Raw genomic sequence first — 144,179 nt, forward strand, 5'->3', positions numbered from 1 at the left:
TGCAGTTAAGGCGAGGTAGTCTGCTACCTGTCGGTCGAGTCGTTTTCTGAGGGTGGATCCCGAAGAGCTGTGGCGATGCGTAGGACTTAAAAAGCTCTGCATGTCCTCCATCAACAACACGTCTTTAACCCCTTAAGGACACATGACATGTGTGACATGTCAGGATTCCCTTTTATTCCAGAAGTTTGGTCCTTAAGGGGTTAAAGCGTCCTGTCCTTGCCGGCGTGGTAGTGGGAGGAGGAGGATTACTTTCACCTCTTCCCCTGTTAGATTCCCGTTGTGCTGTGACATCACCCTTATACGCTGTGTAAAGCATACTTGTTAATTTATTTTGCAAATGCTGCATCCTTTCCGACTTGTTATAATTTGGTAACATTTCAGCCACTTTCTGCTTATACCGGGGGTCTAGTAGCGTGGACACCCAGTACAGGTCGTTCTCCTTCAGCCTTTTTATACGAGGGTCCCTCAACAGGCACGACAGCATGAAAGACCCCATTTGCACAAGGTTGGATGCCGAGCTACTCATTTCCCGTTCCTCCTCCTCAGTGATCTCAATGATCACTGAGGCCACGCCACGCCAGCCACGTACAACACCACGGGTACCAGATAGGTGACAACGAGCACCCTGGGATGCCTGTTGTGGTTGGTCTTCCTCCTCCTCCTCAAAGCCACATTCCTCCTCTGACTCCTCTTCCTCACAATCCTCTTCCAGCGTTGTCGCAGGTCCAGCAAGCGATGCTGATAAGGCGGTTTCTACGGCCTGATCCAGGACTCTTCGCAGGGCACACTCCAGGAAGAAAGCAAATGGTATGATGTCGCTGATGGTGCCTTCGGTGCGACTGACTAGGTTTGTCACCTCCTCAAAAGGACGCATGAGCCTACAGGCATTGCGCATGAGCTTCCAGTAACGTGGCAAAAAAATTCCCAGCTCCCCAGAGGCTGTCCTAGCACCCCGGTCATACAAATATTCATTAACGGCTTTTTCTTGTTGGAGCAGGCAGTCGAACATTAGGAGTGTTGAATTCCAACATGTCGAGCTGTCGCAAATCAAACGCCTCACTGGCATGTTGTTTCGCCGCTGGATATCTGCAAAGTGTGCCATGGCCGTGTAGGAACGCCTGAAATGGCCACACACGTACCTGGCCTGCTTCAGGACGTCCTGTAAGCCTGTGTACTTATGCACAAAGCGTTGTACGATCAGATTACACACATGTGCCATGCACGGCACATGTGTCAACTTGCCCAACTTCAATGCCGCCAACAAATTTGTTCCGTTGTCACAAACCACTTTGCCGATATCCAGTTGCTGCGGAGTCAGACACTTTTCCACCTGTACGTTCAAGGCGGACAGGAGTGCTTGTCCGGTTTGACTCTCTGCTTTCAAGCAAGTCAAACCCAAGACGGCGTGACACTGCCGTATCTGGGATGTGGAATAGTACCTGGGGAGCTGGGGGCCTGCCGTTGATGTGGAGCAAGACACAGCAGCAGAAGAGGACTCAGCTGAGGAGGTTATGGAAGAGCATGGAGTAGGAGGAGTAGAGGAGGTGGCAGCAGGCCTGCCTGCAAGTCGTGGCGGTGTCACCAACTCCTCTGCAGAGCCATGCATTCCATGCGTGGCAGCCGTCAGCAGGCTTACCCAATGCGCAGTGTAGGTGATATACCTGCCCTGACCATGCTTTGCAGACCAGGTATCAGTGGTCAGATGGACCCTTGCCCCAACACTGTGTGCCAGACATGCCATTACTTCCTTTTGCACAATCGAGTACAGGTTGGGGATTGCCTTTTGTGAAAAGAAATTTCGTCCGCGTACCTTCCACTGCAGTGTCCCAATAGCTACACATTTTTTGAACGCTTTAGACTCCACCAGCTTGTATGGTAAAAGCTAGCGGGCTAATAGTTCAGACAAGCCAAGTGCCAGACGCTGGGCAAGGGGGTGACTTTCTGACATTGGCTTCTTACGCTCAAACATGTCCTTGACAGACACCTGACTGTGGGCAGATGAGCGGGAACTGCTCAAGGCGAGAGACGGAGTGGCGGATGGTTGAGAGGGGGCAATGAGGACAGCAGTGGTTGATATGGCTGAAGATGCTGGACCAGGAGGAAGATGGCGGCATTGAGTTTGTGTGCTGCTTGTACTCATGTGTTGATCCCTTAGGCGTTTGTGATGTGCGATCATGTGCCTACGCAAAGCAGTTGTACCTAGGTGGGTGTTGGACTTCCCACGACTCAGTTTCTTTTGGCACAGGTTGCAAATGGCATCGGTGTTGTCAGAGGCAGACACACAAAAAAAATTCCACACTGCTGAGCTCTGCAATGACGGCATTCTGGTGGTGGACACAGCATGCGTTGATTAGCGTGCAGTCGGGCTGACCCCGGGTGCCGATGCATGCTGTCTGACTGTGCCACTAGCTTCTTGCGACGACCTCCCCCTGCTTCCAACTCGTCTCCTCCTCCTCTCTGTCTCCCCATCTGAACTTTCCCCCTGTTCTTCTTCTTGCCGAGCGGGCACCCACGTGACATCCATGGACGCATCGTCATCATCAACCGCTTCACTTGTATCTGACAACTCAGCAAAGGAAGCAGCAGCGGGTACAAAATCATCATCATCACACCGTACGTCCATGTGTGTAATGCTGCCTGACTCAGACATATCCCTGTTATCTACATCCTCTGGCAATAATGGTTGCACATCACTAATTTCTTCAAACTGATGTGTAAATAACTCCTCTGACAGATAAAGTGAAGCGGCTGTGGTGCTAGTGTTGGTGGTGGCGGTAGGCGGGTGAGTGGTATCTTGAGAGGTGCCCGAAGCTAAGCTGGAGGAGGATGGTGCGTCAAGGTTCCGAGCGGAAGCTGTAGAAGATTGGGTGTCCTGTGTTAGCCAGTCAACTATGTCCTCAGAACTTTTCAAGTTCAGGGTACGTGGCCTCTGAAAACTGGGCATTATTCTAGGGCAAAAGGGAATCACAGCACCACGACCACGACGGCCCCTGCGGGGTGGCCTGCCTCTGCCTGTCATTTTTTTTTGGATTAGTGGTACTATGCGTGCAAGCTACTGTGAGACCAGATATGAGTGGCACTGTGCAGTGGCAGAGGTTGGCAGAGTACACGCTGTAGGCCTGACACACCCGCTTGAAGACAACTAACTGATATTCAATCTATAACAGTGAAAAACATGTTTTTGTTTTTAAATGCACGCTATTGTGACACCAGATATGAGTGGCAATGTGCACTGGCAGAGGTTGGCAGAGTACACGCTGTAGGCCTGACACACCCGCTTAAAGACAACTAACTGCTATTTAATCTATAACAGTGAAAACGGTTTTTGGGTTTTTAAATGCACGCTATTGTGACACCAGATATGAGTGGCACTGTGCAGTGGCAGAGGTTGGCAGAGTAGACGCTGTAGGCCTGACACACCCGCTTGAAGACAACTAACTGCTATTCAATCTATAACAGTGTAAAAAAATGTTTTGGTTTTAAATACACGCTATTGTGACACCAGATGTGAGTGGCAATGTGCAGTGGCAGAGGTTGGCAGAGTACACGCTGTAGGCCTGACACCCGCTTGAAGACAACTAACTGATATTCAATCTATAACAGTGAAAAAAAAATTGGGTTTTTAAATGCGCGCTATTGTGACACCAGATATGAGTGGCACTGTGCACTGGCAGAGGTTGGCAGAGTACACGCTGTAGGCCTGACACCCGCTTGCAGACAACTAACTGCTATTAAATCTATAACAGTGAAAAAAGTTTTTGGGTTTTTAAATGCAATCTATTGCGACACCAGATAAGAGTTGCACTTTGCACTGGCAGAGGTTGGCAGAGTACACGCTGTAGGCCTGACACACCCGCTTGAAGACAACTAACTGCTATTCAATCTATAACAGTGAAAAAAATGTTTTTGTTTTTAAATGCACGCTATTGTGACACCAGATATGAGTGGCACTGTGCACTGGCAGAGGTTGGCAGAGTACACGCTGTTGGCCTGACACACAGACGCTTGCAGTCAACTAACTGCTATTCAATCTATTACAGTGAAAAAAAAGTTTTTGGGTTTTTAAATGCACACCATTGTGACACCAGATATGAGTGGCACTGTGCACTGGCTGAGGTTGGCAGAGTACACGCTGTTGGCCTGACACACAGACGCTTGCAGACAACTAACTGCTATTCAATCTATTACAGTGAAAAAATTTTTTTTGTTTTTAAATGAAAGCTATTGTGACACCAGATATGAGTGGTGGTACTGGGCAAGTGGGCACAGTATCCACTGTGAGCCTGACACAGAAGCTGGCAGGCAGGCATCTGCAATTAGATTACACAGGAAAAAAAGCAGACTGATGTTCTAGCCCTAAAAAGGTATTACAGCAGAGATCAGATGAGTCCTTCAGGACTGTAGTGGGCACTGAATGCACTAGCATAGCTATCCATTTCCCTATCAAATGAGCAGCAGCTACACTTTCCCTCCTCTATCTAAGAGTGCAGCTTCAGAATGAATCTAAAATGGATGCTGTACAGGAGGTGGGAGGGTCTGGAAGTGAGGGTCTGCTGCTGATTGGCTGGAATGTGTCTGCTGACTGTGAGGCACAGGGTCAAAGTTTACTCAATGATGACGAATAGGTGGTGGATCGAACCGTGCATGTGTTCGTCCGCCGTGGCGAACGCGAACACGCTATGTTCGCCGGGAACTATTCGCCAGCGAACAGTTCGGTACATCACTAATGACTATGTAACTATTTAAGATCTAGCAATCCATATTGCAGGATTCAAACTCAAAAGCTGGACAGAAATTGATGAAAATCAATTGTTTTAATTCAAAATCATGCATTATTTGTACATATTTTATTTATACATTACAAATATGTGCATGTAAAAAAACAAAACCAAGCTTTTCTAATGTAAAAATACGTAACGTTAAGATAATAAAACAAAATGTCTTATACACATTTGCAATAAAACTATAATAGTGAACTTAATGTGACAGAAACCCTCACAAGGAATTAACTCAGCAATTTTTTAAATAACCACCTAGAGCATATTTTGAAGTTCTTGTCAATCAAAATTTATATTTAAGCATATGTTTGGATGACAAATACCTTAAATATGCTACGGACAATTATAATTCAGAATGGAGTGTTCATTTCCTGTGAACATCGCAACGGTATTGCTTTCATCGCTACAAGGTCCTGGCAACTGTGGTATTAATTGGAAAATAATAATTTCATAGACTTATTCATTTGGAAGAAACACATATTAAAACTGGACAAATCATATAAGTCACACTGCAGTATTATGCACATAACAAGCTAAAGAAACTGCATGATGGCAGTACACTGCCAGAACTTCTTACAGCTTTGGGAAAATCTGGCAATCACTTTCAATTAGGTGTAATGTCTCTAATTATATCATCACAACCATTTCAAGGAAGTTCATTGCACTCACCAGCAAAAACTAATTGGATGCAGATCCATGAACAGAATGTTAAGGTCATTACCAGGCTCGGGGGGAGAGACAGAGCATTTGCCCAAAAGAAATAAACCGTGGATCATGTTCTGCTTAGTGTAATGGTTTTCAATAATTTTATTTAAAATTTTCGTTTTATTGGGCCGCCAGCTAGACTTTTTTGTTGCATGCTAAACTGTGATACTACTTAAATAACAAATTGCCTTTACATTTAACTTCTCACCCACAATCAAGAGTTCCCACGTTGCCACAATGTTTATTTTTTATGATTTAAATACTCATACACAGGGTTATTCTCTAAACTCAGATTATCTCAGACTGGCAAAATCAAGGCTAAAATAATCAAGCTGTGATTACAGCCCAGACTGAGAACTTTTACATATCTACTATATTTGCTTAGATTTTGTCATTCAGATTGATGTATTCACTAAAATTTGCAATTTAGTTAACAACCCTGTCAGACATGCCCAGGCATTATTGTATTGGCTACTATACAGATATCTAATTTTTATCTTACAAAGTAAAGACAAGATAACTTCTTCTATGTCAAGAAATGTCCTTGTATATGTATTCATCGATTTAAGAAATGTGTCTCATTGTAAAGTTCTAACCAGTAACCCTGGCCCCACAGAAAGGTGTCACAGAAAGAAATAACCTTTTTGTCAGCCACCACTCTATAAAGGTTTTCCCTTAAAAGATACACTATAGGCACCCAGCCCATTTCAGCTCATTGAAGTAGTCTGTGTGCACTGTACCTAGTCCCTTAACCCTGCAGTGGTAATTATTGCAGGTATTAATGAACTGCAATAACTACCTGTCTGGGTTAACTCCACCTCTAGTGCCTGTCTACTTTTGGTCGCCTAACTGCCCCTGGACTCCCTCATGCTATGCATGAGGACATCCAGCATCACCCAATACCACATAGGTACATTTCTCAGGATGTACCATTGGGTAATAATTCTAAAAAAAAAAAAAAAAATTGAAACCAATGTGGCTTAGTGGAAAAGTGAATAGAGAAATTAAAAATAAGTAAAGGGCATTCAAAGCCTTTAAATCGGACAAATCAGAGGCATTCTATAAAAATATATAAGGAAGCCAATAATGCATGCAAAAAGGGGATTTGATTTCCTAAACTACAAGATGAGAAAGTGATAGCCAAACCTGCATGCCAAGAATCGGCATGGGCTGAGGGGGACTGGTTTGTGGACACATAATATTCTTAAATTTTACCCCCCTTTTTACTTTTTACTTTTTAGTTTGAAATCTTTGATGTAGAGGACTGCCTGTCACTTTGCTTTGCACTGCTAGGACTCTCTCCAGTTCACACTACTGTTATGCCATGCATCACTGATAATGAGGGGGATATAACAAGAAGCCTGTTACCTCTTATGTAGCCCTACTTATTGGAAGATATAGTGCACTAAACGCTACAGTTTACTAGCTAGACTAACTTAGGCTCATCTATATGCATGTACCTATCTTAAATGTCTTAAAGGAATGCTAGCAGGTACCCGGCGAATACCACTCGTTGTTTTTTCTGCTGTGACCTTACACACTACTTATTTACTATGTACCTAAGTTTTGCATAGCCTAATGTTAGTCTCCTATAGTCTATCAGGATAGACGCTGATACTAGCTACAACACGCTTTTGTTACACGACACGTTAACATAATTAAAAAAGAGGCATCATCACTCAGGAAATGTAATTTCTTAAGCTAACGATGTACGTACCCTTTAATGTAATTCGTTTTTGCATTTCCCTCTCTTTGTTTCTGTATCCCATCTAATATGCCTCAATAAAAGAAAGATTGACAAAAAAAAAAAAAAGAAAGTGATAGCCAAAGAGAGCAAAACCAACCCCAAAGCATTTTTTAAGTACAGAAATTCTAAAAAAAAACAACTAAAAAATGAAAGTGTAGGTACACTAAAAACTGGTATGTGGGCGTTAGTTATTTAAAATGTCTGCCTTTTCATTAAAGGGAAACTATAGTCATCCAAACTTTAGCTTAATGAATCAGTTTTGGTGTATGGATCATGCCCCTGAAGTCTCACCGCTCAATTCTCCACCATTTAGGAGTTAAATCACCTTTGTTTCTTTTTATGCAGGCATAGCCACACCTCCACTGACTGTGACTCACATAACCTGCATGAAATAAATGGTTTCACTTTCAATCAGTTGTAACTTACTTTAAAAGTTTTTATTTCCTGCTCTGTAAATTGAACTTTAATTACATACAAGAGGCTCCTGCAGAGTCTTGAAAGCTATTAGCACAGCAGGGGATAAGAAATTCTAAATTAAACAGTATTTTCAATACAGAAAGTGTAAACATTAGATGACTCTTTGGAAGTGTTGGAAGGCTGTGTAAGTCACATGCAAGGAGGTGTGACTAGGGCTGCATAAACAACTCTTAAATGGCAGAGAATTGAGCAGTGAAACTGCGGCGGCAAACTGCTTCATTAAGCTGACGTTGTTTTGCTGGCTATAGTGTCCCTTTAACTATTTGTCCTCAGTATATATTAAAGAAGAACCTATGGCAATAGATATGCAAATGATTGCTGCAAATATTTTTGCAGAAAAATTCTAATTGGATGACTCAAGACAAGGTGCTGCAGCAACTAAAAAAGTGAATATAAACAAATCTCAGGACCTGACGGTATTCATCCATGAGTACTTAAGGAACTCCTATAGACTGTAAGCTCATTTGAGCAGGGCCATCTTCAACCTATTGTTCCTGTAATTTTGTACATCCTGTTTTTGTAATTGTCTCATTTGTTAAATCTCCCCCTTTGATAATATTGTAAAGTGCTACGGAATATGCTGGTGCTATAAATACCAGTAATAATAATAAGTGTGGAGATAAGTGAACCTCTGTTTTTAATTTTTAAAGATTATTTTCTTTCAGGAAGTGTACCGGAGGATTGGAGGAAGTCAGATGGGGTTCCTATATTCATGAAGGGTACAAAATCCTTACCTGTGAGCTAACCAGAACAACTACAGCTTATTGAATTTGTTCTGGTGAGTAGAATCATTACCTTCAGGCTTTTTTGCTGTAAACACTGTCTTTTCAGAGAAAATGCAGTGTTTACATTACACCCTAGTGATAACGTCTCAGATGTCTGTTAGAGATCCTTCCTGGGTCATGGCTGCCTAAAATGCATCCACACATTCAGTATCTCCTCCCTCTGCAAGCAGACACTGAACTTTCCTCATAGCGATTCATTGATTCAATTCATCTCTATGAGGAGATGCTGATTGGCCAGGGCTGTGTTTGAATCATGCTGGCTCTGCACCTGATCTGCCTCTTCGTCAGTCTCAGCCAATCCTATGATTGGATCAGGCTACCACCTCTCATGATGTCAGGAGACTGCTTGTTTTTTTTTAGACAAACAGTATGCAGAGTTACAGCTTCTGGCTTGAATACAGTAAGATTTTGCTATATTTATGGAGGCATGACGGGCCCAGGGGGGCTAGATGGTGGTGTTAACACTATAGGGTCAGGAATACTTCTGTGGCTGGGAACGTATTTGAAAGGACCAAACTTCTGGAATAAAAGGAAATCATGACATGTCACACATGCCATGTGTCCTTAAGAGGTTAAGGGATAACATTCAAGAATTTCTTGAGAAAAACGTGGTCATCAGCAAAAATCTGCATGATTTTATGAAGCACAGGTCATGTCAAACTAACTTGATTGCATTTTATGAAGAAGTAAGTAGACTTATATATCTGGGTGTTGCAGTGGATGTGATGTATTTGGATTTTGCCAAGGTGTTTGATACAGTTCCACGCAATAGATTAGTGTTCAAACTCAAAGAAATTGATCTAGATGGAAATTCTTGTTCTTGGGTAGAACATTGGCTTAAAAATAGTGTACAGAGAGTTGTCATTAATGGTAAATTTTCAAGCTGGACAGAGGTGGCAAGTGGTGTCCCTCAAGGGTCTGTTCTGGGACCCCTTATATTTAACATGTTTATAAATGATCTTGAAAAAAGCATTGAAAGTCATGTTTCAGTGTTTGCAGATGACACAAAACTCTGTAAAGTAATACAATGTGAGCAATTTAGATGGACTGGGGCACTGGGCACTCAAATCACAGATTAAATATAATGTAGAAAAATGCAAAGTTATGCACTTCGGCGTGAAGAATGCACAACCAAGTTATACTCTAAATGGAAGCGAATTAGGGATAACTACACACAAGAAGGATTTGGGAATTGTTATAGACACCAAACTATGCAACAATGTGCAATGTCAGCAGTGGCTAAGGCCAGTAAGTTATTGTCATGCATGAAAAAGGGCATTAATTCTTGGGATGAGAATATCATTTTGCCTCTTGATAAATCATTGGTAAGACCACATCTTGAATATCCTGTGCAATTTTGAGCACCTGTTCTGAAGAAGGATATTATGGCACTAGAAAAAGTGCAGAGGCGGGCTACAGATTTAATAAAAGGAAAGGAACATATTAGCTATAAAGAAAGATTAAGAAATTTAAACCTCTTTAGTTTAGAAAAACATCACTTCTGAGGGGATATGATAACATTATACAATTATATCCTTTGCCAATACAAACCGTTGTGTGAAAATCTATTCACAAACAGGACTATACATAGGACACAAGGTCATGTGTTAAAACTGGCAAAGAAGATTTAGTCTAAGGCAAAGGAAAGGTTTTTAACCGTAAGAACAATAAGGATGTAGCATTCTCTTTTATCAGAGTCTGTACAGATGTTTAAACAGCAACTAGATGCATACTTGCAAAACATAATATTCAATTATATAATTTTTCAACTGTAGGGTAATAGCTTATTGATCCAAGGATAAATCTGACTGCCATTCTGGGGTCAAGAGGGATTTTTCCCCGTGTTTGTTGCAAAAGTGATGCTTTAAAAGTGCTTCAAACTGTTTTGTTTTGCCTTCTTTTGGATCAACAGCAAAAAACTAAAGTGAGAAGGGCTGAACTTGATGGACACATGTCCCTTTTCAGCCTATGTAACTATATAACTACAAAGATACATTATCACACATACGGAATGCATACTGTTCATTTTTCACTATGTTTACCAATAGGACAGAAGAAAACACTCACAATGGGTCAACTTGTTCTTCTATAGATGACGATTAAATGCTGAAACTGTACATTTGACTGCAACCTCCAGTCTCTCTTTTGCTGGTCTTTATCTCTCTCACACGTTGAAACACTTACATCACCTGCAAAATGTCATACATACATAGTTATACAAAACCGAGAAGAACATAAAAAGTGTAATCCTGTTGCTGCAGCTATGACCAACGACAAAGTGCATCTACATTATGCAACAGTGATACCAGCATTCAAAACCACCCCTCACACATAATTTGCAGTCCAAGTTCTTTAAAGCATGTTCCTCTACAAATTAGTAAGGAGCAAATTCCAACTAGTCCCTGTATTTGAAATGTCTCCCTGTACCATGACCTGTGGGTGCCGAATCCCTTGCCATGCAGAGCATTAATAAAAATAGGTAACTTCCCAGGCCATCTCCCAGTATACCTATTAATCACTATATTCCTTACGCTTTTACAGTGACGTCTGTCGTGAACATCATTTTATGAAAAGCAAAATCCCATGAACTCACCATCATGAGACATATTAGGACAGTGATTCCAATGCAAACTGAATTACTGATTTTATCTTTAATATCTATTTGGTAGGACAGTCCCTAGTTTTTCTGCTGTCTCATGTTCATTCCCTGATGTTATGCATTTACATCCCTTTATGTTCCACCCCATATCCTGCCCCACATTCATACCTCCCAGTGTTGGGAAGTATGGAGATACATTGTTTATCCCCTACATTTAAAGATTGAAACTAAAAACCATAGTTATATTACACATATTTTTTATGCATTTTGGAGCTGGCAGGAAACTGTTGTGAAGTATGAGTTCTCCACTAACCTGTAGGCATTCCATTTCTATATGGTTCTTCAGATAGTGTGTTTTAATACCCCTGAAGATTTCAGACTAACAATAACAATGATGACCCCCATATTAACCCCTTAACTGCTTAAGGGAATACCAACCATGAGTTTTTATATAATAATTATAGACATATGCAATTACTCTAACACTCAGACGCATTTGTGTGGTCTTCATAATGTAATTTCCATAAACATTTAACTCTAAAAGTTTCCTTTTTTTTTATTTTTTTTATAAAAATTGATACAGTGGTCCCATTACTCTACCTTTTGACCACCTTTTGAAAAAAAGAAAGGCATTATGAATTCCACAGATGGTCTGAATGAACATGTTTTCCACTAGACCAGGAGATCAAGCAACACAGGGTTATGGGTAGATATCAGTAAAACATGATGGCATTCTCACACTGATTTGAGCAGCAATTGTATTACTTGTGTTATCACTGAAATGTGGGATGAATGACATAATACTTTAATAAGTTCCAGTATGTGCTATGAAGTGAAAAGAAAACACCATACATATGACTAAAGTAACAGCTGCAACACCTCATCTAAGTCTTACAGAAAATGTAAGAACAGATTAGTCATGGCATTATTAAAGATAGATTAGGCATGGTAACTGCTTCTGGCCCCTGGAAGTGAGTGGGCAAAGGCTGTATTGAAGCTTTAGGCAGATAGATTGATAGATAGATGGTTGGACAGACAGATATAGAGAGGTACAGAGATTAGTGATAGAGATAAACATATATTTATATTGTGGTGCTTTTAAAAATATACCATGCCACCCATAGGGTCACTGTAATATAGTGTCATGATCTTTCACCTTACTCCTTCGCGCCCACGTGGTGCAGGATCCGACGCCGGCTCCTCTTACAGTGTTGAAAAAAATATTACATGACTAGAGGGGCAGGAAAAATCTGACCCCAGAGTCAAGAGTGGACTAAATGGGTCATATGGGCATAATCCAGAAAAAGACAAAATTGCGGTTTGTAGTGGAGAAGGGGGTAGGTAATTATTGCCATGAACTCCTACCCTCCTGTTTTCCCCTTTTAATCCCATATTCACCCTCTTTTTTTTTTTAATTCTTTATTTTTCCATCTTGGCAGACATAGTGATAAATCATCAGCATAGTGGCTTGTGCAAAAGCCGAATTACATGTCATGCATTTGTACAGAGTTATAGACTAGGCAACCTGGGACACTGCCTGTTCAACTTCCATCATAACTTCATCACTGTCCGTCAAGGAATTTTTCATTTTTTAGAGAAACAATTGACAACGAAGAATACAAGTGCTCATTACACAACTGTTGGTCAGCGTTATGTAGAAAAAGTAGGTTTAATAGTGTAGAGGGGAAAGAGATCCACTGAGAGTGGAAAAGAGAGAAAAAGAGGGGGAGAGACGTCCATCAACAATTTTGGTGGCATTGTGGGGAGGGGGAGGACGCCCTCCTGGGCTTTGTAGACTACAGGGGGGGGGGGGTACATCTGGCAGTAGCGTTGTACCCCCGTGTCCTCCAGGCCCCGAAAGTCCCTCGGGGACATTCCCGGTGAGAACGCTTTGTTTCGGAGATATGGAGTCAGGGGTGATGTAGGGTAGGTAAGTGCGTATTTATGTGCCGTGGCATTCCAGACTCTTATAGAGTTGAGGATGGACGGGCAGGTAGTGTGCAGGTCAGGGCGGTCTGCTTTGGGCACCCATATCCAAAATTGCGGTAGGTCGGTTCTCATAAGGAGCGTTTCTAAGTCGACCCATCTATGTCTATCCGGGGGCGAGTGCCATTCGATTATTTGCGCTAGGTGAGCTGAGAGGTAATATAGGTGGAGGTTCGGAAGGCCTAGGCCTCCGTTGCTCTTAGGTGTGTACATTGTATGTCGTGCCACTCGATGCCTTTTCTCTGCCCAGACAAAATTATCTATCGCTGTTTGGAGCGCCTGTAAATTATTTTTGGATACTGCTACCGGCAACGCCTGAAAAAGGAACAATAGACGCGGCATGAGATTCATCTTAATAGTGTGTAATCTACCCAGCCACAAGATTTTTTCCTGCCACCTGTCTAGGTCCTGTCGTAGGGTGGTTAACAACCGGTGATGGTTTTCGGCATATAAATCAGAATAGTTTGGCGTGAGTTTGACTCCCAGGTATTTGATAGCTTGTGTACTGATTTTCAGATCAGTCGCATGGCGTAGCCAACGGACCTCGTCCTCAGAGAGGCCCAGGGGCATGCCAACCGACTTTTCTATATTTACTTTATAACCAGACACTAGCTGGTACGCGCGTAAGATGCGGAGAACATGCGGGATTGACTTTGTGGGGTCTGTAATGGTGAGCAACACGTCGTCCGCGTAAGCCGATATTTTGAACTCCTCAGTCGCGACTTTGATGCCTCCAATTCCCCCCTCCGCTCTGATCATGCACAGTAAGGGTTCAAGCGCCTGAATAAACAGGAGGGGGGAGAGGGGGCAACCCTGACGGGTACCATTTTTGAGGTTGAAAGGCCGAGAATACGTGCCAGGAAGTGAGATTTGGGCTCTTGGGACCGCGTAGAGCGCTTGAGTGGCCCTCACAAACATGGGAGGCAGCTGCATCTTTTCTAATACTGCGAACATATATGGCCATTGGATCCTGTCAAAGGCCTTCTCTGCATCCAGAGAGAGGATCAGAGAAGGCGTTTGTGTTTTATTTGCCCACCACATTAGGTCTACCGCACGTCTTGTGTTTTCGTAGAGCTGTCTGGTCGGGACGAACCCCACCTGGTCAGCGTGCACAAGTCTAGCTAGTATCGAATTAAGTCTGATGGCAAGGATCTTTGCATATACTTTCAAGTCGAAGTTGATAAGGGATATGGGGCGGTAATTTGCTACATTTGTGTTATCTCTGTCCGGTTTGGGGAGGAGTGCTATGTCCGCTGTGGACAAGTCAGCGTTAGGTGAGTCTCCGTCAGTCCAGGTTTTGTACATAGCTTCCATGTGAGGTAGCAGTTGGTCTTTAAAAGTATTGTAATAGGAACCGTCAAAGCCATCCGGACCCGGGGCTTTACCCCCTTTGAGGTCCGCTATGGCCCTGCTGATTTCAGCGGTTTCTATGGGCTCCCCTAAGTGGGCTGTGGCTTCTGCCGAGAGGCTCGGTAAATTGGCGCTCTGTAGGAAGTCGTTGATTTGTGCCATGTATGTGTCGTTGTCAGGTGTGAGTGTTGGAGAGTGATTGTAAATCTGCGTGAAAAACTTTGTGAATTCCCGATTAATATCAGTGGGACTGTTAAGGACTTGTCATTGCGCATCTTTAATGGACGTGATGGTGGCGGCGGTCCGTTTGGGTCTAAGAGCTCTTGCTAGTAATGTGTCCATTTTATTTGATTTTTCATAAAACATAAGTTTCGTGTGGATCATGTCCCTGCTCACTTCGTCCAGCATTAGTTCCCTAATTTGTCTCCTGATATCGGTCAGTTCCCTAGCTGTGCGGGAGGTCGCTTGTTGTTTGTTTTGCATTTCGGTTTTTCTTAGTAATTTTTGGAGGACTAAAAACTGTTTGGATTTTTCTTTCTTTAGGAATGTGGCCATCTTAATCAAGATTCCCCTAATCACCGGTTTATGGGCCGCCCATACTGTTGTGGGTGATATCTCGGGGGAGCAGTTTTCCAGGAAGTAACGAGTTATTTCCTGTTGTATGGCTTCCCGTGTCTGGGGGTTTTTAAGTAGAGAGGCGTTCAATCTCCACTTCCACGGGGCGCGTGGGCCTGGTATTGTGAGGGTGAGTGCGATATCCGCATGATCGGACCAGGATATCAGGTTGATCTCCGAGGTCTTGACAGTTGGCATGGCTAGCTGGTTGACTAGGAAGAGGTCTATTCTGGAGTAGGTGGCGTGGACTGCGGAATAGAATGTATAATCCCGCTCGCTCGGGTGCTGGATCCTCCAGGGATCCAGTAGACCTGTTTGGTTCATGAAGGTGTGTAAAAGTCTGTCCTGTCCCCCTCTATTCTGTGACCTAGGAAGGTGACGCCCCCCTCCAAGATCTGAGGCCGGGCACGGCGTTGCATTAAGGTCCCCTCCTAAGATTAAGATCCCTCTGGGAAGTCGTTGAATCAATGATTCTAGGGTGGACCAAAATTCTTTGCTCGGGGTATTAGGGGCGTAGACATTAATCAGGTGATTTGCATGAAGCGTACCCGTCAGGACCACGTACCGGCCCTCCGTGTCACTCTGCACCCTGGTAATGTGTAACGGGCATTTTTTGTGTATAAGTATGTCAACACCGTTCCTCTTACATAGTGCCCTGGAGGTAAATGATCTGGTAAATAGGTGGTTGGTTAATTGTGTCTTAGCTGTGCGCGGTAGGTGTGTTTTCTGTATAAAGGCTACCTCCGCTTTCTGCCTTCTAAGTTCACGGAAGAGAAGTCTCCGTTTGTTAGGGCTGTTAAGCCCATTGACATTGACAAAACTCACCTCACGTTTTAGTTCCATGGTGGTGTTGAGGTGTCAGCGTACCCTATCTGTCCGACGCGGTGCGTTTACCTGTGTGAGGAGGGTGGGTCGGGAAGGTCTGCGGCCCCCGGCAGCAGGCCCCTTAGATTGTTTCCGGGCATAGGTGCAGAGGAGAAAAGGAGGGGGGGGGGGGGGAGAGTGTGATAGGTCAATGAGAGGTCTCGGTTCCCCTTGAGAAGAGAGAAAAGAGAGTTAAGATCAATCAACAAATATATACACAAATTGACTTAAAAATAAAAACAGAAAATAAAACGTAACAGTAAAATGTACAATGGTAAACTGGTACAAGTAGTTAGGTCTTTTCCCCCGCACCGAGGGAATCACCTCTGGCGGGGGGGAAACTCAGCCGCAGAGCACCCCGGCAACGCTCAAGTGAGAGGGCTTCACAGATCCCGATCCCTTAGGGCGCACTGGGGTGGGGAGGGGGGCACAACACTGGACCCTTACTGCTTGTAGAGTGTAGTCTCTGCTTTCATATCATATCAGGGAGTTCTCATAGCCCCTCCAGGGACCCACAACAGCGGATCCTAAAACGCAGCCACGGCGGGGTGGCAGAGGACCCCCAGGCTTGGGCACCGCAGAGGGCCATGGGCTTGGATCATCTTCACTCGATCAGCGGCATGGGATGGCGCCCGGTTTGGGCTCGGGACAGGGTTGGGTGCGTCGGCCTGTCGCTAATTGCTTCAGGGAAGCTCTAATAGGGAACTTTTGTGGGGCAGCGGGCCATACAGCACGCAATATTGAAGCCAAAATAAATGTGCACGAGTATCTTAATAAACTACTGCACCAAGGTATACCAGCCGTATTGGCGTAGCATTAACGTTACTACCACGCGACATCCAATGCAGCCACCCCCACCCGGTGGGCTGAGAGCTTTCAGAAGGTAATGCGTGATGGCCATGCAGTATTACGTCCCCAGTCCGCAGACACTAGCACCGGAGTGGCGCTTCTCCACCTGGGCCATCACGGAGACCTACAGCAGTTAAACATGTGTGTATAGGCCAAAAATACAAAAATACCTCAGGGCCGTTGCTATGGGGATGGGTGCCCAAGAAGAGTGGGCCTTGTCACATTGCTAAGAACGATAGCCTGGCTTGTTAAACAGATGGGACACGCTAACGGGGTCTCTATAACGGCCTATTCTTCCCCCCTGAGATGGTGTGGAAATTGACTAATGATAGCTTCCCTGTAACAGAGTTATGCATGCAAAATTCAAGCTAGTGCCGACAACATCAGCGCACCGATATTTGACATGGCAATCTACTCTAACCCACCACGGAGGGAAAGGGTTACCCCGGCCCCAACCAGGTGTCGGCATGGGTGCACCCCATGACGTGCGGTCGTCTATTCAAGGCCCCCAACCCCCCTTTCTTCATTCTTCCCAACCCCCTCAACTTTCCACATGCACATGCGGCCTATTTTTCTGCCGCCGCCATCAATGGAGAAATACAGCCCGTTACCCTGCAGTGAAGCGCTTCATCCCCCCAGAGTCCCCCCTCCCCCCCACCCCAGACCCCGTACATCACATTAGCTGCTCTAAAATCAGAGTGTGCAACCCAAGGTTAAGTAATTTAGCCTCAATTATACATATAAAAAACTTTGCATGTGATATGGTATTATGGCTTTCTGAGCTAAGCAGTCTATCAGGTAAAGAACAGTGGTTGATAGAGAGCTGGTAACTTGCGTGCGGTCCCCGCGCCCGGTCCCGGGCAGGCACCGGCTTCTCCCGGTAGGGTTCTCCTTGTTCAGCGTGTCTCCACCGGGTCTTCAATCAGGGCGAGAGTGTCCATAGCGACTGGCGGTACCTGAAAGTCCGGTGGAGGCTCAATGCCCAAATCTGCAAAAAAAGGCGGGAATGTTCATCGACGGTAGGAGGACGGTTGGATTCGGGCCATTAAAAACGAGAATCTTAAAAGGGTATCCCCACGCAAATCGGATTCCACTGGACCTCAGCAGGTCTGTGACAGGCTTCCAAGCTTTTCTCCGGAGGAGGGTGGCAGGTGCAATGTCCTGGTATATCTCGATGGGGTGTCCTTCTGGCATGTAGGCCTGTGCTCTGCTGTGACGCAGTATGGCCTCCTTGGTCTTATAATAATGCAGCCGCATAATTACATCTCTTGGCGGGCTATTCTTTGGACCCCTGACCCTGAGGGCTCTATGCACACGATCCACTACCCAAAGATGGTCTGGGATATCAGGCAGGGTTTGTTTGAAACTGTCCATCAGGGTTTTTTCGAGGTCTGCTTCTACGATGGATTCCGGCAGACCTCGGATACGCAAATTATTCCGCCGTGATCTGTTTGAAACATCTTCCAATTCCAGCTCTAATTCGGTCATGCGCGTGAGGAGCTTATTCGTGAGGGTCGCCGCCGTGTTGTGGGCCACCACCACTGCTTCAAGTTTTTCCTCCACCTGGCTGGTGCGGGCGCCTATCACAGCGATTTCGGCCTTTACTTCAGCCGCTGTTCTTTTAATTTCTTCGGCTAAGTAGCCCTTTACCTCGGCCAAAGATTGCAATATGGCACTGGAGGTTGCCTCTGTGGGGGGATTACCCATTCCGGGCCGGTCTATGGGGTCCGTGGAGCTAGGGCTCGAGGCCGCAGGCGCCCCACGTGCTGTAGGCCTCTGTGCAGACAGCATGTCCGCCACTGACAGGGCTTCTCTCGCGCTCTTTGTGACCGGTCTCCGTTTGGACATCCGGTCCCCTTGTCCGGTGGGGATGTCGGGGTACTCGGGGCAGGGTGCACGCGCCCTCGGTCGGGTTGGTAGCAGGTTACAGTGCGGTTTTGAGCGCCGGGGCGCGGAGCACTCGCTCTATGCGGCCATCTTCGTTGGCGGTCAGACCACGCCCCCCTATTCACCCTCTTTTAAGTAGAATCTGGTCTATTTATTTAGGTGGGGGTGGAGAATTAACATTCTATACACTTACCCTCCTGTTCCTTATAATCAGTCTCTACTAATATACAAGTATACTTCCATTATCTTCCATTATCTCTATCATTGTATCTACCCATACCTTTTATTTACCTTTTGAATATCTCTAGTTTTCAAAATATATCTAATTTGGAATGTAAATGCTAAGCTTTAGTCTTCTGATCCCCATAGACTGCTGCTATTTAATTGGTTACATTTTAGCCTTCCGCTTGGAATAACATTTTATTAATAAAACAGCTGTCTTTCTTGATACTTGGTTTGACCAAGAATTAGTATATTTTCTTACGCTTGCTGTGATTGATATATACAAGTCAGATAGGCAGACCCCTAGGTTTCTCCTTTTCAATAGTACACTTTGTGTTTTTCACTTTACCTTTTTTCTTTTTCACCATTATGTAGATATGCCCTTTAAATACTAATAAAGTTTATATTAATTTTTTTTGTTTCTTACCAATTATATTGGGTTATACATGTTAAAGGTAGGTAATCTAACTTTTGTTTGAGAATCGTTACCCATAGTCTTTTGACTTGGGACCCCCCTTTTTTTTTTTTTTTTTTCAATTTAAAGTTTATTGGTTTTTCAAAGTGAACTGGGTACAGAAAGGAAGAGGGGAAGGGGTAGTTATCCATTCACAGTGTATTCCAGTCAGTGTTTCATACAAAGACATTAGAGCAGTTTCATACAGAATACAGTACAATTGCCATAGTTAGTCCCAGCACCACAACATTTTCTCAACAGAACTATTATACATGGCTAGCTTGGGCTAACATGGTCATGGAGTATATAATTCCCACACTAAAACATTTCCTACAATAACACAATACGGAGATACGGAGATAATGGTCATAGTTTGTACTTGAATTCGGTGTCTTAACCCCATAATTGTGTATGTTATTTTCGGCTTTACTCCACAGGAGAGTCGTCTAGGCTTGTGAGGTCTGTCCACCTTTGCCAGTTGTTTTGTGTGATTTCTCTATGCTTGGAGGTGGAGGTGGACAATTTTTCATATTTTAAAAATTGTTTGATCTTGTTGCGTAATTGTGTTTTGGTAGGACATTCCTTCTTTTTCCAATGTCCCGCTATAAGATTTCGTGCTGCTAGGACGATAAGTATAAGTAGCTGCTTGTCGCTAGGGGAGACCTGTTTGGGGATCAAGAGAAGTAGGCCTATTTCTAGTGATATGGAGCCTTTGAGTAATCACAAATAGTTGCATAACCGTTGGGTTTCTTTCCACAATGGTGCAATGTTGGAACATTGCCACCATATGTGGCTCATCGTACCTCTATGTGTTTCGCATCTCCAACACAATGGTGAGGAGAGCGGATATATTTTATTCAATCGATCTGGTGTAAGATACCACCTATATATAAATTTCTTGTGGGCTTCTGTGTGGGAATAGAAAGATGTGGAGCCTTTCAGGGCCTGTAGTGATTGCAGCCATTGCTCTTTAGTAAAAGGGAGCTGGCATACCTTGTTCCATTGATTCATAAACAAGAATTCTGGATGGGGAGTGTGCTGACCTAAGGCTACGTAACTAAGAGATAAAGATTTAGCTTTGATCGGGGCTTTGTGGCATCTATCATAGAGGTGGAGTAGGGCTTTGCCAACTCTGGTTGTGTGTGTTGTGAGGTGTAACACCTTATCCAAAAATATACTTTTTAACTGAATATACGGAAATATAAAAGATGGTGGTAAATTGTATTTGGTCTGTAGCATAGGGAAGGGTAGAAAGTCACCTTGGGAGAATAGATCTATAAGGCAGTTGACACCCCGCTCTGTCCAGTTATTCAGTGATAACCAAGGTGAGATAGAGTGAAGTGCAGTTAAGGGTGCCCATTTCAGAAATGTGTTATTGTTAGCGTATGGGCGGTGTAGTTGGTCCCATGTTTGTATTGTTAATCTAGTAAGCGGTAAGAGCATACTCGATTTATGACGTAGGTTAATAGGCGTCCACATATAGTTTATAGCGGAGCAAGTTAGGTGGTAATTAGTGATGTCGCAAACATAAAATTTTCGGTTCGCGAATAGCGAACGCGAATTTCCGCAAATGTTCACGAACCGGGCGAATCGCCATAGACTTCAATAGGCAGGCGCATTTTAAAACCCACAGGGACTCTTTCTGGCCACAATAGTGATTGAGGGGGGGGGGAGAGATCTACTTTCCTTCCCCCCCTGGCCCCCACCCCTGGGCAGCCGGGGGGGCATAAAGATATTGAGGGGAGGGACCTACTGTCCTCCCCCCAGGCCCCCACCCCAGTGCGGCGGGTGGGGGCCATAATGATAATGGGGGGGAACCTACTGTCCTCCCCCTCTGGCCCCCACCCCTGGGCGGCGGGTGGGGGCCATAAAGATAATGAGGGGGGGACCTACTGTCCTCCCCCTCTCCAGCCCCCGCCCCTGTGTGGCGGGAGGGGGCCCTAAAAAAAACAATAAGGGGGGGACCTACTGTCCCCCCCGGCCCCCACCCCTGGGTGGGGGCCATATTCCCCTATATAACAATGTTTGGTATTTAGTGAATATTCCCCTGTATTACAATGTTTTGCATTTAGTGAATATTCCCCTATATAACAATGTTTTGCATTTAGTGAATATAGGGGAATATTCACTAAATGCCAAACATTGTTATATAGGGGAATATAACAATGTTTGGCATTTAGTGAATATTCCCCTATATAACAATGTTTGGTATTTAGTGAATATTCCCCTGTATAACAATGTTTGGCATTTAGTAATTATTCCCCTATATAACAATATTTTGCATTTAGTGAATATTCCCCGGTATAACAATGTTTGTCATTTAGTGAATATTCCCCTATATTCACTAAATGCAAAACATTGTTATATAGGGGAATATTCACTAAATGCCAAACATTGTTATATAGGGGAATATTCACTAAATGCAAAACATTGTTATATAGGGGAATATTCACTAAATGCAAAACATTGTTATATAGGGGAATATTCACTAAATGCCAAACATCGTTATATAGGGGAATATTCACTAAATGCCAAACATTGTTATATAGGGGAATATACCAATGTTTGGCATTTAGAATAATAAAAAAAAAAAAATAATAATAAAAAAATAAAAATAAAATGTATGCAGCTTCCGAATGAATCTAAAATGGATGCTGTCCAGTAGGTGGGAGGGTCTGCTAGGGAGGGTCTGCTGCTGATTGGCTGTAATGTGTCTGCTGACTGTGAGGTACAGGGTCAAAGTTTACTCAATGATGACGAATAGGGGGCGGACTGAACATCGCATAGTTCGGGACATCACTAGTGGTAATCATTCTCCATATGTACCCATTGCAACGTCCCTTTATGAACATGCAGTTTAATGGCATTTTCTAGGATTGCTGCTTTATGGTAGCATTGTATATGTGGAAAGCCTAGGCCTCACGAGTGCGTTGGGGCTTGTATTAGGGAAAGAGGAATATGTTTTTTTTATTTCCCCATACAAATGTGGAGAGTATTTTCTGTATCTTTTTGCCTAGTGTAGGCGCTAGTGGCAGTGGTAACATCCTAAATTTATATAACAATTTCGGTAAGATTATCATTTTGACGGCATTTATCTTGCCTAGCCACGTTCGAAAAGCCTTGTTCCATTTAGAGAGTTGGTGTTTGCACATTTGTGGCAACGGAGATAAATTATGTGTTATAATCCCTCTGGTGGTGGTCGCAATTTTAACTCCCAAATATATGAGGTGTGTTTGTCTCCAATCAAAAGTGAATTGGTGTTTTAGTGAGTGATTGGACAGTGGCATGTGGTATTCTTATGGGAAGTGCTTGGGTTTTCGTCTTGTTCAGTTTGTAATACGATATCCGACTATACTCTTGTAGGGTGTGCATTAAGTGTGGTAGGGATTGTGCGGGTTGCGTCAGTAATATGAATATATCATCTGCAAACATAGCCAGTTTATACACAGCAGTTTTGACCGGGACTCCTGAGATATTCGTCATGTTCCGGATTTTATATGCTAGGGGCTCGAGAGATAATACGAACAGGGGTGACAGAGGGTACCGTTTGTTATAGCGAAGGGATTTGATAGAAAACCTCCATTCATGACTTTGGTAGAAGGGCCAGAGTATAAGGCCTCCTCTTATGAACAACCTAGGAAATCCATATTTCACAAGGAACAGTTCCATGTATTTCCAATTCAGTCTATCAAAGGCCTTCTCCGCATCCAGCGCTAAGAGAAGGCCTTCCATCAAGTGTGTTTCCATATGGGCCAGAACATTCAGGATTTTCCTTGTGTTATCTGACCCCTGTCTATTTTTAATGAAACCCGATTGATCATTGTGGACTATGCGTGTCAATATGTCTTTCAGTCATTCTGCCAGAACTTTAGCATATATTTTGGTGTCGCAGTTTCGCAGAGAGATAGGGCAAAAATTTTGGCAGACATCTGCTGGTTTTCCTGGTTTCGGCAGTGTGGAGATGTGCACCAGCAGCATGTCAGTTGGCATGGACCCTGTGTTAAAGCAATGGTTCATTAGGTCTGTAAGGTGTTGCGTCAGTAGATCAGAAAATGTCTGGTAATACAAGTTGGAGAAGCCGTCGGGGCCTGGGGATTTATGTGCCGTCAGTTTAGCTACAATTTGCTGTATTTCTTGACAAGTGATAGGGCTCGTAATTGCCTTTATTTCTGATTCTGTGAGTTTAGGTAAGTTAATTGTTGATAGGAAAGTTAGGATCTGTGACTCTGTTGGAGTATGGGTGGTGTCTTGTTCGTTTAGGTTGTAGAGTGTACTATAGTAGGTTGCAAATTCTTCTACAATATCTTGTGGGTTCATTAGCTTCCTTTTCTTCTGGGAGATAATGTATGCCACTCGTGAATGAGCAGTGCGAGCTTTGAGTTTAGACGCTAATATTGCTCCTGATTTATTTCCTTGGGCAAAAAATGTATGGTTGTACTTCTGTAAGATATAATTTGTTTTATCTAGTTCTATTTCATTGAACTGAGATTGCAGTGTCCGTAGATGATCATATTGTGTCTTTGTCGGGTTTTGTTTGTTGGCGTGGGTAATGGTCTTTATTTGTTGTATAAGGCTATTATAAGTTGTCAGTCTTAATTTTTGGCGTGGCTGGCATATTTGATCAGCGATCCTCTGATCACCGCCTTATGTGCCTGCCATAGTGTGTCTATGTTCACATTGTCAGAACAGTAAGTATAGTGTGATGTCTTCCCTGATTTTTTCAATTATTTGAGAGTCTCGCAGGAGCGAGTCGTTAAGCCGCCAGGAGCCTCGTCCTGTGTGTGGGTATTGCTCAGTCAGCGTCAAAGTGACGGGAGCGTTGTCAGACCACGTTATTTGTCCTATGTGTGTGTTCTGTACATTCAGGATGAGGGAGGTGGGGATAAGAAACCGGTCTATTCTGGATTATGAGTTATAAACATGTGAATGAAATGTGAAGTCCTTTTCTGCCGGGTGAAATATGCGCCAGGCATCTACTAAATGTGCATCATGTATGTGTTGTCTAAGTTGATCTTTTTTGTGTAGTTTTAAGAAATTAGCTTCCTGGAAGAAAACGATGTTGGCTTTCAGTTGTTAAGCTTCAGTCAGTGCTAGTCTCCTCTTATGAGGAGAATTCAGTCCCTTGGAGTTTAGCGAAAGAATGTTCAAAGCCATCATCTCAATTTCCTAGTGACCGCTCTAATTTTTTTATTATACTTTTTTTTTTTAATTATATTTTTTCTATTTTTTTTTTTTTTTTTTTTTTGTGCATTTGAATTTTATTGTACTCCCTGACTCTGTGCATAGGATAATATGTATTCTGTCGATTCGCAAATCGACCTGCTCGGATTCGCTATTGAATCCGTGAGGCTGTAAGAATTGTGAAATGGATGGGGGTTGTGTGGTGGGGGTAGAAAGGATAGGGCACTCGGGGGTAACTATATACAATGGGGAGAACGGGTAAATACCCTTTATTTCCCCAGAAGGATCTAGTGGCTCCATGAAGCCTAATTGGGGGTGAGGGTGTACTGTGTACCTGTAACTTACCACCCCTAGTTTGAGCATAACCTTTTTTGTAACAGTCAACTTTTCACTGCTTAAAAATCTTACATTTGTGCAAGGCATGTAGTTATACTTATCACACCGTAACCTTTAAACAAAATAATATGAAAGAAAAACATTAAAATAAACCAAAACACTATCAACACTCTGGATTGTAAGCTTACGTGTCTTCACGTCAGGAAACCCAGGTCATATAGTGTAACTTGAACCATTAGGGTCCAGTTTTGTCAGTCACTTATGCTTAGACACAGAGGACCATTCTTTTTGGATCTTCATAGGTGACTTGCGGTGTTTGTCGATTAGATCCATATTCTCTTGCGGGGTAACATTCAGGTTCCATTCCTTTAGCAGGTGGGTGCCCTCAGCGGAGGTACGGATTTGGTGTTCCACGCCTTTACGCCTGATGATTATCCTTGTTGGGTATCCCCATTTATAAGGCATGTCCGCTTCTCTCAGCGCTTTGGTTATAGGTGCTAATTCTCTGTGTTTTGCTAGTGTTATCGCAGAGAGATCAGTAAAGAGCTGAATGCCCGCATATTCTCTCGGGATGGTACCTGTATTCCTCGCTGCTTTCATGATGATCTCCTTTGTGGTATAGTAATGCACCCTGGTTAGGGTGTCTCTTGGTGACGTGGCTGCTAAAAAACGTGGTCTGGGTAACGTGTAACGTGTGGTCTAGGCGTAGGTCAGCATCTGTGAGGCCGGGGCATATTGCTTTAAATAGTGATGTGGCATAGTCGTGGAGTTCTGGAGGTGTAATATCTTCTGGTATGCCGCGCAGTCTAATGTTATTCCTCCTATCGCGGTCCTCGTGGTCAGCCACTTTTTCTGTTAAGGCTGCCAGCCTCATTTCAAAGGAGTCAGAAGCCTCTACCAAGTTGTTGTGGGCAGTGATTATTTCTTCTGTTTTATCCTCCAATAGTGAGGTGCATTACGCTATGGCTTTAATGTCTGATCTGACATCACGAGCCAATTTAGTGAACTCCGTTTGTAGGGTTTGTTGTAAGTCCTGCAGCATTCTCTGCAAGGCTGTTTCAGATGCTGGAGCAGTGTTCCCTTGTGATATGGATGTGCTGTCACTTCTGTCTGATCGTGCTGCTGGCGATGAGGGGCTGCCGCCGCCATCTTGATTCCGGCTCCTAGTTGGTGTGAGCACTTTAATTTGCAGCGCCCCCAGCGCAGCTTTGATTTTTTTGCAGTTTTTTGCGACATCTGCAGTCTGGGTGAACTGCTAGTGCTGTCGGCTGTGTTTTAAGGTGGGTATTGCGTTTCTACTCGCTGTATTTTAATACACCCTCGATGGAGCTAAGCACTCATGCGTCCATGTCCGCGAGTTGCCAGGCCACGCCCCCCGGCACCCCCTTTTTTTAAAAAAAGACTTGTTATTCTTTTTTCAATTTTGTCTTCTCACGGTGTGCGCGGCATGCGGAATCACGCCTCTTTTCATGACGCGGCCCATACGCGTTGACTTCAGTGACGCGGCCCTGTGTCATCTATATCGGCCCAGTACATTTTGGGAGCGTGGTCTTAAAAGCGGAGCCTTTTGCTTTGTTCCTTGCCCTATTGTGGTTCCTGGTGTTCCCCTTAGTTCTCCTTGTGATTGTATTGTTATTTCTGTGTATTGGCTCGGCTTGGCTTTAGACTTCCCTGTTCTCTGGTTCCCTGACTTGGCTTGTATTTTGACCTCCTGATTTCTGGTATCCTGACCCGGCTATACTCGTACCGTTCTCCTGAACTCTGGTATCCTGACTTTTGGCTATTCCTTGACTACTCTTTTCTACCTACTGTTACGGCTCCCCCGGTAGGAGAGGGGTTACAGCCGTATTGGACGTTTCCTTCCCGAATGCAGAGGTAGCCACTGAGCGCTCCAAACTGCCGAACAGCAACCACACAAACCAATAAGCCTCCTAAACAGCCGAACAGCAATCACACGAACCAGTCAGTCTCCCGAACAGCCGAACAAGCATAATCCATATGAATAATTCCCCCAATGACGAGACAAAGCTCCGTATTAAGGGTCAGCAGGAACCTGTTTTACTGAGGGCTACCTGCCCGGTATTTATGCAGATCTCCCACATGGTGGACACTCCCCTAGGGGACCAAATGGGAGACTGTGACAAGGACATTACAACAACCAATCACAGTGTTACACCTGTAGCCATGCCCCTTTAATTACCCAAGACCCTCTGCTCTCCCCGGGAGATAATTGTGAAGTAATTCAATTATCTCCCTGGACAGAGACCAAACACCATTTTAAGTGACTATAACAAAATGCATAAAAATATATAAATTTACAATAACTGGACATAATACCGGCATTCAACATGTCCCCAGATAGCTGGGATCTGAGCGCACAAAAGTACTGAATAGCGCTCAAATCCTATGCACACTGTCCAATCGCCGTGGAGTCAAAGTGTTCACAAAGTATGTTCTCCATACGAATAGACTCCACAGGATGGCTATCTGGGGTATGGCTTATTCGCGGACAAAATACAGAATACAGGGATCTTCGTGAGTTTTCTACTGAAGGAGAAGGGAGGTCGGCGGCTTCAGCGGTGTTCGGGCCAAAAAGTGTCAGTTTTGAGTTCCATTAGTTTACCATCGAACACTGCTGAGCTTCGTGGATTTAAAATGGCCGCGACCTCGTGTTTGGGATACGAATGGCGGCCACCCAACTACAGGCATCAATTAAGAGGTGTCTGCGGTTAACCTCAACATTCTAATGGGGCCAAGAGGTTAACCAGCAGCACACTTCTCTACTGGGTGGCTGTCCATTCAGGAGTTTTATTCGGTAGTAAAAAGGGGAATAGAGTCCACATGAACGGGAAAACACAAATTAAACTAGCGAATGAAGAATAAGTCTCTGTAAGTTCAAGACAGAGAGATCTGTCACACCTACGTTAAACCCAACCATTCTATGGTTCGGTAATACGTGCTTGGGTTTTCTGTGGGTTTACATACTGCGTGTTGGGTTATCACACAACCGTGATATTACAATAGGGCAATGGACCCTGCAGGTGTCAACCCACAAGCTTCTGGTTATGACGTGCAGTTTTAAAAAATGGACCACGCATGGATCAATTTGCCCTTGCTCTGTAAACTTTAGTAGCCCGCTCTCTTTTGGAGTATGCTCTAGACTAGAGTTTCACACTTATACTTATGCTGCAGAAGTGCAGTGGAACAACCAGGCATTTGTAGATGTTTTTATAAACGGTCTCTTGGATACTTAGTTAGATGAGGTGGCACTTGCCAGAAGATTAGGGACTTGCCAGAAGATTTAGAGGAGCTCATAACGTATCTTTCTCATATAGACGAGTGTCTCAGACATAGACATAACACCAGAGATCGACCAAGAAGAAACCCCGTACACTTGGCCTTAATGTTCCCGGCATCGGAAACAATCACTATAGCCATTACTGAAGCCATGCAGTTAGGACTCACTAGGTTATCCAAAGCTGAAAAATCTTATAGAAGAAAGTCTTCTATAGGGGGAAGAAGGGGCATTTACACTTGATATGTCCTAATAGGCTGGAAAACTCCCGCACCTAAGCCCTCTTGGAGGACTGGCCTTGGGTGTATTACACATGTTCTCCTTTGAACCTAAAAAAGAACATAGGCTTCTACTCCCTATAACCTTAAAGTGGGAGAACAAGACTGTCCACACGAATGCCCTTATCAATTCTGGGGCTGCAGAAAACGTTGTTGATGTTGCTTTTGCTAAAACCCATTTTCTCCTTTAAAGAGAATATCCACATCTTTGGTTGTAGAGGCCATAGATGGTAGATGGTAGATCCTGTGATCACAAAAGAAACCATACCCTTTTTGATGATTGTAGGATTGTTACAGCAAAAAATGATAAGCCTACATCAGATATCCTCTCCATCCTTTCATATTGTTTTAGCATTTCCTTGGGTTGCTAAACACAATCCCTTAATAGATTGGGAGACTAAGGAAATAAAGAGTTGGAGTGGTTCATGTATGGAGGGTTGTGTTTCTAAAGTCAAACCAGTGTGCCTCATAAATGTTCCCACAATGGAGCCTTTATCCACTGAGATGCCTGAGCCGTATAGAGGATTGAAAGCCATGTTTGAAAAGAAAGAAGCCGATAAGCTACCACCCCTTTGTCCTTATGATTGTGCAATCAATTTACTACCTGGTACTATGCCACCAAAGGGTACTGTTTATCCCTTGTCACTACTTTAGAAGTAAATTAAGGGGAATCTAAGGAAAGGCTTCATAACCAAATCTTCCTCTCCTGCTGGTACAGGGTTCTTTTTTGTTTCTAAAAAAAAAGGGGATATTAGGCCCTGTATTGACTTGCATGGACTTAATAAGATAACAATACGTAATGCATACCCTATTCCGTTAATATCGGATTTGTTCAGTAGGCTTAAAGGAGAATCCGTATTTACCAAGCTTGATCTGAGAGGGGCTTACTGTCATGGCTTCTGACATCTCTGCCGGTGTGGCTTCACTCAAACATAGCAGCCAAGCCGTCAGATGTTTTCAACTTACCTGGGGCTCAGCAGACAACTACCTGGTCTCCCTCCGTTCCGGTCCCCAGCGGGTGTGACATTCTTAGGAACGCCGGCCCCTGCAGACCGGACTTTTATAAAGAACTTACCTTCGCCCACATGAGAGATGGCGCCGACATGCATGCGGCGTCACGTCATAGACGCGCACGCAGGGTTTGGGGTCAGAGACAGCCAATTGCAGCCAGTTATTTAAACCCAAATTACCTTTTTGTCAGTGCCCTTTCGTGGTTTACACTAGCTGGTTATCTGAGAGTGTGTTCCTGATTGCGTTTTCTGGTATTTGACTTTGGCTTCATTTTGACTTCCCTGATTTCTGGTATCCTTTACTTCTGGCTTTCCTCACCGTTGTGTCTCATTCTGTGTCCCTGACATCGGCAAGTATTTTGACTATTCTGCGGTACGTTAAGTCTGGTCATTCTAAGGTCCGGTTAGACGTTATCCTTAGTCTTAGGTGTGATACAATTCTGCGTGCTGGATCAATTTTAGTCCTGACACTTACAATCTGGTTCGAATCAGAGAGGGGAATGAGTGGAAAACAACTTTTAACACACGATATGGGCATTATGAGTACACCGTTATGCCTTTCGGTTTAAGTAATGCCCCAGCTGTCCAAGACTTCATAAATTAAGTTTTAAGGGACTATTTACACAAATTTGTTATCGTGTATCTAGATGATATCCTGATTTATTCTAAAGACCTTGTGTAGAATATTGCATATTCTATGTTTCTATTGATTATATATGGATGTGTGGATTGACATAAGTAACAGATGGTCTAAGTCACATGGCTTTCTTTGTATGAGAACTCTGGAATGTCCTTATATGGCTGGAGTTATAGTCTGATGTCAGTATGGGCACATATATATAGTAACAGAGGGACACGAGGGCTCTCTTGGCTCTCTCTGGCTCTCTCTCGATGTAAAGATGTAAGGATGTAAAGAAGTCCAGCAATTACCATCTGCTGTTGAATGTCCATTATCCTGTAACATCATGTGTTGTTTTATTATGTATCCGTAACTAAGAATAAACCTGAAGAAACCGTAAGTCAGATTGCGTATTAGTACTTTTCAATAATATAGACATATATTATTGTGGCGAGCATTTGGCCCAAGACTATATATACAAAAGACGTGTATATATATATCAATCAACTGAAGAGAAGAAGAAATTAAGAAGATTTAACAGTGACGATTCCAACCAGATTTTACACCTTGAAAGCCATCATAAACATGTGAAACTTGTACTTTCTAAATTACTCGAAAATGGGTTGTATTGTAAGTTGGAGAAATGTCTTTCTGTCAGAGGTCAGCAGCCGATTTACCCCTTCAGCCTTGTGGTTATTTTTCAAAAAAATTAACAGAAACTGAAACTATGACATTGGAGACAGGGAATTGTTGGTCATAACCATGGCTCTCATGCAGGGGTGGGGAGCCTTTGGTCCTCCAGATGTTTTGGACTACATCTTCCACAATGATCTTATAGTCTTAATGCTAACAAAGCATCAATGGAGAGGTAGTCCAAAACATCTGGAGGGCCGAAGGTTCCCCACCCTTGCTCTAAAGGAATGGAGACATGTGTTAGAGGGTTCTTTCACTCCTAAAACAATTCTCACAGACCATAAAAATGTGTCCTATTTTGGGGAGACTAAGAGGCTAACAGACAGGCAGGCACGTTGGTCTTTGTTTTTGTCTCGCTTCAATTCATTGTGACTTATAGGCCCGCTTCCAAAAATACTATGGCTGACGCATTATCTCGTCAATTTGAAACCCAAGCTAGTCCCAAACCACAATTACAGCCGATTGTTCCTAAATAATTTAGGTTAAGATTTACTAGGAAACTTAAAGAATCGAGCTTTGGAGAATACACCTCCTAATAAGTTATATGTTCCTAACATAACCATTCTCTCTCTCTCTTATGCATGAGACCAAAATAGCGATCCAGGGATCCATAAAACTGAAGCTCTGCTATCTAAGCAATCCTGTTGGCCGACTAATAAAACTTGTGCGACTAACAAGTCGTTGCACAAACAACCTTGTGGGTTACTACAACCCTTACCTATACCCAACAGAGTCTGGCAATGGATTTTGTAGTAGACCTAACTGTATCCGAAACGATGATGGTTATTTTGATTCTCTGAAGTTCTGCCTGTGCATAACACTCCGAACGACAGGCGGATGCATCTTAGGGACTTTAACTTGTGGCTTGGTGAATGATGTCGGGAGCAAGGATTTGGCATTATTTCTCATGGTAGCTCTGTTTGGAATGGAAATAAACTGTACAAAAAAGATAGTTTGCATCTTTCTCAAAAGGGAACAAATGTTCTCAGTGAGCAGTTCAGAGGTTTTGCTAGGATGTATTTAAACTAGGAGGGGAATGGGGGGGGGGGGCAAAAGGGTAATAAAGCATCAATCCAATTGCCTCCCAAAACCAGGACAGAAGGTGCCTGTAGCAAGTGTGTTAAAAAATGATAAGCTTAGAGTCATGTCTACAAATGTTCGCAGTTTAGGAAATAAGATCCATGAACTTGTGGCAATAATGGCAACTGATAATGTAGATTTAGTCGCTGTTACTGAGACATGATATAATGAGAAAAATGACTGGGACATAGCAATACCAGGGTACTTTTTATATAGAAAAGACAGGGAAGGCAAGAAAGGGGGAGGGTGGCCCTGTATGTTAAGGATAGCATAAAATCTACAAACGGTGCAATGCAATATACACACTACTATAGACAGTGATTGTAGTGAAATATATATACAGATACTTAGCTTGATTGCTACAATGCAGCCTCCCAAGATCGTTACCCAGAGAAGACGACCTTTTCTTATAATCACACACACTACAAACAAACTGCGGGATACGGCTGAGAGTAATTCTAAAAGAAACATACAAAATACATAGACATAGTGAAGTACAGTCTAACACATCTCATGCGCTGAATAAGAATACACTCACAAGATAACGGAGAATAAATCGCTCATAGGGTGCCTCCCCCAGTGGATATGGGGGGCTGATGATCCCTTGATTCCTCGTTGGATTTCTTAATGATACTCAGGACTTCAGGTGGGTAGTAGTAGAAAAAATATGTTTTTATTGATAAAAGGTGAATAATCACCATCAATAAAATATATTAAAATAACGGTATGGTCCTACGCGTTTCGTTCTGTAAAGAACTTCCTCAGGGACCGTGTATAAAAATAAAACAATATACAATTATAACAGATTAGAAATACATCCTATTCCCACCCTCCCAAAGTCCTCTTTAAATAGGGCTACTCCCTAAGTCCATTGGTGGTTCCAGGGGTGGTACCCGGGGGCCATCTCTTGATTGGTCCTGTAGATGGATAGTGCAGCTGTTTCCCATTCTCCTACTGTTGCTGGCAATCAAATTTGGCGCATTCGGCTAACCGGAACCGGAAGTGTAGATCGTATTGTACTTCCGCGTTCCACGTGCGTTCCACCTACGGTTAGTATGCGTTCCACCTTCATTCAGTTGTATTCTCATAATATAATTAAAGAAATCAACAGATAACAACACATCCTATCTACTGGAAGGAAAAAAGATGTTAGTGACTTAGTTTACAGTATATTTATTTCGTAGTTTGAATCATAATGAATTACCCTCCTTGGGCTATCTATAAACAGTGAACTAAAATATTTAGAAAGTGAAATGTGTATAACAGACACATACTTTTATACTGTGAATAATACATTCTTTCAGAGATGTGTATTGCATTAGTTCAATATGTGATGTGCATAATGTGATAAATATTATATATTATATATCACTAATGTGATGTGTATTGAAAAAATCTAAAATAAACATAAATAAATATGCAATGTTTCTATAAGTAGTTTCCAATATTAAATGGAATAACACATATACCTATTATCTTAATTAATTATGATGTGAACATATTAAACCATTTCTTTCATTAGTGGTTACAAATATTAAGGGAGAATCGAATATTCCCAAGTAGTGTGTTTAAATACAATTAAGCTTTCATATTCCATGGAAATCCCATGGTTGTACATACTCAATATAATGAATGTGTCAACCATATATAGTTACATGAAATACCACTAATATAAAAAATTGTATATATAAACATAAAAAATAAATGTGTGAAGACAGAAAATTATCTAAACCATATAGATCCTAATCCAGAAAACATACTAAGTCAATCCCTATGTTAAGACCTTGTGGCTCTAGGGTGTCCAACTTATGTATCCAGAAGGTTTCCCTCTGTGATAATTTTTGAACCCTATCACCTCCTCGCCAAAATGGAGACACTCTTTCGATACCCATAAATTTAAACTCTTTAAAAGAAAATGATGGACAATTAGAACAGTGAGCTGGAACTGAATGGGTTGTTAGTTTTTTCTTAATGTTATTAAGGTGTTCTAATATTCTAACCTTAAGAATCCTTTTCGTACGTCCCACATACTGTTTGCCACACGGACATTGTAGCAGATAAACCACAAAGTCCGTGTGGCAACTAATCTCAGATTTCACCTTAAAGACCTCCCCCGAGATATTGCTGTAGAAGACCTTAGTTTTAAACAATGATGTGGTGGTGCAAGCCTTACAAATCCCACATCCCTTGAATAGACCAGAAATGGACGACATATTGGTGTTCCTGTGTTTAATGGCATAACTAGGGGCCAGTAGATTCTTAAGGTTGTTATTCTTTTTATAGATCACCAGTGGGCGGTCGGATATAGAGCCTCACAGAACTGGGTCCTGCAGTAGAATGGGCCAAAATTCCTGTAGGCTCTTTTTAATTTTATGGTGGTCAGTATTGTACTGAGTTATGAAAGATGATTTAAAATTTGTATTCTTCTTGGTCGAATTACATCGGTCCTCTAACAGGGAGTTACGTCGTAATGAACCAATGGAACGGATTTCTTTATCCAATGAGTTTTTATTGTAACCCCTATCGATGAGTTTTTTCTTTATGTGTAGTGATTGGGCTTTAAAATCCCTAAAGTTAGAGCAATTCCGTCTTACGCGTGTGAACTGGCTTCTAGCTATGCCCCGTAGCCATGGTTTATGATGGCAGCTTTGTTGGTGTACAAAGCCATTGCCATCCGTCGGTTTGAAAAAACACCTGGTTTGTATTTGGTCTTGGTCACAAAAGAGGACAAGGTCCAAAAAATGGATTTCATGCTTGTTCCATTCTGGGGTAAAAACCAGATTGTACTGGTTCTCATTGAGGTAACCAACAAAATTCTGAAAATCAACCGAAGACCCCATCCAAATAATGATAACATCATCGATATATCACCGCCATAGGACCAGGCTCTCCCTCCAGCCATGCCCAGACCACACGAAGAGCTCTTCCCATCTTCTCATGTAGGTGTTGGCATAGCTGGGGGCGAACCTGGTACCCATGGCGTTCCCCGTGATCTGTAAATGGTAATCACCATTAAAGAAAAAATAATTGTGATCCAAAATAAATTGAACTGAAGAAAAGATAAACTCCCTGTGATCTACCGATAATGTGCTGTCTTGAGACATGTAATAATCAACTGATTCCAGGCCCAAAGAATGGCTAATTACGGTGTACAGAGAGGTCACATCTAGTGTGGCCCAACTGTATTCCGACTTCCATTCTATACTTTCAAGCTACTGTAAGAAAGATTTTGTATCACGCACATAGGATGGTGCTCCCTGTGCATACTTCTGCAAGAAGGAGTCCGCATAAGCGGATAAATTAGCTGTTATGGAATTTACACCGCTAATGATGGGGCGCCCTGGTGGATTAGGGAGGCGTTTATGTGTTTTGGGGAGAAAATAAAAAATTGGTATAACGGGGTATTTTTTAAATAAAAAGTCAAAAAAAATTTGAGTTATAATCCCATTATTAAATGCTTTTTCCAATAGGATCCTAAGTTCTGAATTAAAACGGAGCGTAGGTGTCAGGGTCTTACCTGAGTTGGGAGTCTGTAGCGCAGATATGTTGCTCACCCTTGCAGATAGCCACAGGCCGAGGTGGTCAGGTAAGAATTCACCTGGCCTGTGGGTCTGTGCACGGGGGCTGTGCAGGATGCAGTACCAAATACGCAGGACAGGCAAGGACAGAACCAGCAGGATAGTCGAGGGATAGCCGAGGTCAAAGGATGCCAGAGGTCAGGAACAACGAGGAGTAGCCGAAGTCAAGGGATGCCAGAGGTCAGAATAAACGTAGTCACAAGCCGAGGTCAAATAAACGAAGCAGATAAACTGGAACACTGGTACGACACAGCAACACTAGATCAAAGACTTGACCCTGAGCACAGGAAGAGGCTGGGTTTAAATACCCTGCTGATGACCGATGAGAGTCAGGTGAGACACAGCCAAGTCAAGGTGCAACCCCCGGTGTATAAGCCATGCCAGGATGAACAGGACCGGACTCAGTAGTCTCTGTGTAAAGCTGCTGTGGCTCAGAGGTAGAAATCAGGACTAGGACTGATAAGTTCCCCGGTTCAAGTCCCCTGTTGGGAACTCCAGGAGCGACCACGTCTGGCTGTCTGTCGAACAGGTGAGTGCCCTGACAGTAGGATCATTTGAAAGAATAGTATAAGTATTTTTATCTCCCAAGATATTGGCCGATTCTTCTAGATAATAGGAGGTGGTCATCAGAACTATGCCACCTCCCTTATCCGCCTCCCTAATAACTAGGTCATCGCGTTCCATTAGATTTTTAAGAACCCCTTCTTCTCTCTTAGTAAGGTTAGAAGTTTGGGATCTTTTAATGTCCTTTGTACTAAAGGACCTAAATGTTTGGTTTACCATATGTTCGAATGTTTCTAGGAAAGGGCCCTTACTTTGTGCCGGAAAAAAATGTGATTTCGGTTGAAATCTGTAGTTGGAAGGAGTAGATGAAGTATTCAAGGTATCATCTAAGGGTGATGGATTAAGAAGGAAATGTCTCTTGATAGTTAGTGAGCGGATAAATTTCTTTAGATCAATAAAAAGATTGAAATCATTAGAGGTCTTACTTGGGGCAAATTTCATTCCCTTAGATAGTAAATTAATCTCTTCTGATGTCAAAGGAGTTTTGGTCAGATTAAAGATACCATTATCTATTTCCCTTTGTTCTAATGAATGGGTAATTTGTGATAATTTAATTAATCCTCTGTTCTCACCCTTTTCGTGGGTGAGTTCTGATATAGAGGGGCAAATCTGTTGGGATGTTCCCAGGTGTCCATTCTTGGACGGAAATAATTGGTGATGGTTTTTTCCTTTGGGCCCCGGGGTCTCCCCTGAAAATTTTGTTCACGATCATTATATTGGGTGTTGTTCCCACGGGTCTCTGTTCTATCCCTTGTGGTTCGGGCATGTGACTTTGCATCATATGTTCTTTCTGGAGATTTCTTTCTAAGTGGATGGGGGGTAATTGGTTCTTTATTAAATGTATCTTGGCGATCCTTTGGACCATCATATTGAGACCTAGAATGGTTTTTATATAGTGCAGTTTTAGATTGGGAGTTTGTCCTTGTTCTATAGGAAAAGGGTGTTGGTTGTTTTTAGTAATATTATGAGATGGAGTACGTAATCTCCTTCTGCGTATTTTATTTCGCATAGAAAAAGTTTCCAACAGCTTATCCTCCCTATCCCTGCTGTATTTTTTATTCTTAGTTTCTGCAATTCTTTCATCTAGCTTCTTGATATTAGTCTGAAGGATATCCTCCCTCTCTTGGAATTCCCTAGTTTCAAATTCTGGGGGGGATTGGTATCTAGATCGATTAGCTCAGATTCCAATTTGTTCTGCATATCTCTTGAGTGTTTAATGATAAGCTGGATTAATTGGAACGAGCAATTTATAAGAATTTCATCCCACTCTTGTAGGAAGAGATCGTCTTCCAATCCAAATGCTGGAGTTTTATCTATCCTTAAGCCCCTAGGGACAAGGCCTTCTTTAAGATAATTCTCCAAATAAGCTACCTCCCACCATTTTTTGGTTTCGGCAGCTAATAGCTTTTCCTTCTTTTTAAAAAAAATCATCTAGCCCTTTAAAAGGTTGTGGTTTTTCCCACTCTTGAAACATGGCCTCGAATTTCTTTCTTCGATTAGTTTGTAAATTCGATAGAAAGTTAACATTGGTGGCCATGTTTCAACACTTGACAGTAGGTATATGTGTAAGAAAAAACTGGGTAAAGAACAAACGGTACAATGCAATATACACACTACTATAGACAGTGATTGTAGTGAAATATATATACAGATACTTAGCTTGATTGCTACAATGCAGCCTCCCAAGATCGTTACCCAGAGAAGACTACCTTTTCTTATAATCACACACACTACAAACAAACTGCGGGATACGGCTGAGAGTAATTCTAAAAGAAACATACAAAATACATAGACATAGTGAAGTACAGTCTAACACATCTCATGCGCTGAATATGAATACACTCACAAGATAACGGAGAATAAATCGCTCATAGGGTGCCTCCCCCATTGTTTTATTTTTATACACGGTCCCTGAGGAAGTTCTTTACAGAACGAAACGCGTAGGACCATACCGTTATTTTAATATATTTTATTGATGGTGATTATTCACCTTTTATCAATAAAAACATATTTTTTCTACTACTACCCACCTGAAGTCCTGAGTATCATTAAGAAATCCAACGAGGAATCAAGGGATCATCAGCCCCCCATATCCACTGGGGTAGCATAAAATCTAGCCTAATAAAAGTTAGTGAGGCGAACATAGAGTCCGTTTGGGTTACGTTAAAATTTGGTAATCACACAGTAACTCGTGTAGGCCTATAGGCCCCCAGGACAAATAGAAGAGTTAGATAATCTACTAGTTGAATAAATAGCTAAAATGACAATGAAGGGGGAAGTTATCATCATGGGAGACTTTAATCTTCCTGATGTGAATTGGAAAACAAAAATACAGGGAGTGCAGAATTATTAGGCAAGTTGTATTTTTAACGGATTAATTTTATTATTGAACAACAACCATGTTCTCAATGAACCCAAAAAACTCATTAATATCAAAGCTGAATATTTTTGGAAGTAGTTTTTAGTTTGTTTTTAGTTATAGCTATTTTAGGGGGATATCTGTGTGTGCAGGTGACTATTACTGTGCATAATTATTAGGCAACTTAACAAAAAACAAATATATACCCGTTTCAATTATTTATTTTTACCAGTAAAACCAATATAACATCTCAACATTCACAAATATACATTTCTGACATTCAAAAACATAACAAAAACAAATCAGTGACCAATATAGCCACCTTTCTTTGCAAGGACACTCAAAAGCCTGCCATCCATGGATTCTGTCAGTGTTTTGATCTGTTCACCATCAACATTGCGTGCAGCAGCAACCACAGCCTACCAGACACTGTTCAGAGAGGTGTACTGTTTTCCCTCCTTGTAAATCTCACATTTGATGATGGACCACAGGTTCTCAATGGGGTTCAGATCAGGTGAACAAGGAGGCCATGACATTAGATTTTCTTCTTTTATACCCTTTCTTGCCAGCCACGCTGTGGAGTACTTGGACGCGTGTGATGGAGCATTGTCCTGCATGAAAATCATGTTTTTCTTGCAGGATGCAGACTTCTTCCTGTACCACTGCTTGAAGAAGGTGTTTTCCAGAAACTGGCAGTAGGACTGGGAGTTGAGCTTGACTCCATCCTCAACCCGAAAAGGCCCCACAAGCTCATCTTTGATGATACCAGCCCAAACCAGTACTTCACCTCCACCTTGCTGGCGTCTGAGTCGGACTGGAGCTCTCTGCCCTTTACCAATCCAGCCACGGGCCCATCCATCTGGCCCATCAAGACTCACTCTCATTTCATCAGTCCATAAAACCTTAGAAAAATCAGTCTTGAGATATTTCTTGGCCCAGTCTTGACGTTTCAGCTTGTGTGTCTTGTTCAGTGGTGGTCGTCTTTCAGCCTTTCTTACCTTGGCCATGTCTCTGAGTATTGCACACCTTGTGCTTTTGGGCACTCCAGTGATGTTGCAGCTCTGAAATATGGCCAAACTGGTGGCAAGTGGCATCTTGGCAGCTGCACGCTTGACTTTTCTCAGTTCATGGGCAGTTATTTTGCGCCTTGGTTTCTCCACACGCTTCTTGCGACCCTGTTGACTATTTTGAATGAAACGCTTGATTGTTCGATGATCACGCTTCAGAAGCTTTGCAATTTTAAGAGTGCTGCATCCCTCTGCAAGATATCTCACTATTTTTGACTTTTCTGAGCCTGTCAAGTCCTTCTTTTGACCCATTTTGCCAAAGGAAAGGAAGTTGCCTAATAATTAAGCACACCTGATATAGGGTGTTGGTGTCAGACCACACCCCTTCTCATTACAGAGATGCACATCACCTAATATGCTTAATTGGTAGTAGGCTTTCGAGCCTATACAGCTTGGAGTAAGACAACATGCATAAAGAGGATGATGTGGTCAAAATACTAATTTGCCTAATAATTCTGCACTCCCTGTAGTTGCTTGTGCCAGAAGCACACATATTCTAAACTCCCTACTGGGATTGTCTCTAAAACAAGTAGTTGAAGAGCCAACTCGTACAGAGGCCATACTAGATTTAGTGTTAACAAATGGAGATTTGGTATCAGATATTACTGTAGGTGAAAGTTTAGGATCCAGTGATCATCAGTCAGTGTGGTTTCATATAAGAACAGTGACTGTGTCACACCACACAAAAACAAAAGTTTTAGACTTTAAAAAAAAGACTTTTCTAAAATTAGAATATGTGTAAAGGAGTCATTATCAGACTGGAGCAATTTAAATGGAGTCCAAAAGAAATGGGATTATTTAAAAGTTGCACTGCTGAAGGCAACAGAAAATTGCATTAGGCTTGTCAGTAAAAGCAAAAAATTCAAGCACCACTGTGGTACTCCGCAGATGTGACCAAAATAGTAAAAAAACAAAAAGGTAGCATTTAGTAATTATAAAAAAACCCAGAGTGAGGAAGACAGAATGATCTATAAGATTAGGCAGAAAGAGGCTAAGCAAGTTATAAGAGCTTCGAAATCACACACAGAAAAGAAAATAGCACAGTCAGTAGAAAAAAAGGGGACAAAACATTTTTTAGATACATAATTGAGAAAAGGAAAGTAAAACAAGGATTAGTTAGATTAAAAACAAAAGAAGGAAAGTATGTAGAAGAGGATAAAGGTTTAGCTGACTGCCACAATTAATATTTTTGTTCAGTATTTACAGATGAAAATGAAGGAAAGGGACCTCAGTTAGGAAAAAGGACAAATTAGTAATTTATTACATGTGAGTTTACAAAGGAAGAGGTTCTATTTCAACTGTCAAAAGTAAAGACAAAAAAGTCAATGGGACCTGATGGAATGCACCCAAAATTATTAAACAAGCTTAGTGGTGTACTAGCAAAACCATTAACTGATTTATTTAACCTATCATTGTTAACAGGAGTAGTCCCAGAAGATTGGAAGTTAGCGAATGTTGTGCCCATTCACAAGAAAGGTAGTAGGGATGAGTCGGGCAACTATAGGCCAGTAAGCCTTACGTCAGTAGTGGGGAAAGTAATGGAAACCATGTTAAAGGATAGGATTGTTGAACATCTAAAAACATATGGATTTCAGAGACAACATGGGTTTACTGCAGGGAGATCATGCCAAACGAATCTTATTGATTTTTTTGATTGGGTAACTAAAATAATAGATCAGGGTGGTGCAGTAGACATTGCTTACCTAGATTTCAGTAAGGCTTTTGACACTGTTGCACATAGAAGGCTTATCAATAAACTGCAATCTTTGTTGGATTCCAATATTGTTGAATGGGTAAGGCAGTGGCTGAGTGACAGGCAACAGAGGATTGTAGTCAATGGAATATATTCGAAGCATAGTCTTGAATGGGTCCAAGTACAGATCCCTGAGGTACCCCACTGGTGAGTGGGGTACCTCAGGGATCTGTACTTGGACCCATTCTCTTTAATATTTTTATTAGTGATATTGTAGAAGGTCTTGATGGTAAGGTCTGTCTTTTTGTCTGTTGCAGATAGAAAGCTTATCAATAAATTGCAATCTTTAAGTTTGGATTCCAGCATTGTTGAATGGGTCAGGCAGTGGCTGAGTGACAGGCAACAGAGGGTTGTAGTCAATGGAGTATATTCAAAGCTTGGGCTTGTCACCAGTGGGGTGTCAGGGTCCTGCGGGCAGCTGTCAGGGGAGGCTGAAATCCACTTGCAGCACTCACCCTCAGTCCTTCGCCGCCCGAGGTCTCCCCTTCCCCTACCTGTCAGCAAGCTCCGTCCTCCTCCTCGCCTCCCAGCGGCAGCATGTATAACGCTGCATCCTGGGAACCCGTGGATTTATGCGAACGCCGGGGTCACTCACGTGACCCGGCATTAAAGTCGCAGTACCATAATCACAGTGGGAGGTGTAAATATCTCCCACGTGTGGTTGTTAATTATGATTGGAAGTTATCCAATCAAAATTAGGCACAGGATTTATATACTTACCTTTCCTGTCTCTCAGTGCCCTGTTGTGGTCTTGTGATACCAGTATTGCAGTTTGCTCGTGTTTCTCCCTGGTTACCGATTATTTGGCTTGTTATTCTGATTTTCCTGTATTCTCCACTCCTTTGACCTGGGCTTGCTTCTCGCTCTCCTGTTTTCTGGCTCCCTTTACTTGGCTTGTCTCCTGACTATTCTTAGTGTGCATAACCCGGCCATTCTAAGGACCGGTATTGTACCCTTCCTGTGACCTGTTAGCGTGTTAGGTTTCCGAATCGTGACATGGGGTACATCAGGATCTGTACTTAGACCCATTCTCTTTAATATTTGTATTAGTGATATTGCAGAAGGTCTTGATGGTAAGGTATGTTTTTTTGCTGATGATACTAAGATATGTAATAGGGTTGATGTTCCAGGAGGGATAAGCCAAATGGCAAATGATTTAGATAAACTAGAAAAATGGTCAGAGTTGTGGCAACTGACATTTAATGTGGATAAGTGCAAGATAATGCATTTTGGACGTAAAAACCCAAGGGCAGAGTACAGACTATTTACATAGTTACATAGTTACATAGCTGAAAAGAGACTTGCGTCCATTAAGTTCAGCCTTTTTTGCTGTTGATTCAAAAGAAGGCAAAAAAACCCAGTTTAAAGCACAATTTTGCGACAAGCTAGGAAAAAATTCCTTCTTGACCCCAGAATGGCAGTCAGATTTATCCTTGGAGCAAGCAGTTATTACCCTACATTGAAAGATTATATCCTTGAATGTCCTGTTTTTGCAAGTATGCATCCAGTAGCTATTTGAACATCTGTATGGACTCTGATAAAACCACCTCTTCATGCAGAGAATTCCACATCCTGATTGTTCTTACAGTAAAAAAAAACCTTTCCTTTGCCTTAGACAAAGTTTTCTTTCTTCCAGTATAAATGCATGGCCTTGTGTCCTATGTAAGTCCGGTTTGTGAATAGATTTCCACACAATGGTTTGTATTGGCCCCGAATATATTTGTATAATGTTATCATATCCCCTCTCAGGCGACATTTTTCTAAACTAAATAGGTTTACATTTGTTAACCTTTCTTCATAGCTGATATGTACTATTCCTTTTATTAATTTTGTAGCCCGCCTCTGCACTTTTTCTAGTGCCATAATATCCTTCTTTAGAACAGGTGCCCAAAATTGCACAGCATATTCAATATGTGGTCTTACCAGTGATTTTTTAAAGAGGCAAAATTATATTCTCGTCCCGAGAATGAATGCCCTTTTTCATGCATGACAATACCTTACTGGCCTTGGCCACTGCTGATTGACATTGCACATTGTTGCATAGTTTGTTGTCTATAACAATTCTCAAGTCCTTTTCGTGTGTTGTTATCCCTATTTCGCTTCCATTAAGGGTATACGTTGCTTGTGTATTCTTTACGCCGAAGTGCATAACTTTGCATTTTTCAACATTAAATTCCATCTGCCATTTGAGTGCCCAGTCCCCCATTCTATCTAATTCCCTCTGCAGCAAAGTAATATCTTGCTCACATTGTATTATTTTACAAAGTTTTGTGTCATCTGCAAACACTGAAACATGACTTTCAATGCTGTCTTCAAGATCATTTATAAACATGTTAAATAGAAGGGGTCCCAGAACAGACCCCTGAGGGACACCACTTGCCACCTCTGTCCAGCTTTAAAATGTACCATTAATGACAACTCTTTGTACTCTGTTTTTAAGCCAATGTTCTACCCAATAACAAGCATTTTCATCTAGACCGATTTCCTTGAGTTTGAACACTAATCTATTGTGTGGAACTGTATCAAATGCCTTGGCAAAATCCAAATTGATCACATCCACTGCAACACCCTGATTTATACTTCTACTTACTTCTTCGTAGAACGCAATCAAGTTAGTTTGACATGACCTGTGCTTCATAAAACCGTGCTGAATTTTGCTGATAACCACATACTTCTCAAGGAATTTTTGAATATTATCCCTTAATAACCTTTCAAATATTTTACCAGCCACAGAAGTTAAGCTATATAATTCCCAGGCAAGGATTTTGAACCCTTTTTGAATATAGGAACCACATCTGCCTTCCTCCAATCCTCCGGAACACTTCCTGAAAGAAAATAATCTTGAAAGATTAAAAACAGAGGTTCACTTATTTCTACACTTAGTTCCTTAAGTACACGTGGATGGATACTGTCAGGCCCTGGAGCTTTGTTTATATTAACTTTCTTTAGTTGCTGCTGTAACGGATCACCTGGCACCCCGACTTGGTACCTCCGTTAATGGATGCTCCTAGTGCTTCCTGAGGACTCCAAGCACTCTGGCAGACACCACAATCACCGAATCCGAGAAACCTGTTAAATTCTCCCAAGCATATGAATGCTGTAGACCATTGAATAGGAACCATACGAATAGGCTTGTACTCCTAGCAGTCAACTGGAACAGCATGCAATAAATCCTTCCCCCCAATAATGAGACGACACATCACTTTGAGGGTAAAACAGGAACTCTCAACTGGCTCATCCAGCCTGGCTTTTATTACAATAATACACATACAGTCCACACCCAGGGGGAGGCATAAAATACCCAATCACATACATGGTGCAGCCCACACATCCCCTCCCCTCAGATAACATTAAACCCAATTATCCGGTACACTTTTCCAGCCAAGTTCTGGATGTACCCCAAAAACAAGGGGTACACCTTTAAATCCAGCATCGCTGGATAGCCCTTATTCAGGGGGACAACATATTCAAAATTCAAGTCATTCGGATGAACGGTTCGTGAGATATGGGGTTCCAAAGATTTGACCGACCGCATGGGTAAAGTATCCGAAAACAGTTCCATGCATTTTGGCCCTGCGGTCGGTCACAAACAAGGTAATGAAAACAGGCGAATTGCCTGTGTTATAGAGCCTGGAGAGGGTTTGAATGAATTCCCTTGTTTGTGGGGTTCTTTCTACCGAACGGCGGGTCATTCGGTAGTTTCTATACGAATTCCTGGAAGTATGGAGGTCTCAGCGGTGTTTGCCTAGTCAAGTGTCCGATTTTAGTTCCAGACACTCGACGGCAAAACACCGCTGTTCGGTAGTTTAAGATGGCCGCCGCCACGTGTTTGTTTCCCGAATGGCGGCCACCCAGAGGACAAAGAATACATTACACTGATTGCTAATTACCCGTTTGCAACATTGTTGCAAACTGTAATTGGAGGCACACTTATTCCTGGGTGGTCTGGTTGTTCGGTAGTTTCACTCAATATAATGAATGGAGTGATTCTACCGAACAATCAGATGAATGCTGCATACATATCCCAGGTTAAACTCAACACATAAATACATATGTAATATTAAAGGCAGTATACTGGAATATGCTCCACAGTCTTAAAGGGACAGTAGTCCCAAAAGTCCCAATATGTCCATCGCTGATTTTAAAGGGCCAGTAGCAGCAATATAAAGTACAATATGCCCCAAATAACCCAGGGGCCATAGTCAGCAGGTAGGAGGCTAGCAAACAGGCTTCTCCAGGGCCCAGTGGCGAGGTTGGTTTCGCCACATTTCTCCCCTTTTCCAAACAGACTAACAGGGTACCTGACCTCTTGCCGGTCAGTGCCCTTGTTAGTCCAGCAGCCCACCCACAAAACAGAAACAGCAGTACAGCCCACCCACAATAAATGGTTACTACACCTGAGTAATGGAAAAACTTGTCCAGGCCCAGGTGCCTCACCCCGGCTGTGTGGGGGACTGGTAGGCTGTTTTGGTGGGTTGCTGAGTGGGCAGAGACCAGCGGTACTCTGCCCTGGTGCCAGCACTACTACAGGAGTAGTCTGGTTGGAGCCTGGTTGCTGGAGACCGACTGTCTCCCCTTTAGCTGCGCAGCTCTGCTGCTGGAGACCGACTGTCTCCCCTTGAGTTACACAGCTCTGCTGCTGGAGACCGACTGTCTCCCCTTTAGTTACACAGCTCTGCTGCTGGAGACAGACTGTCTCCCCTTTGGCTAAACAGCCCTGTTGTGGGGGGGCAGGACCGACCGTCCCTACCCCCTGTGCTGGAAGTGCAGAGACCACGGTCCCATCTGCACAGGTGTGGGGCTTACAGTCTCCCCCTGGTACATTAAGCTGCCGCTGGGGAGAGGTGGTAACCAGCTCCTCTCCCATTAGAACACTCTGCCCATTGATGATCCGCCGCTGGGGAGAGGTGGTAACAATCTCCTCTCCCATTAGAACACTCTGCCCATTGATGATCTGCCGCTGGGGAGAGGAGGTAACAATCTCCTCTCCCATGCCTACTTTCAGTCTTTGTGGAGGGAGACCGACTGTCTCTCCTCCCAATTCAGTGTCCTGCTGCTGGGGAATAGAGACTGGGCTCTCTATTCCCAAAAAATCACGCTGCTGCTGGGGGGTAGGACCAACTACCTCTGCCCCCTGTAACTCAGCCTTCCGCTGGGGAGGGAGGATGCTGCTCTCCTCTCCCTGCACTTCACACTGCCTTCCCGGCATATCACTCTGCTGCTGGGGGGTAGGACCAACTACCTCTGCCCCCTGTAACTCAGCCTGCCGCTGGGGAATGGAGACTGGGCTCCCAATTCCCTGCAATTCACACTGCCGCTGGGGAATGGAGACTGGGCTCCCAATTCCCAACAAATCACACTGCCGCTGGGGAGGGAGGACGGCCCCTTCAGCTCCCTGTAACTTGGGCGCAGAGACCACGGTCCCATCTGCGCTGGTGTGGGGCTTACTGTCTCCCCTTGGTGCGCTAAGCTGCCGCTGGGGAGAGGGGGTAACAAACTCCTCTCCCTTACACACCTTCAGCAGCTGGGGAGCAGGGCTGACCCTCTGTACTCCCTGTAGGCAGGGCGCAGAGACCACGGTCCCATCTGCGCTGGTGAGGGGTTTACAGTCTCCCCTTGGTGTGCTAAGCTGCCGCTGGGGAGAGGGGGTAACAAACTCCTCTCCCTTACACACTTTCAGCAGCTGGGGAGCAGGGCTGACCCTCTGTACTCCCTGTAGGCAGGGCGCAGAGACCACGGTCCGATCTGCGCTGGTGAGGGGTTTACTGTCTCCCCTTGGTGGGTTAGGTTGTCGGTGGGGAGAGGGGGTAACAAACTCCTCTCCCTTACACACCTTCAGCCGCTGGGGAGAGGGGATAACAGGTTCCTCTCCCTGAACCGTAGACTGCCGCTGGGGAGGAAGGACGACCCCTTCAGCTCTCTTTTTGTCTAAATCTGCTAGGCGCTGCAGGAAATCTGCCGTTGATTCCCTTATGAACTGCACAATTTTCTCAGAGGGGTTGGGTCCAAAGAAAGCCAGCCGTATGGCAATCTCTCTGTCCAGCCGCTCCTGAGTGTAGCCAGGCGCCATGCTTGCTCTGCTGCAGTTGCTTCTTTTGTGGATAGGGGCGCTGTACGGGTACTAGCGTTGTCCTCCCTTTGTAATCCAAACGACCTGTGTCTCCGAGCTGCTTTACCTCACACTAGGACGCCATCCCACCGCTGCCACCAATGTAACGGATCACCTGGCACCCCGACTTGGTACCTCCGTTAATGGATGCTCCTAGTGCTTCCTGAGGACTCCAAGCACTCTGGCAGACACCACAATCACCGAATCCGAGAAACCTGTTAAATTCTCCCAAGCATATGAATGCTGTAGACCATTGAATAGGAACCATACGAATAGGCTTGTACTCCTAGCAGTCAACTGGAACAGCATGCAATAAATCCTTCCCCCCAATAATGAGACGACACATCACTTTGAGGGTAAAACAGGAACTCTCAACTGGCTCATCCAGCCTGGCTTTTATTACAATAATACACATACAGTCCACACCCAGGGGGAGGCATAAAATACCCAATCACATACATGGTGCAGCCCACACATCCCCTCCCCTCAGATAACATTAAACCCAATTATCCGGTACACTTTTCCAGCCAAGTTCTGGATGTACCCCAAAAACAAGGGGTACACCTTTAAATCCAGCATCGCTGGATAGCCCTTATTCAGGGGGACAACATATTCAAAATTCAAGTCATTCGGATGAACGGTTCGTGAGATATGGGGTTCCAAAGATTTGACCGACCGCATGGGTAAAGTATCCGAAAACAGTTCCATGCATTTTGGCCCTGCGGTCGGTCACAAACAAGGTAATGAAAACAGGCGAATTGCCTGTGTTATAGAGCCTGGAGAGGGTTTGAATGAATTCCCTTGTTTGTGGGGTTCTTTCTACCGAACGGCGGGTCATTCGGTAGTTTCTATACGAATTCCTGGAAGTATGGAGGTCTCAGCGGTGTTTGCCTAGTCAAGTGTCCGATTTTAGTTCCAGACACTCGACGGCAAAACACCGCTGTTCGGTAGTTTAAGATGGCCGCCGCCACGTGTTTGTTTCCCGAATGGCGGCCACCCAGAGGACAAAGAATACATTACACTGATTGCTAATTACCCGTTTGCAACATTGTTGCAAACTGTAATTGGAGGCACACTTATTCCTGGGTGGTCTGGTTGTTCGGTAGTTTCACTCAATATAATGAATGGAGTGATTCTACCGAACAATCAGATGAATGCTGCATACATATCCCAGGTTAAACTCAACACATAAATACATATGTAATATTAAAGGCAGTATACTGGAATATGCTCCACAGTCTTAAAGGGACAGTAGTCCCAAAAGTCCCAATATGTCCATCGCTGATTTTAAAGGGCCAGTAGCAGCAATATAAAGTACAATATGCCCCAAATAACCCAGGGGCCATAGTCAGCAGGTAGGAGGCTAGCAAACAGGCTTCTCCAGGGCCCAGTGGCGAGGTTGGTTTCGCCACAGCTGCAGCACCTTGTCTTGAGTTAACCAGTTACAATTATTCTGCAAGTTTTTAGTAGGAATCATTTGCACATCTATTGCCATGGGTTCTTCCTTAATATATACGGAGGATAAATAGTTATTTAAAATTCCTGCCTTTTCATGGTCTTCATTTACTAACACCCCCTTTTCAGTTTTTAGTGTACCTACCCTTTCATGTTTGGGTTTTTTAGAATGTATGTACTTAAAAAATGCTTTGGGGTTGGTTTTGCTCTCTTTAGCTATCATTTTTTCATTTTGAAGTTTAGCAAGTCTAATTGCCTTTTTGCACGCATTATTTGCTTCCTTATATCTTTTATAAGATGCATCTGATTTGTCCGATTTAAATGCTTTAAATGCCCTTTTCTTATTTTTAATCTCTTGTTTTACTTCTCTACTAAGCCACATTGTTTTGTTTTTTTTTTTTTTTTTTTTCATTTTTAAACATCAGATAATGGTATTTGATACATATTAGATTGTTATGGTGGAATGCTTAATATCAGATACCCTATCATCATTTGTTAACCAGTTTTATCTTTTCATTCTTTTTATTATTATCAATTATATAATTGTACGTGGTGACGTAGCAGCAATTCACCTCAACTTCACGTCTTTCATCACATTCATCCATTCTTGAGCGATGTCGGGGGGAGGGGGGGCCGCCTTCTAGGCCACCCCTGAGTTATCCAAAACCATCTCCCAAGGATTCCATATACTATGATACTCCTGTTTTTTCCCTAAATTAGCGTAAACTGCTTTTTCCATTGTTTTTTGGAAGTTTATCTGTGCTTGTATCTCCTTCCATGATGGGATTATACTTGTTTTCCATCTCCTAGCTAGGCATATCTTTGCTGCCATTAATATATGTATTGTCAATCTATTAGAGTAGGTATTACTATCTGGTAGCTCCAAATGAAATAGGAATGAGTGAGACGTTAATCTAATATTCATTCCATAGATTCTACCCAGTACTAAGTCCAGTTTATTTTTCACTGGTTGTAACTTTGGGCAGTCCCACCAGATATGTAAATGTGTACCCGTGGTCCCATTACATCGCCAACATATATCACTAGCGCCATTTTGGAATTTAAAGAGTTTTGCTGGTACCATGTACCACCGGTGTAAAATCTTAATATAATTCTCATAAATAATAATGTTGTGTATTGTTTTTTTGGTTAGAGTAAGTGCCTTTGCCCATTCTTCTACACTGAACTCTTTATTTATTTCTAGTTCCCACGTGCTGATTTTATTCATTTTATTCCTGGGTATATATTCATATAATATTTTGTTTATTTTTGATATTAGCTTATCTTTCCCATTTATAGAAACAATTTTGTCAAAGAGATCTTCTTCAACTCGTTTATTTTTCAAAATGTTTCTTATTTTCTGGTACGTTAGAAACTCGGGTTTTAAAAGAGAGTTTACTTCATAAATTTCTTGAAAGGTCTTTATGTTATTATCCATGAAAAAATCACCTATAACTTTGTATCCTTCCTGTTTCCATTTACTCAGATCTATATCATTTATATATCCCTTCAATACTTCTATTGGGGCAGAAGCGGAGATATTATTTTCGATTTTATATCTTTTTTTTAGGTAGTTCATATAGTTATATAGTTCTGTCAGAATATTATTTTGTACATTTAATTTCTTAAAAGCAGTTTTATCCAGCCAGATTAGAGCAATTGGATCTAAATTTTTCGGTATTCTTTCAATATTTACCCAGGGATTCTGTTCCAAGTCTTTATGCTTTGAGTTAATTAGATGCATAATCATAATTGCGTCATGTCTCATTATTAAATCTGGAAAGGATACCCCTCCCTCATTTTGTGTCCTACATAACGTCTTATAAGATGTTCTTGGCTTTTTAGATCCCCAAACGAATTTCAGGAAGGTTTCGTGAAACTCAATCAATATTTTTTTTGGTATCCTCATTGGGATCGATCTCATTAAATATTCGAGTTTAGGTAGTATATAATCTTTGATAACACTTATTCTTCCCATCCATGAGATATATAAAGGTTTCCATATGGATAAAATGTTTTTTATATCCTGAAGAAGGGGTAGATAATTTATCTCAATAATTTTATTCCATTTAAATCCCAATCTGACTCCCAAATATTCAATATGTTCAGTTGACCATTTAAATTTATACTTCTCTTTTAAAGTAATAAGATCTGATTCTGAGATGTTATTGTGCAAAACAAGAGATTTGGTCAAGTTAATTTTATAATTTGAAAAAAGGCTATATTGTTCGATACATGAAATAACTGCGGGGATAGATGAGTTAGGTGAAGATAATGTGAGGATTACATCATCCGCATAAAGAGAGATTTTATGCTCTAAAGCTGCAATATTAATTCCCTGTATCTCTTTTGTTTGTCTGATCATTGCAGCCAATGGTTCAATAGAGAGAATATATAGCATTGGGGCCAGTGGGCATCCCTGTCTCGTCCCGTTATTTATCATAAATCCTTTGGAGTTCAGTCCCCCCCCACACACTTTTGCCGATGGTGATTTATATAGGCTCATTATTCGATCGTGGAAAATATCTTGTATACCTAGAGTTATTAAAACTTCCGACATAAATTCCCATCTTACTCTATCGAAAGCCTTCTCGGCGTCTAAGGCAGCAAAAACTGCAGGGACTTTGGTTCTACTTGTTTTTTGAAATAAGTTCATTATTTTACGTATGTTATCGCTTCCGCTCCTTTTAGGCACGAAGCCTGTTTGATCTAAATGAATTAAAGTGTGTATAACATATTTCAGTCTTTCCGCCAGAATCTTTGAATATATCTTAATATCGATATTTATTAACGAGATCGGACGGTAGTTACTAACATAATTTGGGTCCTTACCAGCCTTAGGAATTGGAATTATATTAGTTTGTAACATTTCTTTAGGAAAATTCGTATTATTAGAGATACCATTGAATAGTTTATTTAATATATTAAGAACCGATCCCCCAAATTTCCTAAAAAACAAAGGGGTAAACCCATCTGGGCCTGGAGCTTTGCCTGTTTTTAATTCTTTAATATTCTTCTCTATCTCTTCGTTAGTTATGGGAGCGTTCAACTCTTCTAGAATTATATTATCCACCTTTGGGAGTTTAATATTCTTCAGAAAGTCTCTGATATCAGATATAGATACCTTAGGAGTATTCAGATTATATAATGATTTATAATATTCTTCAAAGGCATCACTGATTGATTCAGGAGACAGACAAACCTTATCTCCTACCACTATTTTCTTTATTAGAGATAGGTTTTTCTTAGGTTTTAATTTATTTGAAAAAACTTTCCCAACTCTATTATCTGTGTAATACCATGTTTGATTTAATTTCAATATAGCATTAGATGTTTTAATTTCTATTCTCTTTTTTATTTCTTCTTGGAGATCATTTATTTTTTGTGTATTATATTCTGTTACCTTCTGTTTGTTCTCCTGTTCTAGTAGTGCCAAGGAAATATATAAATCTTGTAATGGTTTACCCATCTTACGCTTTTGTCTAATCCCCATTTTAATTAAGACTCCTCTTATATAACATTTGAAGGTGCACCATAGAGTGCCCGTATTTACCTCCCCATTGTCATTATTTCTAAAAAATTCGTCGATTTTGGATTGCAAGAATTTATTATTCTCTTCAGATTTCAATATACCTTCATCTAATCTCCATTGAGGTCTATTTACCCATTTGTTTTCCTCAGTTATCTCCAAGGTTATTGGGGCATGATCTGACCATGTAATAACTTCTATCTTAGAATTTACAAACGTTCTTAAATTATATGCATCTGTGATAAATAAATCAATTCTAGAATAAACCTTGTGAACCTTTGAAAAATACGAATAGTCTCTTTCTCTGGGGTGATGCACCCTCCATATGTCATAATAATTAAATTCTGACATAAGAGCTTGGAATTTTTTAATTTTCTTCCTATCCCCTTGGTTTTTGTTATTTATTATCTGTTTTTTTGTTCTGTCTAGTTTATCATCTGGGGCCACATTCATATCACCCGCTATTATCAATCTTCCTTTTTGAATTTTAAGAATTCTTGAAAAAACCTTCCTGAAAATTTTTTGGGAGTATACGTTTGGGGCGTAGATATTTACTAATGTATACTGTATGTCATTAATCTTACAGATAATTATGATATATCTGCCTTCAGTATCCTTTTGTTCTAGTATCAATTCAAATTTTAAACGTGCAGCAATCATTATAGCGACCCCTCTCTTCTTATTTTTATCTAGTCTGGAGTCGAAAACAAGTGGAAATTTTGCAAATCTCCATCTTTGTTTGTCTCCCTCTTTCCAGTGTGTCTCTTGTGTAAAACAGATATCTATCTTTCCTTTTATTAATGAGTTATACAGACAACCCCTTTACTGTGGTGAATTTAAGCCCTGGGAGTTTATTGAGAGCACCTTAATCATCATGAATTACGATAGGTGCTATGTTCTTATCAGGAGCGACCCAGGCCGCCACCCCGCTCCCGAACCGACATCGCTCAATCATACATTCTAACACTTTCATACCATTTGAATCCATGCCTAGACTAATGCTAAGCAAATTCCTAGCTAAAGAAAAATATGAATCCAAACTAAAATATCCCAAAATAAAAAAACGAATTACTTAGCTAGATACTGTTGCTGGCGCGGTGAGGGACCTAGAGCGAGTGAGAGAACATATTATATTTTATCCCCAGTCCTTCCTGCGTAGAATTGGGACAACTCACGTAATTTCCTCCCTTATCCTACTATGATATTATTAATAGTCATCTTCCTCTACCCCCTCCCTTTATGCTTATGTGAACAGATCTTTTCAGTCATCTCTATTTCTTTAGATGTGTTTTTTTTTTTGTTTTTTTTTTTAGGATGAACGGTATTCTTGCCCCCTTCTTATTTGGCGGGGACTAATATTCAATTTTATTCTCTCCTACCTATATAAGACTGTAAAGGAATAACCATATATAAAAAAGATTCCCCCTACCCTAATCTTTACAACCCCAAGTGAGTGGTTTATTTTAGTGTATAATCGTTTTTAAATCATTCTATGGTGAGTATTCCTATTTCTGATATCATTTTATCCTGTCATCTCTTTCGATGCTTTTTAGTGTGTAAATTTCTCAAATATATATACATTTCCTCTCTGCATTCATTTATATTGTGAGTTGTATCTACTGATTGTATATTTTATTAGTGCTTATAACTTTAGATTTTTATTGTTTGTGTGTATATATTTATTTTATTTTTTTTCCACCCCACCCTTCCCTGCCCCTAGCTACCTTAATTATTATTATGTCCCCTCTATAGTTACGAGAAATTATCTCCCGGATTCCCCTTTAAAATTCTTATCCCATAATTCTTTAACCGGGATAGTTCTCTACGTATTAGATTGGGATCTGATGGAGGCGTACCAAATAATGGGTTAGCAATCTTCCGTATGTCCATCAGTCCTGCTATAAGGAGGTATAAATAACTCCTGCGAATTTTGCTTATTACACATCTATTTCCTTGGGAGGGGGATATGTTTGTTGTTTTAATTCTCATATTCTATTAAATTCCCCTTAGTACCCACTTTCCTCTTTAAACTCCTCATCCCATTGTGCCTTGCCCATGATGGTTCTCTGAATATTGAGATGATATCTTGGTGGGAGACATCTGTGGCGAAACCGACCTCGCCACGTGTCCTTGGAGGGGGCTGATTGCCCGCCTCTTGCCTTTGGACTATGGACCAGACTTTATGGGAATGTGATACCCCAGATAGCCATACCATGGAGCCTATTCATATAATGAAAGACTATGGGAAAGACTTTAGCTCCATGGCAATTGTACTGTGTGAGTAGGATCTGCGCGCTATTCGGTAGTTTTGTGCGTGCAGATCCCAGCTATCTGGGGATAGGTGAAATGTCTGTGTGTTATGTGTAAATGTGACTTTATGTATTTTAAAGTGTTTTATGTTGTTTTGCAACCATGTGGTTAATGGAGTCTGCCTTTAGTCCTGGGTAATTGGATTACTTCTCCAATTAACTCCAGGGCAGAAGGGAGGAAACCAGGGTGCATTGTGGGGATGTTTTTCTGCCAGCCAGAAAGGAACAAAAGATACTTTTAGTAACTTTTGAACCCCTGGTCGGATTCATGCCATTTTTTAATATGTTGTTCCCCTGAATGGATTGATTGTGGATATGTATTTTTATGTGAATGTGATGTATGGTTTTAAAGTTATGAAAGTTGTGTAAAAGTATATTTTACACTGTATGCATAATGGGATTATGTGTCACACTAAGGGGAGGGGATGTGTGGGAGGTAACATCTATGTCATTGGTTCTTTTATGCCTCCCCCTGGGTGTGGCCTGTATGTGTGAGTTGGAAATAAAAGCCAGGCTGGATGAGCCAGTCCAGAGTTCCTGTTTTACCCTCAAAATGATGTGTCGTCTCATTATTGGGGGGAAGGATTTATTGCATGCTGTTCCAGTTGACTGCTAGGAGTACAAGCCTATTCGTATGGTTCCTATTCAATGGTCTACAGCATTCATATGCTTGGGAGAATTTAAAAGGTTTCTCGGATTCGGTGATTGTGGTGTCTGCCAGAGTGCTTGGAGTCCTCAGGAAGCACTAGGAGCATCCATTAACGGAGGTACCAAGTCGGGGTGCCAGGCGATCCGTTACAACATCCCTCTTTATGGGATAGCAATTTTCCATTTGTTAATCTTCCCAGATGTGAGGAGGTATATAGTGTCTCCTTCCATTCTTATTGTACAGCTATATCCTTAGTAGGAGGATATAATTGTTAATTTATTTCACATTTAATGTGGAAGTCACTGTGATACCCGCTTTTCATAGTAGGAGGGAATGATTGTTAGTTTATTTCTCATTTACTGTGGAAGTCACTTTGGTACCCGCTTTCCAGAGTAGGAGGATATGATTGTTAATTTATTTCTCATATACTGTGGAGGTCACTTTGGTACCCGCTTTTCAGAGATTTGAGGGGGTCCATAATGGATCTTCTTAGAATCATCTTATGTTTTCAGTTCTTCACTAGTTGTATCAAAGTGCTTCATACATGTTAAATTTTTTTTTTTTTCTTTATTTACATATCTGTACATAGTCCAATCTGGATACCCAATTTATCTAGCTCCTCTGTTGGGTTCTTAGCCACGATTATTTTCTCCTTATACGTAATAAGAAGCTTAGTGGGGAACCCCCACCTATAGGGAATATTATGATTCCTCAATGTAGTGGTCATATCCCTAAATCGTTTGCGGTTGTTCCTAGTGGCTTGTGACAAGTCTGGAAATATTACTATATTCATGTATTTTCCTTCTTGAAGTTTTTTATATCGGACTTTCTTCATCAGGGAATCTTTAATTGCACAATTTAAAAATCGTACTATAACATCCCTTGGTTCTGTTGATTTTATGTTAGGAGGTTTTTGAATTCTATGTATTCGCTCAAATGGTGCTTCTCCTATTTCGTGGGTTTCCATATATTGAGCCATGTAATCTTTTAGGTAATCCTCCATTTTGTCTGATTTAATTTCTTCGGGGACTCCTCTGAATCTCAGGTTATTCCTTCTTGACCTATCTTCAATATCCGTGGTCCTACTTTCTAGTACACTCACTTGTTCTTTTAATATATTATTTTGTGTTTGAAGAAGATGTATTTCTTGTCTTGTTTCTTTAATATGTTCGTCTTGTTCTCTCACTTTCTGCTTTAATTCCGTTACTTCCGACTTTAATTCGAGCATGAGTTCTTTGAAGTCTTTGCTAATTTTCCCGTAAAGATTGTCTAGAGCTTCCACCAAGCTTTCTTGAGAAACCGTTTTGCCTTTGACAATATTCTGTTTATCTGTCTGTCCTGAGTCTATAGAGGGGTTCATTAACTCATGCTGCTCTGGAGATATTGATCGTCTTTGATCTTTCCGAGAAGGGACGTTTATTTTTGGTGAAAAGAGGGTATTTATATTTGATGTTTTATTTTTCTCCAGTTCCGTTATTTTCTCTTTTTTTGGACCCATTTTCAGGGGATTTTTTTTTTTTTTTTTTTTCCCCCTCCTTAAGTATAGAGTCCTGGTAGAAGGATCTAAATAGAGGATTAAATTCTTGAGAATGTTAGCTCAGTATTAACTCAGTATTAGCTCAAATTAATTCTGCTGCATTCCCGGTTGTGTCGTGGAATATTCTAACCACGTTATATGTTTTCCGCTATTACCCCAGGTGTCACTGGTTCGTCTGGGTAGTCTGGGTAGTCTGGAAAGGCTTATAGAAGCTTATAGAGGCTTTATGCTAATTGTTTTCTAATCATCCGAATTCATCCAAGGTATAGTACCCAGATAAAAGGATCTGTATAGAGATGTTTAATTCTGGGGAGTATTAGCTCAGTATTAGCTCAATGTTAGCTCAATATTAGCTCAATATTAGCTCAGGTTGATACTACTGCATTCCCAATTATATCGTGGAATATTCTATCCCCGTTATCTGTTTTCCGCTTATTACCCCAGGTGTCGCTGGTTCGATCTGGTGGGGTCTGGAGAGGCTTATAGAAGCTTATAAAAGCTTATAGAGGCTTTATACTAATTATTTTGCTAATCATCCAAAATTCATTTATCCAATGTTTAGGAGTGTGTGTTACTTAAAAGAAAAAAGAGGGAACATTTTTTTTTTTTTAACCTGTCTAAATTGCCAGTTGCTAGTTAAGCCTTGTATTGCTGAAACTATAAAAAGAGACTTAGCAGTATCTAACAACCCCCCATATCTAATCTTGAATGATATGCAAATATACTAAAAAAAAGCCTATTCCTTTTGCGGTACAGCAGGTAACCAAACAATTATTGCCAAATTGCCAAACAATTATATGGTGACAAGTGTTATTGTAGTTATTGCAATAATATTAATTTAAAATACTTGCGACCTCCATCGGCACCATCGTTTTTTTTTTTTCCCCCCGCCAGTACTTGAGATGGGTTTGCCAGTGCTGCACAACCTCCCGAAAACCCACTGGTACCATCCAGTGTCCAGCCAGCCAGTGATTCAGTATGCAGCCGGTTCAGTAAGCCGCCGGTATCCCACTTGTCTGTTCAGATGATTAGCGTTCGTCGAGCCGGCATTTCTGAGCCGTTCCGACCACCCCTGTACCGAAGCCTCTGCAGCGCTCTCTCTCTCTTCCCGCTCAGCCGCCCTCCTCGCGCACCCGCAACGTCACTCCGCTGTCTACGTCATCACGCCACCACGGCCACATTGGTTTTAATTTGTTTCTTTTATATTTATTTCCCAATGGTACATACTGAGAAATACTGAGAAATGGACCTTTCTAATATTTGTTGGAACATGAGATGGGTTTGCCAGTGCTGCACAACCTCCCGAAAACCCACTGGTACCATCCAGTGTCCAGCCAGCCAGTGATTCAGTATGCCGCCGGTTCAGTAAGCTGGTTCAGTAAGCCGCCGGTATCCCACTTGTCTGTTCAGATGATTAGCGTTCGTCGAGCCGGCATTTCTGAGCCGTTCCGACCACCCCTGTACCGAAGCCTTTGCAGCGCTCTCTCTCTCTTCCCGCTCAGCCGCCCTCCTCGCGCACCCGCAACGTCACTCCGCTGTCTACGTCATCACGCCACCACAGCCACATTGGTTTTAATTTGTTTCTTTTATATTTATTTCCCAATGGTACATACTGAGAAATGGACCTTTCTAATATTTGTTGGAACATGATCCATTTATCCTCAGTGTTCTTTTCACTAAAGAGTTTATACCAGTCAATATATTGTAAAGCTTCCTTTAACTTATTGAAATTGGCCTTTTTTTAAATCATATGTTTTAGTATACCCCATGTGCTTTTGTTTTTTTGAGTTTATTTCAAAGGACACTATATTGTGATCACTATTTCCCAAGTGCTCACCTACTTGAATGTTGGTCAAAAGATCAACGTTGTTTGTTAAAACCAGGTCCAGACAAGCGTCCATTCTAGTTGGTGCTTGTACAAGTTGTGACATGAAAGTGTAATTTAACAAGTTTAAAAACCTAATTCCCTTTGCTGAGCTACTAGTCCCTCTGTCCCAATTTATGTCTGGATGTCCGGGTAAGTAAAATCTCCAATAATTAACGTGTTACCCAGATTTGCAGCTTTCTCAATTTGCTCAAACAGCTGTTGTTCCTGTTCAATATTAACATTAGGTGGTTTATAACATATCCCAACCAATAGTTGTTTTCCCTTCTTTCCCCCCAAGCAGATATTTACCTATAAAGCTTCCACATTTTCCTCATCGCATTCCATTTGCTTAAGATTTGGCTTTAAATCATGGTTGACATACAAACATACCCCACCACTCTTCTTGTTTTTCCTATCCTTCCTAAATAACATGTACCCATTTAAGTTAACTGCCCAGTCATGTGTCTCATCCCACAATGTTTCAGTTATGCCTATTATATCATATTGTTTAATAGAGTCCTAACCTCAACATCTGAGGAAAGGGATTTATGGGTGATTATTTCTGATGACTTAAAGGTAGGCAGACAATGTAATAGAGCAGCAGGAAATGCTAACAGAATGCAAGGTTGTATAGGGAGAGGTATTAGCAGTAGAAAGAGGGAAGTGCTCATGCCATTGTACAGAACACTGTTGTGACCTCACTTGGAGTATTGTACGCAGTATTGGAGACCGTATCTTCAGAAGGATATTGATACTTTAGAGAGAGTTCAGTGAAGGGCTACTAAACTGGTTCATGGATTGCAGGATAAAACTTACCAGAAAAGGGTAAAGGATCTTAACATGTATAGCTTGGAGGAAAGACAAGACAGGGGGGATTTGATAGAAACATTTAAATACATAAAGGGAATCAACACAGTAAAGGTGGAGGCCATATTTAAAAGAAGAAAAACTACCACAACAAGTGGACATAGTCTTAAATTAGAGGGGCAAAGGTTTAAAAATAATATCAGGAAGTATTACTTTACTGAGAGGGTAGTGGATGCATGGAATAGCCTTCCAGCTGAAGTGGTAGCGGTTAACACAGTAAAGGAGTTTAAGCATGCGTGGGATAGGCATTAGGCCATCTTAACTGTAAGATAAGGCCAGGGACTAATGAAAGTATTTAGAAAATTGGGCAGACTAGATGGTTCTTATCTGCCGTCGCATTCTGTGTTTCTAGGTTTCTATGCTTCATGCTCCTCGATTGGTCTGTTCCTGCCATGCTCGATTCCCTGATCAACCTGTTTTTTCCCGCCCGGTGGGCAGTTCTAGGGGAGAAGGTGCTCTCATGATCTCTTACCTTACTCCTTCGCGCTCACGTGGTGCCGGATCTGACTCCGGCTCCTCTCACAGTGTGTTCGGCATGTCCCACGCCGGATACTGGAATCACCCTCCTTTTCATGACGCGGCGCATACCTGCCCAGAATATTTTGAGGGCATGGTCTTAAAAGGGGTGCCTTTAGTTTTGTTCCATTACCTATTGTGGTTCCTTGTGTTCCCCTTAGTGCTATGTGGTTGTGTATTGACTGTGTATTGACTCGGCTTGGCTTTAGGCTTCCCTGTTCTCTGGTTCCCTGACTTGGTGTCACATGTTCATCCTCACCTAGTGGTGTCTCTGGGGAAAACTACCTTCCTGGCACTGGTGGAGATGCTGTTCGGCAGCTCTGTGCCGGAGTGTTTGACTCCTGCGGCATATGGAAAGACACCGGCCGCTGCGGACCCATACCAATTTAGACCCCACATCCACCCACGGTATTGATGACGTCAACATGCGTGTGACGTCACACAAAGGACACGCACGTTCTGCGGTCAGAGGTCAGGTACGGCCAATCGAATTTAAAGGAGACTTATTTAAACTCCTTTCTTGACATTCCTCATTGCCCTGTCATGGTTTCCCTTAGTGGTTGTCCGAGACTGTGTTCCTGAGCGTTTATTTCTGATTATAGACTTTGGCTTAGTTTTGACTTCCCTGTATTCTGTATCTGTGACTTTTGGCTTTCCCTCATCGTGTTATCTCTTTCTGTGTCCGCGACCTCAACAAGTATTCTGACTATTCTCAGGTACGTTAAGTCTGGCTCTTTTAAGGCCCGGTAAGACATTACCTTTAGTCCTAGGTGTGATACAGTTCTGCATGCTGGATCAACTAGTAATCCTGACACTTGGCTTGTATTTTGACCTCCTGATTTTTGGTATCCTGACCCGGCTATTCTCGTATCGTTCTCCTGATCTCTGGTATCCTGACTTTTGGATATTCCTTGACTACTCTTTTCTACCTACGTTATACCCGTTATACTAAGGTTCAGTAATACGTGCTTGGGTTTTCTGTGGTTTTACATACTGCATGTTGGGTTATGACATAACCGTGATCTATAGTTATATAGCATAATGCAATTTTTACTTTTTTCAATATTTTGTTGCCAACGGTTTAGACATTAAAGGACCACTATAGGCACCCAGACTACTTCAGCTCAATGAAGTGGTCTGGGTGCCAGGTCCATCTGGTGTTAACCTTGCAGCTGTAAACATAGCAGTTTCAGAGAAACCTTTAGTGGCTGTGTCACTGACAGCCGCTAGAGGCGCTTCCGCGCTACTCACTGGGAAAATCACAGTGAGAAGACACGGATGTCCATAGGATAGCATTGAGAATTGCTTTCCAATTGACTGTTTGAATGCGCGTGTGGCAGAGGGGCCATGAGGGTGGGGCGGACCTAAAGACCCTATAGTGCCAGGAAAACAAGTTTGTTATCCTGGCACTATAGTAGTCCTTTAATGGCTGTGTGTTGAGTTATTTTGAGGGGACAACACATTTACACTGTTATACAGGCTGTACACTTACTACTTTACATTGTAGCAGAGTGTCATTTCTTCAGTGTTGTCAAATGAAAGATATAATAAAATATTAATAAAAATGTGAGGGGAGTACTCACTTTTGGGAAATACTGTGTGTATCTCCCAAAAGTGAATATATATAAATATATTATATTTTAAATTGTTATTTTATGTGAATTAAAAAATACAAAAACTTTCCCCATGTTCAAAAAGCCATATTCACATGCTAAGCATATCTTTACAAGTCATCAACTGGGAATACATTGATTTTGTATAAACCGGTGGTAAAAAATATTCTAGTAATTTAACATAGCAAATTAAGAATTTACTAATCCCAAGTTTTTAAATAAATGTATTACATTTTAGAATTTCCTGGGTCACTGTCCTACTCTGCATGAAAACACTGAACTTTCCCCATAGAGTTTTAACCCTTTTACTTTCATGACAGAGGAGATGAGAGCCTAATATATATATATAGCCATATATATATACCTATGATTATATACGTGCATATATCTATTCTTCATATCTATACAACAAAAACTTCTCCTTTCTATTTTTCACTTTCACACTAACTTCACTCATTACTAAAATATCCCTATCCTTCTGCTCACCTTTCCGTGGCAACACCATCTTCATTACTTCCACTTTACTCCCCTCCCCTCTCTATTCATCCTATGCACTCCACATATACCTTTCCAGCATATCTCCTCTAACTCCTCCCAAATCTTCTGTATACATACCCGCCTACAAAACCTTCAAATCCTACTCCCACCTTCACTTCCTTTCTATCCTTCTGCTCCTAGCAGCTGGCGATGTCTCTCCAAACCCTGGTCCCATCTCGGCAAACTCACCATGTACTAACTCAAGGAACCACACCAATCTCATAACCATTCTCATGTTACTCTTCCTCTATATCCTCCTTCAATACTGCCCTCTGGAATGCACGCTCTGTTTGCAATATTACAAAATCCACTGCTGTCCACGACCTCTTCATCTCTCGTTCCCTAGATTTACTAGCCTTAACAGAAACATAGCTCTCTCCCTCTGACATTGCTACACCTGCATCTTGGTCCTTTGGTGGTCTTCAACTTACCCACAACCCAAGATACTTTGAATGTAAAGGTGGTGGTTTAGGGTTTCTCCTCTCACCTCACTGCTCCTTCAAACCTTTGCCCACCCTCCTTCCCTCTCTTTCCCATCATTCGAAATGTATTCAATTCACCTTTTCAAACCCTTCTCTGCTAACATTGCTGTTATTTATCGCCACCCTGGCTCCCCTCTCCTCTTCCTTGACTTCTTTGTTGCCTTGCTACCCTATGTCCTCTCTTCTAATATTCCCTCCCTTATTCTTGGGGACTTCAATATTCCCATTAACCCACCTTTGACCTCAGCAGCCTCTTGGCACTTTTTTGGTCTTATTGAGGTAACGTCTGCTTTCAGATCTTAGGCTCTGTGAGAAGACCTTCAGGGAAGCGTTATTACTCGGTGGATCAAATAAACTATATCATTTCATAGTTTCTTGCTGTTCATTTACAACTAGTGATGTACCGAACTGTTCGCCGGCGAATAGTTCCCGGCGAACATAGCATGTTCGCATCCGCCACCGCGGGCGAACACATGTGGTGTTCGGTCCGCCCCCTATTCGTCATCATTGAGTAAACTTTGACCCTGTACCTCACAGTCAGCAGACACATTACAGCCAATCAGCAGCACACCCTCCCTAGCAGACCCTCCCACCTACTGGACAGCATCCATTTTAGATTAATTCAGAAGCTTCAACCATTTTTTTTTTTTTTTTCAATTTATTATTTTTTTTTTTTAGTGCATATAAATGTTACAAGTAGATACTACCCCCAGACACTCTGTGTTACTGCAGATACTCCCTCCAGACACCCTGTGTTACTGCAGATACTCCCCCCAGACACTGACACAGAGCAGAATAGGGACTGTTCCCCCTACATACGGTCACTTGGCAGATATGGATTGACACCTATCCTAAGGATCCCTGATAAACACTGACACGGAGCCCTCCATGGGTGAAGATGGATTAATTTTTTTTTGTGCTCGGGTTTTTTATTTTATTTTTAAGTTCAACGGGTATGATGGCTTTTTATTTGCCCTTTTTTGAGGCTAAAAAAATGAAGATTTTAGAAGAAGAAGACGTTGAATAGTAAGTTGAATTTTACTTTACAGGGTAGTAATTTTATTCCCCCTTCACTATTTTTTAGGGTGAGGGGGGTAGGTAGGGGCTTTTTTATTTGGTTGTGTGACTAGGGGCTTGGGGACACACACTGCATACACACACTGTACACACTATGCACACACACACTACACACACTGCATACACACACTACACACACTGCATGCACACTGCACACACTATACACACTGCACACACTATACACTCTATACACACACTATACACTCACTGCATACACTATACACACTCTACACACACTGCACACTATACACACACTGCACTAACTATACACACACTGCACACACTATACACACACGCACTACACACACTGCATACACACACTACACACACTGCACACACTATACACACTGCACACACTATACACACTGCCCACACTATACACACACTGCACACTCTATACACACACTATACACACACTGCATACACTATACACACTCTACACACACTGCACACACTGCATACACTATACACACACTGCACTAACTATACACACACTATACACACACTGCATACACTATACACACACTACATACACACTATACACACACTGCATACACACTATACACACACTGCATACACACTATACACACACTGCATACACACTATACACACACTGCACACACACTATACACACACTGCACACACTATACACACTATACACACACTGCATAAACATACATTTAAAAAAAATTGCAGCTGTTTTTTACATTTCAAAGTTGCGGAGGGGGGTGCCAAATAAAGGATCCGCCCCGGGTGCCAAATGCTCCAGGTACGCCCCTGTATAGAGGGGAGCCATGTTACTCTGTATATAGAGAGGAGCCATGTTTACACTGTATATAGAGGGGAGCCATGTTACTCTGTATATAGAGGGGAGCCATGTTACACTATATACAGTGGAAACATGGCTCCCTCTATATACAGAGGGGAGCCATGTTTACACGGTATATAGAGGGAAGCCATGTTATTCTGTATATAGAGGGAGCCATGTTTACACGGTATATAGAGGGAAGCCATGTTACTCTGTATATAGAGAGGAGCCATGTTTACACTGTATATAGAGGGAACCATGTTTACACTGTATATAGAGGGGAGCCATGTTACTCTGTATATAGAGGGGAGCCATGTCACTCTGTATATAGAGAGGAGCCATGTTTACACTGTATATAGAGGGGAGCCATGTTACTCTGTATATAGAGGGAGCCATGTTACTCTGTATATAGAGGGGAGCCATGTTTACACTGTATATAGAGGGGAGCCATGTTTACACAGTATACAGAGGGAGCCATGTTACTCTGTATATAGAGGGAGCCATGTTTACTCTGTATATAGAGGACTGTTTGCGGTGCGTTAAACGGGGAGTTTGGTCTGTCACTGTGAAGCGGGCGTAACCCTTACACTACCTGATCGATACAACATCATACCTGATGTTTTAAAGCACGTTATTCCAAACAATTTAGGAATGTTAGGTGATTTATGCCCTTTATGGATTAAAACCAGACTCTGCATCAACTATGTAATTTTCCATGGGAGTTTTGCCATGGATCCCCCTCCGGCATGCCACAGTCCAGGTGTTAGTCCCCTTGAAACAACTTTTCCATCACTATTGTGGCCAGAAAGAGTCCCTGTGTGTTTTAAAATTCGCCTGTCCATTGAAGTCTATGGCGGTTCGCCCGGTTCGCCCGTTCGCGAACATTTGCGGAAGTTCGCGTTCGCCGTTCGCGAACCGAAAATTTCGGGTTCGCGACAACACTATTTACAACATTCTCTGGGCGAGATTTAAAGAAGTCAGCCAGTCTTAGTTTACGTTGGAATCCATATTGATCGACTTCCCATTCAAAGTCATTAATATCAGTGGTGGGAATAAATGACAGTCCAATGTGGTTTCAGGTATTGTTAATATTTTGCTTGATAAATTAATGATAGGGTTATCACTTACCTGTGAGGAGGTCTCCCTCTGATGCCGGTACACCTTCCCCTTCTGGCCTCGCCTGGCTGGTCTGTTTCGGGTAAATATCGATTTGTGTCGCTTATATTTCTTTGATGTGTATTCGTCAATACAGGTTCCCTGGTACACTTACCAGTCGAGTATGACTAATATCAATTTCCTGGATCTACAAATTTTTATCACAGGCAATCGCTTGGGCTATACTTTGTTTTCTAAATCAACGGATAGGAACACTATTCTGCATTAAACACGTTTCAATCCTAGAAAACTAAAAGAGTCACTGCCCATCTCCCAATTCATAAGAGTATTGCGCAATGACTCAGATGACAGTCGGGCAAAGATACAGATTCAGGACATGTCCCAAAAATTCCTACAAAGAGGATATTTAAAAACGGTTTTGAATGTGGCATACACAAAGGCAATAGAATCAATTGCAGAAAACAGGATTCATCAAGACATAGGTGATCGATTCATCTTCCCTCAGGCATTTCATCCGAAATCCCCAAAACTCAGAAATACAATTAAAAAAAATTGGCACGCTCTATACAATGACTCATCCCTGCCTCCTGTATTTAAAAAAAAACATCCCATTATGATTTACAGAAAAGGGAAAAATATGAGAGACTATTTGATGCACACAGATATAGTGTCCACAACACAGTCATTACAGAAAGTGACAAAAGCAGGATGTTTTTGCTGTTTGAACTGTCTGGTGTGCAATTCTATGATACCGGGTAAAACCTTCTGTCACCCAAAATCTGGAAAGATGTACACAATTAAACACCAGATTATGTACAGGACCACACATGTTGTGTATAGAATTATATGCAAGACATCTAAACAAGCTTTCGGGAGAACCTCCCTTTATCAAGTCTGAAGCATTTCTGAGCAAGACAACGCATAGAATTCAAAGTTGAATTCTATGTGTCGTCTTGCTCAGAAATGAATCAGACTTGAGAAAGGGAGGTTCTCCCAAAAGCTTGTCATTAAAAATTTCTGTTAGTCCAATAAAAAAGGTATTACATATATATAAATATATATATATATGTGTATATATATATATACATACACACACACCACACACACACACACCAGCCACAGCATTAAAACCACTGATAGGTGAAGTGAGTAACATTGATAATATTGGTAGAATGCACACGACTCCAGTTTCTGTAAACAAAGTAGTGGCATAGGGGGCATGACATAGTGACACCTTATTTAAATCCTTTCTGACCATTCCTCATTGCTCAGTTGTTTTGCATGCTTTACATAAACTTGGCTTTTCTATCTTGTATTGCCTTTGCTTAAATTTATTGATCCTTTACCTTTTTATTTTTTTTATTCTTCATTTTTGAATTGCTGATAATTACATACCAACTTGTCAAACCCCAACAGCATGCAACAAGGGAGACAAGATACACAGCTTGTAAGCATTAAAGGAACACTATAGTCACCTAAACAACGTTAGCTTAATGAAGCCGTTTTAGTGTATAGATCATGCTTCTCGGGTTCCACTGCTCAATTCAAAATGAGTTAAATCATTTTGTTTCTGTTTATGCAGGTCTTGTCACACCTCCCCTGACTCTGATTGCCACAGCCTGCATTAAAGAAAATTGGTTTCACTTTCAATCAGATGTAATTTACCTTAAACAATTGTATCTCTTTCTCTGTAAATTAAACTTTAATCACATACAGGAGGCTCTTGCATGGTCTAGCAAGCTATTAACATAGCAGGAAGTGTTTAGGAAGGTTGTGCAAGTCACATGCAAGGAGGTGTGACTAGGGTTCATAAACAAAGGGATCTAACTCCTAAATGGCAGAGAATTGAGCAGTGAGACTGCAGGGACATGATCTATACACCAAAACTGCCTCATTAAGCTAGAGTTGTGTTGGTGACTATAGTGTCCCTTTAAGGCATTGGTAAAAACATGCACATTTTTTTTTTTTTTTTAAAGGTATAACGACAGGATTAGGAATACTTTCCTAGAGCTATATTATAACGTAGTTTCTCAGAATATGCAAATCTATCTAGACTCCATAGTAAGTGGAAAAGGGGCTATACAAAACATGTTTAAGTACTGTAGGTTAGGTTATCACTAATGCCAACTATGAGGAAAAAAAAGAAAACACGTGAGCTACACAAACTTTTGGTCAACAATTAAAAATGTAAGGTGGTTGGATGATGCTTCCAGGTATACTACACTGCCAAGCATGAGACCTGGGGGCTAAAGGAAGTAGTAGCCCGATCCTGCTCTCAAGTAGGGTGGTCAGCCTATGCCCACTAACCCATGCAGCCTTCGTGGTGCTGTGTTAAAAGACTGTTTCCCCGCATAGCTACCCCACCAGCTCCAGTCCCCAGTACAGTACTGTCCTGGGTTCTCCCACATCCGTGAGCTGTTGATGGTCCGGATAAAGACTAGGGATGTGCTCATGGGCAGCTTGTTACATACTGAAAGGGTGTGAGCTGTGCTTGTAACAACATCCTTGTCTGGACTGGGGTTCAGGTAAGCGGCTGTGGGCCTTCTGCGGTCTCCCTCTTTGTTCTTTCTTATGCTGCTTTTCGGGATTGTGCTTTTGTGCAGGCAACTGTGCAGTCTTGAGTGCAGCCCTTTGTGCAGGCTTTGGTGTCTGCCTCTGTGTAGGCTTTAGTGCAGGCCTCTGTGTAGGCTTTGGTGCAGGTGCTGCGGTGGACTGTCAGGAGACATCTATAACTGTTTGGTATTGCTGCTTCTGGGTCCCAGGCTTGGGTGAAAGGTGTAGTAGATGTGGCCGGTGTGGCGTCTGTAAGACCCAGAGTCTGGAGCAGCGCCTCTGCTTCAAATTCCGCTGAGAGCTTGTGAACAGTTCCGTTATGGGATACAAGAAGGGATCTCGGCGTCCCCCATCGGTATGTTACTCCTGCTGAGCGTAGGTGGCTAGTGAGGGTTGCCAATGATTTACGCCTTGGTAAGGTCCTGGTAGAATGTTAAATGCGAGTACTCAAACAACAAAGGAGTCTTGCCCTTCACTGCCGCCATGATGCAGCTTTTGTCTTGGGGTGACAAGCACCGAACAATTACATCGCCCGTGATTGGGGTCGAGGTCTTGGTGATGGTAGGTAGGCGGTACAGTCCAGCCATGGTGAACTTTCTGACTAGGGCCGCAGCTAATAGAGTGGCAATGAGTCTCCTCAAATAGTGGGGTAATTCCTCCATTGTGATCGTGGGGGTACCCCTCTGATTTTAACATTGTTGCGGCGGTGCCTGTCTTCATGCGCAGTTATTTGTAGCGCCATGTTGTTCTGTGCATTTTGGAGTTGGTGCATTGCGCTTTGCATTACCGTTAGTTCACTGCGTATTTTTCCCATGTCCCCTTCAGCAGCAGTCGTCCTCTCACTGATCTGTCTTATGCTTGATTTTAGGGTAGCCATGTCTGCAGTGAGGAGCCTCTGTATTTCTAGCAGCGTATTCTGCATGTTATGGAGGTCCTGCTTTGTGGCAGGGGCTGTCTCCCCAGGGATGTCTGTGGAGGTAGTCTGTGCTTCCCCTTGTGTTGCTGGTGGCGGGTTGGGCGTCAGGCTTGGCATATTTGGAGTTGTTGGGAGGTTTGGGCCTTCAGGGCTGTCTGTGGTCGCCATTTTGGTCGATACTTGCCTCATGAAAGTGCCGATGTCCTGCTGCTCCGCGTTGTTGCCAGGCTGTGGCTTCTGGGATCTGCATCCCACTGCTGGCGATAGGTGTGTGTGTGCTGGGATGCGGCAGTCAGGCGTGTCAGCAGCACTGTACAGGCTCCGGTTGCAGAGGAGCCCCTCAAGGTACGCGGGCGCCTGTGAATAGTAGGCCCCAGACCTGCGTTTCGACTTCCCCTGCTTTGGGGAGTATTGGAAAGGCATCAACGGATGCTGCAGATGGTCCCCAGTCCGTTCCCGCAGGTATTGGAGCCGGATGGGTCTGGTAAGCAGAGGGATTATGCTGGATTTTAGTGTTAGGCTCCGCCCCGTTCCATATTTTTATAGTTGTGTGTTGTTAAATATATAAAGAAATCAGTGATACAGAAAGCAAAAAGGGGGCCGGTAACGCAGGTAGAGGGGGACATAGGATGTGTACAATCCATGACTTTGCGGGTAGTATTGACAGAAAAACAATGCATTGTCAATAATCAACTATTATACATTTAGTATACTGTGAAAGCCTCATCTTCCTGAAGCCTTTGTGGAGAAAGAGGTATTAGAATGTACCTGGTTAGATCTGTTGCCTAATTTGGCCCTATATTCCAACATCTATGGCTGTTTGGTTGTGGTCTGGTATGCATTGGATCTAGTTGTTGGATTGTCAAAGGCGGGGGAGGAGTCTGGAGGTGGAGAGAGAAACTCCAAACTTATAGTCAGGCCTCTATGGCATCTACCTCAAATATGCTGTAAGAAATAGAAATTTCATAGAACTCAGTTGTGTGATAGGCATTGTATTTTAGTTGCATCTGATTTCAAATTTTAGCCTATCTTGTCTATTGGATTTTGGCTATTGGAGTCTTGGTATGTAGTAGTAACTAAAACTATAACTAAAATGAACTGTGAGGGAGGGGGTAACTGGAAATAGTGACAACATCATGGGGTGAGAACCTAAGTGTCTGTCAGGGTACCTGTTGTCTCTACCTCAGAGGAGGTGAGACACTTAGAATTCCGCCCTCTCAGAGGGGCTGACTCACTCGTTCCTCGCAGTTCTCTCGGCCGTTTACACGCCGGACGCCTCTGATCCGCCTCCTTTTATGACGCGGCTCTAGTAGCCGACGTCATGACGACTATCCGTTCCGACCTGTCAATCAAGTCCTGAGCACGAATCAGGACTCGTCGGGGGCGTGATCATCTATTTAGAACCAGGGTATAAAATAAGGTTTTGTGTATTGGTTCATTGCCCTGTCGTGGTTCTAGCTTGTCTAGTCACTCAGCGCTCTTATTTCTATTTGTCTCTTTGGTTCTGACCCGGCTTGTATTATTTCTACCCTGCTTACCTCTATTACCTTTTTGACCCGGCTTGTCTCTCGTTTACCTGCTCTCTCGTTCCCTCGACCTCGGCTTGTCTCTAGACCATTCTTTGCTTACTCCTTACGTTAGTCCGGCCATTCTAAGGTCCGGTATACGTAACTTCTCTTGTTTGTACTCTGCGTGTTGGATCCCTGTCCCGATCCTGACAGTGTCAAGGTTATGTGTGCATGGTCCTCTTCACAGTAACATACATGTATACCCATCATCACTCATTCACCATTCCATCATGTTCTCAGTAGGGATTACCTCAGGGCAACATCAGCTGAGACCACATCATCTGTGCCCTTGTGGCCATTGGTAAGGATTGTTGGCAGAAGTTGGCATGTTTTGCTTGATTTAAATGTCAATGCCATTCTTTTTTGTTTTGCACTGTGGATCATACCTAGAGTGTTGGGCCACCCTCTACCTGGGACAAGAATCCCACCTAGACCCAGAGGAAACACATGGAAACATAGGAACACATATAAGAGATTATGTCACCCTTTTGAGAGCAAGCCAAGAACCTCTTATAGGGGTTTTGTTTTCGTTTATGGTTTGGCAGATAGTATTTCATATCTTTAATATTTATGTTTTTCAATAAGCTCTGCCTTGGAGGGGCAATAGGTTTGCTTCCTGTTAAGTGTCAGGAGATTCCTGGCTGCTAATATAATAGGTTTGCTATTATTTTTGGACTCTATATGCCATGTGTCTGGGAACAATAGTAATAGACCTATTGAGGTGTAAGTGGAAGGCCTGTTATTTTTAGTTTGTAAAGCATTGTTTGTACAATTGTCCACAGTTTTATGTCTTGGAATCCCTACCATATATGCATCATATTAGCAATGTGAGCTCCACCCCTCCAAAATAGGGGGTGACATGTGGGTATATTTTGTTTAGTCGATATGGGGTGAGGTACCAGCAATATACCAGCTTTTTGTGAGCCTCAACATGTGAGAAGCAAGATGTTATACCTTTGAGGGTGTTAAGAGATTGCAACCACTGGTCAGATGTGATATTAGGCATGTCTTTTTTTTCTCATGGACCTCTATAAGAAAAGGAGTGCCGTGGGGCATTATCTAACAGGGCTTTGTAGCACATAGGGTTTTATGTTTGTTTGGTGTAGCATCTTTCGTTTATCTGTGTAAATTGATCATTTGTAGGGAGTGCCTCTCTCTGGGGCATTATCACTTTTGTGTGTAGAATACTTTTCAATTCCAAATATGGAAAATAAATGAGTTTGGTAGGTAATATTGAGGATCATGAGCAATATTGAGGCTCATAAGTCTTGAATGCGGTTAATGCCCATTGACATCCAAGTTCTTAATGATAGCCATGGGGAGATTGGTTCAAGTGCTGTAAGGGGGGATTGCATACACATTTTGTTTTTGTCTTTCAGAGGTGTTCTCTTGGGATTGACAATATATCGTTCAGTGATCTTGTTGGGGTCATGGCATATTTCATGTAGATTCATTGGAGGATACCTGTAGGAGTATGATGTTTTACAGCGGATTATAAGATAGCTGCTTTATAATAAGCTAACAGTTTCGGGATTCCCATGCATCCCTCTTTTGGTAGTAATTGGAAGAGTGCTATAGGGAGGCGTGGTTTCAGGTGGCCCCATACAAACTTATGTAGCGTATTTTGTATATTTTTGATCAGAGTAGGGGGTATTTGTAGCGGTAGCATTCTAAAGACACAAAACTTTTGAGGAAAGGTGGTGACAGTTTCACTCGTAAATATGTGATTAATTGGTTTCTCCAATCGAATTGGCGCGTGTGACATAGCTTTTGGTTTTGTTGGGCTGATATATTAATCGGCAAGGCTTAAGTTTTATTTTTATTAAGTCTGTAATAGGAAATCTGACTGTATTCGTCTAGTAGGGATATTAATTGTGGTAAGGAGGTGGTAGGGAGGCTCAATGATAGAAGGACATCATCAGCGAACATAGGCAGTGATTTGCATCTTTGATGCATATTCCTGTGATTTGTGGGTTATTACTTTCATCAGGAAGTTATCTTCAATCAAGACCACCATAAGTAATCAAAACTTTACAAGGACTTAACCACACTTCTGAAGAAGTCTTGGAGAGGCAAAATACGTCAAGTGGGACTCCTTTTTTTTTTATTCTTTATTTTTGCAGTGCATATGATATAACAACGCGCATGGGGTACCCCAACGGCATTCCTCATGCTTTTTGTATACATTTATAACAGTAAGGTGTATGTTATTGCATGCACAATTTTAAGGTTAATATACGGTTTTATAAGATTATTCACGAATTAGTGTCTATTAAGTGTAAAGCAGTGACAAAACATTTATAGATCAGGTAAGATAGATAAAACATGGATGGGGCTGCTTAGGTATGAACTAAATGTTAAGTTACATGCTAGCCAATACACTACTCACACCTTGCATTTATGTATGTTTTCTGATTAATACAAGATTGAATATTTAGCTGGAAGTATGTTAGGACGATTTGGGCTTAATAACATACATATTAACGAATGTAGCGTGAAAGACAAGGTAGTATTGCAGGGAATAATACAGAGTTATCAGGCTAATAATGAAGGCTTTATCGTAAAGCTTAAAACATATGCATGTTTTTCCACCCCCGGTTCATGCCCTATCAGCCAGGTGGGAGTCTGTGGCTGTGTGCTATGAAGCTCGCCCGTGAGGTATGGTGGAGATTGGTGGCGGCAAGGGAGCTAAGGCTTACGTATTGCCAAGCTGAGTGCTGTCCAGGCAAGTGGTAGCACAACAGTGCCCACACGGTTTACTTGCGGCATAGTCCAGTCTCCGTCCCAGGCAGGAGCTGGTTCCTCGCTGCCGTGCCGTGACCGTGTGACCTTTAGGATTGCCGGCTGTTGCTGCATTTTCCATATGCTTTAAGAGGGTCATTGTGCAGGTCTTCGTCACTGGGGTTCTGTTTCTCCCTTCGAGGACCCTTGTAGTAGGTGCACTGGGGTGTAGTAGCAGATACTTGCCGGTTTCTTCTTGGCCCCTGTCAGCTTCCCTTTAGTGTGAGGTATGTGCCTCCGTCTTTCCGCCTACTTAGGTGCCTCGGCATGTGGTCTCCGCCATCTTGTTTGCGGCCTTCCGGGTTTTAGAGCTCTGTCCCAGCCCGCTGTGCCAGTGGTGCTGCACCTTGGCAGGCCCAGGGTGGGGACCGGGATCACCCCCCCGGTCCAGAGTGGGGGGGAACGGGGCCAGTCTCGCCTAAGCTCGTGTGTCTCCCGCACCGCTGGTGAGCAGGATAGCGGGGCAGCGGCCGTCCACTCCGCTCACCGCCCGAGCACTAACCATCGCAGGAGATGGATAGCACTCCTCCGAGGGACTAGAACTGAGCAGCAAGCCTCTCCTCGGGACCAGGATGGCTGCTTACACAGGGTCACCGTTTCTTATCATCAGGTGGATATTAAATCGATTTTTAGCGTTAATATTCAGAGAAGTTGCAGGAGCTGCTCTGTAGGGCGACCTGCTTGCATGGCGGTCCGACCCCGCCCCCCATAAGTATTTGAATAATGTTTTAGCATTTTTTGTTTCATAAAATAAAAAGTGTATATTTTATATATATATATATATATATATATATATATATATATATATATATATAGAAAATACTAAATAAAGGGAGCACTCTAGGTCTTCTATTAAGTGAAAAATAGTATTTACTGTATCAAAACAGAATACATTACATGTGCAAACAAATCGACGTTTCGACCCTGCTGGGGTCTTTATCAAGATCTTGATAAAGACCCCAGCAGGGTCGAAACGTCGATTTGTTTGCACATGTAATGTATTCTGTTTTGATACAGTAAATACTATTTTTCACTTAATAGAAGACCTAGAGTGCTCCCTTTATTTAGTATTTTATATTTGGACGCGGGACTGCACCTAGGCACCTTTGATTTATAGCAAAGTAGAGGAGGAGTGCCGTGCTTTCCTTTTTTCGTATATATATATATATATATATATATATATATATATATATACACACCTTTTTATTTATTCACCTACTGCTTCCTGGTACATTCATATCCTAAGGTGGGGATTATATCACCCTCGCTGTTTACACTAGAGCAGGTTCTGCTCTAGTAAATGTAAGTACATTCAGTGGTGTATTTTGGATATGTGCTTCCCTAGGCATGACAAAACGCAGGCACCCCCTAATCTAAATTTGCCCCGCCCCTACCTCTTTAAAGGGATACTATAGTGCCAGGAATACAAAGCTGTCTTCCTGGCACTATAGCTCCCTTTGCCTCCACCCTCCCTGGTAAACAAAGGGTTAAATCCCCTTTATTTAATTATGCTCAGCCCCCTCCGACGAGCGAGTGCTAATGCGCATTAGACCTCCCCATAGGAAAGCATTGGATATAAATATTGTTTTTCTATTTTATTTTAATCCACCCAACCCTAACCCTAACCCTACCCATAACCCTAAACTAACCCTACCCCTACTAGGGTTGGGGTTAGGGGGTAGGGGTGGGGTTAGGGGGTAGGGTTGGGGTTAGGTTAGGGGTGGGGTTATGGGTTAGGGGTAGAGTTGGGTTTAGGTTAGGGGTGGGGTTAGGGTTAGATTCCTGTCATCATTCCCTTAATTTTCCCTCCCTCTCCTGTTTTGCCATTTTTCAGAAATCCAAAGCACTTCGGCACTTCCGAAATCCGGCACTTCGGCAGTTCGGTTCGGCACTTCCCGAAATTCGGCACTTCAGCAATTCGGGACTACAGCAATTCGGTTCATTTCGGCACTTCGGAAATTCGGCCATTTGGAAGCATCGAATTGCACATGTCTAATATTTATGACCATTAGTTAGAGTGAGTATTCTGTCTAAAAAAACGTGCTGGTCATTGTGTGCATCATATATGTCTAACAGTGTGCATTATGCTTTATTAATGACACATTGCAATATGAAGTATCTCCCCTCTTTGTCTCCTAATTGTTTTATCAGTTGAAATGACTCAACTTTACTGATTAGTGTGGTTACTCCTCTCTTTTTTGAGGGTGAGTTAAGTCCTTTTGTGTTGTGGGAAAACATGTTACTAGACATAGTTAATAGTTATGGTGCTGTAGCGGCAATGTGGGTGTAACAAACATTGCTTAAGTTGTATTGTCTGATTTGGTGTCATTGGTGGTAGTTTAGTGTGTCCCTGGTATGCACTTGTATTTTGGATTTGGGTTATCATCTTATAGTCTATACCAGTGTCTGTTCATTCATTCGTTCGTATTAGTGAATGTGGAAAACCTCCAAATGGCTAGGGTTATATGTGCAATATATTATGTATATATATTATGTTACAAACTTTGTGTCATGTTCCGGGTACTTATTTGTCACATGGGTAAAAGAGAAAGAAAAAGTAAGGGTTAAACATAAAATAGAAAACAAACAATATAGAACATTTTGGTCTACATCGTGTCATGGTGATTATAATTAGGCTATGTAGCCTGTGGTGGGAGGGTCCTAGCCCTACAATGTAATGGATATTGATATGTATCATTCTTTAGCAGTTTCTATGTGAATCATACATAGCCAAGTCAAACCTGTGAAACCCAAAAGGGCAAATGTGACCAGGCTGTGGTAGCCTTTATGGTGTACCCTGCCCTGATGGTCAGTCTCTAAAACAAAATGAAGGTGAAGATGACCATATGGTGATCTTCAGAGATAATATAGCTATAGGCTAAGGGCCTGGCATTTAGGTAGCCTGATGACAATAAGAGATTGTGTTCAGGACAGTCACTTAGTAACTGCAGTTTTCCAGTCATATGCCAGGTCCGCCAGATTTCTTGTGGTGTGTAGATTTTTTAATGCCATAGCTGTTTGTTTGAACTGCAGTCTCCACTCTGTTAGAAGCATCTCACTGTCTTCTGGAGTGAGGAAGTTATGTTCCAGGCCATTTTGTCTCATGATGAGCCATGCTGGAAAGCCCAATTTGTAGAGTATAACTGCATTGCACAGCACTTTCGTGATGGGGATGAAAGTTTTTTGTTTTACTAAGGTAGCAGCTGATAGATCTGTATAGAGCTGGATGCCATTGTATTTGTCTGGAAAGTAGTGGATTCTGTTGATAATATCTTGAGGAGTAGATGTAGGGAGATGTTTTGGCCTTGGCAGTCTATGAATCCTGTCGAGGTGAGTCTGGTAAGTCTGGGACAATGATTTTGAACACGCCTGTCACATATTCCTTTAGGCCCTGAGGGTTGATGTCTTCTAGTATGCCATGGAGGTGGACATTGTTTCTTCTATGCCTGTCCTCGAGGTCTGCTAGTTTTGTGAAGATAGCATTTAGTTTAGCATCCACATTTTCATATTAATCGGCCAGTGTATTGTGAGAGGAGACTTCTGCTTTGTTTTCTAGTTGTGCCGTGCACTTGCCCAGGGCCTGTATAACTGATCTGACATCTTTAGCCAATTTGGTAAATCCGGTTTGTAGTGAGGTTTGTAATACATGTAGCATTTTTTGTTTAAATTAATCTGTTGCTGGAACAAGTGCTTTCATTGATATACCGTATATACTCGAGTATAAGCCGACCCGAATATAAGCCGAGGCCCCTAATTTTACCTAAAAAAACTGGGAAAACTTATTGACTCGAGTATAAGACTAGGGTGGGAAATGCAGCAGCTACTGGTAAATTTCTAAATAAAATTAGATCCTAAAAAAATTATATTAATTGAATATTTATTTACAGTGTGTGTATATAATGAATGCAGTGTGTGTGTGTGAGTGCAGTGTGTATGAGTGCAGTGTGTGTGTATGAGTGCAGTGTGTATGAGTGCAGTGTGTGTGTGAGTGCAGTGTGTATGAGTGCAGTGTGTATGAGTGCAGTGTGTGTGTATGAGTGCAGTGTATGAGTGCAGTGTATGAGTGCAGTGTGTGTGTGTGAGTGCAGTGTGAGTGCAGTGTGTGTGAGTGCAGTGTTTATGAGTGCAGTGTGTGTATGAATGCAGTGTGTGTGTATGAGTGCAGTGTGTATGTGTGTGTGTGTGTGTGGGTGCAGTGTGTTGCAGAGCCTTGGTGGGGGGTGGGCATTTTTATTATTTTTTAATTATTATAATGGTAATATTTTTTTTTGTTAGATTAATTTTTTTATTATTATTTATTATAATTTATTATTATTATTTTTAAAATATATTTAAAATATTATTTTTAAAATATAATTTTTTATTTTATTATTATTATTATATTTTTTTTTCGTCCCCCCTCCCTGCTTGATACATGGCAGGGAGGGGGGCTCTCCTTCCCTGGTGGTCCAGTGTCATTGGTAGTTCAGTGGGGGGGAGAGGGGGGCTGTCAGAGCTGTAACTTACCTTCACAGCAGCTCCTGTCAGCTCCCTTCTCCTCCGCGCCGTCCATTCAGCTCTTCTGTCAGCTCACAGTGTAAGTCTCGCGAGAGCCACGGCTCTCGCGAGACTTACACTGGGAGCTGACCGAGGTGCTGAACAGACGGCGCGGAGGAGGAGAGAGCTGACAGGAGCTGCTGTGAAGGTAAGTTACAGCTCTGACAGCCCCCCTCTCCCCCAGTCTGTATTATGGCAATGCAAATTGCCATAATACAGACTCTGACTCGAGTATAAGCCGAGTTGGGGTTTTTCAGCACAAAAAATGTGCTGAAAAACTCGGCTTATACTCGAGTATATACGGTAGATGTTTTATCACTCCTATCGGAGCTGGAAGCCAGAGATGTAGGCTTTTCAGTGCCATCTTGTGTGCGGTGTGTCAACAATGTCAACAATGTCAAGGTCAATACTCCATATTAATTCTCCTTGACCTCTCTGCTGCCTTTGACACAGTTGATCATGCTCTCCACCTTCAAACTCTTCAATCACTCGGTCTCTGTGACTCTGTCCTCTCTTGGTTTTTCCTCCTATCTCTCCCAACACTCATTTAGTGTCTCCTTTTCCAAGGATACCTCCTCCCCTCGCCCTGTCTCGGTTGGAGTTCCCCAAGGCTCTGTCCTTGGTCCCCTTCTATTTTCTCTTTATACTGCCTCTCTTGGAAAACTTATTGCCACTTTTGGATTCAACTACCACCTGTACGCTAATGACACTCAGATATACCTCTCCTCACCGGACCTCTCCCCGGCCGTCCTGCAACATGTCACTGCTTGCCTCTCTTCCATCTCTGACTGGATGTCGTCACGCTTTCTCAAACTTAACCTCTCTAAAACTGAACTCCTTGTCTTTCCTCCTCCTAATACTGATCCTCCTCTCTCACTCTCCCTTCAAGTCAGTGATATCCACATAAGTCCATCCCTACAAGCGCGCTGTCTTGGCGTCATACTTGACTCTGGTCTCACCTTTGAGTCTCACATCCAGTTTGTTGCCAAGTCCTGTAGGTTCCAACTCAAAAACATAGCCCGCATCCGCCCCTTTCTTACGCAAGATGCTACCAAGGAGCTTGTCCATGCTCTAGTAATTTCCCGCATGGATTACTGTAACCCTCTCCTGATTGGTCTCCCCAAAAGCCGTACTGCCCCGCTACAGTCTGTAATGAATGCTGCAGCTATACTGATTTTCCTATCCAGTCGGTCCTCTCACACCTCGCCCCTCTGCCAGTCCTTACATTGGCTCCCTGTATCCTATAGGAGTCAATTCAAAGTGCTAACCCATACATTTAAAGCACTGAACAATTCCAGCCCCTCTTATATCTCTTCACTGATCCAGAGGTATGCCCCTCCTCGTACCCTCCGCTCTGCCCGCGACCACCTCCTGACCGCTGCTAGCACCCGTACGGCCAACTCACGCTTGCAGGACCTCTCACGGGCGGCTCCTCTCCTATGGAATAACTTGCCTACTGCCATCAGACTCTCCCCTAGTCTTCAATCATTTAAGAAGGGCCTTAAATCCCATCTCTTCAGGAAAGCGTATGGCCTCCCAGAGTAATCTCTCCCTTACATACCTGTCTCTTGCTCTCCTATGGGATAGTGCTTTGCTCTCTCCTCCAGCTCTGCTTCACTCCTACTTGATATTTCCTATCCTAATGTTTCTAATACCCCACCTCCTATAGACTGTAAGCTCATTTGAGCAGGGTCCTCTTCAACCTATTATTCCTGTAAGTTTTCTTGTAATTGTCTTATTTATTGTTACATCCCCCCCTCTCAAAATATTGTAAAGCGCTACGGAATCTGTTGGCGCTATATAAATGGCAATAATAATAATAATAATAATGTCAGGGCCACGATTTGTAAAGATGCGGTCTTTGGCTTTAGTTTTTTAGATGATCGTTGTGCCATGTTGTGGAGCAGCTTCACCAATAACTTTGTAGCTAAAATTTCCTAAAAGAACCGCTCGGTAAATCACTGTGTTTCGCGAATCCTTGCGGGGAGCTGAGCGCATACACGTCCATCTCCATGAGTGGTCAGGCCACGCCCTTGAGTGTTCTGTATTTTGGACACACAATCTACCTATGCTGGCTAGTCCAATTGTACACTGCCCTTTAATAAAAATAGAATTTAATAGCTCCTACTTTAATAAAGCACTTTATTTTGATGAAAGTATATGTATAATAGTTATATTTATATTTCTTTACATTATTTTCTTTAGCACTTAAATAAGAATAAGGCACCTTAAGCAAAAAGATTCCATTTTATGATACTATTACCACACTATAAATATTACAGCACTTTACTGTAGCAGTGGTTCTATATGAAATATATCAACAGTTTTTAGCAATCATGTTCATCGGTTGTTATTTCATAGTTCTGGAATCTGGGGTTCATCACTATGGTAGGTGATGTAATTCTCTAGACATGGTTTCAGCATACATATTCACAGGATTCACTAGCACAGTGATCGAGATTCAGGTGGGTAAGTCTATTGCTTTTTGTATTGTTTTATCAAAAAATAGAGTAAAAAGCTTAAAAGGTTTTTTATAGGCCTGAAGAAAGTCCTACTTCTGAACAGCCGTTTGACAAAAGCCCTGTGGGTGGGGCGAAATGCATTACGGACCCGGAACCAGGAAGTGATTTGGAGACAGTCAGCAACAGCAGCCAGGATAGCAGCCGGAAGACTTTTTTACATTACATGAGTTTCCTGAGGCTGGTTTCCTGAGGCTGGTGAGCGGACTAACTACCTCCACAACAAGTTTTGCTGTTTTTAAATTTCAATTAATAAAGTATACTTACCTGAGATCCGGATTGCAAGCTTCCTTTCCACGGATCCCACGCACTCTAGGGGCTGATCCTCCCTGAGTGCTATAGCAACGAGTGGTGCTTTTACCACTCCAATCTTGTGAGTGTAACACCTAAAAGGCACCTCTGTTTGCTTTATTCTATATATTTATAAGTTAATTACTATGCTGCACTAGGAGCTCTCTTTCTGTTTTTGTCTCCTTAATAGGTGTCAGAGTGATTTCCATGTTTGCAAGTATACTTACAGATTGTGATTTGTTTCACCACAACCACTGTTTGTTTTTCAATTATTTATAATATTTCCACTCTGTAAACACCTCATTTTATGTACACAGGGTTACTTTCACTCTCTATAAGAGGTCCATATTGAATACAAATTTTTTTTTGCGCACCATCACTACTGTAAGTTATTTTATGTTCAAATCGTTTTACCAGGATTTGTTTTTGTTGGTTGCTGCATGTACTAAGATCATTCTCTCATTTGCGCCATCCTATTTATAATCGTTTTTTCATATATATATATATATATATATATATATATAAACAGACACAAATAGAAGGTAGCCTGCACTCTCAGTCTTCCATTGAAAGTTTTCCTTCATTTTATATCATTATAGTATTTTGTGCCAAAATTTCAGTTCAGAAGTAGAACTTTCTTCAGGTCTATAAAAAACCTTTTAAGCTTTTTACTCTATTTTTTGATAAAACAATACAAAAAGCAATAGACTTACCCACCTGAATCTCGATCACTGTGCTAGTGAATCCTGTGAATATGTATGCTGAAACCATGTCTAGAGAATAACATCACCTACCATAGTGATGAACCCCAGATTCCAGAACTATGAAATAACAACCGATGAACATGATTGCTAAAAACTGTTGATATATTTCATATAGAACCACTGCTACAGTAAAGTGCTGTAATATTTATAGTGTGGTAATAGTATCATAAAATGGAATCTTTTTGCTTAAGGTGCCTTATTCTTATTTAAGTGCTAAAGAAAATAATGGAAAATAATGCAAAAATTTCAGTTCAGAAGTAGAACTTTCTTCAGGTCTATAAAAAACCTTTTAAGCTTTTTACTCTATTTTTTTATATATGTGTATATATATATATATATATATATATATATATATATATATATATATATATATATATATGTACAGAGAGAGAGAGAGAGAGAGAGAGAGAGAGAGAGAAAGATATACCGGAGTGTTTTTATTTTTATATATATATATATATACACACCGGAGAAGCACACATATTCTAAACTCCCTACTAGGATTGTCTCTAAAACAAGTCATTGAGGAGCCAACTCGTAAAAGGCCATACTAGATTTAGAGTTAACAAATGGAGATTTGTTATCAAATATTACTGTAGGTGAAAGTTTAGGATCCAGTGATCATCAGTCAGTTTGGTTTAATATAAGAACAGTGACTGAGTCACACCTCACAAAAATAAAAGTTTTAGAATTTTGAAAACCAAACTTTTCTAAAATTAAAATATGTATAAAGGAGTCATTATCAGACTGGAGCAATTTAAATGGAGTCCAAGAGAAATGGGAATATTTAAAAGTTGCACTGCTTAAGGCAACAGAAAATTGCATTAGGCTTTTCAGTAAAAGCAAAAAATTCAAGAAACCACTGTGGTACTCCGCAGATGTGGCCAAAATAGTAAAAAACAAAAAGGTAGCATTTAGTAATTATAAAAACAAACAGAGTGAGGAAGACAGAATGATCTACAAGATTAGGCAGAGAGAGGCTAAGCAAGGTATAAGAGCTTCCAAATCACACACAGAAGAGAAAATAGCACAGTCAGTAAAAAAAGGGGACACAACATTTAAACAATCATTGTTAACAGTAGTCCCAGAAGATTGGTTAGCGAATGTTGTGCCCATTCACAAGAAAGGAAGTAGGGATGAGTCTGGCAACTATAGGCCAGTAAGCCTTACTTCAGTAGTGGGGAAAGTAATGGAAACCATGTTAAAGGATAGTATTGTTTAACATCTAAAATCACATGGATTTCAAGATAAGAGACAACATGGGTTTACTTCAGGGAGATCATGCCAAACTAATTTTATTGATTTTTTTTTGTTTTATGTTTAATTCAAGTTTTATTGTTTTGCAATAAAAACATAGGGGTACAGAAATGAGAAAGGAACAGTCAGGGGGAAAGCGTATACACTGTACATACACAGCATATAGGCACATTATCATGTTTAAGTGCAATATGTAACGGTATATATATACCCAGTCCTGTATGTTGACACTAGGTTCCTCAGTTCAGGAGGTACTTGTCTGTGCCTGCAAAGGCTCCATGTGAAGGCAATTTCTCAGGGGATCCTGTCCCATATAAGTATAGTGCGTTTCCTTACCCTGCCTAAACCCAATTGTGGCCACTACCGTAGTGTGCGTGGCTATGTCGTAGCTGCATTATGTACCTCCAATGTTTCAGTGTCAAACAAAACAGTATAGAAGGAATATTAAAAGGGGTGGGGTGAGGGACGGATATCCCACCAGGTAGTTGAGGGGAAAGGGGGGGTTAGGATATGGTGTGTACCATGTGGTCTATGTATTGGTGGGCTGTGGTTGACCATTCTCTTGTGCCCAGTATCTTAACCAGGGCTCCCAAATACAAAGGTATTTAGTATGTTTACCATGGGTGGACCAATGCAGAGTTTCAATTTCCCTCATATTTTCTACCCTGTCCACCCATTGAGCTACTGTGGGGACTTTTTTTTCAGTACACCAGAATAAGGTTATATGGCTCCCCCTGAAAGAACCACAGTAGGAGTTGTTTTTGTGGGTCCGGAAAGGTGTGAGGCCATCCCAACAAAACCTGGGATGGGGTTAAGGTATACGGGAGCTCTAGTATGTCGGCGAGTTTGGCTACTATATGATTCCTGTTGTCTCTTATGTGCGGGCAGGACCACCATATGTGTTCCATACATACCACATCTCCTTCACACCTCCAGCATCTATCACTAATTGTGGGCCAAAACTAGTGGAGTTTATCCGGTGTCCTGTACAACCTTGTTATGCATTTGTAGATATACTCTCGTCCAGAGAGGCTAACCAATGCCATTGTTTTATTAAAAATGTGTTCCCAATCCCTGGCTGACATATGTATGTGTAGTCCCCGCATCCATTTCCTTTGGAAGGTTTGCACCTCCTGCTCGCCCTGGGTTAAGTGTAATAATTGATATATTTGAGGGAGTGAACGCTTTTGCTTACTCAAGGAATTGCGAAGTCGTTAAAATGTGGTCAGTGCTCTAGGATTCCAATAGGGTATAACTGAATGCGTCAGAATGGCTTCAATTGCGAGCATCTCAAAGCGTCATTCAGTGAAGGGTGCCCATTAGGCCCTTGAAGAGCAATAATTTTGGGAGGTTCATCTGCTGTTAGTATGTCACTGAGTTGTGGATTCACCAATCCCAGCAGTTTCGTCAAAAATAGTGCTGCCGGACCTCCTAGGAGGTCCAGGTTATTTGCCAGCGGGAATAAAGGGGAAATACCAGGGGATAAATTCCATGTAATATGGTGTATAAGGGGGTGCGGAACCTGCAATATTTTTTGCAAGTGGCAGGTCTGCCAGGGAAGTGTGGCTAGTGGTACTGTGGAGAAACTTTGTTTCAAGTGATGCCATGCCTTTTTGGGAACCTCATCTGTCCACTCTCTTATCTTGATGAAGAGGACTGCGATATAATATTTGTGAATGTGGGGTAGGCTCAAGCCCCCACCTTTCCTATTTCAGGTAAGGATATCGCATGCCAACCATGATTTTTTATGTCCCCATACAAAAGCCAGAAAAGACCTCTTCGGGGTATGGAAGAATAGGCTATCCAGCACTATCGGTAGAGCTTGAAACAAATGCCTTGATGTGTGTGAGCGATTGCTCTGGGTTGGTGCAGGTGAGGAGCATGTCATCTGCAAAGACGGAAACTTTTTTCTCCCTCCACCCGGTCCCATAGCCTTGAATGTTATCATTGGTCCTGATGGCATTCAGAAAATGCTCCATAGCCAGAACAAATAGGAGGGGTGGCAAGGGGCATCCCTGCCTAGTGCCATTACTAATCTGGAACAAAGGCGAGTTGTGCCCATTAACCTTAAACGTGGCCATAGGCCATCTATATAGTGTCTGTACCCAGTTCCTGAAGTTAGGTCCCAGCCCCAGTGTCTCAAGGGTAGAAAAGAGGTAATACCAATCTACTCTGTCAAATGCTTTTTCAGCGTCGACTGAGAGCAGGAGAGTTGGAGTTTTTGATGAAACTGTGCTGTGGATGATATTAATGATTCATGTGGTATTATCCCTGGCCTCTCGAACTGGTACAAACCCTGCCTGATCTGGATGCATTGGTTCCAGAAGATGGGATTAAAGCCTGTTGGCCAATATCTTGGCGAAAATCATAAGGTCAATGTTGATCAGGGAGATGGGCCTAAAACTGCTGCATAGAGTAGGATCTTTACCTGGTTTAGGTAACGCTGTGATCAATGCATTCAACATCGGGGGTTGGAATAATTGATAGTATCGGGCTGTGTTGGAATAATTGATAGTATCGGGCTGTCAGTCCGTCAGGGCCTGGGCTCTTGCCTTTCGGTAGGGATGTTATCGCTGTCTGCAGTTCCTACTCCGTGATATGCATTTCTAAGAGAGAGATTTGTTCTGAGTCTAGTGTTCTCATTAAATTAGCTGTAATGCAGTCTTTTATCTTGGGAGGGGGGTAATTCCGGGGACCCATGTCATATAAGTCGCCATAATAGTCACAGAAAGCACTACCTATGTCCTTTGTCGTGTCATGTTGAGTGCAATCTGCCGTTTTAATTTGTGCGACATATGTCTTTTGATAGAAGTAACAGAAAACGGTATAGATGTGGCGCTCAAGGGTCAAATAGGTGGATGGTGCAGCCAAAACCAAGTATATCACCACTATATATACTTAAAGAAACATGCACAACCAAAAAGAGGTAAAAGCGCACACACACACCAACCGGGAGTGATTACCTTAAATCGGACAGATAGGTATCTCCTCCTTTATATACAATAATAAGATTCTCTATTGGAAAATCCCTATACAAAAAATATAAACACAGAGAAGAACATAGTGCAACCTGTATATTATATATAAAACAAAGGGAAATTCTGAGATGAAATCACTCACACTTTTATGAGCCGTTTAGAAGTAGGCTCAGGACTTATGCAACTTTCATGTCACTTAAATGGGACATGTGCATTTCCTTGAATCCTCAGGCCAGTTCCCCTTAGGTCTCAATGATCATCAAGTTTGGAGTCAGGAGTCAGGAGCCAGGAGCCAGGAGCCAGGAGTATCAGGATAAGTAGTTTTATTTTAACAAATAGTTAAAAGATAAATAATAAGAAGCAGTATTGCAACACAACGCGTTTCAACCAACTGTTTGTGGTCTTCCTCAGGTGCTCTTCCAAATCACAGTGGATGTATCACAGTTTATATAGGGGGTAGTATTACATGCTTAATTGTTAAATCAGTAACATATGTATAGGTAATTACCCATATATGGTCCGGACCGGATGTGGTCTGCCACCTCCAATATGGCTCCACATCCGGTTCGGAGGAACACACAAAATCAAATACAATAATACATAAGTAACAATCAAGCACAGTATTCATGGTAAAAACCATCTCCCATCGTAATCAACATCCATGATATAGTAAAATCGTGTGTGACTACGGAGAAGGGAGGTATTGGAAGTCATATCGGTATTCCGTTGCCCCACTTCCGGTCACGTGTCCAAAGATGGAGTCCGTCCGTCGCGTCACTTCCGGTGACGTGTATAGCAACTGAAACCGTCCGTGTCACTTCCGGTTTCACAATTCAATAACGAAAGGAGCTCTCTTTCCTCCTCTAAGGGTGTAGTCATGTCCGTTCTTAAATTGAGGATAAGGTGGCCATCTTAAGAGTGGGCAAACAGTCCTCATGTAAATATACTCATTTCAAGTGGCAAGTATTGCATACAAAGAGAAAGCAAAATAAAAAACATATTAGTTACATAATTCAACATAAATTCAAATAACTATATCCCTAATGATGCTCATTCATGTAAATAATAGGGAAACTCGAATATTAAAAAGAACATAAACTAAAAGTGGTACATAGACCCAATGCAGAATCACTATGCAAGGGTAACTTAAATCCTATATATTTATAAAAACAGCTGTCCAGCAAATTCTTGGTCCCCAAATAGACAGAACAGAAAATCGAGTTTTCTCCAATAAATAAATAAAAACTATAAAACCAATAAAAAAGGTAAAAAGGGCCATAATGATAAGAACTATATAAAAAATAAAAATATTAGTTAATCTTAGATGACGTCAATTATAGCAGCTTGTTGATCTCAAAATCGATATTTAGACCTTTTGGGGCCAGGGAACGCAATTCAAAAATCCATTTTGATTCCTTTAAACTAAGGGCTTTGGATATGTCCCCACCTCTCCAGTGCCCTACTACTTTTTCGATAGCGAAAAAACTTAGAAACTTGGGATCCGAGTCATGGTGTTGTGAGAAGTGTCTAGATACACTATGGTTCGGAAACCCTTTCTGAATATTTCTGAGATGTTCGCTAATCCTTATCTTAAGTTGGCGGGACGTCTTCCCCACATACTGGTATCCACAACTACATTGTAAGAGATAAATTACATAGGTAGAATGGCAGGTAATTAGAGTTTTAATCCGATACTCTTTTTTAGTGACTGCAGAATGGAATTTTTCCACTTTCTTATTATTACGTCTTTGGGTGTTGCAGCAAGCTCTGCAAGATCCACAGTGGAAAAACCCTTTCTGTTCTTGTGTCCAGTCACTCAGAAAGTTTCTCGGTACTTCTGTTTTAATAAAACTAGATGTAACCATTTGTTTGAGGTTTTTCGCACCCCTGAATATAAATTTCGGCTTGTTCCTATATATTGTTTAATGTCTTCTTCATGTTGTAGGATATGCCAGTTCTTGTTAATGATTTTCTTAATTGCACCTATGTTACTAGAAAAGTTAAAAATAAAAGGAATCTGTTTGTCCTGTTCTCCTAAATTATTTTTCCTTTTATATTGTAACAGAGGGGACCTATCCATGTCACCAACTTGATCTATTTTATCTTGTAGATCGTCACCATCATATCCTTTTTGTATTAATTGGTTTTTAAGTGACATAGCTTGACTGGTATAGTCTTCTCTTTTGGTACAGTTCCTGCGTATCCGGAGGAACTGTCCTTTCGGTATATTGTCCAACCAGGGACGATGGTGGCAGCTATCCAGTTCAATAAAACTGTTAACGTCTACCTTTTTAAAAAAAGTTTTGGTCATTAAGACCTGGTCCTGAATAAAGATATTAAGATCTAAAAAATCCACACTCTTTCTACTCACATTCTGTGTGAGAGAGATCCCCCACTCATTGTCATTAAGATAAGTAAAAAACTCTGAAAAAGAATTTTCAGGTCCTTTCCAAATAATAAAAATATCGTCAATATATCTCTTATAGAGGACCAAGTTTGCGCCAAAATTATGTCCCCCGAAGACGAAAGTACGTTCCCAAAAGGACGCCCTATTGTCTCCGGGATTGACTCAGTTTTATCAGCATTATCCCAATATATTGATTACCACCTCCAACCTCTAGTGAAAAAAACTCCAGCCTTTTTACAAGACTCTATGAGTCTACTCAACATCCTAAAAGACTTTAGCTGGCAAGATGATTATCTACTTGCAACGTGTGACGTAGCTAGTCTTTATACAATCATTCAACATGATATAGGATGTAAAGCTGTTGAATTTTATCTTGAGGCTGCAGAGATATATGGAGAACTTCAAAAAACTTTTATCTTAGAGGGAATACGTATGATTTTGCACAACAACTATTTTTGGTTTGAGGAGGAGTTTTTTATGCAAATCAAAGGTACTGCAATGGGGACCAAGTTTGCGCCAAGTTACGCGAATCTATTTATGTCCTTTTGGGAACGTACTTTCGTCTTCGGGGGACATAATTTTGGCGCAAACTTGGTCCTCTATAAGAGATATATTGATGATATTTTTATTATTTGGAAAGGACCTGAAAATTCTTTTTCAGAGTTTTTTACTTATCTTAATGACAATGAGTGGGGGATCTCTCTCACACAGAATGTGAGTAGAAAGAGTGTGGATTTTTTAGATCTTAATATCTTTATTCAGGACCAGGTCTTAATGACCAAAACTTTTTTTAAAAAGGTAGACGTTAACAGTTTTATTGAACTGGATAGCTGCCACCATCGTCCCTGGTTGGACAATATACCGAAAGGACAGTTCCTCCGGATACGCAGGAACTGTACCAAAAGAGAAGACTATACCAGTCAAGCTATGTCACTTAAAAACCAATTAATACAAAAAGGATATGATGGTGACGATCTACAAGATAAAATAGATCAAGTTGGTGACATGGATAGGTCCCCTCTGTTACAATATAAAAGGAAAAATAATTTAGGAGAACAGGACAAACAGATTCCTTTTATTTTTAACTTTTCTAGTAACATAGGTGCAATTAAGAAAATCATTAACAAGAACTGGCATATCCTACAACATGAAGAAGACATTAAACAATATATAGGGAACAAGCCGAAATTTATATTCAGGGGTGCGAAAAACCTCAAACAAATGGTTACATCTAGTTTTATTAAAACAGAAGTACCGAGAAACTTTCTGAGTGACTGGACACAAGAACAGAAAGGGTTTTTCCACTGTGGATCTTGCAGAGCTTGCTGCAACACCCAAAGACGTAATAATAAGAAAGTGGAAAAATTCCATTCTGCAGTCACTAAAAAAGAGTATCGGATTAAAACTCTAATTACCTGCCATTCTACCTATGTAATTTATCTCTTACAATGTAGTTGTGGATACCAGTATGTGGGGAAGACGTCCCGCCAACTTAAGATAAGGATTAGCGAACATCTCAGAAATATTCAGAAAGGGTTTCCGAACCATAGTGTATCTAGACACTTCTCACAACACCATGACTCGGATCCCAAGTTTCCAAGTTTTTTCGCTATCGAAAAAGTAGTAGGGCACTGGAGAGGTGGGGACATATCCAAAGCCCTTAGTTTAAAGGAATCAAAATGGATTTTTGAATTGCGTTCCCTGGCCCCAAAAGGTCTAAATATCGATTTTGAGATCAACAAGCTGCTATAATTGACGTCATCTAAGATTAACTAATATTTTTATTTTTTATATAGTTCTTATCATTATGGCCCTTTTTACCTTTTTTATTGGTTTTATAGTTTTTATTTATTTATTGGAGAAAACTCGATTTTCTGTTCTGTCTATTTGGGGACCAAGAATTTGCTGGACAGCTGTTTTTATAAATATATAGGATTTAAGTTACCCTTGCATAGTGATTCTGCATTGGGTCTATGTACCACTTTTAGTTTATGTTCTTTTTAATATTCGAGTTTCCCTATTATTTACATGAATGAGCATCATTAGGGATATAGTTATTTGAATTTATGTTGAATTATGTAACTAATATGGTTTTTATTTTGCTTTCTCTTTGTATGCAATACTTGCCACTTGAAATGAGTATATTTACATGAGGACTGTTTGCCCACTCTTAAGATGGCCACCTTATCCTCAATTTAAGAACGGACATGACTACACCCTTAGAGGAGGAAAGAGAGCTCCTTTCGTTATTGAATTGTGAAACCGGAAGTGACACGGACGGTTTCAGTTGCTATACACGTCACCGGAAGTGACGCGACGGACGGACTCCATCTTTGGACACGTGACCGGAAGTGGGGCAACGGAATACCGATATGACTTCCAATACCTCCCTTCTCCGTAGTCACACACGATTTTACTATATCATGGATGTTGATTACGATGGGAGATGGTTTTTACCATGAATACTGTGCTTGATTGTTACTTATGTATTATTGTATTTGATTTTGTGTGTTCCTCCGAACCGGATGTGGAGCCATATTGGAGGTGGCAGACCACATCCGGTCCGGACCATATATGGGTAATTACCTATACATATGTTACTGATTTAACAATTAAGCATGTAATACTACCCCCTATATAAACTGTGATACATCCACTGTGATTTGGAAGAGCACCTGAGGAAGACCACAAACAGTTGGTTGAAACGCGTTGTGTTGCAATACTGCTTCTTATTATTTATCTTTTAACTATTTGTTAAAATAAAACTACTTATCCTGATACTCCTGGCTCCTGGCTCCTGACTCCTGACTCCAAACTTGATGATCATTGAGACCTAAGGGGAACTGGCCTGAGGATTCAAGGAAATGCACATGTCCCATTTAAGTGACATGAAAGTTGCATAAGTCCTGAGCCTACTTCTAAACGGCTCATAAAAGTGTGAGTGATTTCATCTCAGAATTTCCCTTTGTTTTATATATAATATACAGGTTGCACTATGTTCTTCTCTGTGTTTATATTTTTTGTATAGGGATTTTCCAATAGAGAATCTTATTATTGAATATAAAGGAGGAGATACCTATCTGTCCGATTTAAGGTAATCACTCCCGGTTGGTGTGTGTGTGCGCTTTTACCTCTTTTTGGTTGTATATGTCTTTTGATGTTTGTCTTTTAGTACGTTGGCCAATAATTTCCCACTTTTATTTCTGTGTGCTTAGTATGTCCCTCTAGTCAAGTGGACTGCATTGTGTGCTTTTACTATGAGAAGGCTGCACGGCATTTATAGGTATTCCGGTGAGGGATTCGATTTGTGAATCGATTCTGCTGTGTGAATAGCATGTTTACGTGATTGGATTGCGCTGCCCGCTCCTTTTTTATGAAAGCCCCCCATTTGATCAGGATTCCTTGGGTTGTGCCCTTGTGAGCCTCCCATACCCATAAATCCACAGACTCTTTTTTTTTTGTTTTCCATAAAGTACAGGGGGAGAGATTTATTTAAGTTGTCTAACAGGGATTTGTTTAAGCGCCAGGCGGTGCTGTTTTTACTGGCCCCTGTAATAGACAGTGTGAGGAATATTGGGTCAGACCATGTGATAGGACCAATCGAGGCATCTCTAAGCATCTGTAGGTGTCTATGTCCCAGAAAGAACATATCCAATGTAGAGTAGCTGTGTGCGACCAGTGAATAGTAGGTGAAATCCCTGCCCTGGGGTGTGTAATCCACCAGCACTCCACTAATTGGTTAGTCTGAAGTAGCATTCGTTGGTGCAATTGTGTGTCTCTGCTAGTCGCTGAACTGTCAGTTGAGTGTTCCATCACAATATTTCAGTCGCCCCCCATCACCACCATTCCCTTAGCAAATTTATCTCGCTTTCTTAGGCACAAGTTGATGAAGGAGACCTGTCGGGTATTGGGTACATACAACTAGAATTAAGAGTGTTGTTCAGCCTCCCTTTGAGGAATATATACTTCCCCTGGGGGTCTAGTTTACTTTCAGGGGATGTAAAGGCCATATGGGATGACAGCAAGATAGAAACTTATTGATTTTTTTGATTGGGTAACTAAAATAATAGTTCAGGGTGGTGCAGTAGACATTGCTTACCTAGATTTCAGTAAGACTTTTGACACTGTTGCACATAGAAGGCTTATCAATAAACTGCAATCTTTGTTGGATTCCAATATTGTTGAATGGGTAAGGCAGTGGCTGAGTGACAGGCAACAGAGGATTGTAGTCAATGGAATATATTCGAAGCATAGTCTTGAATGGGTCCAAGTACAGATCCCTGAGGTACCCCACTGGTGAGTGGTGAAGGGATAGAAGAGTGGAGAAGGGATACCTCAGGGATCTGTACTTGGACCCATTCTCTTTAATATTTTTATTAGTGATATTGTAGAAGGTCTTGATGGTAAGGTCTGTCTTTTTGCTGATGATACTAAGATATGTAACAGAGTTGATGTACCATGAGGTATAAGTCAAATGGCAAATGATTAAAGTAAACTACAAAAATGGTCAGAGTTGTGTCAGCTGACATTGAATGTGGATAAGTGCAAGAGAATGCATCTTGGACGTAAAAACACAAGGGCACTGGACCCAAGTGTTGCGAACCACAACATACCCCTACTAAGTAACGTAACCACATAAATATCTTACCAACTGGAAAAGCTTCTCTTAGCAAACAATTTACCATGCATGTATCGTACACGCTCAAACTGATATTGAATTGTATACCATGCTGAATTACATAACACTGTACTCTGACACGTATATGATCACACCCATCTGTAACTATTGAATGACCTTAGTAAAAACCATGAATGACAAAAAGAAACAACTCAAGGGCAGAGTACAGAATATTTGATAGAGTCCTATCCTCAACATCTGAGGAAAGGGATTTAGGGGTAATTATTTCAGATAACTTAAAGATAGGCAGACAATGTAATAAAGCAACAGGAAATGCTAGCAGATTGCTTGGCTGTATAGGGAGAGGAATTAGCAGTAGAAGGAGGAAAGTGCTCATGCCATTGTACAGAACACTGGTGAGACCTCACTTGGAGTATTGTATGCAGTACTGGAGACCATATCTCCAGAAGGATAAAGATACTTTAGAGAGAGTTCAGAGAAGGGATTCTAAGTTGGTTCATGGATTGCAGGATAAAACTGACAAGGAAAGGTTAAAGGATCTTAAGATATTTAGCTTGAAGGAAAGACGAGAGGGGGATATGATTTTTGGGGGATATGAAACATTTAAATACATAAAGGGAATCAAAACAGTAAAGGAGTAGACTATATTTAAAAGAAGAAAAGCTGCCACAACAAGAGGACATAGTCTTAAATTAGAGGGGCAAAGGTTTTAAAATATTATCAGGAAGTATTACTTTACTGAGAGGGTATTGGATTAGCCTTCCAGCTGAAGTGGTAGAGGTTAACACAGTGAAAGAGTCTAAGCATGCGTGGGATAGGCATAAGGCTATCCTAGCTATAAGATAACAGGGACTAATGAAAGTATTTAGAAAATTGGGCAGACTAGATGGGCCGAATGGTTCTTATCTGCTGTCACATTCTATAAGAAAGAGAGAGACTAATTGTATACATAATAAGCTTACAAACATTTATACACAACATTTTTATTATAGGTTTATGTCCAAGAAAAGCATGCCCTTCAAATATTTAGTGCTCTGTAAGTAATAAAGCAATTCAGGAGAAAATTTAAAAAATGGCTGACATCCAAGTTATTTTACATGAAAAATATGTTTGCAATATGGAAAAATGTTCACATTTTCCATTCAAATGCATTGAGAAAAGTAAAATGTCAAGTTGTACAATAGAAATACTTTCTTTTCCAGATTAACTAGCTTCCCTTTGATTCATCTTACAGACATTTCTGGAATCACAGATACTTTTAACATTTCTAACTAATTTTAGTAATATTATTCCCAAAGGAGAAGCAATGCTATTTTAACCATTCTTCACAAAAAGTCTATCTTGGCCAACCTTGTATTGATCTCTCCCACAACTAGGTGCCTGAGGGCTAATTAAACACACATCTCACATTTTCTTAGTAACAAAGATCTTGTATATTAGAAGAAAATATCGAAAGGCACACAAAGAGAAAATGGGAAGTCTCATCACAAGCTCTTTAAAAATTAACAAGTTAGAAATAACAGTTGGATTTCATTTCCAAAACCCTACAGAGCACTAAATTATACTTTGTGTTAAAGGTTACACTATGTAGCCTGTGCATTTAAGTCATCTGAAATATACTAAACAGACATATGAATCATTTCGAAGAACCATTCACAAACCAGATTCGGAAGTCAAACTTTATAAATTCAACAGGAAAATTTAACATTTTCCACATTTAATCTTACTGTATATAATTATGTGAGTGAACCAGTTACAAACCAATGTTAACCATGAACCAACATTTTTCGTACCTATTTTTGAGCAATAATGAGATGTAAGATTTTAAAACTCTGGCATGTATTAGTAAATACAAACCATTATTAAAGATATCCTTTCCAGAGATTTGCCAGGTGTTGACATGCTTATTTGTTGAAATTTAGGCATACATTTCAACAAAGAATGGACCAGTGAAAACAAATACATAATTATAAGTTCCTAAAAAGTGAAACATGTTATATAAATGCTGTTAGCATGTTCAAAATAATTCCAGGGTTATATCACCACTGATGTGAAAAAAGAATATCACTCTCATAAAAGCCCATGTAGTCCTACAAGCTATGTTATTTGTTACCTTATAACCTTAAATAAGAACAGCATCTGGGAAACCCCTTTCTCATTGAGAAGAGGCTGGATGCTCTTGAACATCTGTTGAAGTTCTCCAAATGTTCCAGAAATGTAGAGCCTAACAAAACTCTTATTTTTGATATCTGTTAAGATATCTTGACTGATTAGCAAATATTTATAGGAAAACTATACACACTGCACAATGCAGGAGAAGTTATAGGGTGGTAGGTTCAATCTTTGTTATCTGGTATGAGTGTCTGGTGCTTTCTCCATTCCAGTCTGAACTTATACAATTTATCACTACCTATACAAACAAAACTCCACCGTATGTAGCTGTGATTTTCATATTGGGTTTTACCTCCAAACACCCAGAACAAATTTTCTCAATTCATACCCTACATTTTCTTATATGCTAAATTGGCTTGAAAAATAAATGTTGACGAGTCAAACGTCAATTAACACTAGATGCAATAACTATTTTGTCAGTTACCAGGATAACGGAGCACATAACATACTCTACCCAAGGTACAACGTGGTCTTCTTCTGAAGAAATATAATGACTGACATGACCTTTTTCTTACTGGGCCTATCTTCTTTAATTTTTGCCTTCTTCAATATCAGTGTGCAACACAATTGCACTTGTTTTTGTTATGATGCCTGTATGTAATATGTGAAAAATATTTATTAAAAAAAACTTTATCAAAACTTATCAAATCATATATTTTTCAATGAAAATCTGCACAGAGCAGACAATAAATGGACAACAATCAGACTGCGTTGCCACTGAATTATATTAATAAATTGCCAACATTCCTGGGAGGACCCGTAAGTTAGTACAATGACAGTCACTCTCTTTCTCTTCCAAAGGCTTCAACAAAAAGGTAGTACCCATTAGAAGGGGCAACAAAAAGCCATTACAATCTAGAAAATATTTTAAATCTTGAATTTCAAAATGATTCACAACTCCCCTCTCTTTTAGATTCTTGATTTTTAAAAGATTAGTTCCTCTGATATTTACTAAAAAAAAGCTTTGCATATTTCACAAAACCCTACTTGGACAGAGGCAAAACTAGGAGCTGCTTTTGGATATTAGAGGCAGATGGTATATATTTAGCTTTAAAACACAGCTAGCTATTAGCAGAGGACTTTTAGGATTAATTCTGATTTAGAAATTTAGTGTGAGTAAGTATACCTTTAATAATTTAGAAACTTCAGCAGCCAGCTAACAGAGCTTTCTTCCATTACAAAACAGTTGTAAGTCACTGTTTGCTCTGGCTCAGCTCATTTTTGGTGCTTAATGCCAAACTAGAACCTCTGGCTCTCCGTTCTCAAGTTTATCATTTGCCACAACTAATATGTATGTACATCTTAACAAAGAAACTACAGACACAGTTGCTGCATTATATTTGTATAGGTTGTTTGCTGCCAGAAAGGCCTGCACTTCGCTGCTCAGCAATAACCAAGAAAAACAAAATAAAACCCTATAATTCCCAAAATGAAATCCCATTTATTATACATGATTCATACATGGTTTTTATGCATCTGGTAAACACAAGAGATTTGATTAAACACATGCTTAAAGTGACATTTCAGTCCAAGACTATATCAAAACTTGTGTTATTAAAAATCCATGTACAGATATATGAATTATTCATCATGTACCAATTAGTAAATAACCTGAATGTAAGGACATAAAACACAGCAGATGTTAGTGTTATATTAATTGGAAATGGCTGGTACATGACTAAGGACAGTGAGACTGATAAGCTCTACTTTGTTGACATGCCTACTTCTTGCAGTAAACAATACTAAATGTCCCAAGGTAAAAATTAGAAGCACAAGACGCCTACATTAATCCCTTCTGTTTTTGGGTGGATGTGCCAATAAAAGAACACGCTTTGAAATTGAAAACATAAAAGGCTATATAATGGAATAGAACAGGTGTACCCAAAAGTTTGATCCCCAGATGTTTTAAAACTACAGCTTTCATGATGCTTTGTCATTCTAAATGCATCATGGGAGTTGTAGTTCTACAACATCTAGGGATCAAACTTTTGGGCACCTTGGCCTAGACCAAGATTGACAATAATAGGTTAATTGTCTAGTGCAGCCATGGTGTTATAAACAGTTCAGGCATGGCTGTATTTTGCATTTTTTTACATCTTGTAATAGCTAACCGAAAGTCACCCACTGGGGGTACTGGACCAAAGAAGTTTCAATAATTGAATCTATTTGCAATCCAGCTGATGCAGGATACCTTTAACAATGGTTAGTAGTTGTGTTCTATACAAGTACACCATTACCCTATATAGGTTATAGGCTTAGCTCACAACTTTGTCTTACAACTTATTTGCATAATCTTTTGGGTTTTGCCATCGTGATTTCCCTATATTATCTCCAAATTTCACTGGACTCACCAATACGATATCAACAACCTCATTATCACTGTTATAGCTTCTATGTAAGTTTATGATGATGTACGGTTTTATAGATGGTCTTAATTAAAGTCATACATTTGACTGAAATGTAAATGTTTAGATTGCTGTTTTAATCATTAACATTTAAGTTTTCTTAATTAAGCGGTGTGGGCATGATGGGGGGACTTGGTACTGGCAGGCATTTATTAACTTTAGGTTTTGTTTTGTTCGGAAACTATAACATCAGTTTACATAGCCTGCTGTTCATAATTGGTTATCTCAATTGTATAAGAAAATACTCACTGATATCCAATGTACGTATTGTATTTCAATTTGTCTGACACTCTCAATAAAAAATGCATTAAAAAAAAAATATATATATATATATATATATTTTTTTTTTTCATCAGAGCAATTTCATTTTATATCGCAAATTATGATCCATTGTATTCTTTACTTTCCACTTGCTTGATTGTCATTGAGTTCCAGATAAATAAAGTATATTCTTGCTAAACAGATTTATTATCATGTCCTGGAGTTCCAGGAGTTTTTAATCAATGGTTCTTCAAATCAAGCAGAAAGTAACCATACTAAAACACGCAAAGAAACCAAAAAATAATTATTTATAACAAAAATACAACTGCTCTAAGAACCCTCGCTGCTGGACGAAGTCTCGCATCTTGTCAGACTACCTCGGCTACAAGTTCATTGAACATTTTCGTAATAGCCTTACAGTTGATAACTTTGCATGCTATTTTACAGACAAGATTAATTAGTTAAAGATATAATTTAACCACCTTCACTCCACTCTCTTAACCTCACTTTGACTGTTCCTCTCCTACACTTCAGGCTTTCTCCCTGGCTACTGAACAGGAGGTGTATGCTCTCCTCCTTTCCTCTTGTCACACCACTTGTCCCCTTAATCCCATTCACCCACTTGCCTTGTGCCTCCCTAAACGCATATCTTAAATTGTTCTCTTTCCTATGGCTTTGTCTCTACTCCCCTCAAATAGAAATACACAGATGGGTCAATGCTAGATAACAATGAAGGGTGGACAATAAGGCAGCAACCCTGTAAAAGGGGATCCCTCTCAACCCTTTAAGCAAGTACTAAAGTAAAAAACAGATAAGGGCTGCGCCACATACAATACAATGGAATAAAATATAATAAAAAGGTAGATAAAATATAAAAATAATAAAAGTAAATACTATGAGTCTCATTCCAGATGTGCAAATAGTCACAGTTTGGATAGTCTCTTATTCCGGAGGTAGATTCAACTGCAGTTCTTTGTACTTAGAGGGTCTTGTAATCTTGGGTCTCCGTATGTGGGTGAGAAGAAACACAAGAAATACCTAATAGAGCAGTAAGCCAGGGCTAAATAGGCCTGTTTATAAATAATAGTATTACACTCACATTTAACCCCTTCAGGACGGGTGACGGACGAGGTCCGTCATCCAGGGAATACCCTTAACGACGGGTGACGGACCTCGTCCGTCATGCGGTAAAATTAACCCCAGATCGCCGCAATCGCGGCGATCGTGGGGTTAATGGTGCTCCCGGTCTGCCTCTGTATTAGAGCACCGGATCGGGCATGTCAGAGCGAGCACATGTGCTGTGTATACTTACCTTCCGCCTCCCTGCACTTCCGGGTTCACTGTGAAGTGCAGGGAGATGGATCAGTGCTGATCCCACCCCCCTTTACCCATTTTAATAAAAAATTAACCCCTTCCCTGCCAATTGATCACTGACTACAGTGATCAATTGGCAGGGATTACATTTAATATGACCTGATTTTTTTTTTAACCCCTGAGGGTTAATTCTTTTTTTTTTAAACCCTCAGGGGTTAAATTTATTTTATTAATTAATTTAAATATTTTAAAATTATAAATTTAGCTAGCTGGGGAGGGTGGAAGTTAGTGGGGAATTGGGGGATTTAGTGTTAGGCTAACTAGGGGTTAACGTTAAAAAAAGTTTTAAAATAAGCTTTAAAAAGTTAAAAATTAAGTTAAAAAAAGTTTTAATAACGTTTAAGTAAAAAATTAAAAAAATAAACCCTTTACCCAGTCCAAATAAAAATTAACCCCTTCCCTGCCAGTCGATCACTACCTACAGTGATCAAAATACAGATCACAGTATTATACTGTGATCTAATTTTTTTAACCCCTGACGATTAACTTTTATTTATTTTTTAACCCTCAGGGGTTAAATTTATTTAATTAACTAATTTAAATATTGTATAATTAAATATTTTGCTAGCTGGGGTGGGTGGGAGTTATGGGAAAATGGGGAATTTACTGTTAGTGCTGCTTACTGCTAGTTAGGGGTTAACGGTAAAAAAAAAGCTTAGAAAAATGTTAAATCTGTAAAAAAAAGTTTTACGAAAGTTTAAGAAACTTTAAAAAAAATTAATAAGCATAACAAAAGTTTAAAAAATAGTTTTTTTTTTTTTTTTTTTTTTTTTTTAATTCTTTATTTTGGTGGTGCGTGGCAGGAACGTGGTTTTACATCACAGTTTAGCCAGACATTGGCTGCAAGATTGTACAATTGTAAAGCAGTAACAATGCACCTTTTTTGTTTTTATAGATTAGTTAACAAGATAGGACAGTAGTTTTAGATGAAGAGTAGAGGGTTATAACAGATAGTAGAGGCATGTATACAACATGAGCTATGATCACACTGAAGCTTGTTAAAGTAAGCAGTCAACTCTTACCAGGCTATATATTCATGTCTGAGTACTGAACAAGGCAGATGTAAGTAGGTAGGAAGAGATTAAGTATACATGGTGTTAGTGAAACGATGGCTAATATTAAGTTTTATACCCAGGTAGAGACCACTGAAATGCAACACATAGGTAAGCTAACCCTCATAAATTTAAATCATAAAGGTCAAAGCCGAGTATAACAGGGGAGAGTCTGCGAGATCTGCATGGGCTTAGTGATAAGGCAGCAGTTCATCACTTGATGTGGCAACGAAAGTCAACCGACACCCATAGTCGGTAAGGTCAGGGCACTTACAGGAGAGTCACGGAGGAAATGTGCATCTCCGACCACAGGCCCCTCCGGAGCAGTTATCGCCCAGTCTTGGACTCGGGAGCGCTTTGGATCCAGGTCCCACTTCAATGGGGAACAGCAGGGGATTTTGACGGAACGTTGCTGCTTCTGCTTGCGTCGGTTTAAGCCCCGGGTGGCCTTCGGCCCAGGCGGGCCTCTGATGAGGGTGACATGTGGTGCTTTAGATGCCCTATTCGGTGAGGGCCCCTCTTGTTTTTCGCTTTTCTGAATCTCACCCTGGTGTGTGTTGGTGCTCGTGTGGGCACCCGGGGGACATCGCTTCGGTCCCCGCCATGCTGAGTTCCGGCGTTGCCCCCGGGACCCCTTGTTGGAAGTTAGTGGTGAGCCTCTGCCCATCTGCCTTCTGATTGCCGGTCTAATCCAGGCCACCGCTTCTCTCCTCGCTAGCTGGAAGGACTGTTCTTGGTTGCGGAGCTTCGTCCAGAGATAAGTACAGAGTTTATTAAAGAACTCTATTGTGTGCTTGGGAGGCTTATACCGTGTGTGATTTGTTGGTGGCCGTGTTTGTGCCGCCATCTTGTTTGAGCCTCGTGGGTCCCGTTTTGCTGTAGACTTTGTCGTTTCATCGGGCAGCGTTGCTGGGGTGGATGTCCCCAGCGTGGACCGGGATATCCCCCGCCGGTCCAGAGGGGGGGGTAGCAGGGTCTTGATTTTCTCATGCTTGAGAACAGGTACCGAGACGGGAGGTCGGCCGCCACTCCCTGGCTTCAGGTCCCGTTCCCATTCAGGCCGCATGGCCGGTACAGGCATATTCGTGGCGCTTCGGCTCCGAACCAGCATCATTGTGCTCTGTATACGGTGCCCTTTCATTTTCCGCACCTCGCGTGCTATAGGCTTTGCTGGATCGCCCAAAATTAGCGTTTCTGCATTATTTGGTGCCGGAGCTCTCAGAGCACACGTCTGGCCATCTTGGCTGTCAGGCCCCGCCCCTCTAAAAAATAGTTTTAAAAAGTAAAAAAAGTTTTAAAAAGTTACAAAACTGAAGAAGTGGTTTTATCAGAGTCCATACAGATGTTCAAACAGCTACTAGATGCATACTTGCAAAGACAGAATATTCAAGGATATAATCTTTCAATGTAGGGTAATAACTGCTTGATTCAAGGATAAATCTGACTGCCATTCTGGGGTCAAGAAGGAATTTTTTGTCCTAGCTTGTTGCAAAATTGTGCTTCAAACTGGTTTTTTTTTTTTTTTTTTTGCCTTTTGGATCAACAGCAAAAAACAGGTGTGAGGAAGGCTGAACTTGATGGACGCAAGTCTCTTTTCAGCTATCTAACTATGTAACTATGTAAAATACATTTTATAACGCTCATTACCACTACACCTGGTACAAGCTAGCGGAAAAATGATCCCACGCTAAGGTTCAAAATATGCCTTTTGAAATACCCTGGGATGTCTTCTTTAAGAAATTGTATGGCTTTATGGGGTATTTGGATTATATAGCCTAGTATAATACTCTAAAATGGGACATGGGCACAGCGTAAAAATGTAAAGTTTGAAAAAAATGGAATGGCTGTGTCCCAAATGTGCCCCTCCGATGTCCACATTTACCTGGCAAAGGTAAATACGGGGGTATTTTTGTACTCAGCCGACATAGCTGAGCAACATATAAAGTATTATACAGTTGTAGCACACATAAAGTTTGCAAAATATACTGTGCAAACTCACTTTGTGTGTCAAAAAGGCAGAAAAAACGCTTATTACGACTACACCTGGTACAAGCTAGCGGAAAAATTATCCCACGCTAAGGTTCAAAATATGCCTTTTGAAATACCCTGGGATGTCTTCTTTAAGAAACGGTATGCCTTTGTGGGGTAGTTTGAATTATATAGCCTGGTAAAATACTCTAAAATGGGACATGGGCACAGCGTAAAAATTTTAAGTTTGAAAAAAACTGGAATGACTATGTCCCAAATGTGCCCCTCTGATGTCCACATATACCTGGCAAAGGTACATACAGGGGTATTTTTGTACTCAGCTGACATAGCTGAGCAACATATGAAGTATTATACAGTCGTAGCACACATAAGGTTTGCAAAATATACTGTGCAAACTCACAGTGCAAATATACTGTGTCAAAAAGGCAGAAAAAACGCTTATTACCACTACACCTGGTACAAGCTAGCGGAAAAATTATCCCACGCTAAGGTTCAAAATATGCCTTTTGAAATACCCTGGGGTGTCTACTTTAAGAAATGGTAGGCCTTTGTGGTGTAGTTTGAATTTAAAACCTGCGAAGATGCTTGGAAATTGCACATAGACCCAGCGTCAAAATCCAAAGTTCTGTAAAAACTGATATGGCTTGGTCTCCAATATGGCACTGTAGCTTCACAAAATAGTGCCAAAGACATTCATTGGGGATGTCTTTTTACTCAGAAGACTTAGCTGAGCATAATTTGGAGGTTTTGAACTTAGTGGCACATATGAAATATACAAAATGCCCAGCAAAAATGCAATCCGTATGTAAAAAATGCCCCAAATTATTATTTACCACATACTTTGGCATATATTGGTGAAAAAATGGGGGCATGCTAAGGCACAATATGCACCTTATGATATACCCTGGAGTGTCTACTTTTACAAATGGTAGGCCTTTGTGGGTTTTTTTTGAACAGTCAAACTGTTATAATACCCCAAATGGAAGCATAGGCTCATTAAATCCATCTCTCAAAATTCTACTGTGAATACTGAAAAGGTCAGGTCTCCTGTATGGCACTGTAGCTTCACGAAATAGTGCCATAGACATACAATGGGGGTGTCCTTTTACTCAGAAGACTTAGCTGAGCATAATTTGGGGGGTTTGAACTTAGTGGCACATATGAAATATACAAAATGCCCAGCAAAAATGCAATCCGTATGTAAAAAATGCACAAAATAATTTTTTACCACATACTTTGGCATGTAATGGTAAAAAAATGGGGGCATGTTAAGGCACAATATGCACCTTATGAGATACCCTGGAGTGTCTACTTTTACAAATGGTAGGCCTTTGTGGGGTTTTTTTGAACAGTCAAACTGTTATAATATCCCAAATGGAAGCATAGGCTCATTAAATCTGTCTCTCAAAATTCTACTGTGAATACTGACAAGGACATGTCTCCTATATGGCACTGTAGCTTCACAAAATAGTGCCAAAGACATACAATGGGGGTACCGTTGTACTCAGCAGAAGTAACTGAACACATAATAAAACTTTGTACAGGAATAGCACACACCAACTTTACAAAATACACATGAGAAGTTCTTTGTTATAAGTTTGTGTGCGAAAACCCCCCAAAAACACAATTTTACTCCAATATTTAGCAGAGGTTGGCGGTAAAATGGCTACGTAGAAAGTGTCAAAACAACCTTAGGTAAATAGCCTGTGGTGTCTACTTTATATAAATATATACTTTTGTGTGGCAATTTTGTTTTCTTTTATGGCTATTAAGCTTACAAGACAAACATACCAAATTCTAAAATCGCTCCACATTAAAAGTTTATTTTACTCCTTGTGCTTTGTGACCTGTAACTACCAAAAAAAAACTTAAAATCCCAGACACATTATATATTCTGTAAATCAGAACAACTAAATGAATTTATTTTAATTACTTTCCTTAACCTGCACTAATTGTGCACACATTATTATTGCAAAAACAGTTAAAAAAAATCAAGATTTTTCATTTTTTTTTTTTGCATTTTTCTGTATTTTTTAATAATAAATAAGCATTTATGTAAATATATGTTACATCAAATTAAAGCCCTTTCTGTCCTTTAAAAAACGGTATCTAATATGCGTCGGTGCAATAAATTAGTAAAATGCAAATTGCAGTTGAACGCAAACAGCAAAAAAAATGCAAAAAATGCTTGTGTCATTAAGTGAAAGACAAGCTTCTGAAGCTCTGTCCTTAAGGGGTTAAGAGAGCTACTGCTCTAGTATGAATCGCCTATAGTGGTATGATCCCCACTATTTAGGATATGGTGGTGATGGTTCTTGACTGGTGGTTGTCTGGATGCTCAAAGACAAAAAAATAAAAAAAGGCCACAGATAGTGCTCTCAGTAAGACACTGTAATTATGTGACTATAAAGGTTCTACTTACAGACATAGAGCAGGCTCACTGGTGGTGCCAGCGTTGGTGGTATAATCCCCACCTATGGATGTACTTGGGAGTAGTAGTAGATAAAAAAATAAGAAAATAAAAGTAAAATAAAATAAAAGCCAGGGAGAATATATGAGTAAAGGTATTGGTACAATAAAAAGTGTTGTAAAACCAAAATCCTTTATTACATCAGATAAAAAAGTTAAATATCCATAACGTGTTTCGTCAACAGACTTTATCAAATGGATTAAAATACCTCAAATATGCTACTGATTTTCCACTCCAAAAAAAGCTGTCTCTTCAACCGCCTTTCCCGAGTGTTCCATATTTCTGCTCCCTTTCTCTTCAAAGCTTCTGGAACTGCTTGTCTGTAACCTTTTGATGCACTTTCTCATCACAAATGCCCTACTCAACCCTCTTTAGTCAAGCTTCTACCTTCTGCATTTTACTGAAAATGCTCTGACTAAGCTTTTTCTCTACACTACCTCTCTTGGCAAACATATTAATACGTTTGGATTTAGTGACCACCTGGATGCTAATGACTCCCAGATGATTCTCTACTACCCCGATCTGTCTCCTGCTGTCTAAAAAAAAGAGTCGATGGTGTAACAGTGTAGTCTAGCGTAATGTAATAATCTGTCTACAAGTAAGCTTTTTGTCGTCCCCACTTATAACAATAATCCTCTGTCCCTCTCCCTGCCAGTTGACGGAACTTTGCCTTAACGTTCTCTTTGATTCAGGCCTCAACTTTAAGCTTTATATACAGTCTGTTCCCACATCCATGTAAATTCCACCTTAAAGGAACACTATAGTCACCTAAATTACTTTAGATAAATAAAGCAGTTTTAGTGTATAGATCATTCCCCTGCAATTTCACTGCTTAATTCACTGTCATTTAGGAGTTAAATCACTTTGTTTCTGTTTATGCAGCCCTAGCCACACCTCCCCTGGCTATGTTTGACAGAGCCTGCAGGAAAAAAAACTGGTTTTACTTTCAAACAGATGTAATTTACCTTAAATAATTGTATCTCAATATCTAAATTGAACTTTAATCACATACAGGAGGCTCTTGCAGGGTCTAGCAAGCTATTACCATAACAGAGGATAAGAAAATCTTAATTAAACAGAACTTGCAATAAAGAAAGCCTAAATAGAGCTCTCTTTACAGGAAGTGTTTATGGAAGGCTGTGCAAGTCACATGCAGGGAGGTGTGACTAGGGTTCATAAACAAAGGTATTTAACTCCTAAATTGCAGAGGATTGAGCAGTGAGGCTACAGGGGCATGTTCTATACACCAAAACTGCTTCACTAAGCTAAAGTTGTTCAGGTGACTATAGTGCCCCTTTAAAACATTGCCCATGTCCACCCCTTTCTAATGCAAGATGTTGCTAAGGAGCGAATTTATGCTATAATGTAATTTCTTTAGTGGATTACTTTAATTCTCTCGTATTTGGTCTCTCCAGACACCATACTGTCCATATGTTACTGCCATCCTTATTGTTCTCTCCTCTCACACGTCACAAGTCTATCAATATTTACATTGATATCTCTACATGACTGCTTTGGTGGACCAAGGTAGCATCAACTGAAGAAGCTAGAACAAACCATAAAGAAGATGATACATGCTGTTCTTGACACTTAACCAAATAACTGCCTTAGAAAGTATGCATTAAGAAGTTAAGCAAATATGCAATCTAAAATACTTCAACTAGCATGTTTCAAAACTCAACACACAGATCAGAAACATGTAGTCCCTTCACAGTTAGAGAGAAAAATTTGTTCTAGGAATTCAAAGCAATGTGTTTATTTGTGATATTTCAAGACAAAAACAACAAAAGACTAAACATCATGTTAAATATATTACTCAGCCAGAAATATTATTATATGACAGTTTAATCATTCAATTGGGATAAACAACACTATTCACAAAGTCCACCAAACCACAGATTGGATCAAACGTGGAAGTACTCAGGCTCGATCAAAGATTTTGTTCATATTAGTATACAGACAAGATAGAGTAAATAGAAATTGGAAACGTTTCCCATATTGGCATGTTTGTTCTCCACATTAATATATATAACTTGGCAAATCTGCCCCATGATGCTTAATGTTTAATACTATTTGTATTAAATTGCATTTACTTGTTCTAGTTCTCTAGTGACATGTCATTTTTATAGCTATCAGTAACATTCTAATGCTCCAAGAATTCTATTCTCATGTGTAATAATGAATGTTATTTAAAGAACCAAACCAAAAATTTTACAACACTCATTCATATGTTTTTTAATAATAAGGGAGCATATTACAACCCAGAACACACAAAACTCTTTAACCTACCCTGTGGCTAACACGATCCAGAATGTGTGGTATGCATATGTAGTACCATAGCAAATGTAATTATTCCAGTGAAATTCAATGCTCTTTAAGTATGGTGTTTTGTTTTTTTTAATTTCTCATTCAACATTTTGTTTTAAATATGCTGACTTTTGAAATGTTAATGGTAAAAAAAAAAAATATTTAGCTTTTATTTCAATAATTATATTCTTAGACAAAAGTACTTGCCTTAAATAGCATTCTTTTTGCTTATTTGTTATGATGATACTCTGTAAAGCAAAGATACGTTTTCATCAACCATTTTTGTGCCCAGACAGGGCTCACCTTATTTACACTGAGCAGGGGACACAATAAAAATAGATTTGAAGAATTATAAGTGGACACTACAAAAGTTTACATTTACAGCAAAAAAAGAAATACCAGCTCTTTTTCATGCTTGTTGCATGATTCTCCATTGTTATATTCTGTTCCTCTTAAAATAGCACTGATGCTGAAAAATAAGCATTTAAAAAAATATTATATAAATAATTAAACTATTTGATACATTTTCTTCTTATGTGCACCCATTTAAACAATAACAGAATGTTAGGTGTGAATAATAAACTGCATTTTACTTTCATCAAGACTTTCTAAACAGTATAGTTTTTGATTTGGGCTTATTTTTCCTTACTTGCATGTGAGTGTTATACTGCAGACTCACCATTCCGTGTGTCATTTTTTGGGGGGGACAGAAGCCCTTTGATTAATGCAACACCAAAACCACTGATAGGTAAAGAGAATAACATTGATTATATCATTACTATGGCACCTGACAAGGGCTGGGATATATATATTAGGCAACAAGTGAACAGTCAGCTCTTGAAAGTCATGTGTTGGAAGCAGCAAAATTGGGTTAGCGAAAAGATCTGAGTGACTTTGACAAGGACTAAATGGTGATGTCTAGGCGACTGGGTCAGAGCATATCCAAAATGCCAAGTCTTGTGGGGTGTTCCTTGTATGCAGTGGTTAGTACCTACCAAAAGTGATGCAAGGAAGGACAATCAGTGACCCAGCCTCAGATTCAAGGGTGCCCAAGGCTCACTGATATACATTGGTTGTGAAGGCTAGCCCGTCTGGTCCAATCACACAGAATAGCTAATGTAGCTCAAATTGCAGAAACACATAATTCTGTCCATGATAGAAAAGCCAGATAGATAGAACACACAATGCATAGCAGTTTGCTGAGTATGGGTCTGCACAGCGGCAGACCAGTCAGAGTGCCCATGATGACCCCTGTAGACCGCCTTCAATGGGGACATGAGCATCAGAACTGGACCATGGAGCAATGTAAGAATTTTGCCTCATCTGATAAATCATGTTTTGTTTTAGAGGAGAATTTCCCTCTCAGCAAGTATCTCAAAGGAGGGTAAACAATTATCTCTGAGCACCCCTTATTGCCTTTTGTATAGCTCTTGAAAAATGCAAACTTTCTGCTCTGGATTTGACTCCCTTCTACTAACCATTAACTAAATGCCCTAATAGTGCCCAATTTCCAGATATCATTGAACTATTAGCAGTAAGACATTAAATGTAGTACAATCCTAGCACAGACACACCTATCTAAACAAATAACCTTTGTGGAAAAGGTTAAAAGAATAGCTGAAGCATTCCGATCTTATTATGACGATGTATGCAATCTTCCCTGATCCACAAAAGACAGAGAGATACATTCTTGACACATAGTTGCAGACTATCTCTTCCAACATTAGAAAATTTGGAATCCTGAGACCACACTGGATTGTCTTATATCCCCTCTTTCTCTGGAGGAGTTCAAGGAGAGTCTTGAAACTTTAACCCTATTGTTAAACATATCTCCAAGCAGGCACTCTAGCTCTACAGAGATTGCTGTCTTTTTATTCGTACAGCACTCATCTTATTCCTATCAAGGAATCAACATCTCCAACAACCTTGACTTTCTCTATAAAGCTTATTTTTCTCCATTACTTGTAACTGTACAAGGCAAAGACTCAATTCGCTTGATTTGGCTGCATAAACACAATAAAACAATTGTACTTCCAAGCTTGTTGGATCTGTTCCAGGTAATCCCAATCATTCATTATTTTATGAGGTCAGACAGACCATAGTAAACTGTGTCTGGTTAAATAAACCTTGAAGAAAAAATCCTTCACTTCCAGTCTACTCTTAAGATAGATTGCATGATTGACCTGACTATCCCAAAGGTTTATTATTATGCCGAACTCTTAGTGAGAATGGTAGATTAGACAAGACTGTCTGCTGAGAAGTTATGGCTAAGGGTGGAAGAACAATCACACACTTGAAATTACAATACCTTCCTCTGGAAATCCCTAGTCTAGATAATTGTTGCCACTCACACCAACTCACCTACACAACCTTGGAAGTAGGTGATAAATTATTACACATACAATGCCATCCTTTCTCAATCCACTAAACTCTCTCTGCCAAAGCCCCTCTCTAGGCTTTACACCATTTATTTATGCTTGCCTAAAATTTTGCGGAAGTTCAACAAGTAGTCTTGAAACTTCATATCAGTTTAATAAACATAAATGACCAAGAAATGTCATGAAAATTGTTGTCATTGCCATTCGATCCATGCCTACATTTATCATGTTTTTACAGGACGAATTGGGTAGGGAACAAGCACTTTGGTTCATTTCTGATGGTCATGCCCAAAAATCAATTAACTTATTATAGACCTAAATTTAAAAAATGATCAAATAGGTATATTATTAGTCCCTAGATTTAACACCTGCCCTAGAACTCCTTTTTTTCATTATTCACTCTTTCAAAAACATGTTCAGACACTACTACATGTCCTACTCACAGCGGAAAAGCTTTTGATTCCATAACACATGAATCCTATAAGTCTTTGGGACAGGACCTACCATATGTGAGAGATTTGGACCATGGAGCTCACGAGAGACTCTCTGAGAGACAGAAATGTAAAGGTATAACTGATGTGGTTCCACTGGGACCAATTTTTCATCTGGCCATGTTACTGAGTCTAAATCAGCCTTTCTCATTCCTCTACACTCCTACCCTTTTTTTTTGCCAACCCTCCTTACCTCTCTCAACCAATATCCTTCTGAAATTGTCCTTGAACTAAGGTGGATTTTAATATATTATATGATTTGATTGTGCTGTTTTGATTTGGTCATCTTCTTTACAAATTATGTTATGGATTTTTTGCAAATACAGAAAAATATAGCCACATAAAAACAAATATAATAAAATAAAAAGGGGTTATACAATATCAAGTTGTGGCAAATTTAAAGTCTATTACAATGCTTAGAATTTACTGTGACTGGAATATATAATGTATACAAACAAAAATGACATATATCTTAGCACAAAATTTAGCAAACTGTAATCAAGACCAGAAAATTAAGTATGATTCCTTTTTAATTCTTTGTATGATGCCAGTGCTGGCTCCAAATATATTCTTCTCTATCATACACTACAATACCAACCCCATCTACTCTTTTTCTATCTATATCTTTGTAACGGGATGAAGCCTTCTTTACCATAGAATAAAAATTAGACTCATTCAACACATTAATATTCAAAGTCTCTGCTTCTAGACTAGTATTGTAGCATGGATAACATGGATATAACTTACAAGGGTTTTAATACATAGCATATCTAAATAGCGTGGTACTTTATCTCTTTTCATATAATATTTAAAAAAATATATTTTTCAAGGTGGATTTTCTTATATACTTTATTTAGAATTTAAAATAGAAGAAAATCTATTTTGTCTGTTACTTGGACAAATAGTTAACTAGTTTTCTTTAGATTTCAGCACCAGGTGATATATAATATTAATATGAGCTTTTTTTATGATCTCTGTTCTTGTAGCACTATATCTACTTTTTACAGTTGTTTTTTTACAATCGGTGGTAAGAAGAAGAGTGTTCAGATATCACAATTTTATGGGATGTTCCTTGAGTTTAACTGCCTATCTTTCAGCCTTGTACCCAAATTCAATATATCTACTGTATATCAGTATGGTGATCCATTATAACTCTACAACTGCAAAAATAATAATTTTTAATTCAAAAGCGATGTTTCTGTCCTGCTCCCAGGAACATTATCAAGTATACAAAGCAAACTTTGAAAATAATTATGAAATAGTATCATTACATTAACCCCACCCATGTGCATTTACCAAATGGAAAGTGCTACATCATGAAGATAACCATGTAGAGGTTATTCTGGCAGAAATATCCTGGTCTGGTTGCCCAGTAATGTTTAGTAATGGTTTGTCCCCATATCTGCATCTTTGCTGGTCTTCGATGCTCCCTGGTGGTTTGATGACACTCTTCCAGCTTCCGCAAAGCCACAGAAGTCGAAACTGTAGCCATCACCATGTATTAGTTGAGAGTGTTAGATGATTGAAAGTTGCACAGAATTGACATTAGCCAGCCTGGAACACAGAGGGTTACAATCTGTATTTTTTACTGTAAGAACAATCAGGATGTGGAATTCTCTGCCTGAAGAAGTGGTTTTATCAGAGTCCATACAGATGTTCAAACAGCTACTAGATGCATACTTGCAAAGACAGAATATTCAAGGATATAATCTTTCAATGTAGGGTAATAACTGCTTGATTCAAGGATAAATCTGACTGCCATTCTGGGGTCAAGAAGGAATTTTTTGTCCTAGCTTGTTGCAAAATTGTGCTTCAAACTGGGTTTTTTTTTTTTTTTTTTTGGATCAACAGCAAAAAACAGGTGTGAGGAAGGCTGAACTTGATGGACGCAAGTCTCTTTTCAGCTATCTAACTATGTAACTATGTAACTATGTAACTATGTATGTGCTCAGACTTCAAGCACAGTGACCATTTGAAATCACTGAAGTGGTCATGGTACTTTAAAGCAAAGTTTCATTGTAAAAATATAATTCCAAAATAGATAAAGTTCCACCAAAACAATCAATATATATTCCGTATGTTGATTTTGGAAATTGCTGATCTTATACAATTAATAGTATTACAAAATTACTATTACATTAACTGTATAGTTTATCAGGAACTGGTTATTTCATATATAAAAGGAAATAAGGAGTGGGGAATTTCTACAGAGAAATTTTTCAAACTCCACCAGGACACACCTGACCAGTAACCACAGTGATGTCAGCCTTGTGAATTGTTATGTCAGATTAAGTTGTATTGTATCTGTCAGCCTACACATTTCTATTTTTCTTTACCTGCTGATTCATCAAGTAATTGAAGGGAGGAGAATTTTCAAACAAAAGTTAAACTTCCTCCTAGTTCTATATTAAAAAATGCTAACATACTTTTGAGCAGTAAAATATTTTCAATAAAGTAACTAAAAGATGGTAGGGTGTTTTTTATATATAGGTCATAGGTCACAATTATTCTAGGGATGGAGGAATGGAATAAACTGAGAGGATCGTATTCCTTGCCTTTCATGAAAGTGAGATGGTTTGCTGCTCCCCTTTTCATAAACTTAAATATATCAATAAGTACAAATGGCCCATGAACCTAAATTGATACTCTAAGCACCAAAACAACTTTAGATTAATGAAACCGTTTTAATATATAGATCATGTCCTTGCAGCCTTACTGCTCCATTCTCAGTCATTAAGCAGTTAAATCGCTTTGTTTATGCAGCCCTGGCCACACCTCCCATGGATGTTACTCACAAAGATTTCGTGAAAAAAGGATACATTCTACAGCACAGTGTGTTTATTCTATAATTTTATTTCCTGCTCTGCTTGCATTTTAATCACATAGGAGGCTGCTGTAGGATTTACCAGGCAATTAACTAAGCAGGAGATAAATTATAAAATGCCTCTTTCAATCACTTTCAAGTGCAGTGTAGCAATTTCCGTCTCTTCTTATTCACTTTATTTTTTCTTGTTCTTATTCAATTACATCAGATAATGATGTCTCTACTAGTAACAAGAGCCAGCTTTACCACTTGTCACAATAAGAGTCCACATCATTTGCTACTGTGCTCAATAGTTTCTGTGTTTTGTTATCTTCCATTCTCCATTTTCTAAAAGCCTGTTTAACCCCTTAAGACCGGAGGGCGTACTATTACGTCCTTTTAAAAGCGGCTCTAAACGCCGCAGGGCATAATAGTACGCCCTCCGGTTTTTAGTAACTTACCCGGTCGCCGGCGGTCCCACGCCGGCGATCGCGGTTGGGGGGACTCCCAGGGAGCCCCCCCCGCGGCACATCTTCCTCCTCCGGTCCCTCCCGGTCATGTGAGAGTGAGGTCCTTGCGAGGACCTCACAATCACATGGCCGGTATAGCTGGCTGCAGCAATGCCAGCAGGGGGACCAACTGTAATGACAGTTGGTCCCCCTGCTGGCTGAAATCAAATAAAATAAATGTTAAATAAGTGTAAAAAAAAAAAATTATTCTTAGATCATATATATATATATGATCTAAGTATATATATACACATATACATACACACACATACACCGTCTAGGTGTATTTTAATATTAATATATATATATATAATTATATATATATTAATATCAAATTACACGTAGACTGATACTGATTAAATATATATATAATTATTGTTATATATATATTTATAAATAATATAAAAAAAATATGTAAATACGTAAAAAAATAAAATAAAAAAATAATTAAAAATAAAATATAAAAAAATATATAGATGTGTTTTATTTCGTTCTAACTGTATTGTGATATTAATATATATATTTATATCAAAATACACGTAGAACAAAATAATATATATATCTATATACATAAATATATACGTATATATCACTATATATATACCTATATATAAATAAAAATATTAAAAGAAAAAAATATATATATATACGTATATATACACATATGTATATATATACATATATTAATTCTACACATATATTTATGTAATAATTTTACATAATTAGGTATCCTAATTAATTACAATTAGCACGACCTGCCTGACCGCCCATGCCGAAAGTATAGGGAATTTAATTTGCTAGCACTATATTTAACCCTATAACTTTCCAAGACACCATAAAACCTGTACATGGGGGGTACTGTTTTACTCGGGAGACTTCGCTGAACACAAATATTAGTGTTTCAAAACAGTAAAATGTATTACAACCATGATATCGCCAGTAAAAGTGAAGTTTTTTGCATTTTTCACGCACAAACAGCACTTACAGGGACAATATTATTGCTGCAATACTTTTTACTGTTTTGAAACACAAATATTTGTGTTCAGCAAAGTCTCCTGAGTACAACAGTACCCCTCATGTACAGGTTTTATGGTGTTTTCAAAAATTACAGCGTCAAATATAAGGCTTGTGTTTAATTTTTTTCACATTAAAATTCGCCAGATTGCTTACGTTGCCTTTATGACCCTATGGTAGCCCAAGAATGAAAATTACCCCTATGATGGCATACCATTTGCAATAGTAGACAACCAAAGGTATTGCAAATGGGGTATGTACAGTCTTTTTTAGTAGCCACTTAGTCACAAACACTGGCCAAAATTGGTGTTTTTTGCATTTTTCACACACAAACAAATACGAACGCTAACTTTGGCCAGTGTTTGTGACCAAATGGCTACTAAAAAAGACTGGACATCGCTTATTTGCAATACCTTGGGTCGTCTACTATTGCAAATGGCATGCCATTATGGGTGTAAATTTATTTCCTGGGCTACTATACAGTCTCAAAGGCAACGTAACCAATCTGGCGAATTTCAATTTCAAATGTAACACGCTATATTTGACCCTGTAACTTCCCATAACACCATAAAACCTGTACATAGGGGGTCACTGTTTTACACGTGAGACTTTGCTGAATACAAATATGTGTATTTTATTGCAGTAAAAGCAAACAGTATTATGACATTGACAGTTAAAATGTCATGTAGAACGAAAAAAATAAAAAAAATCTTATTTTCTCCCATTTTTTTCATATTAAATTATGTTTCATAGCTAAATATTTGATATTAAATGAAAGCCCTGTTTCCCCTGAATAAAATGATATATAATAAGGGGGGGTGCATTTAATATGAAAGAGGTGAATTACGGTTGGACAGACATATAGCGCAAATGCCAGGTTTTGTTTACGTTTTGTTTCGTTCACAACTTGTACATTTGGCTGCGGTGTTAAGGGGTTAAAAGCCACTGTTTAAAAGCCACTGCTCTAAGCACAATAACAACTTTGCATCAATTCAAAGGTTATGGTGCTAAGATTATGATGATATACTTCTGAAATACCAGAATAAGAGGCTTTTAATTGGTGAAGCCTTTTTTCCATTCAGGGAGAAGTCTCACTGTAGTTGCACACAACCTCGCTTACAGCCAACAGGGAGACATTTTACCACTACAAAGTTGTTAACACCAGGCCAGTGGCGTACATACCGGGGTCGCAGGGGTCGCGGCTGCAATCGGGTCCGGTTATCCCCACCCTGATATGTAGGGACTGCACAAAGAAGTTTATGCTCTTAGACATTATGAATAGATCCATCTTTATCCTGCATTGTCCAAACCTGCCTCCAAGTAGTGCTGAGGTCACTCAAATGCTGGTCTAGTGTCTGCATTCCTTGCTCAAGAAAGAATGAAGGCAAGATCGCAGGATGGTAATTACTGTTAACAAAGCATGGGCTATGAGAATAGACCCAGTGAGTCATGTTATCATGAGTGAAATCAGCCCAGAGAGGCAGGGGAGACCAGTTGTCCTAGCATTGGTAGATAACAAAGATACCACTGAAAGGACTGATTGGTACAATAGGCAGGCAATTTGGTTTGGAGATGGTAGACAGAGTTAAAAGCAAATTGATTAGCATTAGAACAGACCCCTTTCCAAAATCTAGATATAAATTGGCTTCCACAATCAGAGACTATCTGTGAGGGTATGCCATGTAGCCTTACTAACTCCATAGCAAAAAATGACTGCTAGTTCAGCTGACAATGGTAGTTTGGCCAAGCTTACAAGATATCCTATTTTAGGCCAACTAACGCTTGTGAGGATGTGTTCTGGGTATGAGAAGAGCCAAAGTCGGGATTAAAAGCAGCTCTTGAAAAAAAGTTATACCAGCCCTATAATGCATTGGGTCAGCACAGTGTGCATATATACAGGTGGGGAGAAAAACTGAAAAAAATAAATGAACAATACTCCAAACACACAAAGAACTGAAGATTGTGTTCCCTTTTATTTTATAAAAGTACAGATATCAAAAGAAATTGGCAGACTCTTGCCAAAGTATGTCTGCCTTGCAATTAACTGTAATGCAACTCATTAAGAAGTTTCTGACTAGATAAGCATATGCAATCTCAATGATCAGTCTCTGATCATTCTTCGGAGTGAAAGGGGAGGGTTTGATGTAGCTGAGAAGGCAGTTCTGCAGCTAAACATACATATAAAAAGGTGGAGCTTTTAAATGTTCAGTCAATGTTCTGTAAAACAAAATAGTACAACAAATAGTGCAACACAGTAAATATAAAGGTTCAAGGGTAAATAATAAGGTATTTGAACTCACAAGCCTAGAGTCATACCCTCATATGACTCAGGTGGTATGCGTTTCTGGACCATTCAAGGATGTCCAAATCCTTCTTCCTTCCTTTAGGGCTTGGTGCTTTCTTTAAGAAGTGCTTTATGCTTTCCTCTTTAAAGTGCTCAGTGCTCCCTTCCTCCCTTTGGCCGGTATAGAGTATAAAAAATGCTAGGTCCAGAGGGATGGGTTCAAAAAAAGGTGCTTTATTAGAAAAATCTATACATAAAATAAAATTGAAAGAGTTTTACCAGATAGATGTCTAGATAGACTTATAGTTCTTAACAGTAGTCCAATACGCGTTTCGCCCTTTCAAAAGGCTTCCTCAGTTGGCTGTCATCTGTTTTCCCTCTTCCTGCTTCAAATTTAAATCACCCGCTCGTCGGATCCAATCTGAATCTCTTCCGCTTCCGGGTTGCGTTCTGGAACGTGATGTGCGTTCCAGCGTGTGTGTAGACTTCCGCGTTCGTCATTTCGGTGGAACGCATATGCGTTCCAGCATTCAAGGGGATTTCCGCATTCGTCACTTCGGTGGAACGCACTGTGCGTTCCACCGCCGTGGCGTTTCATTTCAAGGACATCCTAAACTTTATTGATATAAAGTTAAAAGACATTCAAAGACAGACATATCATACAAGTGCATATCTTAGTGAATAATATCAAAGAGCAGGCTATATTGGTCCTGCAGATTATATTAATTTAAATCCTCTTAAAAATTGGGGTATCTTAGTGAATAGCATCAAAGAGCAGGCTATATTGGTCCTGCAGATTATTTTTTAAATCTTCTTAAAATTGGGGTATTCCCTCGTAAAATTAGAGTATTAAAACCAATTAATTAATACACAGCTTAATGTAGTCTCATTTAAAATTCTATTTGCGCAGTAACATATAAGAGGGGACCAAGACTCATAATCTAAAAGGCAAAATGAGGGTGGAAAATAGCTAAATTTAAGGCATCTTTGTGATAATAAATATGGTTAATCAATAAAAAGAGGTGTCATTAAATGAGAGTGGAAAATAGCAAAATTTAAGGCATCTTTATGATAATAAATATGGTAAATCGATGAAGGAAAAATAGCAAAATTTAAGACATCTTTATGATAATAAATATGGTTAATCGATAAAAGGAGGTGTCATTAAAAAACGGAAATTAATGGTGTTAATTCATAAAATGGCATAATTCGAAATCATAATTTAATCCATGTGGTAACATTGTATTAAAATTATAAATACATTTCATCTCCTCCCTTCCTATTTTTTTGATATAGTCGCCCCCTCTCCAATCTTTTTTTACTAACTTAATCGCACTGAAGAACATTCCGTCAGGGTTTGAGTTGTGGAATCTCTTAAAGTGGTTTGAGACACTATGTGTCTCTACACCATTTCTGATATTCCTCACATGTTCTGCCACTCTTATGTTTAGGCTGCGGATTGTTCGACCTACATATAGGAGGTTGCATGGGCATTTTAAAATGTAGATAACTCCCTTTGAGTGACAAGTTAAGTGGTCTCTTATTTGGAATTTTTTTATTTATAATAGGTTCCATATCTACGATGTGTCTTCTCTTATTTTTAGTATTTTTACATGCCAGGCATTGTCCATTACCGTAGAAACCTTTACTCATATTCAGAAAAGTTTTAGTAGTTGAAGTTTTATTTCTGTTACAACTAAGGTGCTTTTTAAATTCCTAGCCCCTCTGTAAACTATTTTGGGTTTGTCTGGTAAGATATTTCTTAGGACAGGGTCATCTTTTAAAATGTGCCAATGTCTGTTAATGATTTTGTTTATTCTTTTATTATTTCCGTTAAAACTGCATACGAATGGAATATTCTTACTATCCCATTTTTGGTTCCTCTTTTTATCTTTATAAATCAAAGTATTTTCTCTGGGGGTCTTAAGAACTTCTTCTAGGGCTGTTTGGAGTTTTATTTCTTCATATCCCTTTTGTAAGAACTGCATTTTAATCTTATTAGCCTGAGTTATGTAGTCCTGGTCGTTCGTGCAGTTGCGTCTAATTCTTAGGAACTGGCCCCTCGGGGCATTTAATAGCCAGGGGGCATGATGGCAGCTTTCCTTGCTGATGTATCCGTTTGCATCGACTTCCTTAAAGTGATTCTTTGTGACTATCTTGCTATTTTCTATATTGATCTCCAAGTCTAAAAAATGTATAGTGTTCATGCTGATCTGTGCAGTTAAAACAATGTTCCATTGGTTGTTGTTCAGATGTGTAATAAAATCACTGAGGTCTGAATTAGTACCTGTCCAAATAAAAAATATATCATCTATAAAACGGCGGTAGTTCACCAAGTTCGCCCCCATGGGTGCCCTTGATATACAAATTGTTCCTCCCAATAGGCCATAAATAAGTTGGCGTAGCTAGGGGCAAACTTGGTGCCCATCGCCGTTCCTCTAGTTTGTAGATAAAAAGTCTCATTGAACCAAAAAAAGTTATTTGTTAAAATTAAATAGATGCCTTCTAAGATGTATAAAACCTGTTCCTCTTTAAAATTATGTTTGTTTAAAAAATATTTCACTGCCTCTAGTCCTTTCTCGTGCGGTATGATGCTATAAAGTGAAGTTACATCGCATGTTATTAAAAAATTACCTTCTTTCCAAACAATCTTTTCAATTAACTGTAGAATGTGAATGGTATCTTTCAGATACGCTGGATTTTGAACCACTAAGGGTTGTAACAGGTGGTCAAGATACTCTGACACTTTTGCTGAGTTTTTATTACCTACAAATGTGCAAAATGAAATAAATGCATATTTTTCTAGTGATTTTCTGCTAAATTGTTATGTTTTTATTTTTTTAATAGGTTTCCTCTGAGCAAACAATGTGCAAGAAGATATATTGAACGTTTCAGCTCCATTGCCTTAAAGTCTTAATAAAAAGTCAGGTAATGGGTCTGAAAGTTTGACTTTATGCTGTTGCACACTTGTTTGATATAACGTTGTTTGATTATTAAGTCTTATGAGTACACTCAATCTCTGTGGATATAGTATAGGACTGAAGATTGGCTCCAAAACAAAAAAGAATGGAGGAAAGGCAGGGCTATTCACTAAACATAGAATTTTGTGGAAAATTGAATTTATTAAACCTAGTGTCAGGATCCTATCCTGACAACCAAGAAATTGTTTTATTTTATTGCTGCAATTCCTGTTTCTCGCCTCTAGTGGCCTTCCTTGCCACTAGTCAATCCTCAGTTTCCCTCACCTGCTTCATATGATTTTCCAAGTCTGCTATAAAAGGCCACACCCAACTGGGCTTTACATTGAAGTCAGTGTTCTGACATTGAAATCAGTGTTTTGACATTGAACTTCTGATCCTCTATGGAGACTCCATGTGTCCCGTCGCCGGAATCCTCCTGAAACTCTTATCTTCAACTTCTGCAACACTGCATGATCTTGTAAGCAACCTGTATTTCATTATACTGGAATTTACTTACCTGTCTCAACTGCTGCAACTCTGCATAATCCTTTAAGCAACCTGTACTATATTATACTAGTACTTACTAGCTTTATTCATTTCAACCCTGTATCATCCTGAACCTGGCTGCAGTGTGACATTCCACAAACTATTAATCTACTCGGAAATAACTTCAAACCTACTTGTATATAAAAGACTTTATTCATTTACTTTCAAAGTATCCCGTTTGTGGCATATTGCCTTAATTCTTTATTTCAAGTAAATTATTATGTCAAAAAAATACAAAGTTTCAACCAATAACCCTGGCAATCGTCTCCTCTCTGACCCAAATGAGCTATTATTACATGAATTATGCCTTTTAGGTTTTCAATTGATGACAATTCTAGCTTTTGTAAATAACTAAATATAATGTATAACAATATATATTATTATAATATACAAACACATACATTAACATACAATTGTATATATGCATAGCATTCTTAGAAACACATTAATTAAGTTAAGCTATTTTTAAATGTTGTTCTTTAAAGGAAAAATAAATAGAATATATAAGGCTGGGCCTGTAGTTGTGGAAGGGGTTATTCTGGCCTGTGTGTGACCCATGCAAGTATTCATTTTACCTCACTCTAGTAAACAGTCGCCTTACGAGAAGCTCATGGGGCACCGCCATGTCCAGCCCAGCCGCGGCTTCTTTAACTGTTTTTTTTTCAACAAAACCGTAAGTTTGTTCAGCCATTTGAATTTCACTACTAATGCCAATTCAGCCTATTTCACTCGTACATAGCATCACAGTGATGCCTCATTCTGCTTACTGTATTTGGCCTTCACTAGGCCATATCTACTTTTATGATATGCATTTCAGTTTGTCACCCTACAATTTAATGTTTTATTTATCTGCCCTCTGGATATTCAGGCACTCATTGGGCCTACATTGTTTAGTTATATGGCTAGCTGTTGCAACTGACTGTCTAAATTTATGTCAGGCCCAAACTTATGCCTATACATGTGGTGGAGGAAATATTCTCTGTACACATAAAATGTAAAAATTCCTTATCCTCTTTAAAGCAGACTATCTTCTAAATGTCTAAAATCTCCTTACTAAACAAACTCATTAAAATTTATTTTTGTTAATTACCCTACAATTTGATGTTTTCTTTACGGTTGCCCTCTTTGTATTCAGCAACTCTTTAGCACTCTTTATGCCTACATTGTTTAGTAATTTCGTGGCTAGGTGTTGAAACTGACTGTCTAAATTTATGTTTAGCCCAAACTTGGGCCTATACCATATGCGTGCGCACGGGGTGTGCCGGGTGTGCCTGGGCACACCCTAATCCCCGCGGCACGCCTATGGATTGAGTCCTGCAGGAACGGAGTTCCTGCACTTTTTTTGTGCAGGAACGATGTTCCTGCAGGCACTCAGCGCCCCCCTTCCTCCCCCCATGTCCCCCCTGTCATGGATGGGAGGGGGGGGCAAGAGGTTATGGACCCCCCCCCCGGTCGGCTCTCTCAATATCAGCCGCGGCGAGGGAGCTGTGAGCTTTCTGCTCCCTCTCACCGCGCGCTGCTTGCTGATGCTGGGAGCCGGAATATGACGTCATATTCCGGCTCCCAGCTACAGCAGACAGCCCGCGCGGCGAGAGGGAGCAGAGAGCTCACAGCTCCCTCGCCGCGGCTGATATTGAGAGATCCGCCCGACCCACTGGACCCCAGGGACAAGTCCACGCCAGCACTCCAGGTAGGGAGGCTGGGTGGACATTTTTTTAATTAAAAAAATAATCATTTGTGTGTGTGTGAATGTGTGTGTGTGTGTGTGACTGTGTGTGTGTGTCTGTAACTGTGTTTGTGTGTGTGTGTGTCTGTGTGTGTGTGTCTGTTTGTGTGTGTGTGTGTGTCTGTTTGTGTGTGTATGTGAATGTGTGAATGTGTGTGTGTGTGTGTGTGTCTGTGAATGTGTGTGTGTGTGTGTGTGTGTGTGTGTGAATGTGTGTGTGTGAATGTGTGTGCGTGTGTGTCTGTGAATGTGTGTCTGTGAATGTGTGTATGTGTATCTGTGAATGTGTGTCTGTGAATGTGTATGTGTGTCAGTGTATGTGAATATGTGTGTCTGTGAATGTGTGTGTCTGTGAGTGTATGTGTGTGTGTTTGAGTATGCGTGTCAGTGTGTGTATATATATGTATATATATATATATATATATATATATATATACACACACACACACACACATATACATACACACATTGGAGTGTATATTATTTTTTTTGGGGGGTGGGAATCTTGGTTCCCACACTTTATTCCCCAGGACTTTATTCTCCCCTGTCGGCTCACGCAGAACCGGCGCTGAGTGTCGGCTCTGCTCTAAGCCTCCATGGGCCGGCGGGGAGATCAAAGATCTACCTCACCGGCCCACAGCAGCATGAAGGGAGGCAGGAGAGGACCCGGGGAGCTCTAGACAGCAGCTCCGCCAGGTTCCTCTGGCGAGATCTGAGCGTTGCCGCGGCAACGCTCAGATCTCACGAGAGTTAACTCTAGCCCCGCAGGCTAGAGTTCACTCTCCACTGGACCACCAGGGATGGCACATGGCAGCAAGGATCCCCCCTCCCTACATCAGGTAAGAAGGGAGGGGGGATATTTACTAATCTGCCCCCACCTCCACAATCTGTCCAAACATACAGCACACACACACACACATACAGCACCCACACACAAAAAGCACCTACAGACATACAGCACTCTCACACAAACAGCACACACACAGCACCCTCACACACACATACAGTACACATACAGCACCCTCACTCACACAGTACACTAACCGCACCCTCACAAACACACACAGCACCTTTACAAACACACAACACCCTCACACACAGCACACTAACAACACCCTCGCAAACACACACACACACAAATAGCACCCTCAGAAATACACGACACCCACACACATCACACAAACAGCACCCTCACACATACAGCACCATCACACACACATCACACAAACAGCACCCTCACACACACAGCACCCTCACACAGCACACTAACAGGACCCTAACACACAAACACCCTCACACACAAACAGCACCCTCACACACACACACACACACACACAAACACCCTCACCCACATAGCACACTACCAGCACCCTCACACATACACACACACAGCAGCACCCTTACACACACCACCCTCACACAGCACACTAACAGCACACACACACACACAGCAGTGTATGTATATATGTGTGTGTATATATATATATATATATATATACATATACATGCGGCGTGTGTTTGTGCTTTAGGGTGCACACCCTAATGCAATAGGCTGCGCACGCCTATGGCCTATACATGTGGTTGAGGAAATAGTAATATAAACTTGTATATACATTCTCAGTACACATAAACGTAAAATTCATTATTCTCTGTAATGGGGAATGTCTTCTAAATGTCTAAAAAGTTCTTACTAAATGACCTCAAATTCACAAAACTGTATCATGCATTTCAGTAAGTCACCCTACATTTTAATGTTTATTCGTCTATCCTCTGGGCATTCAGGTACTCATTGGGCCTACATTGTTTAGTAATTCACTGTTTAGTAGATATGCCCCAAATGACAGCATGCATGCAATTTAATTATGTAATTTTCATTGGGGTATATTCTAAAACGAGCTTGCTAAACCTGCAGTTCTCTTGTCTGCTGCTTTTACATTTCCTCCCTTTTAAACCCAACCCAGACTCTGTAAGATCTACATGCATTAGGAACATAATTCAGTCATGTTCAGTTTAAGCAATTACGTTATATCTGATGCCAGTATTACTGAGATATTCTACCATTATTCTAGCATTTGCTGTTGCTTTCAACCCTAATCTTCCATGCCAGTTGTGTACGCATAAGTGTTTATCACCCTCCGCATGTAGTATTCCGCATGTAGGTTTTTTTAACGTATATCTTATATCTCCTGTCTCTTCCTATGTATTATGTACGGCCATCACGGTCGCTAGCCTGTTCAGCCACTGTGGCATTCTAGAGGTATTCTAAAAGCCTCTGTTCCCGTTTTTGATTCTATCTTCCGACACCTCGTTTTATTTGGCTCAGTGGGTCCAATGCCTTCACATGCAGCCGTACTAGACCTTCATATGGACATCACTTGGTATGCTTATCCTTTTGTTTGTTCCATACATCTGTGCCCCTCATACAGCCCTATTTCTCCAATAAGCAGCTCAGGACTGACACTGAGCACTCTGTCTTCTGCTACAATACCTCTACACACGGCTCTCACTCCATACGATTACACACGGCCATCCTGGGGCAACAACTATGGAATTTTGGCCCCTCATTTTGGCAATTGCATATGCATACACTTTCCTGATATACAAGGGTCAAATAAATAAATAAAATACAACCTTTCATACTACATTCAATTATTACACTCGGCATTGTTAGGCCCATGCAAGGCTTTCCCATAGAGCCCTCTCTTGACACACTCCCAAGAACATATCCCTACACATTTTACATATCCAGGCCTCTTTGTTCTGTCACTAATTTAACTGTTTTTTAGTTTTAGCCTCACCTCCACTTTGGGCCACTTACTAGCTTCATCATGTACGCTATAGGATTTGATTATCTGATGGCTGTCTATTTCTCAGGTTGTTATTTCTCATACATATTTCAGGTCCTTCTAGTGGAAGGGTGCACAGTGGGAACTCATGCCTAGATTCAGTACTTCAGGTATTCAGCATTCAAGGTAATCTGCTATTTTTGAGTTACTCCACTTGTCCGCAATGTTATGTTTTGATATGCCTTTCTGTCACAGTGCCTACTTGCTCCAAACTGGTGGCTGTTTATCCTCAACTCAATTTGTGATTGTACCCTCGCCTTGACATATACTTAACAGAGGTCATGTTGTTCAATTATTCCAGCCACCTCCTTTTATGGCCTTTATTACATTTTGAAAGACGCTAGGAGGATATCAGTATGTCACGTCTCACCAGGTATACTTCATACTAAGCGCTACGAAATCTGTTGGCGCTATATAAATGGCAATAATAATAATAATAATAATAATACCGACCATTGCATGTATGGTCAACTGGTCCACTTATTATACGGTTCAATTTCCTTTGGTTAGTTGGTATCAGATATCAAGAGTATTTTGTGTTCTGGGCTCATTGCACTTACTTTACTTACCTTACTGGCAATCTTGTTTTTGCCTTTTCACGGTGTTCCCATAGTTCTAAATTATGAAATCCCTAGTGTAATTTCATTTTTGGACACTTTATTTTGCCCTGACTTTTCTATTCACTTATTCTTGCCATCAACTCTTCCATGGTATGTCTTAATATGCCAGTTTTTCACATTCACGTTTACCATGCAAGTGACTCGCTATACGATACTACCTTCCTTCTTACAACAACCACTCTCTACACAACTTATATTTAGCTTGGTCTGGCTGTTAGGGTTCCTTAAGTGGCCCTAGATAGTTTTGTGCTTCTTGTGCCATTATTTAGCAGTCCCGCAAGGCCAACTCCCATCCTCAACTACGGAGGCATATCGGTTTCAGCACACCACAACTGACTTATGCACCACTAATATAACTATGCTTATTGTCCCTGACCACAAATGGAAGGCTGGGCCTCTGGTTGTGAGAGGGGTTATTCAGGCCTATAAATGCACAGCCTGAGTCTTCCTCTGGGCTGAGACTGTCTGGTTCAGCCCACCCACCACCACCCACCCACAACTGACTTATGCACCACCAATATAACGCAGCTTATTGTCCCCAAGCACAAATATATAATGATGCAAATTTGCTTGACTGGTGTGCAGATATGTGTTTAACAATGTATTGACTATCCACTGACTTCAGGTGGAAGGGGTTTTCAATCACAATTTTTCTTCACCATAACTTAGATTATATATAATATATATATATATATATATATATATGTGTGTATATGTTACGAACTGCCTTTTGTAACTGTTTTTTCGTGTGACAAATTGCCCTGCTTCCCTGGGTTATGGAGAAGCCTGTTGGCCTGTCTCCTACCATGTGGCTATGACTCTTTGATGTATTTGGCTTTAAAGCCCCTATTCTACCTTCAGACAGACTATTTATGTAGGTTGCTTTATTTCTCTTATGTATTAGTCACCCTGTACCCATTATAGGTGCAGGGTGTGTGTCAGGGCCGGACTGGGAGAAAAATTCGGCCCGGGCATTTTTTTAGCACAGCGGCCCACTAAGGGGGGCGGGGCAGAGAGGAAGTGTTTCGTCATCACCAATGACAAACACGCCCTCTCTCAAAGTGAGCGTTGGGTCAATGCTCTTCCAGGGCAGAGCTCTGCTAAAGAGCTCTAGCATGAGAAAAAAGCCCTGTATTTGTTCTGCACAGTGCAAGCAAATTTAATAACATGCTTGCACTGTGTTTCCTTGCAACTTGTCTCTGGTGTCTCTATAAATGGATACCAGGAGACAAAAGGGCCAGGAAAGAGTATTGTGCGTGTGTTTGGACCCTGCTTGTGGTATTGCGTGTGTGTAGAGTGAGCTGATTGCGGTGTGGTATTGTGTAATAAGGTTGGTTTTAGTCGTGTTGTGTTTGTGGTGTAATGTAATGCATATGTGGCTAGGGGCTGTAGAGAATGTGTGTATAGGGGATGTAGTAAGTGTGTGCATCAGGCTATAGTGTGTGTGTGTGTAGTGTTTGTAGGGGTTGTAGAGAGTGTGTGTTTAGGGGTGTAGCATGTGTTTGTTTACAATTAATCTAGTGTATGTATAAGGGATCCAGAGTGTGTATGTTAGGAATGTAGTGTGTGTGTGTGTATACAGGAGTCTAGTGTGTGTATATAACGGAATCAGAGTGTATATAGGGATCTAGTGTGTGTATATGATCCAGATTTGGGTAGGGGATCTAGTGTGTGTCTGGAATGTAATGTGTTTAGGGGTGCAGTATGTGTGTGAGGGGTGCTGTAGTGTGTGTGTGTGTGTGTGTGTGTATATATATATATATATATAGAGAGAGAGAGAGAGAGAGAGAGAAAACACAACAATTTCTGGCACTCATCCCAAACAAAAATAATTTCAATAGCAACTACCAGGTGCTTCTCTGAGCAGTAATATAAACAGAACAAATTGAGAGTACTCAATGGATTTGGTAAATCAAAAAAAATATATATTAAATAAAACGCATATAAATCAACGTTTCGACCATCTAGCGGTCTTTATCTTTGATCAAAGAGATCAAAGAGTGCGAGAGTGCTGTGTGTGCTGTGTGTGCTGTGTGTGTGAGTGCTGTGTGTGAGAGTGCTGTGTGTGCTGTGTGTGAGAGTGCTGTGTGTGAGAGTGCTGTGTGTGTATATATATATATATATAATATAAATATGTTTGGAGGTATTGTGTGTGTGTGTGTGTTGGGGATCTGTGTGTATGTGTGAGGGGTGCAGTGGGTGTCTGTGAGGGGTGTAGTGTGTATGTGAAGGGTGCAGTATGTGTGTGTGATAGATGCTGTGTTGTGAGGGTGCTGTGTGTGAGGATGCTGTGTATGTGTGTGAGGGTGCTGTGTGTGATGTGTTTAAGGGTGCTGGGTGTGTGATTTGTGGGTGAGGCTGCTGTGTTTAAGGGTGCAGTGTGTGTGATTTGTGTGTGTGGGTGCTGAGTGTGATGTGTGTGTGGGTGCTGAGTGTGATGTGTGTGAGAGTGCTGAGTGTGAGAGTGTTGTGTGTGATGTGTGTGAGTGCTGTGTGTGAGAGTGATGTGTGTGATGTGTGTGCTGTGTGTGTGGGTGCTGTGTGTGCTGAGTGTGATGTGTGTGAGAGTGATGTGTGTGAGAGTGCTTTGTGTGATGTGTGTGAGTGCTGTGTGTGAGAGTGCTGTGTGTGATGTGTGTGAGTGATGTGAGTGCTGTGTGTGAGTGCTGTGTGTGAGTGCTGTGTGTGAGAGTGCTGTGTGTGTGCGAGTGCTGTGTGTGCTGTGTGTGAGAGTGCTGTGTGTGCTGTGTGTGAGAGTGCTGTGTGTGCTGTGTGTGAGAGTGCTGTGTGCTGTGCGTGAGTGATGTGTGTGTGATGTGCGTGTGTGCTGTGTGTGAGAGTGCTGTGTGTGATGTGTGTGAGTGCTGTGTGTGAGAGTGCTGTGTGTGCTGTGTGTGAGTGCTGTGTGTGAGAGTGCTGTGTGTGATGTGTGTGAGAGTGCTGTGTGTGATGTGTGAGTGCTGTGTGTGTGAGAGTGCTGTGTGTGCTGTGTGTGAGAGTGATGTGTGTGATGTGTGTGAGTGCTGTGTGTGTGAGTGCTGTGTGTGCTGTATGTGTGAGTGTGTGCTGTTTGTGATGTTAAAAGGGATTTTGTGTTGGGTGTAGTAAAAAAAAACAAAAAACTAATAATAAGGCATTATGTCCCCCCCTCCCTTCTTACCTTTACCCTGGGAGGGGGGGACCGGCATGGGGTACTATGGAGAGGTGGGGGGGGGGAGGACCGGCACTCTGCCATCCATCCCTGGTGGTCCAGTGGGTGAGTGAACTCTAGCCTGCGGGCTAGAGTTCACTCTCACGAGATCCGGTCGTTGCCATGGCAACGCACCGGATCTTGCGAGAGGAACCCGGCGGAGCTGCAAGATAGAGCTCCGCCGGGTCCTCTCCCTCCCTCCCCAGCCGCAGGTCTATTAAAGTGGGCCGGTGAGGGAGATCTTTGATCTCCTCACTGGCCCTTCATGGCACACAGCGGGCCGGCGCTCGGATAGTGCCGGCCCTGCATAGACTGGCAGGGGAGATCCTGGGACCTCCCCTGCCGGCCTCGGGCCATGGCCACCACGGCCCACCGGGCATTTGCCCGGTGTGCCCGATAGCCAGTCCGGGCCTGGTGTGTGTAATGTAATTGTTTATAGTGTGTACTGTGAAATGTATTGCCTGCTCTCCTGTACTGCTGAGGTTTGCTACCAACTAGGTGGATTTGGCTATGGAGCTTGTCTGGTGCCCTCTGTTGGTAGCAACAGCAATATGCACTACCTGAATAGCAAGACTGGTTCATTTGCATATTCGGGTAGATTTGCATATTGCTAATTCTGCAGGCACCTGATTTTCTGTTAATTATTGTCTCCCCCACCCCTTTAAAAATATGCCATTGTGTTATAATAAGTCACTGTATGTTGCCTGCTATGATTTGACTGTTTTAAGAGCTGTTCCTGTTACGCTCTCCTTGGAGGAGAGGTCTTCACCACACAGTCCTGGATGCTGGAGGTTCATCCAGGGTGGAAGGAAGAGGTCTTTCCCACACGGTCCTGGAGGACAGAAGCTGATACAGGTTGGAAGGAAGACGACGAGACTCCAGTCAAGCTACGGCGGTTGTGGAGTCTGCAGTGGTTGTGGTGTCCGGTGCGGTGCTCGTGGTCCTCGGCGCAAGCTAGGAAGCTTCCATCAATGGAGGGTACTCGGTCAGAGTACGGGGAGCTCCGTTACAATATATATATATATATATATATCATTTTTGTTTTATCTGTTTAAGGAATTGATGCATACTAACACATACTTTCACTGACACAAGCATTCACAAGCACTCACACACATTCACTTAGACAAACACTGTGTCTAGCACTCACTGACACACACACTTAAAGGCCCTGACAGAGTAAGGGAAATAACAGACCTGTTGTATATAGATATAAGGTCATGCAATACAGATTTGCAGCAGACCATATTTATCTCCATCCTCAGCCATGCTCCAGGCTTGTAAACATTAGCAAAAGCTAGTGATCGGCTAGGCCAGTGATGACGAACCTGTGGCACGCCGAAGCCTCTCTGTGGGCACGCGGCCATAGGTCGCTGGGGGAGGGGGTTGTTGGCCCTGGCAGGCGCCAACTCTGCTTTCGTGTCGGGAGGACCTGGAGGCAGGGGGAGTGATCTGGAAAGCAGCTCTCCTGCCTCCCATGAGCAATGTGTTCCCATGGCAACACTCCACACAGAATTGCGCGGGAGGACAGGAGAGCTGCAGCCAGGCACATACTTACCGCCACCGGACAACCAGGGCTGGCTATGTTCCACCCTCCTTGACCAAAGGTAAGAGGAAGGCAGGGGGGGATAAAGATTATATGTGTATTTTTTTAAATATTTTTTTATGTATCTTACCACCCCTACCCTACAGCACCTCCCCCCCACACAGCACTCCTCCCCCACACAGCACACCTCCCCTCCACACACAGCACCCCCCCACACACACAGTACTCCCCACACACAGCATGTATCTTTACCACCCCCTCCCCACACACAGCACCCCTACCTCTACACACACAGCAACCCTACCCCCCCACACAGCAGTCCTCCCCCCACACAGCAATCCTCCCCCCCACACACAGCACCCTTACCCCCACACACACATCACTCCTCCCCCCACACACACAGCACTCCTCCCCCCCACACAGCACCCCCACACACATCAGTCCCCCCCATACACTACACCTCCCCTCCACACACAGCATTCCTCCCCCACACAGCACACCTCCCCTCCACACACAGCACGCCCCCCACCCACACACAGCACCCCTCCAACACACCAGCAACCCCTCCCACACAGCACCTCCCACACACACAGCACTCCTCAGACACACATACAGCACCCCTCACATGCAGCACTCCACACACTCCACACTCGTACAGACAAACACATACACTGCACCCCTCAATGCAGTGTGTGTATGTATTCAGTAGTCTGTGTGTGTGTATTCAGCAGTCTGTGTGTGTGTACTCAGCATTGTGTGTGTGTGTGTATATTCAGAAGTCTGTCTGTATGTATTCATCAATCTGTATTTAACAGTCTATGTGTGTATTCAGCGGACTGTGTGTACGTATTCAGCAGACTGTGGGCATGTATGCAGTGGACTCACACACACACAGTTGCAGGCAGGCAGACAGTCACACACATACACACACACACACACTCTTAATTACAGACAGTGGACTGGAGGAGCCAGATGATGTTGCTGGCCAACCATAATTACTTTCATTGTTTCTGTCTTTCTTAAAAGAGCTGCCAGTGTTTCCACTGTAAGAACATAAAGAAGGGTGGCGAATGGGTAGTCCTGACAAATGCCATTTTGAATCTTCAGGTTCAACGAGCTAAAGAAAGGACCAGTAATCCTTGCACTGGGAAGCGTGTATAGCGCCATAGTCTATTCAGCAAATAAGCAAGTGAGTCCAAACACCCATAGAGTTTGTGCCATAAATCTACAATTTACCCTATAAAATGCCTTTTTGGAATCTAAATTGATGGAATTTTCTTATAGTGGATTTCATCTATAATATTAATGACTCTGCAGGTGTTTTCCTCCCCTGATCTGCCCGCTACGAAACTGACTTGATCAGAATGTATTAAATCTAAGATAACTGGGGGGGGCGGGGCCTGACCTGCAAGGAGAACAGACGCATGGTGGAGGAGCTCCCGCCACACAAACTGTTTTCTGGGATAAACTCACAATTTCCAAGCCTGAAATGATACTGGGGCACGCTACCCATGTCGGGGACGCCCAGGCGAAGCACCCGATACTGGACCCGAGTGTATCCCGTAATCGAGAAGCCAAGGCGGCAGACTGCGGCCTGCGGTGGACGGAGCTGGGGGGAGACGGCCGCTCTCCTCGCCCCTACGCCGGAGGTACCAAGCCACTGGGCACCCGCTCCCCCCCCCCAGGGCCGGTGGGGGTGATCCCGGTCCAATCCCCCCAGGCAGCGGGGCTATTTCATGAGCTGACAGGGGAACCTCTCAGGCAGCCCCTCACTACACGAGCCTACAAAATGGCGGACGCCACATATACCCACAACAGCCACGCAGAACGGCAAAATATACAGACCAAGCTGGATGCCCTATTCAAAGCCTTCTGGGCGACACTGGTGAGCAGAGGCCGACAGGCCGCAGAATCAGGGCACTCACCCAACAGAGCACCCGCTCATACCCGCCAGAACTGCACGGGTCCCCGCCCGACGAGACCTACAAGATGGCGCCGAAGAAGGAGACCCTTTCCGCCTGCACATAAACGAGCGAGACTGCACCGAAGTAGCTCACAAGTTCCCCACAGACCCGGCATGAAACAGAGACCCACGACACAACCAGCAACTGGCAAGCTTCCCACACGGCGCGGAACCCGCCCGAAACCATGGAAGACCCCAGGGTACAAGAGGGAAACACCACTTACCTGCGTCACCGAAACAGACCTCCATTGTGACGGGCGGACGAGCCAGCCGCTGGAACCAGCGACGCTGCACCTTGCTGTTACCCAGCAGGACTCTCACGTGCCCCCAACATCTTTCCCTGTGCTGGGTATAGGCTAGCAGTGGACTCACATGACGGGAACCACAGAGGTACTCACCTAAAGCCTCTGCTACAACAGACGCTAGACATGCCACACTGCAGACTCCTAAACAGAGACTCCTTAACAACGCAGAATTTTACAAATTCACTGTTTGACCACTCTTATTTAGCTAACACTATCACAATACGCCTTCCATACTTGTATATTGCTGTACTGCACACAACAATCATACTCTCAAGTAGCCTGTCATTTAATCACTTATAGAGGCTGAGCCCGACTGCCTGGTACTCATGTGAAACTCTCCATCTTTACACGCGCAACGTACATGCATGCATCACACTTACGCCTTCACATAGAAGCGCACGCTTAACGGCAAAGCTTACACTCACTGTTCCAGCCATTCTTTATGAATGTATTACACACATGCCGACATCACTTTACTAGCAACGAATTTACGTATGCATACAACCTGTCTTATAACAAAAATGATCGTCACGACTCTGTCTACATTATTCCGCTTGTGTCTGCTGTCGTAGCACCACAAGCCTGTTTGTAAACGTTATTATTTTATTACTAAACCTTCATGTCAGTTTTCATACTGCTCTTCCACGCTTTATATTGCCTCTTATACTGACATAACTGTTGATTAACCTTGAACCAAGCCTGAATTTAATACCAAAAAATGTGCAGATGTAACCTATGCCGATTAACCCCTTAAGGACCGAGGACGGTTCAGGACCGTCATCGGCATTTTTGCATTGCCGACCGAGGACGGTCCTGAACCGTCCTAACGGTCCAATGTACTTACCCGATCGCCGTCGTTCCCCCGGCGGCGATCGGCGGTGCTCCCGTTGTGGGGAGACTGCCTGCAGCCCAGACAGTCTCCCCATGGCGGATTAGGACCCCTGTGGCCATGTGATCGCCCAACAGGGCGACCACATGGTCACAATAGGTGTCCATGTCTCTGCCTGCAGGGGGACTGTCTGTGCTGACAGGCAGTCTCCCTGCTTAGTGTAAAATCATTAAAAAAATAAAGTTTAAAGTTAATAAATAAAAATTATAATTATATATGTGTGTATATATATATGATATATAGACGTATATTATATATATATAATATACGTCTAAATATCATATATATAATGTCATACTAAGTGTATTTTTATATTAATATGTACATATATTAATATAAAAATACACTTATAATTAAATTACACACGTGTATATATATAATATATATAATAACTATATATATTGTGTATATATTATTATAAACTACAAATAATAAGTAATTTAAATTAAACTAAAAAAATTAAAAATAATAATAAAAATTTAAAAAAAAATTATATATCTATACGAAATTTTATTCTAACTGTATTTTGATATTAATATATATATATTTATATCAAAATACACTTAGAATGAAATTGTATATATATATCTATGTATATATAAATAAATAAAAAGAATACGAACTATTCATATGTCCATATACAAAATTACATAAATAATTATATAAATATACACGTAGACTTCAAATATATAAATATGCATATATATTTAAATTCTACGTGCGTATTTATGTAATATTTTTACATAATTAAGTTATTTTATTGATTGCAATTTAAGGGACCTGCCTGCCAACCCAGGCCGAGAGTACAGAGAATTTAATTTGCTATCACTGTATTTTACCCTGTAACGTTCTACGACACCCTAAAACCTGTACATGGGGGGTACTGTTTTACTCGGGAGACTTCGCTGAACACAAATATTAGTGATTCAAAACAGTAAAACATATCACAGCGATGATATTGTCAGTGAAAGTGACTTTTTTTGCATTTTTCACACACAAACAGCACTTTTACTGATGATATAATTGTTGTGATACATTTTCCAGTTTTGAAACACTAATATTTGTGTTCAGCAAAGTCTCCTGAGTATAACAGTACCCCCCATGTACAGGTTTTATAGCGTTTTTGAAAGTTACAGGGTCAAATATATGGGTCATATTTTTACATTGAAAATGGCCAGGTTGGTTACGTTGCCTTTGAGAGCGTATGGTAGCCCAGGAATGAGAATTACCCCCATGGTGGCATACCATTTGCAAAAGTAGACAACCCAAGGTATTGCAAATGGGGTATGTCCAGTCTTTTTTAGTAACCACTTAGTCACAAACACTGGCCAAAATTAGCGTTCAATTTAGTTTTTTACTTTTTTCACACACAAACAAATATGAACGCTAACTTTGGCCAGTGTTTGCGACTAAGTGGCTACTAAAAAAGTCTGGACATACCCCATATTGAATACCCTGGGTTGTCTACTTTAAAAAAAATATGTACATGTGGGGTGTTATTTAGCGATTTATGACAGATAATAGTGTTACAATGTCACTATTGATACATTTTAAAAATATAGGTTTTGAAACCTCAATATCCTACTTGTACCTATAGCCCTATAACATGCAAAAAAATAGCAAAAAGCATGTAAACACTGGGTATTTTTAAACTCAGGACAAAATTTTGAATCTATTTAGCAGTTTTTTTCATTCGCTTTTGTAGATGAGTAAAAGATTTTTTACATAAAAGTCAAAAAACATGTATTTTTTTCAATTTTTCATCATATTTTTTCATTTTTTTAAAATTAAATTACATGAGATTATATAAATAATGGTATGTAAAGAAAGCCCATTTTGTCCTGAAAAAAACAATATATAATTTGTATGGGAACAGTAAATGAGAGAGCGGAAAATTACAGCTAAACACAACCACCACAAAAGTGTCAAAAAGATGCCTGGTCGCAAATGTACAACATCGCAAAAAAAGTCCGGTCCTTAAGGGGTTAATGACCGGTACCTGCTGTTGTGGCAGTGCCGGAATGTTTGTTATCATTATGCACGCAAAAATAAAGAATTTAAAAAAAAAAAAAAAAAAAATCTAAGATAACTGAATTTAATCTCAGAGCCAAAATTTGAGAGTATATTTTTATGTCCAGGTTAATTAGCGAGATTGGTCTATAGTTGATTACCTTAGTGGGATGTTTACTCATTTTTAGAATAGGCGAAATAGTGGCTTCAGCATTTCTTGAGGAAATCCATTTGATCTATCTATAGCACCTCTTCCAACAAAGGAGTGATCTTAGGTTGTAAGATCTGGTAAAAAAAAAAAAAAAGCTGTGAAGCCATCAGGGCCTGGCACTTCTCCCTCTTAATGTCACTAATTACATCCAGGATCTCTATCTGAGGTTTGTTAAGTATTTTCCTTTTTTTCTCTAGATAGTACTGGAAGGCCTAGGGATCTTAAAAAATTCTCCATATCTGAGTCGATTTTATTGGGTTCAGGTAATTTATATAGGAATTCATAATATGCTCTAAAAACCCTGGCGATATGGTGAGGAAAAAGACCAGCCACACCCTCGTATATTATCTGTTTGATTCTGTTTCTTTGATCTGGGGCTTTTAATTTATTTGTTAAGGCTCTGCCTTAATAGTTATTATTTCTCTACAGATTTCAGGGGAAGGAAGTAGCTTGCTCTCTCCAGTCGAGCAAGGCGAATATAAAGATCAGCTAGTGCTCTACCCTGTTTTCGTTTCAGATAGATTTTCTGCTTAATCAGATAACCCCTGAGAAAGCATTTAATCGAACACCATAGGGTGAAATCCGAAACAGCCTTGTTATAATTTTTTCTAATTAGACTCAGAGGTTAATATAAAATCTTTTAGTCTCCATTTTGAACGGCTCTTATAATAAGGATTATTTTTTTAAAGACATAAATACAGGGGCATGATTTGACCAACTTCTATTCCTTATTTGTGAGTCGATACAAAGATCTAGAAATGTTGCTTTCATTAAAAAAAAAAGTCAATTCGGGAATATGAGTCATGGGGATTTGAAAAAAGGTAAAATCTCTTTCCTCAGGGTGTTGTATTCGCCATATGTCATATAGATTATGTATGTGTATAGACATTGCGAGAGCCTTCATTTGTGTCAAATCTCGCTTATTAATTTTAGTATTTTTGGTTAGTCTCTTTCTGTCTAACTTAGGACATGCTATACAATTTAAGTCTCCTGCCAGACCAAACGTACCCTCAGAAATTTGTTTGACTATTTGCATAGTGTAATCTAGAAAAGTGGTTGGATGATTTGAAGGTGCATATAAATTCACTAAAGTAAATGTGATATCATTGATCTTACAAATAAAAATCAGATATTTCCCCATATCATCAGAAACATGATGAATATATTCAAACTTAACCCCTGAAGAATTTATTATAGCACCCCGCGTTGTTTCCTACCCAGAAAGCTTGATGTGTAGATATTTGGATATTTGCGTTATTTCCACAATCCATTATCTGTGTCCTTCCAGTGTTTCTCTTGAGTAAAAGCAATGTCTATATGATGTCTATTCAGAAGATCTAATAGACATGCTCTTTTAAAAAGGTGAATTCAATCTCTGTGAATTTTTTTTATTGAGGAAGGCTGCCAAGAAAAATCATAATATATGATGTTAGAACTCCGCACCGCTTCAACAGGACCAGCTATAGAGCCAAAAATGTATATCATAATATTCGATTATAATAAAACTGGAAATATTTAATATTAAATTAGTGGGTTCAGTAATTAAATTTGATTAATATTTCTTATATATAAAATAGATAAAGCAGAGTTTGTAACACTGTAACACTGTAGAAAAAGCAGCTATGGAACCAATTTTGATGTAATATATAAGTTTACCCCTCTTTCTCCTTCCCTACTTCCTGGTAATTATTATTCTTATATACCGTAAATGTGTGTTCTCATTGTGAGAAAAAAAAAAAAAGATTCAAGACCTGTGATATTATTATTTAATGTTATTTTTACGTGTCAGGATGTTTAGCCCCTTATATATGATACAGAAAAAAAAACAGATTCAAGACATGTGAAATTATTAATGATTAGTTCTGGTATACCTAATGTATTACACAGGAGTGAGGGAGTAGGACTGGCACTAGGCCGCTCAAAACTGGAAATAAAATAGGGATTCACTAAAACCTATAAAAGAGATATGGGAGGACAATAATTACGTGTACAAATACCAGGAGCTGTCCTAAGATATGACTAAAATGTGTAGAGATATATATATTGAAATGGCAATATCTACGTGAGAGAATATGAAAATATTGGTACTGTGCCTTTAAGGGAAAATGAAAAGATTACGTAAAAGTGTAAAAACAAGATCAATGTATAAAGGAAGAAAATAGAACCAGATAAAGTGAATTGGAGATCGGCAAACAGCAAATAAATAGCAAATAAATATATATCTTGTGCAATATGTGCAGTGCAAGTTCCTCTATTTCTGCTATAGAACAGAGTAGCTGGCACTTACTCCAAATTATATACTTTGTATCATGCAAAGATAAAAAATACAAATGAAAATAAAAGTAAAATAAGAAAATATTGTAGCAATACAGTATATGGAATGGTATGCTAAAATGTTATACAGTGTATCGCAAAATGGTTGAAAGCAATGGTTCAGAAACTGCATGTAAGAAAAAAAAATAGTTTATTAGACAAAAATGATAAAAGAAAAAGTATTTATGCTAAAAAATATATATCAGGAAAAGTTCATACAGATATTACCAATCATATAGAAGTCAGAAGTGTGCAGAGACCTTCGGATTATCCTCAGATGGATATGGATTGTATTCAAAAGTTGCCGCTTCTGTTGTAACCGCCGGTGAGGACAGCGTGTTTTTCAGCGTGCGTCCCAACAGAAGCCTCACTCCGGAGGGACGTGCACTGTAGACGGCTCCGATATGTGAGCACACCAACAGGTCCTGGAAGAATACTGCCTTCTATTGATGGGTGTATGCTGGATCGGTGTCCTGATGTATATGTCCAATTGTCTTACGCGTTTTGTAGGTGAACCCCTACTTCTTCAGAGACGGATGGAGAACCACTGCTTCAATATTTCTTTATATAAACATTCAACTAATTGGTTTAAAAAGCTGTCTTTGCATACTATCAACCAATTTGTATGACATAAAGTCTTATGAACATATGCAAGTAATACAATAACACTATATATAAATGGCATATGTGAGAAATAGAAAATAAATGAATACAAAATATAATTACAAACATTAATTATGAAAGATACATGAAGGGAAACCATATGTACAGAGTTAATGACCACAAATAGCAATCCATGTTTATCAATTAATAAAACGATATTTAGTAGAATTGAATAAAAACCATAAAATTACAATAATTGAAATGATGTATAATAAAATTTATATTACATTTTAATTTAATAAAATTGTAATTAAGGAAAGAAGAAGAGTTATTAAAAATGATTATGTGCAAACTTAGTGTTGTGTTTTTATATTATGATCCGAATTAATTAATAGAACGGTAAATGTTTGTATAATGTGTCGTATAAAGCAACCAGTTCGCTTAGAAGGAATACTTGGTCTCATTATCGGCCATATATAAATAACAATATAAACCAAGAGAGTACAGAAAAAAATTAATAATAATTATGATGGTACAACCAATCCTATAATAGAGAAGTTGGAAATGTATTAATGAATATATTTATGAATACATTTAAATTAGAACGGATCAGTGTTTCAAATATATACTGTAACCGCAGCTGGTTCCCTTATTTAACACTATAATGTCTTAAAGCATAGAACTTATTAGGGCTAACCATACAGATATCTTAGCCATAATTTTATATAGTTAGTAAGAGATCCTCTATTTAACATATATAAATAATTGAGAATACAATATAAAATAAGGATTGTCTTGGAAGCAATAGTTTTGTCTTTTAGATATTTATTATATAAAAAATATAAATATAGACATATAAAATCCATTATAGCAGAGTTTATAAGATGAAATTAAATGCTTGCAAATATCATTAATAGGTTAACATACCCTTCTGAACATGTCATAATGTCAGCCTCTCTGTCATTTTAAGATGGAGCAGCGTCTGTCTCCAAGTGTCTCCTCTGTCTTAACATTTAAAAAGTACACCTATTTATACCTTAGGTGTCTCCATTTTAGGGTTACCGTAGTTCATATATGGAAAAGTAACACTTCTTTTACTTCATTAATTTTAGGACCTCCCTTAACTTGGCAAAGATACAAGGCCATAACTAGAACGTATGTGCACACGTCATAGGAAATTCCCGTATTTGGGAAAGTTCCATTAAATTGAGACAAGATGGCATCTTAAAGTCTGAATAGCTTCTCTATTAAGGTTACCACAGTATATTGGGTACTGAAAGAGTCATAGGATAGCCTTGAAGCTTGTTTATGCATTATTGTTATTGTAATTCGTCTGGGACAAAATGGCGCAAACATATTATGCACTGAGGTTATTGCTTAAAGAAACATCTATGAAAAACAATATGTTCCATTTTTAACACCTTGTCAACTTGCAATATCTCTTAAAGACAAAGTACACAGTTTAAGAAATACAACATTTCATTCTAAAACTTGTAATATTTGCATTTGCCCATAACAATACGTGGGGTCTCTCAATCAGAAATCCGTGTAAGTAGTGTAAAGGTAGCAGATTATATTAATGTGTACCTAGAATATAATGCCCAAAATGGACTTTGACACTTACATAACGGACCCTAATATATGACAGAAATTATAAAAATTACAAAAATGTAATGAAATGAAATAAAATAAAATAGATTGTACTGCTAAATATAATCCATCATAGTAGATACAGTATGTGACAATATGTATATTAAAAGATTAACAGTGTGTTTTACATAAATTAAAATAAAAAAATGCTTGCAAGAAATATGACATGTAAATATATAATATGGAATAAATGATATATAAAATATATATATATATATATATATATATATATATACATATATATATATACATACAAATATATAGAAATGTAAATAAAAATCCATACACATATAGTATATAGAGCTGTAAAATATACAGATAAGGAATAAATAGCTAGAGGTGTGATACAAGTATATATTTTAATGCAGTATGCACATGGGAAAAATCCCAAAAATTGAAAAAAGAAGGAGACGGAAGAAGGAGGGACGAAGGATTAACCCTATAAATGGAGAAATGTGAAGAAGAAATATTAAATAATGAGTGATGGTGGATACATAGTGGTTTAAACCACAGTGATGCATGACCCTCTAAATGGTGCTACACTACCAATATAACAGAAAATAGTCTAAAGGAGAATCTGCCTGATGCTATATGATTGAACATATATATTAAGAGCAAATACATATATGTATATAAAAAAGAAAGAAAAACATATCTTCGTCCCATTTGAAATCAGATAAAAGGTTTAAAATCTGTGTGGAGTCTTTCAGATAAGATTTCAGGCATGAGACGGGATGTTGTAGATAATGGTCCACATATTCGGAGAGATTCACCGTTAGAGATCCAATACCAGATATAATTGGCCTACCGGGGTTTTTTCCAATCGCTTGTGGATTTTGGGCAGGTGGTAAAATATTGGTATCTTTGGAAATTGGGTGTTTAGGTACTTAAATTCCCTTTCGTTAAGGATGCCCCTATCTTTCCCATACTTGAGTATCTCTATACCAGCTCCTGGTATTTGTACACATAATTAGTGTCCTCCCATACTATCTCTTTTATAGGTTTTAGTGAATCCCTATTTTATTTCTAGTTTTGAGCGGCCTAGTTCCAGTCCTACTCCCTCACCCCTGTGTAATACATCAGGTATACCAGAACTAATCATTTTCATTCTTTCTAATTTTCACTATCTGAGGTTTTAGAGAAAGACTATGGCTTTGAGCAGAAATATTGATTAAATTAGATCAGATAGAAAATCATTTATGGATACATGGTCCCTCAGAGAGGAAGCCCAACCCACCATTGAATCGATTCCCCCATCCCACAAGCAATCTGACAATATCAGATAATTAATTTACCAACTAGGGAAAACCATGGAGAAGGAAGTGCAAGTATGGTGGGATTTGGCAGCCCTAGATTTCTATGTAAATAACAATATAGTACCAAGAGGCTTAAGACTGTATAAACAATCAGCCTATAAACGTCATGATCTGACTCTCCTTAATAAATAGGACCAACTGCTAAACAAAGGTTCACTGTTACTCATGATGTTTCTCATCAATGAAAAGAAGAAAGACCTTACACAATTAGATAAAGAGATCACTGATGTGAAAAACTCCATTAGACCATTAGTAGAAAATGGCGACTACACAGAACTACTGGAGAAGATAGAAAAAAGAGAAAAAAAATAAGAGTTAAAGACATAGAAGAGAGCATCAGAGAAATTAAAAGAAAGCAAATTATAAGAGATCAGAATGACTACAAGACCCAAACACAGAGGAACTGGAAGAAAGATCAAAGACAACACCAATATTCCTCTAATGGATACAGAGCAGGACACAGACCTCAACATTATCAATCATACAGAGACGCTCTAGTCACACACAGAAGTCCTAAAAGAGATCCCTCACGGGATTGGAAGAATAGCAAACAGACATTTAATAGGAGGCAAGTGGCACCATATGACAAACACCATCAAAGAAACAACTATGGACATTCAGGGCGACGATATAAGAGGGAGAACTATCAAGATAGAGAACAGATGACATACTCACAATCAACTAGGACCAGGAGAACATCAGATCGTTCAGATCACCAGTCTCCAACGGCCAGAGCTCCATCCCCGGATAAGAGAAGAATTGATCCCACACATACTAATGCCAAACATTCATCTATCCCAAATACCAATAGTGGGAACGCTTTTTTAGAACCACTGGGGAGGATTCCCCCCAAGAGATTCTCAGTAGAAGACTTCAGATCTCCAGATTTCAGAAGAAAAAGAACCATAAGAGATCGAGAAGAAAAAGCAGAATTGCATGGGGATCTGATCCAATTGAAGAGGAGGAAGTAAATATCTTCAATCTGTCAACAAGAACTTTAAACTCAGACGAAACATCACTTTTAAAAAAAAGGTCTGAAGTTTGCTCTACATTTGATGTGTGTATAGATCTACACAAATTTATACGCAAAATCTCTATTAAGAAATTATTTTTGGACAAGGATATGACCCAGCAGGAGACAGAACAAGAATACACACACACCAGACTGAATCCTACTTCAACATTCTACCCACAGCATGTCAAAAATGATTCTATAAAAGTATTTGAAAAGATGGTAGAGAAAGATTTCTGGAACAAAATTACCAATAGGATCACTAAAGATAACCTAACTAACAAAGAGAGGTATGCACTTAAACAGCTAATGAAATTTGAAGACATTACAATCAAAGCAGCAGACAGCCCAGTTGTCCTAAATACTGAGGATTACACAAAAGAGAATAAAAGATTACTGGGAGATACAGACACCTACTTAAGACTAGACCAGGATCCTACTCTACAGTACCAAGAAGAACTCAAAGAGATACTCAACTATGGGAAAGATAGGGGCATCCTTAACGAAAGGGAATTTAAGTACCAAAACACCCAATATCCAAGGATACCAAAATTCTACCACCTGCCCAAAATCCACAAGCGATTGGAAAAAAAAAACGGTAGACCAATTATATTTGGTATTGGATCTCTAACGGTGAATCTCTCCGAATACGTGGACCATTATCTACAACATCTGGTCTCATGCCTGAAATCTTATCTGAAAGACTCCACACAGATTTTAAACCTTTTATCTGATTTTAAATGGGACGAAGATATGTTTTTAGTTACTGTAGACGTCACCTCTTTATACACAGTAATTGAACACCTTCAGGGATGTGAAGCTATACAATGTTCTCTAGCTACTTATTCAGAGTTTAAGAATGACCAGATTGCCTTCCTAATACAGTGCATCGCCTTTATCTTAACACACAACTATATTTGGTGTGATGATCAATTCTTCCTGCAGATAGAAGGTATAGCCACGGGGACACGATTTGCGCCAAGCTACGCCAATCTCTTTATGGGCAAGTGGGAGGAAGAATTTATCTGGACCCACTGCGTGTTTGAAGCAAATCTGTCCCTATGGCAAAGGTACATTGACGACTGCTTTTTCATATGGAGAGGAAATCTACAATCCTTAGAGGAATTTAAGATATACCTCAATAACAATCCTTACCACTTGAAATTTAATTTTAACCACTCTAAAGAGCAAATCGAGTTTTTAGATCTTAATCTTTATATTGAAGAAGGAAAGATTCACACAAAGACTTTTTAAAAAAAAGTGTTGATTGTAATAGTTGTATCCCTTTTAGCAGCCACCATAAACCTACGTGGTTAAGAAACATACCTCAGAATCAATTTAGGAGGATAAGGGGTAATTGTTCCAAAGCCGATGTATGTATGAACCGAATGGATGAAATGAAGAAGAGATTCATAAACAAGGAATACCCTACAGAATAATTGGGAGAAGCAATGGAGAAAGCATTATTTATTCCTAGAGAAGATACTCTACATGAAAAAACAAAGATCATGGAACCACACACTTCTGCACCTAGTTTTATCACAAAATATAATCACCAATCACTTAAATACAGAAGATTCTCAGAAAACATTAGGGAACCCTCAAAAATTATCCAACACTTTCTCAATTCCTTGACCCTCAACCTCGGATCATATTTACAAGAGCTTCCAATCTTCAACCTTATTTTGGCACCCACTATTAAATCCCATACGAACACCTCAGACCAAGACTCCACTCATGGTTTTAGAAGATGCAAGAAGTGTCTAGCATGCAAAAACAACTGTACAACAGAAGAAATAATTACTAAATTTACATCATTAAGTAAACAAGAAGAATACGACATTAAGAGCAATATGACACCCTGGGAGTCATTTACCTGATCACATGCCCTTGTCCAAAACAATACATTGGACGTACTAAAATACCACTAAAAGTACGAATTGCAGAACATATCAGGAATATTAAAAAAGAACTCCTTACCCATAATCTCTCGAAACATTTCAAGAAGATACATGGGGAGACCCCACAGGACTTGAGTTCACAGCAATAGAAAATGTTAATGTGCACTGGAGAGGAGGCAGTATTGATAAATTACTTGACCAAACAGAAGCCAAGTGGATTTTTGAGCTAGACACTTTAGCCCCTATAGGTAG

Source organism: Pelobates fuscus, chromosome 3, assembly GCF_036172605.1.
Source record: "Pelobates fuscus isolate aPelFus1 chromosome 3, aPelFus1.pri, whole genome shotgun sequence".
Lineage (NCBI taxonomy): Eukaryota > Metazoa > Chordata > Amphibia > Anura > Pelobatidae > Pelobates > Pelobates fuscus.